A 144,162-nucleotide genomic window follows, 5' to 3' on the forward strand; every position below is an offset into this window, starting at 1 on the left:
ATCTCTGGCACCCACTCTGGACAATGACCTGTAGAGATATTTCTATCTCTAAGATCCTTTTCAATACTCAGTATTGGCTTCAGAGTTCAAGTCTTTCATTTCCTTGCCCATACTTATTTTGTATTTCATCGCATGCCACTTTCTTGCACTTGTCCTGTTAAAGAGCCCACCATGGCTAATTAATATTTAAAGGCTGGGATCATTTTGCAGGTTTTAGTTTAAGGGTAACCATAGCGCACACACACACACATTCATTATTAATAGCAGAGATGCACTGTAAGTTCTTGGGAATCTTCTTTCCTTTCAACGTTAGTTTCATAGGAGCGCCGCTATCACGAGAATTAGGCTCTGATATTGCCATGTGGCAGGTGGACTAATGCAATAACAAGGGATTCTGAATGATGTGACCTGTTTATGTGGCTGGATGTGACCATGCTAAAAAGGGAGATGAAACCAGAAAATGACCGGCCACGGAAAGTCCGGTTTCGGATCGCGTCGTCTCACAGTGGACGAGTTCTGAAGGAGGTGTATGAAGATGGGCAGCCATCTGGCTCTCTTGATTCTGAATGTGCCAGTATCTGTGGCATAGATGGACTAAGTGAGTCTGATGAACAGCAAAATGGCCACTTAGGATCAGAAAGTGATGAGCATGAGAACGACCAAGATAGCTTGCTGGTGTTAGCAAGAGCTGCCAGCGAGAAGGGTTTTGGTACAAGAAGAGTCAACATTTTAAGCAAAAATGGCACAGTCAGAGGCGTCAAATATAAAGTGAGTGCTGGCCAAGCTCTGTTTAACAATTTGACCAACGTATTACAGGTAAGTCACTGAGCTTTGCTCCTCTTGAACTATGCTCCTAACTCAGCATCTCAACACCTCTCTGTTCTCCAGTTTAAAGCAAGCCGCTCCTATTCATGACTCCTACATACTTCATGAGTCACTTTCCCATCTAAGATATTGTCTCAACAGCCATTGATTAAAAACAGGTCATTATGCTTAGCCAACTAGATTGGCTTCTCAAAGCCAAATTTCTAACATTTAAGGAATCTTTTCTTCCAGTGTGAAATTACTAACATAACATATCTATTTCTTAGCTAAGAAGAAAGACAGAATATAGGGTTCAAACCATCTGAGCCAAAATTAGACATTAATTTCTGGTTTATCATCCTTAAGACACCAGGTTAGTATTTATTGTTACTTGTATAGATATTTAAACCAGAAAAGATTGAGTGTTGCATTCTGTGGGGTTGGATTCCGTTAGAATGTTATGAAGATAAAAAAGGCTAACTTTGACTTTCTCCCACTCTTGAGGAGTTTGCAGATTTCATCTGAGGTATATTTTTCCATCAATTTGTCCTTAAGAACTCTTAGAGTGGCACATGAAAAAGTCACTCCTCTGTAAAAGTAAAGACTGAGACCCAGATTTTATAGTAAAACATTGCCCTTAAAATGTGATTGATTCTGCACAGTAATGGAGGAATATTTTATTCAGGTCCTGGGCCTTTGGCAATGATCTAATGTTAAGTGAAGTTTTTGAAATTGCCTGAAAGCATTGGTAAAATGACTTTCTGTTAAAAACAGGCATCATATTTCACGAATAGAATTCATAATCACTATCATTAAGGTAGCAAACCAATATTTTTCATTGTAATGCCATTTTATATTATTCTCAATATTTAAATAAAATGATATCTTGTGATGAATTATTCAATGCTTTGACATTACATAAAGCTGCGGGAGTGATAGGGAGAAAGGATTTTTAAAAAGGTACTTGACTATTTTTCATTTAAGGAAGTATTTGGAAAGATGACACCCTGAGGATTAAAAAAAAGCAATTAAAGGGTAAGAGCAGTTAAGATCAAAGGTTTGTTCTTTTTTATATATAAAACTTACTTGTGAAGGATTTCACAGGTTAGAAAGGGGATAGGGAACCAAAAATCAGAAACTGTTCACTATGTTTTGCTAGGTTGGAAACAATCTTGCACAGATTTCTAGAGATGTGACTATTAGGTTGAGATCATTTTAGTAGCCTCTGTGTTCCATCCAATGCAGAAATTATTGTTGCCCAGGTATAGACCAATACTCTATGACAATTAAGTTTTAAAATGATTACATTCATTGTGATTAATTTAGCTTGTTATGATTTGAATTGTTTTATGATTTGGAGAGTTATTTACAAAACTACTGTACTAATTTTAGTACTTTGATTTGGTTTCTTTGTTTAAATCTCCCAAAAGGCTATCATTTATGAGTAAATACGTGAAATCTTAAAAACCTACAAGAGAAAAACTTTTTCTCCCTGTGACTTTATCCTGATAGTGCTATAAATTTGCAAATAGGAAATAGAGGAAATTCCAAGTCAACATTATAGTACTAGATTAGGTTACAATATTTACTTGTATATTTTTTCTATGTATAATTCAATTGCCCCCTTTTCTGGAGAAAAAAAAATCCAGTAAAACTGTCATGTTTTAATAATGTGACCCCAATCCATTTACTCTTTGCTTTAAAAGGACAACAGTGGTTACTAACAGAAGCCCCTCAAAGTCTTTGATATTTAATCAGTTATTTTTCCAGCGGGCCCTTCTTTCTTTATAATGTGGGTCAAGTGATCAGCATATTGTAGGTATTCACAAATTTTGGCCATCATCATTAATTTAATCATCATCTTCGTGGAATGTTCTCTGATCTCTCCAGGACAAAACATAAGTTAAAGGAGCTTCTGCCTTGGATCAAGGCTGCCAGTCACACTATTTCAAGGATCTCTATTCGTGTCCTTGTCTATGTGAACAGCACCCCCTGGAGTTGTGCAATACAACCACACAGCAGTAGGTAGAGAGCTGACTTGGCTGCTTGCTGCTTGCTAAGGAATGAGTATGCCATAAGCGGTGATAAATGTCTTAGACATGTGTCTTAGGATGATGGAGTAGGTTCCCATAGGCACCCCACAAAGCAGTATCAGAGAAGCCCAAGTGTTAAGAGCAGAAGTTACAATTGAATGACTCGCATACACGGGTATGAGACCAGATATAACTCTCCTAGTTCTCATTTCCCATATCCCTTGGAAAGCAAGCAGCAAATGTAACTACCTATAACTGTAACAGCAATTTCTCTCAGGGAAGAAAAAGTGAGGTGTTGCATCTTGGATATTTGACTAAGGTTCCAATGCACAGGCAATCTCATTGCAGCAAGAAACTATGATTGAAGAAAGTCAGGTCTTTCTTTCTGTTTTAAGTTACAAAATCTTAAAGCATTCAACTTGAAATTTGAGAGGAAACAAAATATAAATACAATTTTTCAAAGACCCTGTAAAAAAATAGTTCCTCTCTATTGGTTCCCCATTTCGTTATTCCTGTCTCATAAAACATTGTCCTGCATCATGTAAAAATTTCAGCTGTACAGAGCATGCTTACGGGAATTATAATATTTGTTTAAAACATTTTTGCTTCTTAACAGCACTTATTTAGAAAGTTGTCTAAAAAGGGATATTAGAACAAATTTCCATTTCATTTGTTAGTTAACTTACCTGATAGAATTCTGGGTAATTGAGGGTGTGCACTATTAAACAAGGTTGTTAAGGATAGTGATGGTCCAGGAAGCAAAGAGAGAGAGGTGACCTGGATTCTCAGGGGAGCCTTGTAGACAGGTTTGCTGCTTCCTTGGTGAATCGCTGAAGGACCTCCAATTGGTTTAGATTATAGCTCCTCAGTTCCAGATGCTTGACTTTTTCAGTTCTCACAGAGATGACAAAAATGTCATGCTCAAGAGAAGCCAATTTAGAAATCTGAAAACCTAGAATCTAGTAATCACTTGGAGATATGCATTTATTAGAAGGTCTTTAGGTTGTTCTTGATACATTAAAATTTGAGAATAGTTGACCTAGAGTGTAAAAGGGAAATTTATCCGGTTTCCTAGAGTTAATAAACATATTCCTTAATGTTCTTATGTCTTCAATATTTAATGAGGAAAACGAAGAAGATACGTATTGATCTATGGTTTGTTAGATTGCCAGGAGAGTCTTTCCTGAGCCAAGGATAAATAAAGATATCCTGACAGACATGATATTCTAATATTTCCTGTTGGTATTCTGCTTTATCAATTAGTTGATTTAGGGACAGGCCCAGAAATATTACCAGTGCACTCGAATGTAAGTATAATGTTTTCATTGTTTTAAATAAATTCGTATGTAAGGATATTTCCATCTAGATAAATGATTTTGTTCTTCATTAATTGGCAATTTTAGAAAGAAATTGTTGTTTTTTTAGTTTTTAAAGCAGTCATTGTTACCTCATGTAAAACAAATTACAAAACCACTATTCAGCTCATAACTCTCATCACCCAGTTTTCATGATTGGATTTGAGATATAGCTACCTTGCTCTTAGCAATAGCATATTTCCTAAATTTCTTAGAGTGGATCAATGATGCAGATATTTAAGGTTATTTATTTCTTCTAACTTATTCTTGTAGAATTAAATTTCAGGCAGTAATTAAATTTCAAGCAGTACTCTTTTCTTCATCTCATCCTTAAACTTGTATACTTTGTTGTATATTCTGTTAGAATCTTCTATAATTTCCATAATTTTAATTTCCTTTTTTCTACAAATTTAAAATTATTGTATAGAGAAAAATATGTTCAAAGAAGGCAAGTAATTATATCACCTATAATTTGGTGACTCCTTTCTAAGAACTCAAATTTAAAAATATATTCTCTATCTATGTATGTACATGCTCATCTGTGGTTAGTATGCTTATGAGTATTCTAAGATTTCAAGACAAATAAAATAAAAGTACTATTGCATTTACAGAGTGATTTGCATTTTGCAAGAAGTTTTCACATACATTATTTTACTTCAGTGTACCCCAAATTTTGTGAAATAAGGAGAAAATTATTATAATGCCTGTTTTTAGATAACTGAGTGTCAGAGAAATTGAGCATCTGTCCCAAAGTGAGTACATAAGAACTCTGCCTTTCTCTATTTTAGCTCTGTTAGTTTTTAAAAGTATAATGCTTCATACAAAAACTCCCATCTTTACATTTTGAGGTTACAAATATGAAGATTTATAACACTAAATGTATCATGTTATAGTATAATCTGATCTTTTGAAAGTTCAACATTTGGTTAGCAGATTTTAAAATTCATTATTTATTGAAAATTCAGTCTTCGCCTAGGGAAGGTTTTGGGCAAATTTAAATAGCTTCTGTTCAATTTTAAATTGTGTTTTTAAAATTTATCAAAACATCATCTCTATAACATCATATGATTAAATTGTCATGAGATTGCAAGGGTTGCCAATGAAGAAAGGATGACTTGATTAACTCAAGGAAGACTGCTGCTCAGCATTGTTTACTAACTTTAGGATAAATAATATTAACAGAAGCTTCTGGCCATACTTATTATCTGTCTCTGGTCCACTGAATCTAGCTTTAGTGATAGAATAATATTCCAGTGAAAAGAAGGTGACACTCTTGATGGCTCCCTGGTCTCGGTGGTTTATTTGGACCATTCTGGAAAAGCAACAATAATAGTAAACATTGATTAAGTATATACTGAATATCAGGAACTGTTATGATTTATGTGCATTGGCATATTTACTTCTCACAGTAAGTATGAGTCAGTATCATTAATCAATGAATAATAATTAGAACTTCTTTTCTGTGTATAAAACATTAAGTTGTAGGTTTTAAACTCTCATTTATCCAGGGCAATTTTTATGTAATGTTCTATCAAAATAAGCCTCTACTAATGGAAATATTAATAAGCCTCTACTAATGGAAACAATTTTTAGCTATCAGAAAGTAGGCAAGAAGCTCTAGAATTTTTATACAAGTCCAAATGATACAAGAAACTACATTAAGAAATTAGGTGACTTGTCAGCCAAGAAGCAGGGGGTAAATAAAAGTGCCAAAAATGAATTGGTACTGCTGATATATACATATATAAAATTATAGTTTATTGGGGTGACAATTGTTAGCAAAGTTATGCAGATTTTGGGTATACAATTGTGCAATACATCATCCATATATCACATTGTGTATTCACCACCCAGAGTCAGCTCTGTTTCCGTCACCATATCTTTGACCCCCCATAGACACAGACAATAGTTTACTGATATATTTTTATGTACAATTAAAGAATTGCAAACTGATAGACCTTAAACTCCTGTTACCACCTTCCACATACCATCCCTTTGCTATTCTTGGTCACAGCATTTGACACTGATATTAATTATAACCTCAATAAATTATTTGCATTAATGAATTCAGTGAAATTCTCTTAGACAGTGGTTATTTTCCTCTTTTCCATTTCTTTTGGGTTTGGAGATTTCCTATACCAGGTAGGAATAGAGATTGCTTGGTGAAGCATTAGTTGCTTGCTCCATTCAATCCTTTCTGTCGTGGGTTATCTTCAATATTCTTTCAGTCATTCATTTAATAACCATTTGCTGCCTATCTATTATGGAACAGGCACTGTGATAGATAATTTGAGGAGTAAAACCCAATTCCTGCCTTCACGAAATATTCGGTAGTGAATTGTGAATGGCATGTAAAGCAATTCCTGGAAGAATTCAGATATAAAACTCGACTTTTGTTTCCCGCTACCACAGGATTCTCCCTGAGTTCTTGTTGGCCTAACAGCCTCTGCATTTTTCCAATGCTTATATTTTTCTCCTTTTTGTCTTTCTCTTATTAGACCATAATTTTATTGTATCCCTTTCTTCAGTTTCTCTTGCTTTCTTTCTAATTTACTTCTGTCTCCAGGCCCAGTAACTGAAGGGTAATCTGTATAATTAATGACTCATTTAGATCTCACAAGGCTCCAGATTTCAGTAATGGTGACCTTGATCGTGAGGTTTGACTTATCCAAATTCCATAAATCTTATTAAAGCTTTCTTTCTTTAGTTATGTGAATATATAGTTGGAAGATCACTCATTCTCCCCTATCCATTGGAACTCTTGTATTGTTATGACATTTTAATTTGTGGGAGCTTGGTTTTAACTGCTTGAAGCTTAATGCTATGAATCTAGCTGAATTCTGACTTTAGAACAACATGCTGAGCAAAACCAGATTCCACAAAATGACTTAGAACTGCTTAATGAACTCTTACTGGTAGCCCATTGTTACCACATAATTAGACAATTAGCTCCTGAGGTTTCCAAACTTTGTAAAAGCAATATAACTGCAGGACTAGACAAACATCCTTTGGGTGGCCTGGTCATGCTTACAGACTTTCTGATATTTTTTTCTGAAACACAGTATTTTAAATTTGGTATAAAAGCAATATAAATATTTAATAGTTTATAAATTGACACACTATATAAATATTTCAATCCCTCAACCATCATTGCCTGTAAGGAATTTTAACAATTATAAACAACATAAAATGTCAAACAAATGTTTGGCGAAGGGAATTTTATTTACGTATACAAATCTATTCAACTAAGATTTGTGGTCCCTTTCCCAATTTAATTTTTCTAATAATTCATTATCTCATCTAATTGCTGACAAATTATTTATGTCTTAGGAGGGAAGAAACAGATATACATTGTATTCATGTAACTCTCCCACACAGTTAGCAGAAAAAATTATGAGAATATTCCTTATTTTATTAATTCCTAAACAACAATATTAGGTCATGAAAGAATTCAGTTGCTTTTTTTTCTGGCTCTTTATGTAACTAGTGGTATGGAATGAAAGATCTCTGTTATATGAAAACTCTGAAAGCTTGACTAGTTTGCAAAGTAGAATAGTGAAAGTGGAGGTATTGATTTGCAAGAGATAGTTTTTGTTAAAACACAAGGCACTGGGGAATTCTGTTCTAACAGGTCAGTGGTAAGACAATAGGGAGAAAATCAGGGTACCAAATCCATGGAGTCTAAATGAAGGTCATTTTAGGAAGAGGAGAAGAATGGGATGAGCTGTGATTTCAGGGGAATTTGGTGGGTCTAGAGATTGGGGGCAGGGGCTTCATGGATTAGAGCAGGGTAGGCACAGAGAGGCTACAGCAACCCTGCTCACGAGTGCCCCGGAACCAGCCTCTGCTGTCGAGCAGCTATCCTTACCTGCACATTGCCTTTGGTGGACAGCCAGGTTCATGCCCTCCCATGGCTGTCTCATGCGCATCTTCCTTTGATAGCTACCAGCACATTCCTTGTGGAGCATCTGGCACAAGTCATGGCCCTTTTACATCCCAAGATTCTGCTGAACTTCTCCCAAACTGTCCCAAATAAACACTCTTTTTTTGAATGACACATGATTCATGATTTTTCTCCAGAAATGAAAAGCATGGCTTTTGGAATCCAGATAAATCATTCTGGTTATGTGAAAAATAAAGCTTGCGGCATCCATATTTAGGAAGGACTGAAAAATGAAAATCGCTCACTTAGTGTATTAATTTCCTATTGTTGAAACAAATTGACACAAATTTAGTGGCCTAAAACAAACCAAATTTATTATTTTACAGCCTTAGAAGGTAAAAGTCTAAAATTAAGGTTTCAACAGGGCTATGTACCTTCTGGAGGCTTTATGGGAGAATCCATTCCTTGCCTTTTCCAGCTTTTAGAGGATTCCCACATTCCTTGGCTTGTGGTCCTGTATCACTCTGACCTCTGCTTCCATTGTTATATCTCTTTTTCTAACTCTCCTGCCTCCTTCTTTCCCTTTTAAAGACCTTTGTGATTACATTGGGCTCACTGTATTCAGGATAATCTTTTTATCTCGAGATCCTTAATGATCTTGAGAGAGGGTATTATGCTAAGTGAAATAAGTCAGACAAAGACAAATACCTTATGATTTCACTTATATGTGGAATCTAAAAAAATAAATGAACAAGCAAAACAGAAACAAACTCATAGATAGAAAGAACATTTTGATGATTGCCAGATGGGAGGGGGGTTGAGGGATGGGTAAAAAAGGGGGAGGGATTCAGAAATACAAATTGGTAGTGACAAAATAATCATGGGGATGTAAACTACAGCATGGGAAATATATAGTCAGTAATGTAGTAATAACTATGTACAAGGTATGATTAAAAAACATGGTGAATGTTTAAATTAAAAACAAATTTATTACAGTAAAAGACACATTACCGTTAATCCCCCTGAAAATACTTCCCCTTGCTTCAAACACACTTATCGCATCGTTCTTGCCACTTTCTGAAGCAGTTCTGAAAGTCCTCTTTCATGAGTGTCTTTTGTTGCACTGTCATGGCTGCCTCGATGTCCTGAATCGATTCAAAACATTTACCTTTCATGGTCATTTTGACTTTGGGGAAGAGTGAGAAGTCGCACAGTGCCAGATTTGGTAAATGAGGTGGGTCAGGACGCACTAATGTTTTTATTTGACAGGAATTGCTGTACCAGAGGGATGTGTGACACCGAGTGTTGTCATGATGGAGGATGATTTACAGCGTATTGTATAATGCCTCTCAACCATAGATCACACAGACTGACTGCACCAAACAAGTTGAAACTTTTTGCACACTGTTACTAAGATTTGACACGCTGCTTCCTGTATGGAGATGCCTGCCTTTCCACTGGATGGCACTCAGCAGCAGCATTCACTGTAGTTTTTGATCATGCCTCATATGTTGTCAGATGGGTTCTAGATTTATCAGGGTGATCACTTTGTAAGTTATATAAGTGTTTAACCACTAAGTTGTACACCTGAAACTAATATAATATTGTATGTCAACTGTAATTGAAAAAATAAAAAATAAAACAGATCCTTTATGCAATCATGTCTACAAAGTCCTTTTTGCCACATAAGGTAGCATATTCACAGGTGTAGGGATTTGGACATGGCCATTTTTAGGCAGCCACTAGTCTGCCTACCACACCTGGAAGGTATGGTGAGCTTATTTTGTCTATGAGAAAACTAGGGCTTTGAGGTAAACAATTTATTCACCCCACTTTTTTCATTTCCCTGTAGTAGTATCACACATTGATACCTTTTGCCATGGCCAGCTGAAGATAGGGGTGCACTTCTGCAGCTCTTGATTTAGTCTTGGCCACATGACTTCCTTTGAACAAGGGGATGGCAATAGATGTGGCACATGCAGAGGTTTGAAATGTGCTCACATGGTAGTGTTGGCCTCTCGTACTCTTTCCATCACCAAGAGAAAGATGTGCTACAGAAGGCTGCCTAGTCCCAGAAGAGTGACAGAAACAAAGAACAGAACTGGACCCAACTGACAGTTCAAAGCCAAGCCCTGCAGAACTTAGCCTAGATCAGCTGATTGCCCGCTAACCCTCAGAGTCACGAGTAAGCAATAAATGCTAATGTTGTGTTCCACTCCATTTGGGGTGGTTTGTTAAGCTGCGGAAGGAAATTAATACAAGCTCACAGCTATTTATTACATTGCTTAAAGTCACATAATGGTAAGTGATATAACTACCAGATGTTTGACTCCAAAGCTTGGGTTCATAATTACTAAGTAACTAGTAGTGTTCAACTACTCATCAGCTGCCTGAGTTTTCTCTACAATGTCTCTCTGCCAAGGCCTTATCTAGCCTTTAATGGGGATTTCTAAGGACAAGAGATTCAGGGTCTTTGGCAGGACAAGGCTTCAAGTCTTCTCACCATCCTATGGATGTTGAACCTACCGAAGCTGATCTTACTAGCATAGAAGGAAGGCCATCTGTCACTGACATCTAAGAGTGTAGCTTAAGATTGAATTAAAATTTTTGGTGGCCACGTCACAGTATTGTGTTGTTGGCTTGATGACTCATTTAAACATCTTTTCTCAGTGAAAATTTTTATGTGTTTAAAAGTTTCAGTCTTAGAAAACATCTTTTATTTCACTTAATGTAATACTATTAGTTTCCTTTCTGCATTTTATATACAGAACTCTACATTCAATAAAATTTAATTTTATTGTGTTAATCCAGGCTATCAAAATAGTTAGGGATCCTGATTTTGTATCTAGCTGCATGTGAGTAACTCATTGAGTCAACGGAACACAGCTGTGATTATGGCAAATTGTTAGCATGCAATAATATCAAGTAAAATGAAATGAATTTAAAGGAAATTATACATTCCTAATGAAGAGTCAAATGTACTGGAAACCAGTAAAGTTAAAAGAGTGGTCTTATTCTAACACAGAAAGAGGAGAGAGCCAAATGATGTGATTGTGACACAGACTGTGTCAGCCTTCAAGGACTCCGTGGGTTTCCCCTTATTAGGTTAAGAATGATCCCAATTCACTACTTTTTATTTTAAATTTTAAAATAACTGTTATTTTTCCAATTACAGTTAACATGCAATATTATATTAGTTTCAGGTGTACAACATAGTGGTTAAACATTTATATAACTTACGAAGTGATCACCCCAATAAATCTAGTACCCATCTGACACCATACATAGTTACTACAGCATTCTTGACTGTATTCTCTATGCTGTAGTTTACATCCCATTCTATTTTGTAATTACCAATTTGTATTTCTTTTTTTAAATTGGGGAACTGGGGGATGGGAACAGCATTGGGGAATTGGGGGAAGGGGAATAGACAAGTTGCTGTCCTTTTGTTCTTCAGTCTAGTTGTGGAGGACGTTGCTTCACTGGCCCAAGTTGGCACCATCATTACGCTCTTCCTGGGAGAGGCAGATCAGTCGCCGGCTTCTGGATGGCTGCTCACGCTGGCTGCTGGCTACACACGATAGCCCATGGCAACTCACTGCAGTAGGGGCTGTAGCCTACACCATTGCAGGGGACTCACGGCAGCCCGGCTCCAGGTTGAGCTGTTTTTCAGCATCTTAGCTGTAAAGGGCAGTGTCACTGGATCCAAACTGGGGTCCTTTGGCGTCCCAAGGCAGCTCTTAACCAATGCGCCACTCATCTGGCCCCAATTTGCATTTCTTAATCCCTTCTCCTTTTTCATCCATTCCTTAAACTCCCTCTCATCTGGCAACCTTATGTGTTTGTTTCTGTTTTTCTTGTTTATTTATTTATTTAGATTCCACATATAAGTGAAAAATATATAGTATTTGTCTTTCTCTGACTTATTTCACTTAGCGTAATACTCTCTAGGTCCATCTTGTTGTTGTAGACAGCAAGATTTCATTCTTTCTACGGCTGAGTAATATTTCATTCTATATATATAAAACTTTACCCATTATTCTATTGATGCACACTTAGGTTACTTCCATTACCTGGCTATTGAAAATGATTCTGCAATGAACATATAGATGCATATTTTCTTTTTTTGAGTTAGTGTTTTGAGTTTCTTCGGATAAATACCCAGAAATGGAAATGCTGGGTACTTCTTTGTCTCGTTATAGCCTTTATTTTCAAGTTTATTTTGTCTGGTATAGGTATTTCTACCACAACTTTTTTTTTCTTTTTAATGAAATATCTTTTTACATGCCTTTACCTTCAGTCTATATGTGTCTTTTGATCTGAAGTTCTCTTGTAGGCTGCATATGTAAGGGTCTTGTTTTCTTATCTATTAAACCACCCTATATCTTTTGATTGAAGCATTTAATTCATTTACATTTGAAGTAATTGTTGACAGATATGTAGTTATTGCCATTTTATTATTCATATTTTTTATCTTCTTTTTTTTCTTCTTATAGAGGTCCCTTTAACATTTCCTGCAATACTGATTTGGTGGTGATGAACTCCTTTAGTTTTTTCTTGTATGGGAAGTTCTTTACCTGTCCTTTGATTCTAAATGAAAGCTTAGAATAATCTTAGTTGTATATCCTTGCTTTTCATTACTTTGAATATTTCATGCCAACACCTTCTGGCCTGCAAACTTTCTGTTGAGAAATCAGCAACAGTCTTATGAGAGTTCCCTGGTAGGTAACTAATCGCTCTTTTGTTGCTGCTTTGAAGATTCTTTCTTTGTCTTTAACTTTTGGCATTTTGATTATGATGTGTCTTGGTGTGGGCCTGTTTGGGTTGATCTTGTTTGGGACTCTCTGCACTTCCTGGGCTTGTATGTCTATTTCCTTCACTAGGTTAGGGAAGTTTTCTGTTATTGTTTCTTCAAATAGGTTTTCAATTCCTTGCTCTCTCTCTTCTCCTTCTGGTACTTCTGTGATGTGAATGAATGTTCACACACTTGATGTTGTCTCAGAGATACCTTAAACTATCCTTATTTTTTAAAATTCTTTTTTCTTTTTGCTATTTCGATTGGGTGTTTTCTGCTACCTTATCTTTCACATCACTGATTAGATCCTCTGCTTCATCTAATTATCATTGGTTCCCTCTAATGTATTATTAATTTCAACTGGTTCTTTTTTATGTTTTTTATCTCCATTTTTATGTTTCCTTTCTCTTTGTTGAAGTTCTTCCTGAAATCATTGAACATCCTTATAACTAGTATTTTGAACTCTCCATCTGCTAGATTGCTTGTCTCCATTTTGTTTAGTTCTTTTTCTGGAGCTTTTGTTCTGTTCTTTCATTTGGGATATGCTATTTTATTTTATTTTTTTATTTTATTTTATTTTTTGTCTCCTCATTTTGGCTGTCTCCTTGTGTTTGTTTTTATATATCATGTAGAGCTGCTATGTCCCCTGGTCTTAGTAGAGTGGCTTTATGGAGTAGGTGTCCTGTGGGCCTAAGTGGCGCAGTTTCCCTGGTCACCTTAGGTGGGTGCTTCATGTGTTGTCCCCTGTGTGTACCCTCCTGGTGTAGTTGAGCCTTGATTGCTGGTGGCATGTCAATGGGAGGGACTGACCCTCCAATAGATTGGTTGCAAGGACTGGTCATGACTACAACAGAGGAGCTGTTGGTCAGTGGCTCAACCTCCAGATCAAGATTCACTTTAGCAAGGCTCTGGTGTCTTCCCTGTTTGCCCTTTTGGCGTGTGATGTGTGGAGGTGGTTGGGTGGTACTCTGATGTGGTCTTAAGCAGGTCACCAGGTGAGTTGCTCCTGGGGTCTTTTGTAAGGGGCTCTTTTGCAGACCAAGTTCAGCTGCTGCCTGTTCCCTGCCTGAGGCCACTTGGTATGAGTTATACAGTGATCTGCAAATGATTGTCACTTGTGTTGGGCTTGGAGGTACTTGGAAGAGGGTAAGCTATGAACTGAGCCTGGCTTCTGCTAGTACTGGGCTTGGGGCTGCTCAGCCAGAGGTATGGGGATGCTGAGGCCAATGCTGCTTCTTTGGGGTTTGTGAACCTTTGATAGATTTTAGAAAAGTTCACAACATGAGCCAAGACATGCCATGTGTATAGAAAAGCTGCTGGAAAAGCTGCTGCAAGTTGCTTGGGTAGCCCTGCAAGTTGGGTGTGGTGGGATCTCAGGGAATCATGAGAGCAGGGCAAACAGTTTTAGCCAGGTTGATGGAGACTCAGATACGGTGCCTGCCTGGGTATGTACAGAAGGAGGACTCAACAAAGGAACAATGGCTCTGCCAGCACTTTTGTCTGGGGCAAAGCTGCCCCTGTAACCCTTGCCCTAAAGCCAGACATATCAGATCCTCCCCATTGTCCTTGGTGCCTTTTGAGCTGTTGCACCAGTGCTGGAACTCAGAGTGAATTAGTCCATCAGTTAACAAGTTCTTGCTCAGGCCTTTTAAAAGGAACACTTGGGACTCCAACCACCCTCCCTGGCTCACTCACCCATAATCTCTGCTGGTTTTCACAGCCAGAAGTTGTGGGGACTTCTTTTCCCTGCATTGGAACTGTGGACTGGAGAGCTGGGTGTGTGACAGGGACCCCTTGCTCCTCAGGGAGGACCTCCATAGTTGAGAGATCCCTCCTGATTTCTAACTGCCACATGCAGATGTGGGGCCAGCCCATCCAGTGTCTACCCCTGTCCACCACCAGTCTCGACATAGCTTCTTCTGCATATCCTTAGTTGTAGGACTTCTGTTCAGCTAGACTTCAGGTGATTCTCAATGATGGTTATTCTGTTGCTTAGTTGTAATTTTGATGTGGTTGTAGGATGAGGTAAGCACAGCATTTACCTACTCTGCCATCTTGACTGGAAACTATACATTATTCTTATTCTGCCAGAAATTTTTTCCAGGAAGGGCGTCATTTGTCCCCAAGGTCATATATCCCAATTCCTATAATGTGAGGGAAATTCCTATGATTTTTGGGAAGCAGATAGCTTGTAGGCATGGCAAAAACATTGTACGTTGATTCAAATGAATCAATACTCAGTATTGTTAGGCTTCTAGAGTCAGGAAATTTCATTCACAACTCAAAGGCAGGAGCAGGAGACTGATGGCTGAAGACTTGCCTCTCTGAGTGCCTGGTGCTTTTAACTGAAGGTCTAGTACATAGAGTTACATGGGGGTTTTATTGTTTGTTTTCTTTTTTTTTTTTGTAAAATAAAGTCTGAGGAAATCTATTACAAGGATAACACAAATAAACCAAACATCCTTTACTGAGGATACCACTTCTCTTTCTAACCACTCAGGAAACTAAATAATAGAACATTGGGACATAGCTTCATATATTCTCTTAATTAATCAGAGATGGAATTTCTCTTTTCATGTATATAGATATAATATATTTTTCTTCTTTAAGTCCAGTGTTTCTTGCCTTAGTTATTCAGTTACAAGTTGACTTTGTCTCAGGAGCAGTTTTTATATTTTTATGAAGGATTTCTGGAAATGAAACTTTTCTCCCAAAGAAGTGACTTGATGATAGGATCTTATGAGAAATGAGGTGAACCCAAAGCCTGTGTTGGAAATTAGGTAGCTGCCTACTCCACTTGCACAGAGTCCCTTCCTCTCTCCTTTCCTTCCTTCCTTCCTTCCTTCTGTTGAAGGTGTATTAAATATGAGGTACAACTGACCACCATGGGAAACATCATTTTAATTGGTTTTTCCATATCAGAATAAAAGTGACTCATGGCTTCTATATTTGTAAGGGTGGACAGGAAGTTCTCTATTAGTCACCATTTGTGTTCTTTCCTCATTCATTGTGGTCTGAAGGGTATACAGGCTTGCAAGGGACCAGGAAACCTAAGAATAGTTCTGGTTCATGGATCCTAGAGGATCCATCTTTATTGCTGCACCTTTTGCCCCACGATGCTCTATTGATGCTGTAGGCAGCCATGAAGCCCTTCACATAAGTCCTTCCCCAGGATGCCAACTTTTACTTCTTGCAACTCTTTGACTTACTCAACATCATCACCTTTATGTCCAGGTTATTGAAAACATAGCTCTATCAATTATTTCCAGGGTCAAGAGAAGACCTAAGTTTGTAGTAATCAAAGCCCCACTTTTCTTTGGGAGAGGAAGAAGAAACAAATACCATAATTCTCTCATAGTATCTTAAATGATATTTGTGCTCACTTTCTCCCCATTAACGGATAAAAGTACTATTCCCTGGAGGTAGATGGTCTGGTTTCAGATACAAAGTATGCCATTTTCTAGTTGGGTATTCTGCAAAAATATATTTAACTTTCTGTAAACCTCTGTTTCTTCATTGGTAGAGTAAGGATAATGATAATAACTATTTCTTATGAAATAAATGTACTGTTGTCTATAAAGCATTTTGCATAATGCCTGACACATTGTAAAGGTTCAACAAACACTGTTAATATTTTTATTATCCACCCCCAAACAAATTGTAAGTTAATTATTGCTAACAACTCTGCTAGGCAATGAGTGTGCAAAGGTGACTAAAACATGATTTCTGTCCTCAGAAACGAAATTCCTTCTTATGGAGGAAACAAGCTCATAGTTACTATAAAATATAAGTACTAAGGAGCTTACTGGGGAGAGAGGCAAGACATCTTATAGGGGTTCTGTTCCTCTTCATATAATATCTTTTAAAACCAGGGTTATGGGGAGAGACCTGGGCCACTCCTTAAAAGGCATCATGGGACTGTAAGCTTTATTGATGGAATTCACTTCCCTTTGGGAATACTCAGCTGCTGGTTTTAAATTTGGTTTAGCCCTGGCCACACAAACCTGTTTTTCCAAGCCTAATTCCAGTGTTAGAGATCCTGTCTTGACTCCTGTTCATACTGGAGCCTTTGTCTTGGATTCTCTAGTTTTACCCTCCTGTGGCTACTTGGCCACGTGCTTGTCAGCCTGGCTCTGCTGCACTTGGCTCCATACCTGTGAGCTCAGCCAGCCACCCACGTGCCTTGTGTCTGAGCATTCCTCTACAACACCTGTCATCCTGAAAGCCTGGCCTGCTCTTTCTGCATAGATATAGGCTCTATTTCTTCTTTAGCAATAGCCTAGATTGATTTGTAATGCCTTTCAACACTAATCCAGGTAATTATTTGTATCTATACATGATATGCTCTGCTATAAGTCTCAGAGTAGACTACTAGATATGGCTTAAAATACACAGACAGTTATTATATCATTTAAGAAGTTCAGAAAAGGCTGTTACTGAGGTTGTTTAGTGGCTTGCTAATGTGATAAACAAGCCAGTTCTGGTTGTTCTGCTTTATCATCCTTAGCTTGTTTGTGATATTCAGTTGTGGATTCAGGATGGCTGCCATAGCTTAAAGCCAGGCCAGAATCAAAAACAGAAAGGTATGGGTGGCAAAAGAGAACTTTCTTTGTAGTTGTGCCTCTTCTATCAGAAAGGAAAAAAAAAATGTGTGAAACTTCCCAGAAGTATTTTTGTATATTTCAACGGCCAGAATAGGGTCTAATGGCCATTCCTTGTTATAATAGGTGGCTGGGAATGAGAGTTTATGGTATTGCCTCTGTGGTCAAAGAGAGCACGGAGCATGGGTTTGGGAGCAGCTCTTTACAAGTAAGCAACAGTTCCTGCCACACCATTATCCAAGAAATTTGATAACCCTTAATTTTTATTTTATGCTGTTTAACTCATATTGGGTTATGCTATGTGAATTACAAAACCATTTTTATAGTGATTTTATTTCATAACCTGTGCTCATTTATTTTGCCTGTCCTTGTTTTGTTTTTTTTTTCTGTCTTTCCAGGTTTGTTTTTTTTCTTAATTTGTCTTCAGTAGTCATTCCTTTTGATTTCCAGCTGCTTTTTATATTTTCTCAGGCCTACGGCTTTTTGCCTGGTGAATTTAATTATTCTGACACTAGAACTTCAGAAACCTCAAGTGACATTAGGGATGTTAAACAATTTATTATTAACTAGCAGCAGTAGAAGTGTAAGTATATTAGTTTCTATGATATCTGTAGCAGGGTGCTAATCGTGTATTTTGAAAAAGGTGCATACCACATTTGACCTAAGCTGAGCAATCTAAAACAGAAAGCAACTCCCCACAAACTACATACCACTTTATTTTTCTCCCTCAAGCTTGCTTACATTAAATCAAGAATAAAATAAAATACAAAACACAGTGACTACAGAGTCACAGCAATCGTTCCCACAGCTCCCTCCTTCACCCCTTGCCTTGGAAGCCAACCACTCCAGGGAGGGAACTCATTTCACATTTGGAGAGAACAATGATAAGAAAGGCTCTCTGCATGCAGAGCAGAACAGACCCTCTCTCAATAAGCCTTTTAGCAATGCTGCTCCAGCGTTCCAATTCCGCTAGTCATTAACAAGCTTCTTTAAAAAAAATATTTGAAAGAATACAATTATTATTAGTAATAAAAGCAGCTGTTTATTGAATGCCTACATGGGACAAAAATTATTTATTTTAGGTGCCTTTCTTTCAATACTGTTACTTTACTCCTCACAGCAAATTTGCAAGATGAATATTAACTTGTTTTACATTATATGAGCTCACAATATCCTAATGTGATTTAAAGGACCATGTAAAAACATTTGTCCCCAAATATTTTGGCCTTCATTTTGATCTGCCACCTGAAATGTTTTCTATTATTTTTCCCACTCTCCTACTCAAGAGATCTCCTTTGTCTTAACCATCTTTTTTTTTTTTTAAGCTGAGCCATCCTGCCACCCGTTGGCAGCTCAGCAGCTGCTCAGCTTGGGCCAGGACTCGAACCGCTGTTGCTCAGAGCTCAAACTCTTGGGCGAGCTCCTAACCAACTGAGTCACTCGGCCGGCCCTCCGAGATCTCCTTTGTCTTAAGTGGAGTCTCCTAAAAACAGAACCTGAGATTGGAATTTTGTGTCAAGTGATTTACTAAGAGAACACTCTCAGAAAAAAAGGGGAGAAGGAAGCAGATTATGGCAGGGGAAGAAAGCTAAGCAAGGAGTGATCTTGGCTAGGGACTGGCTTCAGCCTGGACACTCACCATACAAATTGCACTGTGGATTTGGTCCCACTTTGCAGCAAGGAGCTGGCATTTTGTATGTTCCTTGGCTGTGTGTGTGTGTGTGTGTGTGTGTGTGTAGGCATCAACCATTCTGCTGAGACATGTATCCAGAGAAGGGGGAAGTGTGACCTTTTAGCAGCCAATATTTACAGTAGCAGGGGGGTGGGTCAACCAGCATCGTGAAGGAAGTCTGGGCGCATCCACTAGTCCTCCTCTTGCACTGTCAGAATTAGTTGCTTCTTCCATTAAGCTTATTCCATCTGCACATCGCCTTGCCACAGTTAGTGAGAGAATTCGTGGGATAAATTATACCCCCACACTATAGTTGGTCTTGAAATAATAATTGATGCTTATTTTCTCCCTCTTTTACTATCCATTTTAGATACTCCTCCTCTTGGCTAGCACGTCTGCTTATCTAGGTGACTTGTGTATGGTTGGCTGACTCACATTCTTAGTCCCTGTGGAATCTGGGACTCTGGTCACTGTGTCCTTGTTAGACAGTGGTTGCTGTTCGTGCCTATTTACATTTAAAACCAAGTGAGTACCAAGAGAGACACCTGAGGGCCAAACATATTTTTACCTGCCCCTAATGTGTAGCAGCAGTTCTACCTCCTTGAGACAATCAAAGTCAATTACACCTGCCAGTATAGTAACTCCTTTTTATGTCTTCTGGATTACTGTCATGAGGAGTGCAAGGTAACAAGATGTCAACTGTAGCTTTAAGTTTAGTGGGCCCCTTACTGTGTTGCTGGGTAGAAGTACTTCCTTTTGGGACCAAGGACTTAGACTAACAATGCCTAAAATTGCAGGGATGGAAAGCACAGTTCCTCAGATGGGTGATTGGGAATGATGGTGAATGGGATCATTCCCACATCTTTCCACTGGTTCTTGGGCCCATGAACTCTAGTATTGTCAATATGGCTCCAAATAGTGACCATTGGTTTAAGATACTGACTTTAAACTAATAGCCAGCAAAATCATTTTATTTGGGAACAACAAAGAATTGCAATTTGGAATATGTGGTCCAATGGCAAACCAGGTGTGAGTCCAGAGAACTAAGGAGAGAAATGTTCTTTTATAAGAGAAAGGGGGGCAGGGAGGTGGGGAGTTTAGAAAGGCTATTGTAAGCAAAGAGTCCATTGGAGGAAACTGGGAGGTCAAAGTGTTTTGACTTTTCATTGGCTGAGTTGTAACAGGCCTTCTTTGGCTGAGTGGTTGCCAGGGAGGAGAAGATACTATTTCTTCCTGCTAGACTAGTAAAATAAGAAAACACCTTCCTATTAGAGATGGAAAGTACATCTCTTCCTGTTTGGGCTAATTGACGATGAATGGTATGGCATGAGAGCTCCCACTCCAGGTCCTCACAAATCTAATTTAAATGAGCCTTCTGTTTATTAATCTTCACAAAGGAAGAAGTGGCATTCTGAAGAATGATGCCTCTTTCTAATAGAGTGTCATCTCCAAGCTGATGCATCAATTATGCCTTCAAGATGCTCCTCTAAAACTCTATCCGGCACAGGTTCTGGACAGTGTGGTACATGGTAGGTACTCTTTGTTCAGCTAGTTTACCTGAGCCCTCTGAACCTGCCTTGGCCTGATCTTGGATAAGCCACATTCACTTAATGATAAATTGCTGCTCGACCTACTTGACTTTATGACTTTGTAAATGTATACATTCATCAAGGAGTATACACCCAAAGTAGTTCTGATGACCTGCTTGAGTAAGTGCTCAGTTTCTGTCAAGGCCTAAACCATGCAAGAAGCTGGTTTTCAAATGTGGTATAGCTTCTCCTGTATATAACATGGTCTTGATCCAGAACCCTAAGGGTTGGTATTATTTCTTTCCTATTGAGGCTCACTAGAGATATGACAGTTCCCTTCTCCACCACAGGTAACTCGCTTGTAACACGGGATCTGCTTTGTTGTATGAAGCACACTTCAGGGCTGCTGGTACGTCAGACTTCAGTGGTTCCTAGGCCCTTCTTTTAGTGAGCCCTGCTCAAAACTAACAACCTTCTGTGCCATTTGGTAAAAGGATATGTGTCCTCTAAAAGCTGAAGAGGTCCGCCAAGCACTGTGCTTCTTTCGTATAGGAGGAATGTGAAAAATATAATAATTTGTTCTTTCCTTTTGATGGGAGGTTCCACCAGACTCCTAAATATTTTACCAGGAGCTATAATGTCTTGGATCTTTGTGGGGTTTATCTGTCTTACATCCAGATACTTAGTAGTTTTTGCTCATCAAGCCTTAACATGCGGTATTGATACTGGTGGACAGGTGTGAAGTTCTGTGTAAAGTCAGTAACTGAGTCCCCTTTCTCCCTCCAATCTCCTGGATGAAGTTGCTCTCATTCATCTGAAGGAGCAATTGGTAGTCACCACTCACAACAACCAAAGACAGTGTACCAGCCTGGTAAAGGAAGGGGGGGGGCAGGGACACACACCACAGCATCCACTAACCATAAAATGACATTACCTGGAGACAGGGGAGGAATGGCAGTGAGTGGGGAAGGGATCAAAATTCAGGATACTATTGTAGGATCTTTCATTGAAGCATTACATTGAAAAAGCAGTGAAAGGCAGTTCCATTTCGATAGAGAGAAATTAGAGAGAGAGCATCGGTTGCCAGGACTCTGACTAGCCAGGGACATTTCCTGTGGGAAGTAGCAGTGGTGTGGTGCAGAGAGGATTATTAAATTTCAGAAAATTTATAAGACAGTTTTAAAATCCTAAGCAGTTTGGAGTTGGCCATGGTGGGAGTATTCCCCCCATTTCTGCTGAACACAAAAATCAACAAAAAAATACTACAAATTGGTATTTGTGCTTTTTTCCTTCCCTTGAGAGTAGTTTACCAGCACATGACTGCTACGAAAAAGTTCCTGAAAAGAACATCGAACCAGGAAAAAGTGAAGACACCTTAATAATTTATCCTGGAGTCATAGCTAGCTTTTTCATATTGTCCTTTTCCTAAAAATGCAATCAGAATGTGCCACCTGGTTAGTCATTTTTTTTGAAGGGCATAATTGTTATTTTCTCATTAAAAAATTCATTTACTTTTGAGGTTTGGTTAGTAACTTTATGCTGCCACAGACATGAAGAAACTTCTTATTTCATTTTTCAGCCTCCAGGCTTGCCTTTGGCGATCCTTTCCTCCTGTAATTGAAAAAGCTAATGATATTACTCCCCTGCTAAAAACAAACCAATGGTTCTTGGTAGTGTTTACATATAAAATCAAACTTTTGGGCTGGCTGAGTGGCTCAGTTGGTTAAGAGCTTGCTCAAGAGTTTGAGCTCTGAGCAACAGCGGTTGGAGTCCAGCCCGAGCTGAGCAGCTGCTGAGCTGCCAACAGGTAGCAGGATGGCTCAGCTTAAAAAAAATAAAAAATAAAAATAAAATCAAACTTTTTTCAGTCTGGTGCATGAGCCAGAGTTCCTCTCAAAAGCAGAGTGTGAAAGAAGAATGTGGGTGTAGGTGTTTTATTCGAGACATAATCTCTGGGCAGGAGGAGAGATGGAAGAATGTGGAAGAGGGAAAGAGAGAAGGCTGGTACAAAGGTGCATTGATTACTGCCATGGGCAGCTGGGGCTCCTTCCATCCTGAATCCTGCTGGGGCCTTCTGATGAGTGCCTAGAATACCTTCCAGAATCCACACCACCCAGCAACAACAGGGAGAAACACTTATGGACTCTCTTCCCTTGGTGAGGGTTGTCCCAGGAGATCTGTAGCACCCACCCTCCCCATGCTTCGGAGCTACATATACCTAAGAGCTGAGTGAGCTGTCTTCTTCTAGTGCCCCACACCAAGATGCTGGAGAAAACCCAGGGCAGAGAGCAAAAGATAGCACAGACTCATGCTGAATTTCTATCACTGCAAAATAACTTGAGGCTCAGATGGAACTGTTTCTTGAAGCCACAGTTGTGAGGCATGACGAAAGAGGCAGCTAATCCATGTGGCATATAAAACTCTTCATGATTTTCCATTTTACTCTTCCTGTCTCATCCCTAGACGTGTTCTCCTGTCTTGCCTATACATACTGATACAGGTATCTTAAACCATACTTTGCCATTTTATATAACGGGAGTGATAAATAAATAATAATGAAGGTATGGCTTCTGTCCTCAAAAATTAGATGAGACAAACACATAACTTAATGAATAATGATAAAAGAGGGGGAAAACACACTGAGATATGAAATATTATAAGGTGAATAGGGAAACATAGCCAAAAATATATTTGCTCTGATATCAGAGGATTCTGAGATCTTCTGGGAATAGGACAAAGAGGTTTCCAGGCAGCAGATAAGATTTGAACGACGCAGTGTGTGTAGTGGTTTACAGCAGTGACCCTGGAGAAGAGTTCTTAGATTCAAATTCCTGGATCACATGTCACCCGTTAGCTGTGTAATCTTGCACAAATTTTACTTGCCTCATATATAAGTGGGACCTAATAATTATACTTAACTTATGTGTTTATTGTAAGGATTAAAATAATTAATACATTTATAGAGATTAGAACTATGCCTGGTGTATAGCAATTCTATTAAATATGATATACTTACCTTAAAAAATAGGGAGGCTAGCCTCTTAGCAGAGACATAGACATGTTTGGAAGCCAGTAAAGAGACTAGTTGACTTGTAGCAGAGAGTTTATGTGGGGAAAGCTGTTTTGGATTCTTAGTGAGGATCCTAAAAGTCAACGATAGCCAGTAATGACAGCAAACAAAGAAGATGATTGCATGTCTTGATTTCCCTTGGAAATCATGGTTTAATTATTGTCTTGGTATAATTATTAGGGTAACTTTTGCTTTCAAAAGTGTCTTTTTTGGATAAACAATACCTAAAAAAGTGATATTGAAACAAGGGCCATGGGGATTTGTGGGGATTATCTGGCATAGAGGTAAATAAGGTTCATTGGAGCAAAGCAGTTTATAGGTTGGTAGCAAACAATTGCCTCCTTATTTAAAATCATGTTTGTTTTCATGCAATCATAAAAGGTCAGTACTGAAAGGGATCTGGCAATAATCTCATAGAATTCATTCTTTGGTTTTTATACTGGCACATTGTGATTTGACATTTCCTCATCATAGATTCAGGTTGTACAGTTTTTTGGCTGGGGTAGTGTATAAGTGATGTGTCTTTCTGGGGTATCATATCTGAAGTCATATGATGTTCTTTTGCCCTCTATTAGTGAAATTAATTTTGATCACTTCATCATGGTGTTATCTCATTTCTCCACTCTATAGTCATCTTTCCCATAACAGTTAATAAATAATGTGTTGGGACATACTTTGAGGCAATGTGAATATCTTGTTACTCATCAAACTTCTAAACCCAAAATTAAGCACCCACTGATTTTTGCCCAAATCAATTTTTAGAGTTATGTCTGCAAAATGATGATTTTTTTTCTATGGTTATTGGTCAACATTTTTCTGTAAGGAAAGTTTTTTGTTTTTAGATTTATTTATCCAAGATCAGTATATAGACTCATGGATATATTCTTATTCACTGGATTCTAATCCATCACTGTCCTTATTTATTTTAATGCTCTAGATGTTCCAGTTTGGGCCAGTGGGAGCCCCTTAAAACTGTCTTTTTAACAAACCCACATCAATTTTTTGAGTACTTCCTTACTTTTTTGCACAAGGTGTCCCAGTCTCACCTTATACCTTTCCTACCCATACCAGGCAGGAATCAACCATTACTTCAAAGAGTCTGGGTACCTTTTGGTGCAGAATATCTGGGTGGAACAAAATCTGGGTGGAAGGTTTGCTTGTTGCTGCTACTCATCAAGTCAAGTAATGACTTGGCCCTTTCAGTTGACAAAGATACTGGTGATCTTGGAGGGAGTTCTATTGTAATTTGGCATTTATTTTTCTAGTTAATTTAAAGCTCATGCTATTCTATCCTGCCTAGGAATGCTGAAGACATGAGTCATGTGTGGTTTTAACTTTGTTCCTTGTTGATATTATTTTTTTGTGGGTAGGATGTGTGGAGTGATTCAGATTCAGGAAGCCACCATTTTCTGAGGGCTGATCTAGAACCTCAGAGCTGAGTGGTCTTTTGGTGTCTCCCTTATCAGGGCACTCTCAGTCTCCAGGGTAATTAGCATTTAAATGGAGATTTTCAATGAACTAATGTATGTGCTGCTGAAAACTTGGAAAATAGAAATTTATCTCCATCTCCCTACAATCTTTCACTTTAATAGTGTGTGGTTGCTTTAAGGTCAAAGAAGGCAACTTGAGAGGAAATAAAGTCAAGAATTATCTCCTTAAAATGAAAATGGATAGGAGGATGGCTTCTGTAATTTGCTTTTATACATTGCCTTTAGAGGCTGCTGCTTTTCCAATATATATATATATATATATATATATATATATATATATATATATATATATATATATCATATATATATGGATATATATATGGAGAGAGAGAGAGAGTCAAAAAATGTATTCACATTTTAAGAAAAGATAAAACAGTATTAAAATTGTGATACTCAATATATACTGATAACAAAAGATGACTACAAGTCACATTTGACTTCTGCAATTACAAGTGGTGCTCAAAGTAGTTACCATCAGCAGACTTTTAATACAGTTTTTTTTTCCTTTCTTAAAATGTGTATACATTATTTTGGCACCCTGTGTGTGTGTGTGTGTGTGTGTGTGTGTGTGTGTGTGTGTGTGTGTGTATGCCAAGAGTGCAATCCTTGGCATTCTGAAAGTCTAATCTAATTTTATTGCTGAAAGCAGAATTTATGGAGGAGAAAAAAAGCGTCCCATTTCCTCCAGTACTGATAGCACAAATGAAAGTTTAGCATTTATACTGATGAGATTGTGGCTTTCATTAATTTCGCACTCACAGCTGATGAATGAAAATTGTTTTTGCTGTGCTAGGCAGATGGCTCCCACAGAGTAATTAATCCCCAATGAAGGGTTGGAAGAACTGTCAATGAAAATGATGTACGTCTGCAGCTCAGCTGAGGCTCACCAGTGAGGGCTTTACTGGCAGCGACTCATGACTTTATGATTCCTCTCACTTACACAGGGAGAGTGACAAATGGAGCCACTGACACTCATTTTAATTAGTCTCTGAAACAGGTGGCCAGTCAGAGTAAGGAGCTACAGAGAGCCTCTTCAATACGAGCTTCTTAGGGTGAAGGTATTTCACTGGAAAAGAAGAAGCTGGCGTTGGCAGAAAGTCGACCTTGGTGCTTCCGGGTGGAACAGAGACAACTGGGATGATGAAGCACATGCCGTAGTCCTCTAATAGGGAAACAAGATAGAAATTAGACAGAGCTATAAGAAGAAAGGGAGTCCCTGAAATATTCACCTTAATATTTTTAGTTTTCAATATTATGAGATCTGATATAGAACCTACCCGGCGAGTATGCATTTTAAGATTCCAGCATAGCCAGCATTTACTGATATCTGAGTATAGAGTGACTAGAAATCGGTTTTATATGCACATAGTATTTCTCCAAAACCCGCCCGGTGAGTATGTCCCTGGCCACACCAGCTCCACCTTTGTGAAGGGGTAAGCCTAGGATCACAATCATGTCTATCTTGTGCAACTTTTCTAACAACATTTTATGTCTTTTCCTTGGCACACTAAGATTCCCAGAAAGAGTCAACCCCTGGTTGCTTCTCAGCATGTCGCCTCAGGACCAACTTGTCATTATCACCTGGGCATTTGTTAGAAACAGAATTTTGGTCCTCCCCAGACCTGCTGAATCAGAGTTGCATTTTAACAAGATGCCCAGGTGACTCCTTTGCAAATTAAAGTTTGAGAAGCACTGCTTGAGAGAACCAGAGCCCCCCGTTGACTTGACGGTAGCCTTCCGTTTTCTCCTCTGCAGGCTAGCTCCCCTTTCTGCCTCCTGCTGTTGCTGGTTTCAGGGATGGTCCCTTACGGTTTCAGGGTTTCACGGTTCCTACTAGATGGCAGGTTCTTCAAGAGCACGTTCTATTCGTTTAGGATCTGCCAGAGCACCATTATACTTGGCTTTCAGTAACTATTGGCTGTAGTTGGCTCGCTGATGGATTTGACTGATGAAAAAGCAAATATTGAAAACAAAACCAAAAACATGAACACCTTGCTTCTGCCCCTGTAGGTGCCCGTGCGGTCCATGCTCAAGCTCTCTGTGCTTTGTGTTGAGGGAAGGGATGACAACACAAAAGATGTTTGTTTTTGTCTCTGCTGCCTCCCATTAATTTTGTAACAAATTCTTGTACTTTGACCATCTCTCTTCTGACATATGAGTTTTTCCCCTAGAGGCACTTCAGTTTACTCACATGAATAAAGCACGAGGAGATTCCCTATCTTATATCTTTCATACATGCTAAACCCTAGAGTGAATTTATCTCAGGCTCAAGCTAGGAGCTCCACTAGCTGCCATTTTAATAATAACTATTATAATAATGTAATAATACTACAGGTTAAAAACCCCATATTAGTTACATATATTTAAAATCAGGAGATTTTACAGAAATCTAGATAGCAGTCTCTCTTGACAAAGCTGGACCTGCATTTCCTCAAGTGGTATCAGCTAGAGCTGTGTAGTGGCTGGCTTGCCCAACAGGGTCACACCGTCCAGCAGGCCATTGTCCCTACTCCTTTTATTATTTCCCTGTCCCCAAGTCCAAGCATCCTTGGTATTTATCTTCAAATGTACTCTGTTGCTTTTTTATACCTGGCGCGAGTCCCCCATGTTTATGTTGCTTGCTTTATCTCCTGTGGGCATTTGAATTTGAGGCCATGGCCAGTTTCTTAGTCTACCTTCTTGCACTTGATATTATAAAAGTGTGCCATTTGCTTTTGCTTTCCATTTTATAAACGTGCACTATAAAATATCATTCTTTTGGGGGCAAATCTGGGGTATTGTGATTCCAAACACAGAAAGATTCAGAACATTTACATCAGTGCCTTCATATTGGAAGCCTGACAGAGTGTGAAAGAAATACATTTGGGTAATACAGAGGCCCTCTTGGCCATGTTTTCTTGGTTGTTCTCATTGGACCCTTTAAAACACACTGAACCAGTGGTCACAAGGCCAGTTCCAAGAACATGTCAGGAACTGGGGGAAAACAATTCCCAGAACTTATCCCTTATTTTCTAAATGGAATTTCTAGAGATGTAAATTTCTATAAGAGCCATTCTCTGTTTATATTACTGGTTTGGAAATCTATCAGTTGACTTTTGCATCTCTCAGAGAGCCTGATGCATCCTGCTATGTGGTTTGCTTTGGAGATATGGAATGTGTGGAATGACCACGTATGTCTCCAGCATGCCTATGGAGTCTGCTCTGTGTGAAGCATGGCCGTTTTGGCACAAGGGAATGGATTCTAGACCTCAGAGAGGGAAGCAACTCATCTGGCCCATGTCTGAGGAGGAGGCACGGGGTTTGGCATTGCTGACCATCCATTAGTAGAGCTTCCCCACGGTGTACTTCTGCATCACTGGCAGAGAGTTTTTTTTACCACTGGCAGACAGCAGCACAATGGGCACCCTGACAGGCTGCCTTCCTTGGAGTCAGCCGCCAGAAAGGTGAAGGGAGAAGGTGGGGGTTGAGCACTGAGCACTGTGAGTATATTCCTTGGCAATTATCTCAACTACAGGGAACCTTTTAATATTTCTAATCATATGCTTGCTCATTCAGCCAAAAAGGCTTTTATTTCACAGCTTATGATTAATTAGTGTAGAACTACTTTGCATCCCCTGCCATCTTAAATTATGATATGTATGTTGGGACAAGGTGTCACGTAGAAATAGCAAATAGTAGTGCAATGTGTGGTAATCGTGCCTAGAGAAGCTGGAAGCTTAGAGAATTTGTCGACATGGTATGTGCAGAGCACATGTTAGAAGCATGCAGAGGTTCTGTTTCAGATCTCAGCTCTGAGCAGCTCAGGAGAATGAGTCCTTCTCTGTGTCAAACTGGATGACTCCTGTAGGGTCTAAGTTTCCCTCCCTCCCACTCTCCCCCTCTCTCTCCTTCTTCCCTGCCTTTCCCCCTTTGTCCTTCCCTCTGTCCCTTCCTCCCTTCCTTTTCTTCTTTTCCTTTTGTTATTTCTTGTAACATTTCTTAAATACGATATTTGGAAAATCAAATGTTTCATCCTTCTCTCATTTCTTACACTGAGCTGTTACACTAATCCTGATCAAATCCTTATTACAGCAACCTTAAGAGTTCTAATCTCTGCTTTTTCTGCTTCAATCTACTTTAGTAAGCAGAGGCCAATAAATGATTCCCAATAGCCTTCGCGATGGGGTTATCATTCAGGCCTACAATCACTTCCTTTAAAATCCCAGAAAGTAAATGCCAATGAGCTTCCTACACAGGAAAACTTATACCCACATCCCCACTTTTACCTATTTTTAGGCTTTTCTAAAGATCTTCCAAATTTGGGAATTCAGAACTTCACCACGCTTCTGGTTACTGAAGACCCACTCAATGAAGACTATGCTGGCGAACAAACAAGAGGGAATTTTCTACTTGGTATTCAAGGGTGGGGCATCTTGTACATAGGGGATACGGTCATTGCACACACATATACACACTCAGTCCGCCTCTATGTAGTTTATTAAATATTCTGAATCTAGTGAGATTCAAACAATAAATGGTTTTATTTTTTTCAAATCACTGTCTTTAAACATGTTTTATCTTTCTTAATTTCATCAATATCTCTGACAAATCCCATGATGATTCTAAATTTTTCTACTTCTACAACACTCGTTCTCTTATCCCATTCAAGGGGTATTCTTTCCTATTGCTGATTTGACTAAGGGCTGGAAAGACTTGGAGAGATGAGGGGGGGTCTGGTCTGCTCCTCGAATATACCATCTGCCTTCCTTTCCGCCACACCCCTTCCTTTCTTAGGTCCCCATGTCTGTGTTGCTGGAAGGAGAAAAGTGATTGAAAGTCGCAAGTGTTTCTCGTTTATCTTTCAGCTAACACTTATTGGCTGCCCAGATGCCTCTCTGTTGCCTGCCCCTAACATCTGTGGGGCCTGGTGCATGAGAACAAATGGGTGGTAGGCTCAGATACCCTATGTCTAAATATTAAGAAGTTATGTATCAAGCTAATAATGTGTTAAAGAAATATATTCCATACACTTGGTAGATATATATTCATAATGATCTTCAAGACCAGGTTGGAATTTAGAATTGTTGAACTCCTTGTAATTTTGTGTGTTCACATGGTGGCATGGGCTGTTTCTGCCCACCTCAGCATCCGTGGCCCAAGGCCTACCATTCTTATCTTTCTGGCCCTGGTCTGTTTCACACTGAGAGTGGCCTTATACACCTGTGTGTAACCACTTCAGCCAACATGTTCAAGCTCTGATTTACCTCCTGCCACCTGCTACAAACAGCCGCCCCTTGACCACTCATTGGGTGTAGGGGTTGTGCTCCTCAGGGGAATTAAATGAGGGAAGAAGTCTATCTAAGCTCTGAGAGCAGGCTTAAGACCATGTGGTGAGAGAATTCTGGAGTACTTAGAGCATGATCTAAGAAGATGGTGCATTTCAGATAGGCATGTGTCTTTGACCCTCACCTTGTAGGGCGGGGCATGGCTATAGGAGGGTAAAAAAGGGGTTCTCTAGAGAGCAGGCTAACAACGACCTACTCTAATGATCCTCTGCTTCCTTTTCTCTTCTGCTGATATAAAAGGGGTGGGGTGGGGTGAGTGGGTGGGTTGGAAGTGGGATGGGGAGGTGTTTGGGGCATAGCAGGGCTCATTTATTTGTTTCTTAATAAACCCATGAGGGACTGTTGGTCCTCAATTATTAGGTAATATGCTTTTGTGTTCTCTGCTTACAGTCTCAGTAGTCCATTCTAGGATGAATAAGAAAATCTCTTAATATCTTAACATGCATGTAGACAAAAACCATTCCCCTATTAGAGTAGGTAACTTTGCCAATTAAAAAGAAAAAGGACTATTTATCTAAATATTTACCTTGATCTTTGCTTTTTGTTTATAGAAATTTTCTTTTACTTCACAGTTATACAAATAACATAATTGTAATTTGGCTTAAAAATGTGTTCTGGGCATCATGCAAACTACCAATTTAATCATCTCTCTTACCCTCACCCCATGCTTTTTCGCCTCCATCTGTCACCAGGCTAGGCAATGCACATACACGTTATTCCCACAAACACTAATTCCTTAAAAATCTCCAAAGATGCTCCAACATTTTTTTTCTTCAGAGACATAAATAATAGATATTGCTCACTAACCAGACCTTTCATGGGCAATGCTGAAGGTGACACAGCTTATTATATAGTACCTTCACTTCATTCTCTCTCACTGAGGGGAACATTTCAGAACACGACTGAGTGAGCAGGAAGTTATTATGGGATAACCTTGAATTCACTCTATTCTATATTAAAAGGTAAATCACTTACAAACATCACTGCTATTATCAGTAATAAATTACCTGTCACAAATTGCACAACTGATTATGATACTAATGTTGACAAGCAATTCCCTAGATTATCTAAAGTAGAAAAAGCAATAGAGAGCAGGATGTTATAACACAGAGAGAGGATCTGATTCCTAAGAGGGGCTCTCATGTATGGAAGGCCCTAGATAAAAGGGCCATGTCCTATAATTCACTTTCAGATGTGACAAGCACTCATTAGTGACTGATGTGCTTTTAATAGTAATTGTACTTTAAAAAATACTTATGTAAAAGAAGGTAAAAATTGTATAGTAAATGTGTGTGTGTGTGTGTGTGTAATGTATCAGGAATAATGATTGATGGATTGATGATTTTACCTATATCATCACATTTAATCCTTAAGACAATTCTGTAGGAAAGATAAAGTTAATTCCATTTTTAGATAAGGAAACAGAGGCTCAGAAAACTTATATAATCTTCCCAAATTCATATATTTAAGAAGCAATGAACTGGTACAGTACAGTCACTATGGAAAACAGTATGGAGGTTCCTCAAGAAATTAAAAATAGAACTACTTTATGACTCAGCAATTCCTCTTCTGGGTATTTATCCAAGAGAAACAAAATCATTATCTCAAAAAGATATCTGAACTCCCTTGTTCATAGCAGCATTATTTGCAATAGCCAAGGTATGGAAACCACTGAAATGTCCATTGATAAATAAATGGATAAAGAAAATGTGGTTTATTATACAATGAAATGTTATTCAGCCTTAAAAAAAGAAGGAAAATCCTGTTATTTGTGACAACATGGGTGAACCTGAAAAGCATTATGCTATGTGAAATAAGCCAGAGAGAAAAAGACAAATACTGCATAGTATCTTAAAATAAATAAATAAATAAATAAATAAATAAATAAATAAATAAAGCAAACTCACAGAAATAGAGTGGAAAAGTGGTTGCCTGGGTCTGGGACAGGGGACATAGGGAGAGGTTGGTAAAAGGGTACAAACTTTCAGTTTTAAATAAATAAGATCAGAGGATCTAATGTATGATATAGTGATATAGTTGATAACACCGTATTGTATAATTAAAATTTGTTAATAGAGTAGAACTTAAATGTTCTCACAAAAAGAAAAAAAAAGGCAATATGTGAGGTGATGGGCTGTCTTAAACACCTCGAGGGGGGAAATCCTTTCAAACGAACACATATATCAAATCATCACATTGTACACTTACAATATCTTACAATTTTATTTGTCAATTATACCTTCGTACAGCTGGAAACAATAACAGCAACAACAAAAGAAGCAATGAAACTGAATTGCAATTCAGGACCTTCTGACTCCAAAACTAGTTTTTCTAACCAGTATTTATTTCCTTCTCTGCCTTTCTTCTTTACTTTTTTCCTTTACTTAACAGAAATATATGGAGTAACTGTTATGTGCCAGGCGTGTTTCTAGGTGCTGTGTATACAACAGGGACAATCCCAAATTCCTGCCTTGGAGCTTGCAATCTATTTGGAAAGGCAGATAATAAGCAAATATATAGCCAAGTAAATGTATAATGTACCTTCAGTTAGTGATAAATGCCATGAAGGAAATCTCCAAAAAAGACTGAGAGTGAAAGGTGGGGAAACAGGTCGGGGCAGGAGTAGGATTTCAGAATGGAAGTCAGAGAAGTCTAAAAATTGATGTGCTTCTCAAGCCATTGGCCACTTTACTGAAGTAATCTGTTCCACTGTGACCCTGTAAACAATATGCGTTTGTTAGCAGAAACCCTTAGTTGCTTTCTGCAATTTGTTTGTCATTCATGGTTTATGTAGCAGTGCATGTGTTTGTTTCAGCATTCCCCATGAAAGAGAAAAGTTTGTGAGATATTTCTATACTCAGATGTCTGAGTATACTTAGGAGTATACTTAAGTCTACTGAGTATACTTAAGTCTTTACATGGCAAGTAGGTATAGCTCCTGTGTTTAGGTTGGGTGCCCCTTCAATTAAGACGGATGTACATGTTTTGGAAGGAGAAAGAAAATTAGACGCAAGGGAGAGGGTCAGTGAGGAATTTGGAAGGGCATTTTAGTAAGGGTAACTTGGCTAATGAAAGCAGAATGTGCAAACTACAGATCTAAAAATGGAAGCCTCTAGTTTGTTTTACTGAAGCAATGTATAAGCCTTGGAATAATTCAATTCCAGAAGCAAATAAAAAGTAAGTCATTTTTTCACAGTGCATCAGCACCCTAATTAGAGGTTCATTTGAAGAATAAATCGCAGCAGACCAATTAACTGCATTTTTCTAATTTCAATTGCCTATTATTTCTTTCCAGCAATTTGATTATCATTGTAATTTATTTAAGCAGTTTCCTTAATAACCTCGGAATGACGTTTTCAGATATAATTGTCTTAAAAAATATGCTAACTCTGTGCATGTACAAACTTGAGTCTATTTCTTTTTTTACTGTTATAATTGAAATGGAATCATTTGAACTTCTGCCCTTCCATTCTCTTCGCAGGGGATTTAATGAGGTGGAGAGCAAAGGCAAGATGGAGAGCAAGTGCTTGATAGAGGGAAAAAGGGGAGCAGGAGGGGTTGGACTGAAAGATGGCTGATTCAATTAATCCCACCAACCATTTTTACCACCTCCAAAGATCAGCCCCTGAGGCTGAGTCGGATACTTTTGGAAATAAATGTGCAAGAACTTCAATATAGAACGTTTGAGTGGGAGAAGCGCAGATTACGCTGACTCTTTAATTATTCCATTAAATACTGCCATGGAATAAACTGCTTTGACTGCACATTTCAAATGTCCTTGAGAGAAAAGGTTTCTTTCAAATGGGTTCTAATCTTCTATCTCTGTCCACCGGAAGTTGCTCAGTTGATATTTATTTAGTTCTTCTAGCTGCCATGTTGCTGTTCGTGAACGAAGATGATTCAGCATGACAGTGCTCTATTCTAGGTTTTCATAAACTGAAAAAAAAAAAAGTATAATTAGTTCTGGTAGAGAGCTATACTTATTTAATGTTCTCTTCATTCTGAGTTTCTTTGAGCCCAACTCTGGGTGAATATGGGTAAAAATGCTCAAAGTGTCCGATAGGGACAGAAACTATTTTTTGATTTGTTTTATTCACTGCTGTATTACCAGATTACAGAACAGTGCCTGGCATATAGTGGATACACAATACATATTTTAAAAATAAATGGACAATTGAGGTGAAATCACCCAACTTATGCTTTTGAAACTCCTCATTCCCAGATTTTGCGATTCTGTTGTTTTTTTGGAAAGCAATCCACTGACTGAAATATAATATAGGTTTTTCTGTGAAACTATTGCTTCAGTGTATCATGCTCTGGAACTTTGGTATTCAAAACTGATGTTGCACATATTTCACATTGGGTTGTTTTATAAAATTGTAAGTAATTCATAATGCTTTGTTAATTGAAGATCTTTTTGACACTGCAACTTCTAGCTGATTATTCTCTAACTTGGGTTTATAGTTAAGCTTGTGGTTGAAGATTTTTCTTTCTAAGTTTGATTACATGACATTAATTAATTTTTAAAATATTTTTTACCTTGTCAATTACAGTTGACATGCAATATTATATTAGTTTAAGGTGTACAACACAGTGATTGGACATTTATGTAACTTACTAAGTGATCAACCCAATAAAACCAGTACCCATCTGACATCATACATAGTTATGATAATACTAATGACTGTATTCCCCATGCTATACTCTACATTCCCACAACTATTTTGTAACTACCAATTTGTACCTCTTAACCCCCTCCCTGCTTTACTCTTCCACCCAACTTCCCCCCGATTCCAGCAACCATAAAAATACTCTCTGTACCTATGAGCTTATTTCTGTTTTGTTTGTTCATTTATCCTGTTCTCTATATTTCACATTTAAGGAAAATCATATGGTATTTGTCTTTCTCTGTCTGATTTATTTTACTCGGCAAATACCGTCTAGGTACATCCATGTTGTTGCAGATGGCAAGATTTTACTGTATTTTATGGCATAGTAATATTCCATTGTATACATGTACCATCTCTTCTTCATGCATTCATCCATTGATGGCCATCCAGGCTGCCTCCACATCTTGGCTATTGTAAACGGTACTGTAATGAACATATGGATGCACATGGCCCTTCAAAGTAACATTTTGGGTTTCTTTGGATAAATACAGAAGTGGGATTACTGCATCCTTCTTTGTTCCTTGTTATAACTTTTGTTTTGAAGTCTATGTTGTATGGTATAAGTTTTTCTTTTTTTTCATTTCCATTTCCATAAAATATATTTTTCATCTCTTTACTTTCAGTCTGTGTGTATCTTTCAATCTGAAGTGAGTCTCTTGTAGGCAACACATATAAAGGTCCTTGTTTTCTTATCCATTCAGCCACCCAAGTCTTTTGATTGAAATATGGATTAAATATATTATATATTATTTATATTATATATATATATATATATATATATATATATATTATTGGGGAACAGTGTGTTTTTCCAGGGCCTATCAGCTCCAGTCAAGTAGTTGTTTCAATCTAGTTGTGGAGGGTGCATCTCAGTGGTCCATGTGGGGATCGAACCAGCAACCTTGGTTTTATGAGCACTGTGCTCTAGTCAACTGAGCTAACCAGCTACCCCTAATTCATTTATATTTAAAGTAATTGTTGATTGATATGTATTTATTGCCATTTTAGTATTTATATTTTTTATCTCTTCTTCTCCTTCTCCTTCTTCTTTTGGTGAGAATGCTTAAGATCTACTGTCCTAGCAAATTTCTAGTATACAATGCAGTATAGATAACTATAGTCACTATACTGTACATTATAGACTCAGAATTTATTCATCTTATAACTGAAAATTGTACTCTTTGACCAACATCCTCCAATTACCCCTGGCAACCACCATTCTATAATCTGTTTCTATGAATTTGATATTTTTAGATTCCACATATAGGTGATACCTTACAGTAGTTATCTTTCTCTAACTTATTTTACTTAGCATAACACTGCAGTTTCATACATTTTCACAAATGACAGGATTTCCTTCTTTTTATGTGGCTCATAATATTTCATTGTGTAAATATATACCACATTTCCTTTATCCATTTATCTGTCAAAGGACACTTAGATTGTTTCCATAACTTGTCTATTGTAAATAATGCTGCAATACACATGGGTGTGTATATATCTCATTGAGATAGTGGTTTCATTTCCTTTGGATAGATACCCAGAAATGGGATAGCTGCATTATATGGTAGCTTTATTTTAATTTCTTGAGGGACCTCCATATATTTTCCTTAATGACAGTACCTTTAGACATTCCCACAAACAGTGTACAAGCACATCCTTTTCTGCACATCCTTGCCAATATTTGTTATCACTTGTCTTTTTGATAATTGACATCCTAATAGAATTCACATATTTTATTGAGAATGCTAATCTCTCATAGAAAGGATTTTGAGGTTATTCACAAAGGAACAAATTTTTCTTTCTTTTTACCTAACAGGATGCTACACATTTTTCTAGTCACTTGTTCTATGATGTGATAGAGTTATTTTTTTTACTTGACTTGAATTTGTTTTGTACAAAATATTTTCACTTATCTGTTCTCTATGTTTTTATTATACCTGCTGTTTGAGGAAACTTACAAAAATAAGAGCTACATATATAACAGCTAGAACTAGTGATTTGTACAGATCCATGTATAAATAGGGACTGACATAAGAGCTGGTGATGAGCTTGGTGAAGACAAGACCCCGTCATCAATTAGCTCAGAGAAAGCTCATTCTCCGAGCTTTATTCTTTGGTTAATGGCACTTATCTTTGAGAAAGAATAAATTTAGTTAAGAATATTTCCTCCCCAGGATCTGAGTCTGGGATAGGGATTTTGGTTGGAGATTGCAGACTCCATAATCTTGGCTTCTGGTTGGAGGAAGAAAAGTTGTTAAAGAAGTTTTTTAAATAAGATTGAAATGCCTGAAAACATGACTGCTCAGGAATATGTCAAAGCAACAAGTATTTATTGTGCACCACATGTTAAAATTGCATTTGGTAGGTTACCAACAAATGAAAGACTTATTTTGACTTATTTTCTGCTTTCAAAGAATTATAGACTCTTAAAAAAATGACATACACATGCATTCAGAGATACACCCAAAAACAGCAAATTTAACATTTTCTCCATTGTGATGTGTTGAATTTTACTATTAAGGGATGATCAGGAAAAACAGCCAAATAAATTCTGAATGGTCCATGGAATACTGAGTGAAGTATTCACTGGACATCGTGCACTAAGTGGCAAAGTCAGCCTCATCTGCAGCATCAACTATAGGAAGAAAGAGAAGACAGAATTGATTAGGGCCAGGAGAGTTCAAGAGGGCTTTGTGCAAAAGTGTGATTTAAGCTAGGCTTTGAAAGATGAGTAGCATTTAGGAAGAAGGGAAGGAAGAAGCATTTCAGAGAGTCCAATAAGAAAGACGTCTTAAGCAAATCTCACAAATGAAACTAATCTTCAGATGAAGAGGGAGGAGCTTTGGAAGAGCAGCGGCTCATGGGAAAGGAGTCTGAGCTGTGGACTGCACGTGCAATGAAGGATAAATAGACTGTAGAGTAGAGGTGGGTGAATGCCAGACAGAAGCATGTGGCATGATTAAGAAAGGCATGTTAAGGTATTTAGATTAAAATTCTCCTCCCTGAAAGATCTGTAGGCACTGTATTATTTGGAAGTTGGTGTCCCTTCGCTGTTAATATGTGCTTTGTGAAAAACTGTACAATAGCATACAAAGTTTGTTTACACTAGGACTTCCCAATCTTTTATGCTAAAGTGTACTGTGGTTCTCCAAGAGGGGAATGCAATATTTTATTTAAAGAACTCCCATAATACTTTTTTTTCCCACTGTGACAAAATTTTTGGGATTTGTAGTCCTGGCTTATGTTAATTTTGATGAGGAGAGGAACAGGGTAAGAAGTTTTGTCATATTGTCATTTTACTTTTAAATATCATTTCAATAAAAGTTACAGTAGACCAGAATTTTCTGTTTTTTGAGACCATGTACCATGCTGAAAGTTGGTCTTTAATGAGAGAACAACATCCAATTCTCTAATTTTAATGAATAATTATCTGAGGTATAGCAAGCTATTAATATTTTATATTAATTTGTAAGTTTTTTATGACTAGTATTAGATTTTTTCATATTTATTAGCCTTTTCTTTTAAAAATTAAATGTTTTGTTTTAGAATGGCTTTTGATTCACAAAATTGTGAAGATAATATAGACACTTGCTATGTATCTTACACCTAATTTCTCCTATTATTAACATCTTAAAATTAGTATAATACATTTGTCACAATTAATGAACAAATATTGATACATTATTATTAATTAAGTCTATAGTTTATTCAGATTTCTCAGTGTTTGCCTAATGTCCTTTTTCTGTTCCAGAATCATATGCAAGTTAGCTCATTACATTTAGTTTCTCAGACTTCCCTTGGTTTTGATGACCTTGATAGTTTTGGGGAGTATTGCTCAGGTATTTTGAAGAATATGCCTCAACTGAGATTTGTTCAATACTTTTCTCATGATTAGCCTGGGATTATGTTACAGAGGTGAAGTACCATTTTCATGGCATCATATTCAGGGTATATACTACCAACCTGACTTACCACTATTGAAGCTTAACTGGACCACCTGGCTGAGACAATTCTTGTCAGGTTTCTCCACTGTACTGTTACTCTTTTCCTCCAATTTTCATACTGTACTCTTCGGAAAGTCACTACATGCAGCCCACACTTAAGAGTGGACAATTAGCCATGAGTACATTTCACAAGGGCTTCTCTTCCCCTCCTCCTGCCAGAGCCCGGGGGGATCTTTCATGGTTCTTCACTGTGAGAACCTGTTGGGATTCCTGGAAGTAAAGCTCATGAAAGTGTGGAAGCTTCCCTAAAACAGCAGCCCCTTTGGACTTCCACATTGTCATGCTAGTCCACACTCAGGCGTCAGCAGTTTATCAAAATTACCATTTAGGTGTTCAACCAGTTTATGGCTCCAGGTAAGCAGAACTCAGCTATGTCTCTCTGAATGCATCTGTCTCCCCAGGTTTCAGGATGGCAGTGTTGCCTGCAACCTGAGTTTTTTGACAGGCCCAAGAAAAGTCAGTGATTTTAGTTGTGTCCAGGTTTTCTTGTTAGGATGGAAGTGACAACTTCTAAGGTCTCTATATGTTGGAGCTGAAACCAGAAATCCCAACTACTATAATTTTAATGGTTATCTTATTTGGTATTTTGGATTAAAATAAAGTGTTAATTCCTATGATCAGATGCAACTCTGAAGAGCCCAGTAAATAGATCAAGGAACAGTACCCACTGGTTTCTAGAAATGTCTTCTGGTTTTATTATCCTGAATCTATGACTATATTAACTTTCAAATGACATTGATAAAATACATTTTCTTTAATTTTAAAAATTATCAACATTTTAGACAATTCACTTTTTATCAAAATTTATTCATATTCCTACTCTTTAACTTATAATGCCAATTAGTCCTTTAAGCACACAATGCTCTTTCAGTAATATAGAGACACCAAAAATAACTTTATTAGTTTAATGGAGTAGAACATTAAATAATGTTGGCACATAAATTATTTCCTAACTTTCAAATATTTTATCTTTCATTAAATCTCTTGATTAAGGTTTATAAATTGAATATTTGGTCAATTATGAAATTGATTAAGCCTGGTTTGCTCTATTGTGTGATGCTTTTATAATTCTTTTTATTCCTTATGAAAAAGCATACTGAGGAATTATAAAGGATACATACAGAGTTTAAAATTAATATATGTGATGTTAATGATCAAGCAGAGACCTGTGATTTCACATAGTGGCCTCTTATATGAAGCTCAATGAAATCTCCATCAATGTGTATGATTATCAAACAAATGAATGGTTCTTTACATCATGGTAAAAGTGATAGAGACCTTACTGAGAAACCATAAAACTATCACCAGGAAGATTTTATATATTTTTAAATTCTTCAGAAGAAGTCACTGAAAGAAATGGTAAATATATGGCCAAAATATTTAACCTGTTTTGTTAGACAGTATTTATTTGAGCTATGCATACAGAAATTTAAGTGGATTAGTGTGGACAAGATATTTAAACTCTCTGTGCCTCAATTTTCTCCTCTGGAAAAGGATTATAATAATATGCCTACTTCATTGAATAGTTATGAGGATTAAATGAGTTACTATAAGTAAAGTCTTTAGCTAAGAGCCTGGTATAGAATAAGCACCAGATAAATGCTAATGATTATTATTATCTTTGCTATAAGGTGTTTTCAATTACCATTACTGGCAGTCTTAGAATCATACATGGTTAAAGCTGGAAGATACTTGGAAAACTATCTAGTTCAGGGATTGTGTGTAGCCTGTGGGCTGAATTTGACCTCCAGAGGTTTGGTTAACACAGAGTTTTAAAATTGTTTTTAATTTGAATGCTTTTTGAGAGTGCATAAAAATCCAGTTCCTTTTAACCTCCACTCTTCCCTGTTGTTTTACATTGTCATTTTACTCCCCACATTTGCTTACCTGCTTAATTCCTACAAAACCTTTGAAGTTTTGGCCCTTGATCTAGTCCACTCTTCTCATTTAATAAAGAGGCAGATGAGTTCCAAAAGGATTATATAAAGGCACTCAAGTTGTGTCCAAATTATAAATAAGATCCTAGACGTCTGATTCCTAGGCCGATGTTATCCCCATTGCATCGCAGTGTCTGCTTTAGTTTGAATTGCTTGGATCAAGTCTGTCTTTAATGACAATAGACTGAAGGGACTAACATTGACCCATCATCTGATACTACATGTCAGCGGGGAGAGTGTGTAAACTCTTGAGGAGAAAATTATCCTCATTATTGAAAAGCAAAAGAAATCACAACAAACAGGCTTAAGGTATGTGACCATATCCCCTTCCCCTTTTTAAAACCGCATAGATGGGTCAAGTTAGGACACCACCAAGAGGATTTTCCCCCCTCATTAATTTGGTGTATCCCCAAATTAAAATAGCAACTTGAACACATCATTTCAAAACCTGCTCACTATGTTTTCATTTGACACCATGTTCTTGTGCTGTTTTTATAATACAGGGAATAAAGTTTTATATTATTTGTGCAGGACGAGAGCATCATCATAGGGAACTCTTCTGGTCATACATAGGCATGGTAACAATGAAATCATTTCTAGAAAATATGAGAGAAAGGAAAATGACAGCATTTATTTGGAATATACTACCTCTGGTAAACTGGATACAATGTGAAGCACATACAAGTAGAAAAAATGGTTAAGATGAGGTTTATGTAAAATGAAATGACTGTTTTAATGATGAATTGGATTTTTGTGTAAGATTTCACCCTATCTCCCATTACATTTCCTTCACAAAATCAAGAAAGGAAGTAAGACAGTGTAGATACCTGGATCTGATTCACTGTCAGCTCAGTGGGAAGTTTTAACTATAACTCTTCTTTTAGTAAGAATGAAAAAATGAGAAAAAGGTGACAGTTTCAGCCATTGACAGTCATAGTAAGAATTAGGCAAACTTCCTATAACATTGTTTGTTTATTCTCTATGGGGCACAAATAGAATACGCCGTTTAAAAATTCTGTCTTTTGGCAAACACATCGAGAGACTTCAGGTTTCAGTGATTTGCAGTCTGTGGTATGCACAAGAATTACCTGGGGTTTTTTATTGCAGTGGTGGAGCTACGTCACCAGGATCAATGGCGGGGTGGGGGGTCCAGAATCGGCCTCTCAGGACATTTGATGTAGGCGATTTATGGACCACACTTTGAGAAATGATGGCAATGCGCCTTGTCTCCTATACAAATTTTAGAAAATTTCTTATCTTCCTGTCCTCTCTCTCTCTCTCTGCCTCCCTCCTTGCCTCTCTCTTTTTTCCTCTCCCTCCCTCCCTGTGCTCAGCTTTATTTTAGGAATAGACAATAATAAAAAGATGAAAGACTTGAAGATCTGAACCTTACCTTCACAGCCTACTTGGAAGACACAATGCCATTGATAAATGGCATAAGAAAGCATAGACTAAAAGGTAAGGGGAAAATAGAAAGAAGCTTGAGAGCAAAAAGAAGCCATACATCCCCTGATGGAAGGACTGGGATGTGACGAGTTAGTGGAAAGCGTCACATTATTGGTTTGGGAAGTAGAGGTACTAGGGTTCAATTCTATTTTTCCCCATCATAGCTGTGTGATCTAGGGCAAGTTGTTTTATATCTCCGAATTGCAATGCATCATATATATCTATATCCATATCTATATATCTATAACTATAACTATATCTATATCTATATATCTGTCTATATCTGTCTATATTTATTTACATAAACTTATATTTTCATTTTTTACCAGTAAGTTACTGGGAGGAAGGTTTGAAGATTATTCTGACACTCATAGTGAAGAGAAAATTGAATTAGATTGGACAGGTGAGTTACAGTATAGTAATCTAGGAAAAAGGTGATGAGAGTTTAGTGTTGCAGTGGGGCAGTAAGAAAGAGCAATACAGATATAAGACAAATTTTATAATGACACCACTCCAATAGAAATTGATTTATGATTGGGTTTGATCAATAGAGAGGAATGGATGAGGTGTGACTCCAGTAGAAAATAGAACAAATCCAGAAAGGAAAATCAGAGAGAATATTAATTCGGGGAAAGTATGATTTTAGACTTACTGAGTTTGAATTCTGTGATAGCATTTTAAAAAAGAGATGCCTATTATCTTAGGTGAGAAGAAAGGAAAATAAATATTAACCTAGGAGCACAGAGCAGGAAGGTGATAGTTGAAAGCAATCAAATAGATTAGTCCTTCATGGGAGAGAATTTATAGAAAAGATATCAAAGATTCAAAGACTAAGCCTTGGGAAATACAATAATTAATAGCAGTTACTTATGCATGGTTTTAAAAGTATAGGCATGCCATCCATTCTCTTTCCTCCTCAGAAGAGCTAGGTGACATGGTGCAGGTAGGTTTTACCTGTTTTATGAATGTGTGAATCAATTTATTATAGGTCATTTTACTACAGAGTAACAGAGATGGGATTCAGAACACTCATACCTCCAAATCCAGAATTCTTAGTACTATGAAGTCAAGAGAAAGGGGATCAGCCAGACGTACCTGAAGTCTTCAGTGACTTATTTTATTCAAGCCTACATGATAAATAAGCACAGAAATGGGCTATGTCTCAAGCATGTGAAAACTGGTTAAAAGGCTGATTTTTCCCTAAAATGTTACTGCTGGAAAAGTTTTTATTTCTGAAAAGCAAAATGTAATCAATAAAGTTAATTGAATCTGCTGAAATCTGAGTATTATAAAAGCATCTTTGGTTGGTCACGACAGGGGCAAGACCAATTCAAAACAGAAATACAAAAAGGAGTTTATTTATTGACTCATGTAAATAAGCCATGATCATGGTAGGGATGGAGATGGAAATGAAAGTGAAAAAACTGTCAAGACCCTTTCTTTCATTTCTGCTTCTCTCCTCCTTTCCTCCTTCTACACCTTTTGGAGTGGTGGAAACACAATATCTGGCACCTTCTACACTTATATTCTCATAGTTTGGGAACCAGAGAGACAGATACTTTCTTTTTCCCAGGGCTAGCTGAAAATGTGACTGTGGCAGGCAGTTTAAAAGGTGATTATTTTCTAATAGATTTTATGTACCATTCAGGAGGTGCTACCAGGTAGACAGTGGACAATGATAAAGGTCAACAGGCTTTTTTCAGGCATGGCTAACATCTGCATAAGCATGTAACCACATCTTGAAGGAGGGTAATAGAGAATAATGATACTCTCCACTCATTTTGAGAGGTGACTAGCCAGTTTTAATCTCACCTCCCACTTCACAAATGCATTTTACAGTACCACTTTGTAGTCTTATTCTCCAGTGTTTGTAAAATCATTATTAACTAGAATAAAAGTACATTATTTCATATTAATTGCAAACAACACTTTTTCTTCTTCATGTGTTACTAAAAATGATAAAATGAGGACAAGTGAGAGTCCTTTAGGTTATTAGTTTGAATGCATAATATTGGCTGCTATATAACACTTGGCCTGCAAGCTTTTGGCCTGCCAAGTTGGATTCAATTTAAATCAGAGACAACCATTATAAAATTATTCTATCCAGAATTATATATACCTCTTGGAATCACCGAGCAATGGTAGCAAACTGCATTTCACCTTGGGTATTTTGTGAAGAGCAAATTAGTCTGCCAAAATTTTGTTAATGCAATAGAAAAAATATCAGCTATAATCTTTTCCTTAAGTGACAATCAGTTTGATGACACACTAGTGATGTTTTGTTGGTTTGCTTATTTTGAATTAAAAACATCACTTCTGCGCTTCTGGTCAAGATGGCAGAGTAGGAACTAAATGCTGTGCTAGCCTCCTCTCAGGACCACATCAAAATTGCAACTAAACTATGGAAAAACCATCATTGAAAACTGCCTAAAGTCTAGCTGAACTGAAGTCATAACTAAGGATTAAAAGAAGAAATCACATTGAGACTGATAGGATTGGTGGAGACACAAAATAGGCTGGTCCCATACCCATGTGTGGCAGTTAAAAATGGGAGGAGTATCTCAGCTGTGGAGGTCGCCCATGAGGATTGAGAGGTCTCAGGCCCATAGCAGGCTCCCCAGTCCAGGAGAGAAGATCCCATTAATTCTGGCTGTGAAAACCAGTGGAGATGGTGGATGAGTGAGACAGAGGGCTCTGGAGTCCTGGGCATTTCTCTTAAAGGGCCCAGAAATGGACTAACTCACTCTGAGCTCCAGTGCTGGGGCAACAGCTCAAAAGGCATCAAAGACATATGGGGAGAAACTGAATTGCCTGGCTTCAGGGTGAAGGCTGGAGGCGACAGCTTTCTCTCAGATAGAAGTGCTGGCAGAATCCATTGTTCCTCTGTTGATCCCACCCCACCCCCCAACCTCCCACTCCCCCACCCCCAGCCTGCACACCCAGGCTGACACCATATTTGAGTCCCCATCAACCTGGCTAACAGTGTTCAACCCACCTTGGTGATTGCTCGAGACCCTGCTCCTACCCAACTAGCAGGCCCACCTAGCCACTTCTAGTGGCTTTTCCACACAAATGGCCTGCTTTGGCTTATGCTGTGGACTTTCCTAAAATCTCACAAAGGTTCGCAAACCCCAATAAGCAGCAGCTCGCTTTGGCATACCCCATACCTCTGACTGAGTAGCACCAAGTCCAGCAGTAGCAGCAGCCAGCTTCAGTTGATAGATTAGCCTCTCCCAGGTACCATCAAGCCCAGCACAAGTGTCAACCATCTGCAGATCATTTTGTAGCTCATACTAAGTGGCTCTGGGCAAAGTACAGGCAGCACCTGAAGTTGGCCAGCAAAAGAATCCCCCGCAAGAGGCCCCAGAACCAACATACCTGGTGGACAGTTTCAGACCACACCAGTGCACCACCACCCACCTCCACAAAAGACATACCCACAGGGCACACTGAGCAGGCACCAGAGCCCCGTTAAAGCAGATCCTGCTCCATAGGGTCAGCCCCTGCTCAACAGCTCTCCACTGGTAGTCATGGCTGGTCCTCACAACCAATCAGCCTGAGGGTCAATCCCTTTAATGATGTGCAAATAACAACCAAGGCTCATCTATAACAGGAGGGCACACACAATCCATACAAGGGACACAGCTTGAGCGCCTGGCTCAGGTGACCAGGGAGACTGTACCACTGGGATCCACAGCACACCTACTACATAAGGACACCCTATTGTGACCTGGAGACATAGTAGCCCTACCTAATACATAAAAACAAACACAGGGAGGCAACCAAGATAGGGAGGCAAAGAAACATGTCCCAAATGAAAGAACAGAACAAAACTCTAGAAAAAGAACTAAACAAAATGAAGAAAAGTAATCTACCAGATGCAGAATTTAAAATACTGGTTATAAGGATGCTCAGTGATTTTAGGGAGAACTTCAACAAAGAGATAAGAAGCATTAAACTGGGGATAGAAAACATAAAAAAGAAACAGTCAGAAATGAAGAGTACAATAACTGAAATGAAGAAAGCCTACATTAGTGGGAATCAATAGTAGATTAGAGGAAGCAGAGGATCTGATCAGCAATTTGGAAAATAAGGTAGCAGAAAATATCCAATCAGAACAGCAAAAAGGACAAGAAAGCCAAAAAAGTGAGGAGAGTTCAAGGGACCTCTGGGACAACATCTAGTGTACCTACATTCACATCATAGGAGTGCTAGAAGGAGAAATGAGAGTGCAAGGAATTAAAAACCTGTCTGAAGAAATAATGACAAAAAACTTTCCTAACCTGGTGAAGGAAACAAACACACAAGCCCAGGAACTGCAGGGCCTCAAACAAGAGACATCATAATCAAAATGCCAAAGGTTAAAGACAAAGAGAAAATAAGTTAGTTACCTATGAGAGAGCTCCCATAAGATTGTCAGCTTATTTCTCAACAGAAGCTTTGCAGGCCAGAAGGGATTGGCATAAAATATTCAATGTGATGAAAAGCAAGGAATTACAACCAAGACTACTCTAAGGAGCAAAGCTATCATTTAGAATTAGAGGGCAGATAAAGAGCTTCCTAGACAAGAAAAAGCCGAAGGAGCTCATCACCACCAACTCAGTATTACAAGAAATGTCAGAGGGATTTCTTGAAGCAGAAGAAGGAAGAGGAGGAGGAGGGGGAGGAAGAGAAAAGATCTAAACATGTATAATAAAATGGCAAGGACTACGTATCTATCAACAATTAATTTAAATGTAAATGGGTTAAATGTTCTTATCAAAAGACAAGGTGATTGAAATGGGTAAGAAAGTAAGACCCTTACATATGCTGCCTAGAAGAGACTCACTTAGATTGAAAGACATACACAGATGGAAAGTAAAGGAATGGAAAAAGATATTTCATGAAAATGGAAATGAAAAAAAAAAGCTGGAGTAGCAATACTTATACCAGACAAAATGGACTTTAAAACAAAGACTAAAGCAAGAGACAAAGAAAGACCCAGTAATCCCACTTCAGAGTATTTATCTAAAGAAACCCAAAATGCTACATCGAAGGGACGTATGTGCATTCATATGTTCATTGCAACATCATTTATAATAGCTAAACTGTGGTGTCAACCTGGGTGTCCATCAATGGATGAATGAATAAAGAAGAGGTGGTACATGTAAACAATGGAATTCTACTCAGCCATAAAATAGAATGAAATCTTGCCATCTGCAACAACATGGGTGGACCTGGTGGGTATTTTGCCTAGTGAAGTGAGTGAAACAGATGATGACAAATGTCTATGATTTGACTTATATGTGAAATCTAGAGAATAAAATAAATGAACAAACAGAACAGAAAAGATTCATAGATACGGAGAACATTTTGATGGTTGCCAGATAGGAGGGGGGATGGAGGGATGGTTGAAAAAGGGGAAAGGATTAAGAAGAACAAATTATTAGTTACAAAGTAGTCATGGGGATATAAAATATAACATAAGGAATATACCATATTTTGCCTTGTATAATGTGCATTTTTTTGCCCAAATTTGTGAGGGATGCACATTATATATGGGTAGTACTAATTCCATATCTATATAAATGTTTTTAATTCTTTTATTTATGCTTATGAGTTGAAACTGTAACTCTAGAAATCAATAACATCATACGTATGTAAAATAGTACCCTGAAATACGATGATTGGTTTTGTTGAATTTACAATGAACTTGCAACAATAAAGAGTTCTTGGACTTCTATGATGTGAAAATACCATAAATTTGTTACTGGTACATAAAATTTCTTGTACCTTCTACCTGTTCTTGTGTTTTGTAATTATTTGTTACATAAAATTTGTTGTACCATAATATGTTAAAAAATAAATGCTAATATTTCTTTATAATACAAAACACAAGAACCTAAATGTAAACAAATAAAAATTTGAATTAATAAATTAAGATGAAAGATTTTTTTCCCTGAAAGTTCGGGCCAAAAATGTGGGTACACATTATACATGGCAAAATACGGTAATCAATAATATTGAAATAACTATGTATGGTGTCAAATAAGTATTAGATTTATTGGGGTGATCACTTGATAAGTTATATAAATGTTTAACCACTATCATGTATACCTGAAATTAATATGTTATAATATTGTATGTTAACAGTAATTGAAAAATTAAAAAAATATTTAATGAAAAGAGTAAGAAAGGGGGACTGCCATCTGAAATAGTGGCATCCAAAAGTTGTGTAGATGACCAACGAAAGGAGCATAATAAAAAAAAAATTAAATAAAAAAATTAAAAACATCACTTTTGAGATTTTTCTTTTATCTTGATTTCTGCCTAAATCATGCTATATTGTGTTCTTGTATTACTGTGGAATGTGCATAAACTTTAGGATTTTACAGCTTTAAGTTCAAATTTTGGTTTATTCTTAATATAACAAACATGTGCTTAGTGCCTCTGATCATGCAGTAGACATTCTATTCAGTGTAGAGGACACAAAATTAATAACAGAAACCCTTTGACCTCTGAAGTTCATAGTCTCGTGGTAGAGGAGGAGAGGGTGGTGCAGAGTGAGTGCTGGGGGTGCAGAAGATAGGCCCCACATATCCCATTAGAGAAGGAGGAGACTCCCTAGGAGATTAGCTTCAGGCTTTCTGAATCCAGGTGTAGAGAGCATATATGAGGTTGGACAATTAAGTTCGTGAACTTTCCACTGTGTCAGTGCATATATCCAAGTGGGGATGTTACATAGGTAGCTGGACATCCAATTTGGATTGTGAGGGTGGAGTCTGAGCTGAGGATATGCAGTTGGGAGTTCAATTAGCTATCAAAATTTTGGATAAGTTCATCCAGAGAGAAGGAGGTAGCCAATGGACCAAGCTGCGAGTCCATGGGAACCAGGGTGCTTTGAGGAAGAGAGACCCTACCTAAAAATGGAGAAGGAAAGCCAGACATGAAAGAGAAAATCTAGGAAAGGGGAATGTTATATACACTGATAAGAAAAGATTTTTTATGGTTTTATGACCTTGAGCAAGTTTGCAGTCTTCCTGTGACTTATTTACTTTGACAATGAGTGTGGAATAATAGTATCTATTGATTATATGTTGTGAGGGTTATAGTGACAATAAATACATTCGCCTGACATGATGCCTGTAACATAAAATTCATTAATGAATATTATTTCTGTTTCCAATGTTGATTGGGCTACTACTAATAAATTCCTTCACAATAAAAATCTTTCACTTAATGGGACTTATTATTTAGGTCAATAATTTAGTCAGATCTCCTTCCTAATGGCTGAATTTCCAAAATCTAATAATCAGCTCTAATAAGAAGCTCTGGTATCAAAGCAGGAAGTGTCTGATGAAGCACATTTCCAGAAATAATTTTATTTTCTCTCTTCTGTTAATACTGTGATCAATCTTGTCTTTTTTTAAAAAAACAATCTGCATTTATTTCTTATTTAAATATATAATCAATATCAAATGTTAAACATCCTTTACAAAATTACATTGGTCATCCCAGATAATATAGCATATACTTCAAAAAGATGGCTTTTAAGGTTTTGAGCATCGTTCTTCACATCTGCTCCTGGAGGCTTCCTGTGTCTCACGATTTAGTTGCTTTTATTAAAGCAACCTAATTTGAGGGCATTTCAGAGAAAATAGAAAGGCAACATTTTCTTGCTTTTGATATCTTGTGATTATTGTTTGTTCTCTTTGAAGCTGAACTGAAAAATTGCTAGATCCTTTGTGGGGCACACAGACAAATTCAACCTCTGGCTTTAGAAGTTTCAAACATTTTCATTTGTATTTTCCTTTTCATGTAACACAAAGTACCTCCCTCATTTAGTCATGCTTGGTATTGGTTTTCAGGGCAATTTCTAAGGCTTGTTTGACAATTGGAGGCAAAGCATATTACAAGATAAGATGCTCTTTTTTAAAAAAAAATATTAAATTTGTTGGGGTGACATTGGTTAGTAAAATTATATAGGTTTCAAGTGTACAATTCTATAATACATCATCTATATATTGAATTGTGGGTTTACCACCCAGAGTAAGTAGAAAAGAGAGATGGGACACATTGATTGATAAAAATCGGGTACATCTTTATTTAACAGAGTTGCTTTTTTTATATATCTTTTCAACTCTTCAGTAGCAACTTGGAGAAAAGTCCTACTCACAAGTAATTGTGTCAAAGGTCTTGGAAGAATAATGTGTTTCATGCCTCCCTGACTAGAATTACTCTCATTTTATGTTTATAAAGCAAGCTCATGAACACAGAGAAAAGAACTGGTCTGATAACCAGAGGTTTGAATGTGATCTTGACATTGCCATATTTTTGTTCAAATTGGGCTAGATGAGCTCTACATTTCCTTTCTGTTTGAAGATTGTGTGCCTTTTACTCCTATACCTATGATTCAGCATCTTAAAAATCTATCTATCATCTATAATCTATCTATCTATCTATCTATCTATCTATCTATCTATCTATCTATCTATCTATCATCTATCATCTTTCTATGGTTTGCTGAATAATGGAGTCCCCGCCCTGCCTTCTGACAAATGTGCCCACGTCCTGATTCCTGGAACCTTTGCTTATGTTACTTTACAGCAAAAGGGACTGTGAATATATCATTAGGTTAGGGATATTGAGATGGAAAAACTATCTTGGATTATTGAATAGGACCAATGTAATAATAAGGGTTCTAATAGGAAGGAGACAAGAAGGTCAGAGTCAGAGAGGAGATGTGACGATGGAAGCAGAGGTTGTTACAATATCTTTCAAAAGCAGAAGAACGGACCACCTGCTGAGGAATGTAGGAGACCTCTAGAAGCTGGGAAAAGAAAGGTAATGGATTCTCTCCTTGAGCCTGTGAAGAGAGCGTGGTCCTGCCAATGCCTTGATTCCTGCTCGGTGAAACCCATTCAGTACTTCTGACCTCCATAATTGCAAGATAATAAAATGTTTTAAGCCACTAAGTTTGTGGTAATTTGTTACAGCAGCCCCAGGAAACTAATACACTATTTATCTAAAATCCCTATATATTTATGAAGCTTGAAGATTTATAAATCCTGTATGTATCCCTCTAACTTCTCATTCTCTACCAAATGAGATGGGGTACAGATAGACTCAGAGTCAGTATGTGACCAACAGAGTGATATAAATAGTTGAATTCTATGACCTACTTGGATCAAATACTAGCTCTATCATTTGCTAGTCATCTGACTTCAGGCTTGTCCTATTCTCATCCTTTTCTGTGTCTTAATTTCCTCATCTGATAAAGTTAGAATAATGATAGTGCCCACTTTCTTTATAGAATTAAAAGACTCAGTGTTCATAAAATATATGTATTAGCTTCATGTGCCAACTTCCAGGCTCCCCTAAATATTCTCTAGCAGTTTCTTGCCCTGAATGTAGTGTTTGGAATCTGGGGAACAGCATATCTGGATGAGGTTGATACCGTGACAATCAGTATAATCAGAGGGACAGGAAAATTAAACCTGGAAGCCTGAAGAGGAGGCAGGAATGAGGGATTTGCCTGAGGCTAGGTCCAATTTTCACAACTTCTGAGTTTTCACTGGCTCTGTTGCTCTCAGTCCTCAGTCTATTCTGGGAATTCCACAGAGACTGAAATCACCTCTCTTCATCACACTGGCATGTATGAAAGCATCAAGCTGAGACAAGATACAGGTATTTCAGCCTCCAAAATGCATTGTTGTCACATCCAAACCCACTAAAAGGGATTGACAGCATTTAACTGACTATTAAGGCATTTTCTTTGATGTAGACAATCAAAGAAGATTTAAATCACACACACACACACATATATAATTTTAAAATATATTTTATATTTTAAAATATATTTATATATATTTATTATATATAATATTATGTATATAATATATGTTATATAATATATATATATATATATATATATATATATATGAAAAAGAACATCTTTCCCTTTAAGAAAGAGCACCATGGTTTTTGTAAAGGAAGAAGAAAAGTATGAAAATGTTCAAGGCAGGACTATCTAAGCACTTACTATTCTGATGCTATTGTTCAATGTTTTAGTCCCCTTTTCCTTCTGGTTTTGGAACTTGAATCTTTTATAGGATGAGAGGGAAAATACCTTTTTTCAATGTGACCATTTGCAGGATGTTCTTGATTGATTTGCTGCCTGGATTTTCATTGCTGTAAGCACATCCCTTTGGAATTGGATGCTCCTAAATATGGTGATTTGGGCATTCATTTCAGTATCACTTTTATCTGCAAGAGGAGCAGAATCTCAAATGCGAATAAATAATACCTGTGAAAATTATTTACAATTTCTGTAGAAACAAAAGTATTCATATTGGAAAAGAGATACTTTTGTTTGGTAGGAAAGTGGTTACTGTTAGATCTTAGTTCCTCTTCTCCCAGCTGTGTGACTTTGGGTGATGATGATAGCTGGTGTGTTTGTAAAGTTTTATAATTTACATTGTGTCTTCAGGTGCAGTTTACCTATGACCTTACCATTCCCTTAGGGGCTAGATTATAGCTCCGCCCATATGAGAGAAGAGGAGGCCCAGTCCCAGAAAAGCAAACTGATTTCCCCAAGTTCATGCAGCTAAGCTCCAGAGCAATGGTTCAAGATGGGCTCTCTTTCCACTGCAACATGTTGCTGCCAAAAAACCAATTTGACTCAAATTAATTAAACTGTGAGTCTCTTGTCATGTAACATGTGTGTACTGACACATTAGACTAGATGTGATGCCATAAACTCAGCTGTAAAAGAGCAATGCATGCAATGTTAATGGAAGAAATTGTCTAGATGTAGGGGAATGGTGTTAAATAATGGCATCAGGAGACATGGGCCACTAACTGGGCTAGTTGCTGCCAAGATCCACTTATTGTTTTCATGCAGGACTGCAACAATACTAGTGTTGTCAGATTTTCTGATTTTTCAAGAGAAGACAAAAATCTAGATTTTCAAGTGAAACCTCTCTGTGTTTGATTAATGCTAAATTGGCAGAACTACAACCCCTTTTCAAAGTCTCCATGGTAGGGGACAGAGTCACTTTCATTTTCATTAACTCTGATGTGCTGTAAAATCAGCATTATCTCAGCTTAGCTTTCTGAATTTTTTTTTTTTTTGGTATGGAGGATTCGTTAGGTTTATTGGCTTCTCAATTAACTTCTAGGCCAATTCAATAACTGATTTGGACAAACAGATAGTTGCAAAGGAAATAACTGAAATTCATTTATTTACATGACCTTGGAACATTAAGAAAACAGAAAACACTCTGCAGAAATCCTTGTGTGTATTTGCATGCATTGCTCATGCATTTCATGTCCCCAACGGGACAGCTGAACCTAGAAAAGGGGGGATTTTTATGACCTCTGCTATGTTTGCTCCACACTATTGCTTTTTTTGCTCCACTCTGTTTGCTCTACCCAGAATTGATGGCGCATCCGAACAAATGTAAATAGTGATTTAATTCATAAAGAGATATATTTTTTGATCACCGTGTAATTATGAGGTTATACTTTGCCATTTAAGCTTATGAGGTTGATGACGTATGTGAACTTGTTGGTGATGGTGCTGGTGCTGGTGTGCATCAGTAATATTTTATAATAATTACAATGATAGTAATAATAAAAAGATAACATTTACTGAGTGCTTATTATGCCAAGCGTTTTCCTATTCGTGAAACTATTTAATCCACACAAATCCCCATGGAGTAGGTATTGATGTCCCTATTTTACAGATAAGATTTCAGGAGATTAAGTAACTGGTCCAATATTATCCAGCTACTAAGAGGCAGAGTCAAACCAAGTTCTAATTATGTGTGGGAAAGAAGCCAGAAGAAATTTATTGGGCATGTACTGAGTACCAGGTCAGAGTCCAGGTTCTTAGTCCTAGTGAACAAAACTATGTTTTTGTTTCATGGGGTTATATTGTATTTGTGGGGATACATAGTAAACCAATAAACATACACAACATAATGTCCAGCAGTACTAGGTACTCTAAGGGACAGAATTGGGTCAGAGAATAGAGGGCCTACTACATAGCATGATGGTAAAGGTCTGTCTGAGGAGTGACAGCTAGGCAGAGACGTTAGAATGAAATGGAGAGATGGGCCATGGGAATTCCATGCATTGTCCTTGTGATGGTCCCTCTAGGGTACAACTCACCACTCAGTTCTAGAACAGCGTGGCCATTCGTTGGTTGTATTTCATAAGATTATGTAGTATCATCCTACAGCAAAAGCAAGGACTTCAGAGGCAGACCCAGGTCAAAATTCTGGCTCTGCTCCTTTTTCCTCCTAGGTGTTTGGGCACCTTAAACTTATTTCCAAGCTTCAGTTTTCTCTGCTGTAAAATTTGGGCAATAATCCTTATCTCTTATGGTAAATGAAAATTGCACCTGTAAAGTCCCTCTTGCCAGTCCCCAGAACTGCATATAAATATGCAGGAATCATGCCATAAATAACACTATAATTATTTTTATGATCTGTGCCTTACAGAGGGACATGGAGAAGTTCCCTGGGATTTTTGTGGTCACAGCGTAAGGAGGGGATACAGCATAGATCAATTACTCTTCACCTTGAGAGCTGACGAGGGAATATTGACAGAGTGGAAGCGATCCAGGAAAGGAGCTTAAGAGAGGAACCAGGTGTGGATAAAGTGGGCTTTCAAATCACATTAGTTCAGAGCAAAAATGAGAATTCAAGAGGTCATTGGAGAGCAAGGTGGGCAGGGGGTTATTTGTTTTTTAATTCAATATCAAGAAGTGTCCCATAATATACATATAACTGCATAATATACATATAACAATAGCATGGGGGGGGTAGGGAGAGGAGAGAGAGAGAGAGAGATTTATAAAATTCCCAGCCTTTTGCAGAGGCACTCAGCCCTGCTCCCACAGGCATGCGCTGCTATTTAAATGTCGGTTCCTGGAGCCAGGTTGGTCCATTCCCTGATAATCAAGAAATCTGGGTCCAGTCCCAGTTTGCCTTCTGACGTGCTGACTCTGAGGTAATCACCTCCCCTTTTTGCCTTCCCATAGAGGAGAAAAATGTCCACTACATTTTGCCCATCTCGAAGGAATCTGTTTAGACTGAAATAGAACAAAACAACACAAACAGAAACAAAAACCAAAGTTTAAAATGTCTCTCCTATGATATTATTTACTGTTAAATGTAGGAACATAATTTAGTAAAAAGGCGAACCTCTCTAAATCATAGGCCTTATGTCCCGGGCAATGAATTAGGTCTATCGCCCCCTGTGGTTTGGCCGCCACGTTACCCTAGGGAGGGGACAGCGCCACATCTGGTTCTGTGGGTCAGCCTGGTTCTGTGGAAAGCACACGGACTTTGGGAGGTTGTACATCTGGGTCCACTTCTCTAACTTTGAGGAATTTTAACTCTGTCACACGCCTCTCCACCCAGGTTTCTAGATCTATAAATAAAGACCGCAACACCACGTAAGTCATTGTGAGGGTTAAATGAATGTAAAGTTCTTAGCATTACGTCTGCCACTGACATTTACAAAGATTACTTTTTACTGTTTTCATTCTTGTTTACGACCTGAATTCTTCAAGTTGTCTGGAGGCCCCTACCTTCTTTATGATTTGGGGACATGCAGGGATAAGACTAGGAGGCCGATTTCAGGAGGTTTTTTCAAACCATTGCCAGGCTGGACTAGGCAAAGGGTCAAGTGGAAACAACCCACTGGACTTGCTCCAGCTGGAGAAACTGGGTCTGCTCCACGCTGATCCCCTGACAGGGAGAGGTGGGGGCTGATTCTTGGCCTGAATTCCAGTGGCAGTTCTGGTGGATGTGGTGGGGTCCAGAATTATCCCGAGATGAAGCTGGTAACTACAGTACTTACTGTTTCACAGTGGCCAATGCAAGACAAGGTGCAGACTGAGGACAGACATTGGTTATAATATTTAGTACCTTCTTAGTCTCATTCACAGCAATTTCCATCCCTTGCCATCACATCTACGTTTGCTGTGGGATGTTGTGAGGCTTCGGGGCAACCCTAAGATTCATCTTCGTAATCAATGGAAAGGAAGAAATGGGCTGCCTGTTTTATCACCTAGATCAGCTCTCTCAGAACAAACAGGTTGCGAATCCCAATGGCTTCTCAGTGCTGTCTCAGATGCTTCCTTCCTTCATTACGCTATCCCCATGGTAACCCTCAGCAAAGGAGAAGAGGGACAGCTAACCAGTGAGAGACTATTTTTAGATTTCTGGCCAGATGCTTTGACAAATCTGTTGAGGGAAAGAAAATGAAGCAAATGTAGAAGAAGAATTTTTTTTTCCAAAGACAATATCATGTAAAATTCATATTAGAAAACAGGAAAAGACCATGAAAAATCATTCAACCTGCCTCTATCTCTAGGAAGATCTACTTCCAAATTGCACCCCAAAAAATTATGCAATATCTTTTTTATAACATTTTACTTAATAGCTTATTCTAATACATACCCGTATTTCCTACCCCAGATTTACCCCGTATTCGGTCTCAGTTCCCACACCAAGGAAGTTACAAATGAGACTGAGTATGATTGCTCAAGTTGTGGACTACACAACCCTGAAGGCATCATTCATTTAGACTCTGCTGCTAATGACATTCCCTAGGTTTGTGCAGCGCACATCCTGTGCAACTATCTGCACTGGCCCTGCTTCACTTATCTTTTAAAAATGTAAATCTCTCCCATCCTCCTTAAAAATCTTCAGGAAGTTCTCATTGCTTTTAGGTTAAGGGCTCTAGATCTTTATGATGGCTCTAAAGTATGACAAGATATTAATTCTGCACACCTGTCCAGAATCATTTAGTACTATTATAATTCTCCCTGTTTGTGTTTCAACAAAAGACCTTCTTTCAGAGCCTCAAACATGCCATGTTCTTCCCATCCCAAGAAATTTGCACTTACCTATCCTACTTTCCCCCATGCTGTCTACTTAGTTAATTGCTCTGTTAATTCCTTATACTTCCAGCCAGAACTCAAATACCAGAAAATTCTTCCTCAACCTCTAAGACAAAAGAAGGCCCTCCTGCAATAGCCTCTTCTAACATCTTGTGCCTTTCCTTCACATCACTTAACAGTTTGTAATTCTATATTTATTTATGTAACTTTTGTTTTTTCTTTACTGTGCTCCATGTTGTTAGGGAACATACATATATATATATATATATATATATATATATATATATATATATATATTTTATTTATTTATTTATTTATTTTATTTTAAGATTTTTATTTGGGAATTGGGGGGATGGGAACAGCACTGGGGAATTGGGGGAAGGGGAACAGACAAGTTGCTGTTGTTTTGTTCTTCAGTCTAGTTGTGGAGGACGTTGCTTCACTGGCTCAAGTTGGCACCATCATTGCGCTCTTCCCGGGCGAGGCAGATCAGTCGCCGGCTTCTGGATGGCCACTCACGGCAGCTTGAGGGCCGTTCACATTGGCTGCTGGCTACATACGGTAGCCCATGGCAACCCACTGCCACAGGGGCTGCAGCCTACGCCATCGCCGGTGACTCATGGCAGCCTAGCTCCAGGTTGAGCTGTTGTTCAGCATCTTAGCTGTGGAGGGCAGCGTCACTGGCCCTCATATGTGGGATCCGAACCAGGGCCCTCTGGCATCCCAAGCCAGTTCTTAACCATCATGCCATTCGGCCGGCCCGGGAACATATTTTTTTGTCACCATTATGTATCTAGTGCCTAGCACCATATTTGGCAAATCAATGACCAACAGTTATTTTAAAGGGATCCAGGCTCTTTGTCAAGTCATCAACCTATGTGATTGCACTGGGGTTCCTTAAAATGTAATGTATACCCAGATCCCCTAGAAAACTTGTTAAAATGCAGATTCTGATTCAGTGGATCTGGAGTGAGTGAGTCCTATGATTCTGCATTTGCAACTAGCTGCTAACCAGCCCTAGAACCTGGTTGCCCATTAAAGTCACTGAAAGGGCTTCAAAAAATAGTCTCAATTCTGTGGTCTCACCCCTGGGGCTTCTGACTTAATTGGTAGGTGCTTGGCCTGGGCTTTGGGAGGTTTCTTAAAGCTCCCAGCTTATTCTAGTATCCATCACTCTTGGAGATCCACTGATTCCAGGCAAAGCTCATCCTCAACAGTAAATAAAGAGATACTTTTATTACTCTTTGCGTTAGACAGCATGTAATATGGCCATCTGATAGCAGTATATCTTATAACTGTTTTTTAAATGCACAAGTGTTAGAGTCCCACAGAAAAGTAGTACCCAGCGTTTGTGTGTGAGTACAGAGAAGTCTGTGTGAGTTGGTTGATGTGACAGCAGGAAGGTCCAATCTTAAACTTTTCCACTTCTACACATAGGGCAAATATATTTCTTGTCAAATATTTTAAAAGAAAGTGTAGCTATTGAAAAAAATGGAACATTTTGGCAGGACCAAATGCAGTGAGTCTTTGCAGCCAGAAGAACAATATTAATTAGTCAGATATCAGGAAAAAGGAACTTTGGTGCTCTCCCAAAAGCTGCCCATTTACAGCGAGTTCCCTGATGCCAGGCTTGGCCATGATCGTGAACGTGAAGAGGGGCTACGGGCTCTTGGGTATTTGGTTGTTCTCTTTGAATCAATGCTTCTGAATCTAAAGCATAGTAATCATCCCCTTTTCTTGTCATTAACTACCCTAATTTTTTCCACTGACTTATTTTTGTTGCGTTTTTAATCTTAAAAATTCCACAAATGTGGCCCATAATATTTTTGAACATTTAATTTAGCACAGTACTACATTTCAAGCCCCATATGAGTTGCTTTCATATTCTTGCTTTCTTTATCTTCTCAGCAAAACTGTTAGGTAGCTGTTTCTATTATCACATTTTATGGATGAGAAACTGAGGCTTAATGGTTCACCAGGTTCTAAAAGATACAATTATAGCCAGTGGCAGAGTCCAGGGTTATCTGATGCTGTTTCTAACCCAGGGTTAGTAAGTTAACAGCTTATAGGCTAAGTTCAGCTGTCAGGTATATGGGTCTGTGTGGTCTCAATACATTTTAATGAGGTGCCAAAATTTAGAAAGCAGAACATTTTCTGTAAAACTCCAGATTTTAAGCGTATATTTAAAATAATTATGTCTGACAACACTGGGTGACATGCTTGCAAGCCTAAAGCTTGCCTGAAACTGAGTAACATTTTCCCCTTTCATATAACACTCTCCCTGCCTCTCACTAATATCTCTCTTAGTCTTGACTTATCCCAGGATTTATGACCCCTCCTTGGACCCTCCAGGTCACTAGGTTTTCAACTTAGCCTCTAAACACTATTGAAGGAAGAAATGATTCTTAACATCGCTAATACATTTTATCACCAGAAAAAAAAAAGCCCTCTCTCTCGGTGAGGTAGCGAATATTACTTTACCATCTTCATGACTTTCAACCTTTTTAGGATTATCTCTACATAATCATCCAGCAGAATGATCTGATTTCTTTGAACACAAAGTGGTGGAGTTTAGTATCTTACCTTCGGACTCTAGTATTTAGCTGTGTGGAGCGGTTTCCAATCAAAGTGTTGACTTCACATGGGTTTACAAATTGTGTGGTTGTGCTGCAACAACTGTAGCCTCACGAAGACTCATGTACCCTTTGTCTCATGGTATAGCTGTGTTCTGTTCAGTCTCCTTCAGGCAAGATTGGTAAAGAGGAAGACGATCTTTCCTGATGATGTCAGGACCTACCTGTATGGTCCTTGCGGTGCTGGTCAGGGTTTCCCAATAATACAGTCACTGATTTTTTTGTTTGTTTGTTTGTTTTTTAGCTGAGCCATCCTGCCACCTGTTGGCAGCTCAGCTGCAGCTTAGCTCGGGCTGGGAATCGAACAGCTAGTTGCTCAGAGTTCGCACTCTTGAGTGAGTTCTTAACCAACCGAGCCACTCAGCCGGCCTCTAGCAGTCACTGATTTCTGATGTAGCAGGAAATGGAAATGAAAAGGTTCTCACATAGGGAGTCTTCATCTTGGTCTTGACAGTTTTTGCCTCTGTAGTTGTGTACCTATTTCTTTGTTTCCTTTTCAAGCCTGGCTTTCACCCACTGCCCAATTTGGTGTTGGTCTATGCACTCCCTCTGAGTCACCTAATCCTTAATTCCTCATGACAGAGCCTTCTCACGGCACACTGGAGCCTTGTTACTTAACAGAGCTCATGCACAGATGTGCTGCTTAAACCTCAGAACAATCCTATGATATAGTTCTTGTTATTCCCAGGAAACTGTGGCTCAAAAGACTATGGAATTTGGTAATTTGACAAGTAGAAGAATTTTCTCAGAGTTAAATGCTAATCTTAACTACTCTGTTACATATTTTACTTTGGATTTAACAGGCAGATATAGTAATTGAACAATGTCTACAAAACATGAGAAAAATAATTCAGCCTTCCTTATTTTACCATGTTGGCATGCCAAGTGAGACATCACCAATTTTAAGATATTCCATTATTTGATGTGCCACTGAGAACAGGAATACACTACTGTTAATTAAATTATGTCATTTAAATTATGTTGGTTGTTATCCCTATTCCAATTACAGATGTTGTAACTGAAAAAGTGATATCTGAGAACTGACAAATACAGAGCTCCTTCAACTTTTATTGCATGCCTTTAATGTATAAGACACTTGTGAAAACTTGTCAATTGTCTTAAAATAAGACATAAGAAAGTAAATGCAAACGTATTTACACTACAATATCTTCCCTTCAGCAACAATCAACCGAACTAGAATTTGACCGTGTGGTGATTTATACCACTTGTCTTCGCGTGGTCCGGACAACCTTTGAAAGATGTGAACTGGTTAGAAAGATCTTCCAAAATCATCGCGTGAAATTTGAAGAGAAAAACATAGCTCTGAACGGTGACTATGGAAAAGAGTTAGATGAACGGTGCCGACGAGTGTCTGAAGCTCCATCTCTCCCTGTCGTGTTCATCGACGGCCATTATCTTGGGGTAAGGAGAATCTTATTCTTATTGAACCCAACCTGTGTTGTTAGACATCTATAAGCCTATGACAAGGTCATTTGCAACATAACTACCAGGACACTTGCCAACCAAACCATAGGGATTGAAACTCTTATTTCTATCCCAAATCATGTGTTGCCACAGCATTCATCCCTGCAGAAGCATGGTAAGATAAAATCAGCATGAAAATAGCCTTTTTGAACAGGGTACATTTTTAAAAATGTTCAGTTGACTTGAGTTCTGCACTGTGAAACTTGACATGTGGGATAAAAATTAATTTTTTAGTACAGGCAAGAAAAATGAAATGTTTGTAAGATGCATGTTTGTGAATTCTCTTACACGCCATTATCCAACATTCAATTTCCTACCTCATGAGCCTCAGATGACAGTCCTGAAATGAAATCAGTAAGAAAAGGGGCCTGGAGCTGGAATTTTATCTGCTTGTTGTTTAAAACTATTCTTGATTTTGGTAATGCAGTCATTTAAGACACAAATTCAGGCTTACAGTAAGCAGAGAGAACTCCCAGAGCCGCAAGAAAACATGCCTGTTTCATTTCTCTTTGGATAATACCGTTAGTGTCATCACCCCCATTGATCTGTGAACAGCACGCTCAGTCGGTAAGAAGCCCAGGAGAGGCCTCTAGAGAGTGTACTTGGGGCAGCAAAAAGCCGAGAGGGTGGGACTGACCTTGCGATCACTTATCAGAGAACAAAGGACTGTCAAGCTGCAGATGGATACTTGGATCTAGGTTTTGTTTTGCATCTCATCTTAACCTTCAGGGAGGTTAGAACAAACCAGAGCAGGAAATACTCATGTTTTGTTATATACAGGGAACCTCATAATCTCTTAGCTTTCTCACAGAGAACCTGTGTTCTGGTATCCTGTCAGGAGCCATAGCTGTTAGAAGGCAGCCTGTCATCTTATGGAAAGATCAGTGCAGAGGAGTCATGATTCAATAGCGATGACATTATACAACCTTACTTTCTGACAGAGCTGGGCTGACTGCACCCTGAAGCACGGGAATTTTGATTTGAACTATTTATTGAGCCTCTTTTATTGTATTTCAACATGTACCCTTAGGTCCCAGAAACTATAACACTGGCAGTGATAATAATGATAAATAATAATGATAATACTACGAATAATATTGATAGTGTACTGTCTATACTGTGCTGTCAGCTTTACCTGTGTCATCTCCTCTAATCCTCAGGACAGCCTTAGGAATCGCCTCTCTGGCATGCTGGTTAAGAGGCAAGACAGCCTTGGAATCAGGCAGCCTTGTTTCAAATTCCTGCTCTGAAGCTTCCATACAATTCTTGGTGATTTATAAATCACTCTGTCCCTTGGTTTCCTTATTTTAAAAATGAGGATGATAATACAACTTTTCTCATAGGCTAACTGTGAAGATTTTATGATATATATGCTTAGTTCCTGTTCCTGGAAATAAGTTCTTTTTCAATAAATATTAACAATTATTATCCCTGTTTTGCAAAAGAGAACATGAATTCCTTTGCACCAAGGCACATAGCTGGTAAGTGGCAGAGCCAGACTCAATGTTAGGTCTGTCCAACTCCCCGAACCCTTGCTCTTTGGTACCTCACCTCAAGGAAAGGGATCTTTGGCAGTTTGTTTGCGGATACATTCTTAGCACCTCCATCAGGGACTTGGCACAAAGTGCTCAAAAACATGTTGAATGGATATATGAATGATGCTTTTCATCTTTTCATATTCTTTTCTTCTCTCCCTAAGGAAGCAGTCTGATAAACTGATCCGTACCAGGGAGAATATCATTGATACAGGTTGTGGACATTTACCTTTTAGCCCAGGAAAAATTGTTCTGGCAATGTAAGATATTTCTCATGGTGGAATTTAAATTTCTGTGAAACTGCACAATTAAACTCAGTGAGCAGCTGCCAGCTTACACAAGTACAAGATTGACTCCTCCTGTTATACTGCTCTTGACCATGCTTATCTTCTTCCTGCTTCTGAGACAACCTAGCAGGCTGGGGTGACTCTTCTGCCCTTTGTCGTTCAGACTGAAGAGAGCACATTTCTTTCTTAATTGCTTTTGCTCTATGATCACTTTATTTTCACACACAGTAGCCTAGAGGAGGAAGGCTCACACAGGCGCTACCTTGTTGCTTCTAAAATGTGCAGCTAACACTCCAAACTTGGAGAGAGGCCAGAGACAGATTTTTTTGCTCTTTTTTTCCTGAGCATTAATTCTACATCTCTAATTCAAAATAGAGGTAAACACTCCAGAATAACTTACATAACACATTTCTTTCCTGATACAATAGTCTCTTCCTTTAAATTCCAGTGCACAGTTCTAAATGGAAGACATTGCTGGAACTGTAGCCTTTTTTTGCTGCAGTATTCGTGCATCTGAAATGGAAGGACGCCCTCTGCTGGGTTTGGGCACACAGAGAAATAATTTTTAGGGAGAAAAAGAAGTTGATGTTGGTAATTTCCTTGTATCTATGATATTTTAAACAGTTCCATGAAACAATTTGACTTAGTTTAAATTCAGATGAGTGAGAAAAATCAAGATGTATACATCATCTGCATAATATGCCTTTCTTTAAGGAAAGAGAGAGAGAGAGAGAGAGAGAGAGAGAGAGAGAGAGAGAGAGAGAGAGAGAGAGAGTGACAGAGAGGGCCAGAGAATGAGTTAGACAGAAACAGAAACAGGCATATGGGGCAGACTGCAGGAGACAATGAAATGGGATGTGGAGGCATGAGAACATTTTGCAGCTCCCTTATTTTACTGCCATCATTGCCACTCACCCCAGGGTGGATGGTGCCAAAAAGGAATGCAGTTATCTTCACTGAAGGGAAGATAACAGAGTTCAATGGGCCAGAACAGAAAGATGGACAAGGATACTGAGCTCTTTTTTCCTGAGGACTCTCTTCCTCAGCCAAACTAAAAACTAAAGATGAAAGCAATACAACAGGCAAGGAAGAAATTACTTTAGAAAACAAATTTACGCTGCCCTGGGATGCTGTCTTCCTGGGGGGTGAGGAGCCATCTCAGCTTGGAACTTACTTAGGGCAGTTGTCCTATTGTTTTGGCATCAGAAAAATCTTTACACAAAAAGATTGTGTTTAATAGTTCAGAAAATCTTTACACAAAAAGATTGTGTTTAATAGTTTAGACATAAGTTATCTTAAAAATTTCAGAAAAAATAGGTTAGAAATAATGTTTTGATTCTGGATCAACCATAAAACTCTACAGTGGAAATCCACAAAACCCACACTAGAAATGAACTATAAAACACACAGAATTAACCTAAGTGGGGACTCTGGTCATCAAAAGAAGAATAGAAGGGCTGTTGGTTTAGGTAGCTCTCTTAAATTAGCTGATATTGAGGTTGATTAGCTTGATAATTCTGTATCTATTTAAAGTACTGTTTTATTCAATTTAACAATTAAGGAAATATTATTAAGCATAGCTAGTTTACAGAATAGAAATACAGACTCTAAGCATGTTACCAGGCACCATTTGCAAACCTCTGCAAAAATGGATTACCAAGGAAGCCTGCCACAATCAGGAAGGGTCAGCTCTAGAAACCTGATGTTTTTGCCATGGTCCACACCAGCAAAATGGATAATTTTTTCTCTGTCCTTCTTTCTACATAAATCTATTCCTGAGTAAATTCTCAAGAAATGTCTCTGAAGTTATTAAAGTCACACATGAAAACTGTGAGGGAAAATAGGATATGTACTTTTTTGTTCTCTAAGCTCTATAGTACAGAAAGACATTCTAGGAGATTGAAATGGTTACTGAATGAGCCTAACCACAGTATCTTCCAGATACTCTGTTTTTATTTATTTTGTTTTGTTTTATTCTGCTTTGTTGAAGTATAATTTACATGCAATAAACTATACCCATTTAAAGTACGCGATTTGATGGATGTTGACAGATGTGTACACCCATGAATCTACCAAAACATTCAAGATCTAGAACATTTCCATAACTCCCCCAAATATTCCTCATGCCATTTGGCAGTCAATCCGTTTCTCCAACCCCTGTTCCCTGGTAACCATTGATCTTTCTGTCAATACAGTTTTCAGTTCTTCTAATGTCTCTGTCTGGTTTTGGTATCTGGGTAATGATGAGCTAGCTCATCAAGTGAATTTGGAAGTACCCTACCTCTGCAATTTTAATTTCTGGTGCTCTTTATGCCTTAGTGCAGATTCTTATGTTCATTTAACATCATTTTGCTTTCATCTGAAGTACTTCTTATACACTACTATTATACTGTGGGTCTGCTGAAGAGTAATTCTTTCAGCTTTTTTACGTCTGAAAAATTTTTATGTCACCTTTGTTTCTAAAGATATTTTTGCTGGGTATGGAATTCTAGGTTGAATTTTTTTTTTCTTTCAGTACTTTAGAGAAGTTGCTCTCCCACTTCTCACTTGTATTACAACTGATGAAAAAAATCTGCTGTCATCCTTATCTTTGTTCCTGTGTATGCAGTGTGGCTTTCTTTCCTCTAGCTGCTTTTAAGATTTTTCTTCATTACTAAATTTGAGAAACTTGACTATGATATCTCTTGGTGTAGTTTTCCTTATGTTTCTTTTGCTGAAGAAACATTGAGTTGCTTGGATCTGTAGGTCTACAGTTGTGTTTTGTTTTATATCAAATTTGGAAATTTTCCAGCCATTAATTTTTCGAATATCACTTATTATTTCCCTTTATTTCTATTCTTTTTCAGAGGCTCAGGTTACATACATATTAGGCTGCCTGTAGTTGTTCCATATTTCACTTCATTTTGTTTTGGGTAGTCTCTATTGCTATGTCTGTAGGTCTCTGATTTTTGTGTGTGTGTATATCTAAACTTTATTAATTCCATTAAGTATATTTTTTTATCTCAGACATTATAATTTTACCTTTATACATTCAATTTTAAAAATATATCTTCCATGTCTCTACTTAACATGTTCAATATTTCTTCTGGCTTTTTGAGCTTATGAGATATAGGTATAATGACTATTTTAGTCCCCTTGTCTGACAACTCTAATATCTGCATCTGTTCTGGGTTGGTTTTAATTGATTGGTTTTTCTACTCATTGTAAGTTAGATATTTTACCTACCTGATTTGATTGGATTTCACATATTGTGAATTTTACTTTTGTGGCAAAAAAAATATTCCTTGTTGGGAAGTTTTTGTATTACTATAAACATCCTTGAGACTTTTGCTGAGATGCAGTTAAGGTACTTGAAAGCAGGTTGATTTTTTTTTTTTTAAGATTTTGTAGGCAGGGCAGCCAGTGCAGTGTTTATTCCAAAGCTAATAATTCCCCACCATGGAGGCATGCTCTTGTGAGACCTTTACTCAGTTAATGATGAATTATAAGGTTTTCCAGTCTGGCTGGTGGGAATAAGCACTCTTCATGGCCCTGCCCCCAGAAAGTCTCTTAATTTTTTCAGGTGGTTTTGTTGCTGGCCTTTAGTAGTTTCCTCAAATGCATGAATGATCGCTAGTTTGCTGAACACCCAAGCTAGGCCTTCTGCACATTTCTAGAGTTCTCAGTGAAGCTCTCCATTCTCTAGTACCCTGTCCTGTAAACTCCAGCTTCTTAGTTTCCTAGGCTCTCGGGTGTATTTCCTCAACTCAGGGAGTCCATGAGGCTCTGCTTGGCTTTCCTCGTACTGTACACTACTTGGTAAAGCTGTCACTGTAGTAAGCTTGGGAAACCATAGATCTTACCTCATTTATTTTCTGCCACTCAGAGATCATATTTCATTGTTGCCTAACGTCAAACACCATGAAGATGATTCACTTAAAATCATTATTACTTATTCAAATGAATCATCAGTTTGGTCCACTTTCATGAACTATAACAAAGTAAACTGAACTAAGGGAAATTTTCAGGCTGGATGTCTATGGCAGTTATGAATTACATTCTTTTCGGAAAAACAATGATTCCTTTCTATAAAAAAATTCCTAAACAAACAAAAAACCTTACAAATTAGGAGTTTTGTTATTTTTTTCTCACATAAAAAATGTACGGGAAGATGTTCCTGGGAGGGTATAAGGTTCCATGAAGCTGTCACACAGGAAAACGTTATATTTTATAGTTTTGCCATTCTTAGCACTTGTCTTCTGTCTTTAAGGTCTTCTAATGGTTTGTGATAGTTGCTGAAACTCTTGACGTCATGCCTGCATTCTAGCCAGGTATGGAATGAAAAAGAAAAGAAAGAAGAGAAATACATCCTAGACAAAGGAGCTCCCTTTCAAAGAGTTTTTTTTGGTAAATTCCATCCAACTTCCACGTGTATTTTATTGTTCACTTTTAGTTGCAATATAGGTTGGGAGTTGTGGTCTTCCAGAGGGACATATTGATATGCTGGGAGAAAAAATCAGTTTTTGTTTTTCTTTGGTTTTTTTTTTGGAAGAAAAGATAGATTATAGATATTAGGTAGGTAATCAGTCTTGATATTTTAGCACTTAACTATGGAAACAGTGAATTTAGATATTTATCTTCTCTTTGCTTTTCTTTAGAAGTCATCTTCATCCCTTTTTGGCCATTTCCTTGATCATTTACAATTTCATCAGAGGTCTGGATGGGAGGAGAATCCCTCGAACATTCAAATCTACCCCTATTGTTTTGCATCTTATTTGTAGTAGACACAAGAAGTATTTAATCTTAAATCCTCCTTGTTCAAAGTCATGAAGTATTTGTTCCTGGCCTGTTCATTTCACTTCAGAAAGTGCAGGGGTAGAGAAGTTTGAAATTTGAAACTTGAGTCAGGCACTTAGAATTTAAATTAAGCAATACTTTCTTGTATGACTGTTGTTTTGTTTTGTTTTGTTCTTTTTTCCTAAATAACTGAGGAGAGTTTTTAACAGCAACAACAATGACAATGATAATAAAAGCTAATTTGAATACTAAGCTTTTTAATGCATTGCCTTTTACATTTTAAAATAATTATTTGAATAGTACTATTATCATTTCTTCCACTACAAATTTTATACCTAAAGAAAAGTAAGGCTTAGCCAAGTTAAGAAACTATTTAAATATCTTCAGATCACAAGTGGCGTAGCCAGGATTCAAGTTTAGGTGTGTCTGACTCTAGAGCTTGAACTCTTTAAAATCAAGGCCACACTGTTCCTTAACCCTAGTTCTCCAGTGGCTTTCAATTCCACTCTTTAGCAGCATGTTCACATCCTGAATTACTTCATCACTTGAAACCACTCCACATTTAAGATCTTGAACTTAGAAATGTCTTGTTCGGGCCACAATTTTCTGTCCTTTAGGCTCTTTCCTTTGTCTCTCTATTTAATTTTCTCTGTCATCATTGGTATTGTTTATCCTGTCCCCCTTTCCATTTCTCTCAGCTTATAGTCACAATTTTGGTTTCACTTGTTTCCCCACCTTTCTGTATTTAAGAATATAATAATATCTAATCTGTTATCATTTGCTAGACAAGCTCTCTTAACTTTCCAAGGTTGTTAGTTCCCAGTCCTATGTAACCCCCTCCATCTGTTTTTTCCTCTCTTATTCCTCAAGGCCATTATTGGAGGAAATAAAAAAATCATGGTAAAGATGTCTACAACAAAGTTGTAATATCAAGGTCCACTGTCTAATATTCCCATTAATATCTTGTTGGTTTTCTACTGTGAACCACTTAGCCAATGCTCTTAATATTTTCTGATTTCCCCAAATAGAAGTCCTATGCCATCTCCTGCTTCTTCTTTTCCCATCCATATTATCTTTCTCTTTTTTCAGTCTTCAAATCTATTTACAGCTCCTATCTTATAGGGTGTTTTACATTTTTTGAAGATATTTTACCATTAAGAAATACCATAGAATGATTCCTCCTTATTAGTTTCTTATTCCAATTCTCTGGTTTTGATTTAGGGCCTCCCAATTCTCCTAGTAACTCAGACTTAAAATCTCAGTTTTCTTTGACTCCATTTCTTTCTTCCTCATATGTAGTCACTTGCCAAGATTTACATTGTATCCTATGGGATCTCACATTTTGTGAGCTTCTCCCAGAAAGTAGAAGTAGCAAAGCAAAGTGGAAACAGACATTTGGATGAAGAGTAAGGTCTTTGTCTTACTGGTATGGATGTTGGACAAGTTATTTAATCTCTCCAAGATGAACATAATAAAATACCTATGACTAGGTATTTTTGAAATTAAATGAGATCAAGCATAAAAACTCACAGTGCCTGGAAGATGGTACACACTAAGTAATGCTTTGCTCATATTATTAAGGCAAGAGTTTTGGAGAAAGCTTACACTTAGGGTCTATAAGTGGAAAGAGATGGAGAGAAAAAGAATTAGGATAGTGCTGGATCAATAAGTCATGAGAGGGGAAAGGTGTAGAGTATTATTCTGAATCTACACTCAGACCTTAATGACCAAGTGGTCTAAATAAACTATGAAGCAGGATGCTGCATGGTATCTGAGCTTCTGGATAGCTGTAGTGTTCTTATGAAGCAGTTATCAAGATCGAATACCATTCAGTTTCACGTGAACTGACATGAGGGATATTAGAGATGTGCCATCTCCATTCATGGTACTTTCCATTAACATTAAATGTAATTATTTAAATAGTGTTATATTTGTTTATTTTAATACCAGGTAAGTTATTAATATTTTAATTAATAGTGCTATTTTAAACATATTAAAGTTTATAACATAAGAGATTTGAAAATTATGATATATTTATTTTCCCTTAAACACAACAGAAGATTTATGTATAAGAAACTCTATACCTTGATCATATTTTTTCTTACGGTATGAAACTTTAATTTCGCTCTGTTTTAAATAGTAAATTCACTTTTACCTTTCTTCAACTCTGAGAGCATTTTATTATGCCAGTAGATGATATCTGATTTACTATTTATTACTAGAAAAAATGCTAATAAATTTAACAGGTGTGCCCAAGTAAGAGGGAGAAGGGTGAAGGAGTTAATTGCTTACATTCTTCTGTTAGGACTTCCCCTCACTCATAACCTCTTAGATCAAGACCAACTTGGCAGACTGGTGGGACAACTGTTACGATGAGGTGGCAGAAGACTTATTTTATTAGGTTTTGTAAGACAAATGTAGATAGATGTATATAGAAGTTTCACACAGAGGCATAAAATATTGTGTTTGGAAGGAACCTTAGGTATCATCTTGTCTAATGTTCCGCTCTGTGCAGGAATCCTTTCCATCACATCTCTTAGCAAAGATGAGCAAGCTTTGAACACACCTAGTGACAGCAACCTCATTTCTGTTCAAGCTAACCTATTTTATTGTTGTACCCCTTCAAATATTAGAGAGCTCATTCTCATATTGAGAACAAACCTGTCTCTTTCTTCACCCATTAGTCTTAGTACTTCTACCTATCACAGCACAAATTAAAACTATTTTTCCTCATCCCCTTAACTAAAATTTCACATACAAAAATGATGGCAAGACATGGTTTCCTTAACTTTTACTCTTACTTCATAGTTTTCTGAACTTCCAAATCCTAATTATTCTCTTTGGACATATTCTAGTTTTTAAGTACAGCACCCAAAACTAGAGACAAACTTCTAGATGACTATCTCCCTAAATAGGATCTCTAAGCCTCTAATAATGGAGCCTACATTTATTTTAAACATCCATACCCTACAATTGATCATATTGAGTCTGAAGCTGCTTAAAACACTCGTGTAACTTTCATACAAACCATTTCCCCAAATAAACTCCTCATACCCTTGGTTTTAAGATCCATTTTTCTAGTCCCAAGATCTCTTTTCTATGGATGTGTGGTGACTAGGCAATAATTAAGACCACAGGGAAATAATTTGTGTATGTGTGTATATGTGTGTGTAAAACACAGCCCATGATTTTTGATGACTGACATGCTCTTTCTGCAAACAGTTTGATCTGGTGTGAGTATCATTCTTTAAATTAGAAAAAAAATAATTCATCAAATGTCTCAAATAACCATCATCAAAGTTCAGGCTCTATGATGAAAGTAGCTGTAACAGTTAGCTTTTGCTGTATAACAAACTACCCCAAAACTTATTTGCTTATAGCGATTATTTTGTAGATGACAATGTTGGCTGGGTTTGGCTGCTCTTTGTGGTCTGCAGGTGGCCTGGCTAGAGCTGGGTGGTCTAGGATGGCCTGAGTTACATATTTGGAAATTGCCTCCTCAGATTTCTTCCACAGGGCTTCTCTAGCAGATTAAATAGTGTCAAAGGAGTTCCCAGCAATGGAAGAGGGCAAGCTCCGGTGCTCAAGCACATTTTAAGCCTCTGCTTGAGTCACATTTGTTTTTGTCCCACTGATGAGAGCACGTCACATGGTCAGGTCCAGATTCAAGATGGAGAGAACAGACTCCAGCTCTTGATGGTAGGACAACCAGCGTCATGTTGTAGGGAGTGTCAACACAATGAGGCATGAACAACTTGGGAGCAATTAGCACAGCAGTCTCCCGAAGTGCAGCACTTTGACGTCTTCTAATCCTGGCTTTTTGCCTGAGATCAGTGTGCTCATTGACATTTTCATGTTGGAGGATGGTGTACTTTTACTAACCCAGTTAATTATGCTTTGCCATTCCATGTGCCCATGAAATTTGTTTGTGGGACAGCTTGACATTCAAAGCACAGCTGTGTGGAACTAAATCAAAGGACCAAATCAGCCTCAAATTTCCAGTCATACCCCATCGTCTCATTCCTTTAGTAATACTGTAGTATCCCCGGGAGCATCTTGTAATATCCATGGTCCAGTGACTAAATCTTTGCCTTCAGCTTTGCAGATTTGTTTGGCTGTCACCTTATTCTCACAGAAGAAATGCAGCAGCACTGTGAATATAGTTCCTTCATCTCATATTTTGGGTGCTGCAGTTAATTCAATGACATGAAAAGTCATTAGTAGTTAGTACCTTGAAGCTTGTTTATGTACAATTCAACTTTCACTACAAAACGTTAAGAGCCCATTAAAGAGAGAGAACTTTTGAGGCATGCAGACATTAAGTATTTCTAAATTATAGGCCCAAGGAACAACTTCACCCATATGGACTTTCCTTATTAATATATTAATATATTAATATATATACTGGCTTTATCATTTCCCAAATGTAAATGTTTTCCCATCTGCCCAAGACTTCTCCACTTTCAGTTTTGCCTGGTGTAATTCTCTGTATGGCAGGATAGTTGTAAAGTGTCTGGTATGTCCATTGTTTAATGATTTGTGTAATATGTCAAAATCTGAGCCCTAAACTTGGTGCTTTGGACCTGGGCACTATGAAGCATAAATCAGTTGTGTCTATTTGTGACTTGGCCACAAGTTAAAAGAGGCATGGAACATGCCACTAATAAAGGGCTCCAGGAGCCATTTTTCCTATATCTCAATTTAGATGTAAATTGCTAACTGTTCTGAACCTAATTGAAAAGAAAATGTATTTGTGCATAATCAGTGTTTTCTTATTAAGATTTAAAGATGTAATGTAAGCATTTAAGATCTTTTTTCAACCCTAGAAAATGCATAAAAGTAAATTGATTAACCATTCTATGAATAGGTGAAAATTAATAGAAATTGTGATAAGCATCCTTTCTAATAGAACTTAATATCAGTATCTCAGTAAAGAAAAGCTTTGGTTGATAATGAACTCTGTTTTTGTTCTTATGAGCATAGACATTTAGTATCCTTTCAACCACCAGAGGGCTCTCACAATATAAGAAAACATATTAAAATATAGGAGAATAAATGAAAATAGAAGAAATCATTTGTGATATACCTTTGTTTAGAGCACAATTAAAGGTAAATGTCTTAAATGTATGCATTTCAAACAAAGTTTTCAATCCAGATTTCCTTTTAAGAAAAAGAAAGGAGAAACAGTTTTAAATTGACTATTCAAAAACAAAACAAATTTAATAAGTATTTTGCTATTTGGAGGCCTAATCCTGATCAAACATTTATACCATTCATTTATATTTTGACTGGAGAAAACAAAAAGTGCGTGTATTTTCTGAGAGTTTCTGGCCCTTAGGACCTATTTTTCTATAAACATCTATTTTGTTACCATATTATATATGATTACAACTGAGCTAACATCTCACAGGGGATTCAACAAAGTAAATAGCTCCTGAGCCAAGTGGCAGGCTTCCTTCTACCGAGGAAGGGTTATGATACATTGCTTTGTGGTTTGGTTTGGGTTTTAATCACTCCTTGGATTCCCAATTTGGTTGAACTCAGCCCAAGACAGCCTCTCTCTCCAAAAACAAAAATTAAGGTAAAGACCTTACCATATGTTTGGTCCTGATGGTGTTTATTCTCTGGATTTGATTCAAATAATGAATAAAATAAAACAAACCACCTGTGTAGCATCGAGCCCTGAGATGCTGATGTGCTGACGTCAGCAGGGCTTATCCTGGGAGTCCCCTTTGGGTGTATCCTAGATCAGCTTTGTAAGAAATCAACAAGATTCAGTTCCCAGGGCCAGTGCTCATCCTTTTGTGTGAACTTCAGCACCTCTCTGACTTATGTGGCCCACCTGAGGGACTGAGGAGGCTGAATCAGAATTCGTGGTTTTCAAATTGTTCCCTCTGGCACCTAGAGGTTCCTCTGACCTTTCCTTAGGGAGTACCTGATAGGTAGTGTGAGTGGGAGGAATTTCAATCTCTTCTCTGAATGCCAAACTACACCCTCCGATCCACATGCTTTGTTGTATGTCACATATGGTTTCCCTTGAAAGATTTGAAATAAACCCAACAGTTCATTTGCAAGCCTTGGAAAAACACAGAAACAAACATTTAAATTCTTTTCAACAATTTTATATTATTTGAATTTCTCTGGCACTTGGCCCATATTGCTAAAATATAAAGTGGCAGTGGTGATCTACAATCAAATGGGACAGGTTTGGATGTGTCTCTTTGCACAGCCTTCAGGCTATTGTGAAAGTAGTCACCCTGAAAAGCCCAGAAGGAACAAGGGGAATAGTCTGAGTAAACACTGAGCACCCTCTGTATACAAAGCACCATGCAATGTTCTAGGGATTCAAAGGTTTTAAATATACAGTCCCTGCCATCTAGGCTCAAAATTTAAGAGGTGTGTAGGGTGAGGATATGGGGGTAAGGATGGACTTATACTATATCTCTCTAGGCTAGTTGTGCTATGTGTTGTTAATGGCAAAACAAAGCTTATTTAGGAGGAGGAGGAGAGAGACATATTTCAATCAGGGCGATGACGGAAGGTTCCAAGAAGGAGGTAGCATTTGAGCTGTGATTTGTGAAATACGTAAGATTTAAATAAGAAGTGGAGGGAATGTGCTTTTAATTTCATGTCACATTTGTTCCTGTCGACGGAAAACGGCTTCTTGGGAAAACGGCTTCTTGATCACAGGAAAGAATTCGAGGACACACTGAATAAGCCAGGCAACTGGTGGATTTATTAAAGAAGCACAGTACACTCTAAAGCAAGTAGAAGCGGGCAGGCCCAGAGAAGAACAGCTGCCCCGAAGAACAATGAGACTTGGGGATTTATTCCATTAAAAATGAAGGCATGAAATATTCAAGATTTAGGGGTGGCGTTATAGGCATTCCTAAGTGGGTCCTCGCTGACCACTCTGTTCTGTTGGCTGGAGGGATTTTCGTCCATCTTTGGCTTGGTCAGAACTGTGGCTACAACACAAGGGGTGGAGATTTTTCCTACCTGCAATGCTAATAATATTATAATCCATTATAATAAAGTTCACCCTGAGGTGCAAGATGGCATCCTGGATCTGCTCTTGGCCACCGAAATCTAGTTCTGGCCAGTCTGGTAGCTGTACTTTTTCTTAAGAATGGCCTCATCTCCTCCATTGTCTCCGCTTACCTCTTCCATCCCTTCCTCCCCTCTTTTCTTCCTGCAGCCCTATTCTTTCTGCCTGTGGCAACATTCTTAACATAAGAGATTTCTAGAGAGAAGTCTAGTGCTATGCCAATTAAACATCTTTGATTCTTTCTGGGCCGGCCGAGTGGCTCAGTTGGTTAAGAGCTCGCTCAAGAGTTTGAGCTCTGAGCAACAGCGGTTCGAGTCCAGCCCGAGCTGAGCAGCCGCTGAGCTGCCAACAGGTAGCAGGATGGCTCAGCTAAAAAAAAAAACAAAAAAAAATCTTTGATTCTTTCTAATGAGGTGTGATTCAGCTCAGTTGGAAAGACCTAGGTTGATGAAAGCAGGGCTAAAAAAATCTAGGAATCATTGAGATTTTCTGAAGGACTAACAGGTCAACTTAGATCTCTATAAATGTTAGTACCTAAGGAAAAGTTATCAGCCTTTTCTGACATATGTGTACAGCTTAACTCCATGCTGATTGTATCCAGCATCCTTGCTATCGCCCTTTCATTTGTCAGATCAGAAGCCTCAACGGCATTAGCATCCACTGAGGGTTCTTCTTGTTCTTCTCATTGTGGTCTTCAGGTGTCACACATTTTTTGGAGTATGCTGTGCTCTGGAGGTTGAAATGACTTGAGCCTGAGTTTCAGTCTTTTGTTTTTCCCTTGAGAGAGTCAGGAGAGTTGAAATGCATAGTAAAGGACATGAGGAGGTGGTTCGAAGGACCTGGATGTTGGAAAGCACCATTTTGGCTGTGGAAGTGCTTGCTGAGGATCCTGACTCCACTCTACCTGCTGTGTTTTGTCCCTGGGGTAAAAAGGACAAAAATCTACATTTTCAGATTTTTATGTCAAAATGAGAAATAAATCAAATCCATTTTGTCGCTGACTGAGAGCACTGGTGCAGAATAATACCAAATCTTGGTTATTTCTCAGTCAGCGGGTACAATAAAAATAATATGATTTTTCCTGAAGACACCAAGTCCAGTGTACTCTTCCACTTTGGTAGTGCAGAACGCAGGTTAAAGGGAGATTACTCACAATCAATATTCTTTCAAGGTCACATTTTTCCTAAGTTCAAAATAATATATTTTAAAATGTATCAATTCATAGTATAACAAATTATTAGAAAATTTCGATTGAAGATATAATTGATTATGTATACAGAGGGTGTCAAAAAATGTGTACACATTTTAAGAAATGAAAAAACTATTAAAATTGTAATACTAAATATATACCGATAACAAAAGATAAATACAAGTCATGTTTGACTTCTGCAAGTACAAGAGGTGCTCAAAGTGGTTACCATCAGTGTCCAGACACTGCTGATTATGGCGAACTACTGCTTGAGCAACGTTGACCAAAGTGTCCACTTGTATTACATTTTTTTGGTACCCCTGGTGTGTGTGTGTGTGTGTGTGTGTGTGTGTGTGTGTGTTTGTTTATGTTTGTGTGTGTATATAATAGAAAAAGATTTGGTATATTTTCCTGAATGTCTCCTTATCATTGGCTAGTTTAATGTTTTTGAAATGACCAATAAATGGATTAATAAATGAATGAGAACCTATTAGGTATGGTGCCAGGCTTTTTGGGAGGATTTAGTAGCAATATAAGCTATAGGTTTGAATGCCAGAAACTTGAAGTAAGGCTGAAAAGACAAGAGTATATGTGGAGTATTGTGTGCCTTATAGTTTGTTTTTCAGATTATAAGTGCTATAGGACATCAGAGGAGCAAAAGAGCAATGAAAACAACAGCAACAACAAAACAAAGGTCAATGAAAAATGGAGTCATCCTCAAAGGCTTCTTGAGCTCATGGAATTTCATTCTTTCATAATGCATCACTCCATACATCAAACATAACTTTCTGACTGAGTGACCTTGAGCCCATTAATTAAGCACTTTGCTTGAGTTTTCACATCTATAAAAGACGAACAATCATATCAGCTTCATAGGATTTTTTAAAGGTATTATTTTGAGCAGTAGAAACACAAAAATAATAACATCACAATTCTGCCTACAAGGAACTCACAGTCATTGTGAAGGTAGACACGGTAACATGTCTCACAGTGTGCAGGTAAAATGAGTATGTGCTATGGTCAGTATATTACGACATCTAGAGGACTCTGCCTGAGATACTCAGAAGATCTCACTGAGGGTGAAATGCCTAGGTGCGTGTTGCAAGATCACTTGAAGTTCACAAAGTGGGCCAAGGCAGTAGCAGGGACAAAAAACAAACCAATAAACAAACAAACAAAAAAAACCCCAAAACACTAAGCAATAGAATGTGCAAACTCACCAAGATAACAGTTACAGCGGTTCTCAACCTGTGGGTCGCAACCCCTTTGGGAGTCAAACAACCCTTTCACAGGGGTCGCCTAAGACCATCGGAAAACAAAAAGATATTTACATTGTGATTCATAACAGTAGCAAAATTACAGTTATAGAGTAGCAACGAAAATAATTTTATGGTCGGGGGTCACCACACATGAACTGTATTAAGGGGTCGTGGCATTAGGAAGGTTGAGAACCGCTGGTTTAGTATGACTAGAGTATCAAATGTGTTTCAATTATCAAATTCTTTGTAACAAATCACCCGAAAACTTAGTGAGTTAAAACAACAATTTATTATTTTTCACAATTTCATGGGTTGATTGCACTCAGTTTGGGGAGTTTTCTGTTGCATGTGGCATCTGCTGGGTCCACTTAGAAGTTCTACTATGTCATTTCCCACGTTTCCTATTGATCAAGGCAATCGGAAGGCCAAATTCAAGGTGAGGGCATAGACCCCACCTCTTGATGGGTGAGGTGACATATGTTTACAGGGAGGGAAGGAAGTCATGGTGGCCATTACTGGATATTATCTATCAAAGTGTATATAGGGAGCTGTGGGAAATGAGATTACAGAGGTTTCTGGAGCCAGTTAATGAAACAATTCATAAGACTGTGCTCTATTATATGGAGCTGGCTGGTTTTGCTTGTGGGGCCAGGTTGAAAGGATTTCGGTGTCTCCATAATGATAAAATCTTTTTTTTAATGGTTTTATAAAATTTTCTGATGTGTAATACATTGTTTTTTTTCATCTTTTCCCTGCCGTTCAGAGTTTAGGCTCACTGTTAAGGAAAATACTTCAATAAACATCTTTGTGATTGTAATTTTTATTTTGTTAGACTATCTTTTTAGAAAAGTTTCCAAAACGGAGATAATTGAGTCCAAGGGCACAAACATTTTACTCTAATTCAGATTTGGAACAAAGAGCATGAACATTTTAGTGTAATCAGGACTTGAATTATTGCTAGTCTGTGCTCACCCACTTGAGTATCTAGTTAACTTGGATTCTAAATTTACAACTTTATATGGCTTATAACAATGCAAGTGTCTCGATATTATTTCCATGAATTTACTTTTATCCCTGTGCTGTTAAGCTCACATGAGCTACCTCTATTTCATCTTGTAATATGTTAGATGTAGAATGTTATTGCCATTTACTATAAATCCATTATATCAAGTCATATCAGGATTCAGTCGTATATAGAAAGGTCACTACCATATTTATATTTCATTTTGAAGATATAATTCGCCTTCCTTTCTCATCTTCTCATTCTTTCTAGAACAATAAGTAAGCCTTTCCTCTTGTCTCTTAAGAGTTCCACATGTACCTATATCTCTTAGAGTATTATCTTCTATCTGCAAGTACTTATCAATTTATTTTTCCTCCTAAGTATAGTTTCTTTCCTAAAAGAAATGCCTGTGCCAGGCTATCTTTTTATATTTATGGTCTAAATGTTTTCAAGATGATATTTATTTATATTTATTTAAATATATTTTATTTTTTATTTTTATTTTTATTTTACTTTTATTTAATAATCAGAGAAAATATTGCTTGAAAAACTTCACTGTCCTGAAATTAAGTTTAGTATATTACTAATTCTAAGGTATTTCTGCCTTTTAATTAATCAATTTCTGTTTCAATCTTTATTATTTTTTTCTTTTTGCTTCAATAGGATGATTTTGATGTTCATTGAACGATTTCTTGAATTACTGGTGCTTTCATTTTTATTCTTTCTTAAAGAATAAACAACCATGGATATGAATTTTCCTCATAAAACTATTTTTATTATATGTATAAGTTTGATTTGTAACATTTAAATTTTTATTATAGTTAAAATAGTTGGTAATTTCAACGTTTTTTTCTCTTTAACCTAGTTGTTCTTTAGAGAATTTATTCACTTCCAATAATTTTTTTTTTTTTGGTTTTTACATTAAAGTATCAATTTCTAATTTTATTTCATTGTGGTCAGATGATATGACCTATGACATGCTTAGTATTTGGAATTTATTGTTGTTTTTCTTTGTAGTCTAATACATAATACATTTTTATAAGATTTTTATGAATCTTTGGGAAAATTAAGTAATCTCTATTTTTACATATACAAATGTGTATATATGTATAAATAAATACCCCACAGTGTTTAAATTATATTATATCATTCAAATACTCTGATTCATCTTTTCATCAAATATTTATGGTGAGCTATTATATTTTAGTTTTTGTCAATTTGACTTCATATATTTAAATACTTAGGGATATATTGTACTTATTGCTTTTCTAATAATCATCTTTGATAAATTACTGCTTTTTGGCTTGAATTTTCCTTGTCTTATATTACTACACACACACCCCACTCCACATCTCCTGTGTTTCATTTATGTATTTAGTTTAGTTTGCCTATAGTTCCTTGCTTAGTAATTTGGATTTATGTTTCACCCCTTTGGAGACATTATTGTCCTTACTGAGAATATATGCTCTTACAGAAAGGCCTCCTGGCGACCACTCACCTCTGAATGAGCAGGTGTTGGTAATGTGTTTGAAAGTACTTCCCACATTTTTCTCAGGCATGTGACTCCTTATATGGTAAAGTTTATGGAACATTCAGTCCTGTCTGCTCTTCCTTTTGCAACGTATCATTTAAGCACCCAACATGTGGATGTTACCATGTTCTAGTTTTTATCTCTAGATCAAATTTCCCCCAACTCTTACATTACTTTTTCTTTTCAAGGGAAATTTGATATTGGAGGATAGAAGAGATAGACACATGGGCTTATGTCACCATCTTACTCAGAAAACCATATTGCTGTTTCTTAAGAAAATTCTAGACTACAACCATAGGCATGGTATTAAAAGGAAACTGACCAAATGCCCTTCTTCAGAGAGCTAAATAATTTAATATGATTGATAATTAATATTACAAAAAAAGTACTGTCAGTCAAGCCTGGAATAATCATTTTGTTAGGATGTCAATTTCTTTGCACACCAAAAATCACTCTTAAAAATAGAATACAGATGAATAACTTAATGTGATTTTGTGCTTTGTATATTATAGCATACGACGTAGTATGCTACCTAATATTTTTTTCTATCTTTGAAGATTGCCAACAGTTTATTATTCAGATACATAATTTTCATTCTTTTCCCTTGTCACAATTTTCCTGCTTCGAACTCCAATATTGGTGTGGAAAAGAGTTGAAAATCACATTTGTTTACATTACATTTAATACATTCATAGTGGATCACGCTATTGCCTCAGTAACCTCAAAACCCTTGTTTTTGTTTTCATATTGGAACTCAGAAGCCCATAATGTTTAGTAGCTTAATTCAGGCAAATAACATGCTGAGAAAATGATTTCACATTTTTCATAACTGTCAGCACATTCAGAATGTTAAAGTGAAATGATTGTGGGTAAAGTTCACATGTTTCAGTATAATTACTGAAATATAAAATATATTTAAAATTAGAATCTTAAAACTGATTTAAAACATTTTTATAAAGATGTTAAAATTTTTTTTTTGGTTTATCTATATTTAAATGTCTTTACATTTCTTTATTACATTCCCAATTTGGGGAGAAAAATAATAAAAATGTAGTTTTTCTTAAAAGCTCTTTTTCCCCCCATCTTTCCCCATTTTAGCAAACATCACACATCCTACACTTCATTTCATCTTTGAAAATGGCAAATGCTGTTTTAATCAATAGTGGGATTTCCTTCTTCTCTCCCTCCTGCCTTCCCTCCCTGCTTCCCTCCTTTTCTTCCTTTCTTCCTTCCAACTAAAGTGTGCTTTATCTTTCATAGGCAAAACATATGGGAAGATAAAGGAACAGCTAAAAATATGCTTCTGACCAGATTGGAGCAATTCACTTCAGTAACATGTCAGAAACACTCCCTGTATCTTGTTATCTGTCTCCTTCTTGCTTTTCCTGGACTCTGGGTTATTAATTCCTTGATGCATCTCTGCTTGAGCTGAAAAAAGCCTATCGTATCAACTTCTGAACCATGAGCTCTAGTTTTCAATTACTTACTTTCAATTAAGAAACATCATTAAGTTCCAAGTAGGTATCAGCAGTTGTGCTGGGTGCTGTGCATGTTCTGAAGAGTGGAACAGACATACTATCTCTTCTCTATATCTTTCACAAATAATCAAGTATGGAAGAAAATCAACCAGAGCTCTGTGAGCATAAGTCTTTATTTAACAATGCTGCCATGAGTAGCCTTGGAAGGAGTTTCTTATTTGCGAAAGGACAATGAAATGTTTTATAAGGTTGCAGCAAGAGTCGGTCAGTGGGAGTTCATGAGGTCTAAGGAATAATTGGCCAAAGATGGTTCTTGAACAGGCAGTATTATTCTTATAGATTAGCAAACAACTGTTGATGAATTTGGATTGGATCAAGAAGGATGGAGAGAACTAGCTAAGGGCTGAAGTCATGCACAAGAGAGGGGAGAATCAGCCTCAGCAGACAAGGACAAAGGGCTGCCCAAATTAAAAAAATCCTTAGTCCTTCAGTGTCTCTTACACAAGATAACATGAATAGTTTGTAAACAGGAGGGAATGAAGAGACAGATTTCTATTAACTTGACTACAGAGTACTAGATAATTCTATGATTATTGAAATTCATATGTGGATTGGATGAAAATTGCCAACATGAATGACCACATGCAAGGACCATATACACTCCTTGCTCTGCTACAGCCCCGATTGTAGTGGGGACAAGATGTGATACAAGTTATATATCTCATTGAGTGTGTGCTGCTATTTAACTTATTCCACCAATTTTTTGAGTGCTTCCTTTGTACTAAGTCTTTTTCTCATTAATCTAGTAGAAGAAACAAACTTTAGCAATCACCTTAATGAGCATATAATTGCAAAGTGATAGATGTTCTGAAGGAAAGGAATAGGGTCTTTGAGGATACCCCATAAGGTAGCTTTGCCCAAACTAGGGGGCTAGGGACGACTTTCCTGAGGAAGTGAGAGGAGATAACTATGTAGGTAAATAGAAGTTGGGGAGAAAGAGCTGATTAGATTTGAGTTTTGAAAAGTTAATTGTTAGTTTACCCTCCTTACATGTTATGCTGAAATAATTTGCAACCTATTGTCTATTCTGTAACTTTTTTTTTATTGGAAAGATAAAGGATTTTTTAAATGTTAAAAATACATAATACACAGAAAAATGTAAGAGCAACTATCTGCATGATACATTTGTCCAAACTCATAGAAGGTACAACACTACAAGTGAAATTTCATGTAAACTATGGATTTTGGGTTATAGTGATGTGTCAGAATACATTCAATAATTGTAACAAACACTATCACTCTGGTGGGATGTTGATAATGAAGGAGGCTATACATGTGTACAAATAAGGGTATATGAGAAATCCCTGTGCTTTCTTCTCACTTTTTCTGTGAACCTAAAACTGCTCTAAAAAAGAAGTCTTTAATAAAATATATATATATATATATATATATGTATATATATATATATGTATATAATATTACTGCCTTACTACAATCATGTTGATTTTTCCATTAGCTTTCACACACACACACAGAGGGTATCAAAAATGTATACATACTTTAAGAAGGAAAAAAACTATTAAAATTGTAATACTCAATATATACTGACAACAAAACAAGTCAAACAGTTAGTCACGTTTGACTTCTGCAATTACAAGAGGTGCTCAAAGTGGTTACCATCAGCATAATTTTATTACAGTTTTTTCCTTTCTTAAAATGTGTATACATGTGTGTGTGTGTGTGTGTGTGTGTGTGTGTGTGTGTGTGTGTACAATAAATGGACTATTTTTACTCTGCTTGTTAAGCCTAATATTTTATCAAAGCTTAAAAAAATGTTTTTCATATAATTATAATTAAACTAGAAAATAATTTTATTATATACCATCATGGTGACACATATGGATTGTTAAAACATTTTCCTCTTGTTGGAAATTAACGTTTCTAGTTTTGGGGTTTGCTTTATAGATAATATTGGATGGAGATTTTTTTGTTCCTATTGAATTATATTTTAGGATAAAATCCCAGAGATGGAAGTATTGAGCTATAGTTGTAATTTAGCAATATATAGTAAAAATTTTTAGTTTTTATGCTTTGGATACTTTACAGTGTGCTTTTTATTATTAATAGTTTTAAAAATATTTATTTATACATGCATTTTGTTTGCATGCGTATAAATGATCCACTAAAAATCTTTCTGGTGACAGTCTTTTGTTGTTGTTTGGAGGGAATGAAGTAGCATATGCATTATTTTTCTCATTCTTTTTGAGTTTGCTGGAAATAGATATTTGTACAATAGCGTACCAACCACCAGGAGTCACTAGTTTACCACATCCTCACTGTAGGATCTCACACCTACAATCCTATGCACACAGCTGAATTGGGTGGCCTGGAGGAAAGCCACATATGTTGCAAATGTTACTAAAATGCCAACACATCTGCTGCCTTGAAAAGAACGTAAAGTATATGTATGCCACACTTTAGGTCAATACAATAAATTGGTAAATTAGGGAATGGCATTTTAAATTTTTAATGGTTCTTCTCTTCCAAGGTGATGTGCAGCATAAATAGTTTTATCTCTGAAGAATTAGAGGTTCGACTCAGCCAGCTCAGGACAGATCTCATGGAATTGAGGGCTTAGGAGTTTTTAAAAGCAAAACTATGGTATACTTGCTCAGGACTGATGTCAGGAAAAAACAGGCTTTCGCTATTGCTTTTTAGTTTTACTGGAGCACACCTCAATAAACATCCTGAAGCTTTCAGATTTTTTTATTATGATACTTTGTCATAGACAGCATTTAATCAATAAAGAGTAGGTATTATTTTTTTCAGACTATCGTTTCTCTAGAAATCTGCTTAAAATTTTATATATTTTTTCAAGTATGTTTTTCAAGATGAAATTTAGGGTAGAAATGATATCATTAGAATTAAATTATTATGGAAGTGAAGTGAAAATTTAATTTGATTTATAAACCCTGCTTTATATGCAATGTCACAGAAACTGATCTCTAACATAAATAGAGTTATAGTCATCTGTCCTTGTGACTTGTGGTTTGCTCTGCTGTGGCTAGTACTGTCTGATTAAAAATACACATTATGGCAGGGCAGAAATAGCTTTGGTTACAAAATGACAGGGAACAAAGCAAAGACATAAATTTACTATAGCCAGTGCTTTTTTATGACCCTAATAAGTCATCTTTAACTTTTACCTACAGTTACTTGGAGAATAAATCATCTTAGTTTTTCCAAGTTGTGCTTTTTTGATATGTGAGCCCTTTGGTTTGCACAATGAAGAAATGTTGGCAAATAATCTATATATTTGGAATATGTATTTTATAATTCTAATAAAATAACAGATTTGCCTGTGACCAATTTTTATGTTTGCTTGAAAAGTTGTCAAGGATTCATTTTCTTGTGAATTTATACAGCAAAACCAAAACTCCTACAAGTTTAGATTTATTTTGGAGAGCTGTCATCCTTAATTACAGTGTTTAAAGATGTTTTGTAATGTACCCTCAAAATTGCAATTATAAAAGAGGAAAAAATAACATACTGACTGTATAAAAATATAAACTCTAGTAAACACTATACATTTTATAAGTTAATATTTTATATTAAAAAACATATCAACAAAATATTAATATCTTATAATATGCATGTATTTTCCACTCTATAGTTCTTTCCTCACAGTGGGATGGTCACCTTTGGTTACAATCCCTTGGCCACCAAGTACTCTGGATTCTACTTCCTGAATATTATTTACCTCTATTCCTGCTCCTTAATTCCCATTACATTAGTTCAACCTCTTATCATGTTTCGTCTATAGCCACTTTGACACTTTGTTGAGCGGTTGAATGACATACACACTTTTCTGTATATCATTTATGAATGTTTTAAATAATATATATATATACATATATATGTATATTTTATATTAATAGTAGACTATAATCCATAGGAATGGTACATTTAAGGTACATGATGTCTTAAAATTGATCACCGAAAGTTGAAATTTGGATTACCTATGTGCTATTGTCTCTCTTTTTTTTTTTCCATCTGTGAGAAACTTTAAACATATGTTGGTTATTATTTTTACACTGTTTTTAATTGAAATATTGCTATATAGCATTGTGATTGTATAAATTTAAAGTGTACAACATGTCTTGATACATTCATGGTGAAGTTTCTTACCGATCACAGAATAGTTGGCAAATTGCAGTTTTTATGAGCAGAAACACTGTATGTCTATCTACATAGGCAGTGTCCTAGCTACCGTTCAAGCTCCAGCTAAAATCTATGGCTGATGAGAGTCATGAAAATGTATTGAAAATGTCTTTCATTGTCTGTATTTTCAGATACTTTGACATCTGGGACCTTGCTGACACTGGGGAGATATTCTCTCCCAAGATTACCTAATTTCTAGAGATGACATGCCCTAAAGGGTGCCTTTGATATGCAAATCAGCCGATCTAGAGCCCATATCCTCAACCATCTTCTCTACCAAAGTCAGGGCCACTGTCCACCTGGACACTAGAGTCAGTATCTATACCTAAAGCCCACTGAAATTATTCAAACTAGCCAATCACAAGCCTACTAAGGCCACCTTTCCTTGTCCTTCCTGTGGAAACCACAATAAAAGCTCTTGCCTATGTTCCCTCCCCCCACTCCTGCCTCCTGACCCAACTGATACTCTCTGTTTGGCCCCTGCATGGCCTGGCATGCCCGCTTTTCTTGAGAACTCAGTACAGCAGCTATCTTTTCCATGGTATCATCTCCTGATCTGTTGGCCTCATCATGTCTGAATAATAATAAATCCTACATTTTAAAATAGGAGAGAATGTGATACTTTTTATAAAGGGTACATTTATTGAGTAGTTTGTGACAGGCATAGTGGTACATGCTTTACAGACAGAATCTCCCTACATCCTCCCAGCTTTATGAGGTAGATGCCTTTACCCTATCATTTTACAAATAAAAGGACTGAAGCTGAGGCGTTAAGAAACCTACCCAAAGTTCCACAGCCAGGAAGGGCTGGAAGAAAGTCTAGAACAGGTCTTTTTGAAAGTAGAATCTGTACTTGCAGCCATCAAGCTCAAATATACTTTCTATCACTTGGCTGCATTCTGTCTAAAAAATTTGAATTAGCAGATTCATCCCCTGCATTTCCATTTATATTTTTCCTCAATTAGCTGATTCTTTTCTTTTCTTAATATAGAAATAAACTTGAAAGGAATATATGGAAACGTCTACCCCACAGAGAGTTCCATATTTTTATTTATCCAATCAATATGGCCCATATGCAATTAAGTTACAGCACAAAGTACTTCAACATAGCTAAAAAAAATGGAAAATACAGAAATCACAATTTGTGAAGAAAATATCACAAAACTACTGGTTAATGATAAATTGCAAAAATGTAAATGAGTGATCAAAAAGTCATCAAAGTGGACAGGTTTTATAAGGAAAAAAAGTCTGTTCATGGCCTTTCTAAAACAAACACAGAAAAAAAAAACAATAACAACAAAGAAAATACAGCAGGATTTACATTTGGGCAGGCATGCTTGAATTTCATATTTTTAGCATTTCCCTACAGGGAACCATCTCTCATAAACATTTTATGTATACCCTGACTTCTCCATAAGGCAGAGAGCCTTGTTTCAAGGAATAATCACCTCTGAAAATAAAAATTTAAACAGAAGCAATGTTCACCTTTCTGATCATTCTCCTCGACTGTAGTCAGTAGTTTTTTTTCTTTTCAAAACAACTTTATTGAAATATAATTAACATACCATAAAATTTACCCTTTTAAAGTGTACAATTCAGGGTTTTTAGTATAGTCAGAGTCTTGCAAACATCACTACTATCTAATTTTAGAACATTTCCATCACCCGAAAAAGCAATCCCTTACCCATTAGCCATCATTCCCCATTGCACCATCCCTTCAGCCCCTAATAACCACTAGTCTGCTTTTTGTCTCTATGGATTTGATTTTTCTGGATATTCATATAAATAGAATTATACAATATATGGGTTTTTTATGTCTGGCTTCTTTCACTTAGCCTAATGTTTTCAAGATTCATCCATCCTGTAGCATGTATCAGCACCTTTTTAATAACTAATTTTGTGTTTTCTTTTAAGATTTTTATTAAATAATATAGCTAGCATACAACATTATATCAGTTTCAGGTGTACACCATAGTTGTTTAACATTTATATACCTAAAGAAGTGATCACCATAAGTCCAGCAACCATCTGACACCATACTATGCTGTCACAATATTAACATGGGTTCAATTTTGTATGTTACAGATGAATTTTGAGAACTGACTTAAAAAGATGATTAGCAAATTAGTAGATTTGACTTTTCTGGCAGTGAAATACAACTTGTGTTCTTAACTTGATATCTGGTACCTATGTTAAATACTGCTGGGCTACCTAAAAGTATTTTAAAGTCAACAGACAATTTAGGAACAAATAGCTTAACAGAAGCACAACCTAGATGACATCTGGGACCCCTAACCACTTAGGATATTGGCAACACAAAACTGCATTTTCGGTGCATGTTCAAAATTCTCACCAAGATTTTTATGAAGTCTTGAGGGTGAAGGGGGGATGAGGGTTGAGAGGCTTGCATTTTTATGATTGCTTTTGCCTCTGGTGTTTTTCTTCTTTGTGCACTTTCTCTCCTGTACCTCTCATAGTCGGCCATGGTGTGAAATTCAGACCTTTCTTGTTTTCTCTGAACATTATACCAGCAAAGCATGTGGTAGCAGAATTTACTAAAGATTTAGAGGGGAAAGTTAGAGGAGGGATTTGCTTTGCACTAAACAAGCTTGCTTTGGCGGAGACAATTTCTAACTAAGCATGAGTTTATTCAAAGTCCTTTGGCTGCATGGCCCCTTCAGGTTCTTCACCACATAGATTTAGATTGCCCTAGTTTATCACTGCATAACCCATCCCTCTCTCTCCACCCCACCCCCAGGTCTCTTCTACCCTCTCCTCTTCCGTTGAAAGTGAAAACCAAAAATCTTTGTCTCCTGCAGAGCAGTGAGGTTATTCTTTGCTACCTGTAGGCTCCTACTCCTCTCCCATCCTCAGGCCCACTTTTCCCCTCCAGATGCCCCCGAATTGGGGCATGTCCCCCAATCAGCTTTCTCCTCTAGAAACCTTGCTTGGGCAATTATTAGGACTTTTAAAAAACTCATATAAAGTTCATCAAACTCTGAATTAAGAAAACAGCTTTAATTCACTGAGAGCTTCCTAGAAGTGGACAAACTATGCAACCAACCCAAAGCATGTAGTTGGCTCAATAATTTGTCAGCATTTGTAAGTGGACAACAAGCCCACTAAATTCCTGAGATGGCTTGGTATTATAAGGTTGCTGGGGTTTAGTTTCTATTTAATGTACCTTTTGTGACCTGCTGTGATATAGGAGCCCACACTGTTTGTGTTATTACCAAAACATGTGGGAAGGAGGTAGCAAGGACTATATTATGAAGTCATAATTTTTTCAGCCATATGTTAGGGACAATATGTATAGGCATAGACATTCCCCTCCTTCAATTCAACTCTTAACCCTTTCTTAGAGATTATTGGATGCCTTTGTACTACAGTCAAACTTTCCTTCTTAAGTCACCATAACTATGTTTTCAATGAGTTTCTACTTTGTTTTTGCTTGTCCTAAATACAGCTGTCTTACTATTTCTTTAGTTTTTGAATTCACCTTGAGCTGGGGCTAAGATCAGTGGAGGATAGCTTGGCGTGGGGCTTGACACTCAACTTTACAAAGGGCCAAGCTTACTCTCTTGATTGAATTTTTGACTCTTGGAAAGTATCCATTTAAAAACACTGAATTCAGGAATCAGTGGCCGTTATTTGTTTTATTTGTTTTGTACCGTGAGGAAAAGCATTTGGATTAATGTGGAGTTTCTCTGGAGGAAAATCTGTTTATATGTACTCTTCAAAATTTAAGTCCTCAGTAGTGTATGTACCTCACTGAAGCTTCTGAATGATTTACTTATAATTGGGCATCTGTGTGCTAGCCTTCTTCTATTTTAGTTGATTTGTCCCCAAATGGTGGGCTAAATGAACCACTGAAATACTTTTTCCTGCTTCCTATCTTCTTTTGTCCTGCTTAAAAATCCCAGGGTCAAAGAGCTGATAGTTTATTTTGATTTCATAGAAAAAGGAGGTGCTGATCAGGGTTTAGTTTGGGAGGTGTTTTCTTTGCATCTTTAACTAAAGAATATGCCCACATGTTGTGGTAGCCTTTGAGAGACTGGTTGAATGCATTTTATTACCTGTAACACATTCTTTAGCTTTAACTCTGTGCTTCCATTTTTGTATACTAATGTGTATTTATTAAGTTGAACCATAACAATTTGCTGATGTTTGAATATTTTTGGCAATGATGGCCATGTTGTATTGTTAAACCTTATGTTTAAGAACAAAGAGCAACAGCCGGCCTAGTGGCTCAGTTGGTTAAGAGCTCACTCAAGAGTTTGAGCTCTGAGCAACAAGCGGTTCGATTCCCAGCCTGAACTGAGCAGCTGCTGAGCTGCCAACAGGTGGCAGGATGACTCAGCTTAAAAAAAAAAAAAAAAAAAAAAAGAACAAAGAGCCACACAGGAAGGCAGGAAGGGACCTGTGACTAGATTGCAAACTATACACATCAGGGAGCCAGGCCACAGAATTCCACCTTGCTGTACTGACTTATCCTAATGCTAATTCCTAAGGTGGGCAGTATACTTGGGGAGTGAGATGCCAGACATGGGTGAAAGGCATGGAGACCAAGCTTCCTGCTTTCTTCTGTTCCTTCGTTCTGAATCTTGAGGATTCTTGTCCATTAGGAAGGCCAAAACTTTGGAAAGAAGCTCACAGTGTGGTCTTGCATTCAGGAACTGTTGGGCTGTCGGAAAAGTCATGACGCATTTTTGCAATGAAAAACATAGAAAAAATACGTCATGACTTTTCCAACAACCCAATATCTATGGAAAACTAATGAGAATCCAGTCCCATGCTAAGTAACAGTTATATACAGTGTTGTATTAAATAGCTGTTGTCTCTGTTCTCATGGAGCTTACATTCTACTAATGGGGATGAGCAGGTAAATAAATATGTACTAAATTACAGATTGAAGTCAATGGAATTGTAATAGATAAGCATGATATCGGGGGTGGGAGGGCAGTAGATGGAGGAGGGGGGTTGTTTCTGTGCGAAGGGTGAAAAGGATAACTTGCATTGTTCTGTACACCTGAAACTAACAATAAAAAAAATTTTTTTAAATAAATTACAGATTGAAAACTGTTACAAAGTTAACAGGGCCTGAGATTGAGACTAATTAGGCAAAGAGGTTAATTAATTGGGGTGATAGGAGAAGATCTGTTTATAAGAATCTGATACTTGAAGCTCAGGCTTGAAACATTACAATGAGGCCAACCACAAAGTGATCCTGCGAATTGGGCATTCTGATTGTAGAGATTCTTGTACACTCAAGCATGTCCTGACTCTCTAAGGCAAGAAAGAGCTGGCATATTCTAGGAGCTAAAGGGAAATGGAAAGAAAGCCCATGGGGAAGTTCATGAACTTGAGACAGAGGTGAGGCTGGAGGTAGTGTAGAGAGTTAAGCAGGGCCATGCTGCACAGAAACATGTAGATCATGGTAAGAGGTCTGGCTTATGATATAAATGGAAGGCAAAGGTGTTCAGTGTTTTAAATTAGGGAAAGGTCAAGTGAAGTGACCATTTTGACTTTATAGATCATTCTGGTCTCTGCATAGAACATAGATTGGTAGCAAGCAAGAATAAAACCAGGGAAATGATGGACCCTTGGAATAGCATGTTAGCAGTAGAGGTGATGAAAAATTGATGGATTCAAAATAAACACTGCAGGTGAATCAACAGTACTTATTGATGGATTGGATGTGGGATGATGAAAAGTGAGGAGTCAAGTTCAACTGCTAGGATGTTGATTAAAGTAACTGGCTATTTGGTGGTATCATTAATAATTTAGAAACTAAGGTCTTTGGCTTTAAGAACTTGGGTAGTTTCCATATGAGGGTTTATGCTTTGGGTCTTAGAGGCTGCCTTATTTACACATTTTAATGAAATTCTTTGGCCTTTATCCTCATACCTCATAATATATTAATGGCTTAGTTTTATATTTTCATATATATTTTTTTCCATTTTGTTTTATTTTTAAAATGTTTCTAGGGCTCTCTTTATCTTAATTTTCTTAGTCTGCTGTGGCTTTGGTTATATTATTTTATTTCCTAGTATATTTTTCCTAGTTTTTATTTGTTTAGTTTTATCTTGTTTTCATTGATTAAAATAAACTTTTTACTTTTGGAATCTACTTTTTTATTTTACCTTTTACTGCTTCTAGTATGCTTTCATTTCTTTTAGTTTATTTCATTCTTTCAGTATTTAGTATGTTATCACTTATCGATGGCTGTGCTTTGCCTCATTAAATGGTTGGTATGATAAATGGTCATTTAATGGATAGCTTTCATATTAGCTCATCCTCTAAAGAAGGGGACTATATATTTACTCTCTGGATGCCTGAAACAGACCTGCCTATGTTCTTTAACAAACGTCCTATATTTCTATCATTTGCCTCTTTGCTTCACAGGAAGGAAAATAGGAGACATGCAGGTCAGAAATTCACAGCAGAAGTTGGCCTCCACTGATGGCATAAATGAAATGCTGAAATAGTCTATGAGGTATAAGAAATGACAAGTTCTAAAATCTGTGTTACTTATCATCTACCATTACTAAACATTAGACAAAATTTGTAATATATTGCTATCATGTGTTTGGGAATATAATAATAAAAGAAATAGTAGTAATATTTATTAAGCACTTACTATGTTCTATATTAAACTGTGGCTTAATGCGTGTATCATACTGTCTTCTCAGACTCTCTCTTAGAGGTTTATGTTATTTCTTTCTATCTATCTATCTACCTATCTATCTACCTATCTATCTATGTATTTATGTATTTATAAATGGAAAAATTAAAGTTCAATAAAGAAAAGCATAGACTTTGGAGCCAGGTAGATCTAGATGTGAATCTTGACCCTGCCAAATGTTACCTGTGTGATGCTCTTGAACAAGTACTCTTATAACACTTGTACTTTTATAATCTCTTTAAGTCTCAGTTTCCCTATTTTTAAATCTGTTGGTTTTAAAAGACAGCATGAAGATTAAATGAAGGATGCATGTAGAGCACATGGTTAATGGTAGGTGCTCAGTAAACTCCTTAGTGAAGAGGCTTCTCCTTTCTGTCTGATACTGTCTCATTGCTCCAAACCCCTCCTCTCACACCCTGTAAGAACTGTCACCCTCTTTACATCAGAAAGTGTACAACATTCCATTTTCAACTAGAACTTGTATATTTATTCTTTCCCCTCTTCCAGAATTATCCCCTAATATTATATAAGCTTGCATCTGAAACTTACCTGTTGATTACTCTAACATACGTTTCTCTAATAATAAAAAGTGTGTATATATAATTTAAAAAAAAAAAGGACAGTCCTTCTGGCATTGTGCTATCCACTGAATCAGCCAATGTCCTTAGGAGATGAATCATGGAAGCCTTGTAACTTTGAGCAAATCCCAAGCTGCATTCTTTGGAGGACCCAGAGGCCAGGACAGAGGGAGATGACACAGGAGTGCCAGGTTTTGATCTCATTCCATTCTTAGAGACCTGAGTTTATTCATCCTCCCTGAACTTGCCTACCCAATTAATTCCTTAATTTGCTTCTCCAAACAGGAGATAGTCTGACAGGGAGAGACCCCGGAGTAATAGAGAAAAGGAATCTTAAAATTTCTACAAGAAATCTCTCTGGACAAGGTTATTATTGTCTCCTGTTTTACTTCTTTTCCTGAATCTTGTAGCTAAGAAAAAAATATCTTGAATTTTGGGCAATACTCAAGAGTTCATTCTCCACCTCTCTAATGTCATCCTTATCCCATCTCTATTTCTCTATCTCTATCTATATCTCTGTATAAATGTATTATCTATCTATCTATCTATCTATCTATCTATCCATCTATCTATCTATTTATCTATCTATCTACCTAGCTATCTGTCATCTATCTCTGTATCTATCTATCATCTATATAAATCATAGGTTACTGGTTCAAGAAGGTAGGTATTTGTCTCAGATAAGCCTGAGTTGGTGGTGGTAGAGGGGTATATATAGATCTCTCTGCTCCATGAGTGATTCTTCTATCTCTTGCACCACCGTCAGGGTGAGTCCTTACCTCATAGTTAAAAATGGCTCAACACCACCATATTTTTTCTAGCTTGTTAAAAGGCAAAAAGAGTAAGTATAGGACAATCATCTTGTTTTTAAGAGTATGACCTGGAAACTGTATGCATCACTTCTGCTCCCATCTCACTGGCAAGGACTTAGTCACAGGGCTATATCTGACCACGCAGGAGGTTGGGAAGAACGGTCTTTCACTATATGCTATACCCAAGTAAGTTTCAGAGGATTTTGTAACTAAAAAGAAGAATGAAGAGTTGATAGCGACAGTAGGGCAGAGGTAGTTAGGATTCTTTCCACACTATAAATAGGATAGTCCCAATAAGAGAAGGTCACTACAGTTGATTTTTAAAAAGTAAACAGTTGACAATGAGTCTTTCCAAAAGCATCTTTGGAATTAGGCTCAATGGAAGGTCCATTACTTCTACAAGTCTGCTGAAAATAACAAGAATAAACAAATATTATTCTTGTTTTAAGGCTCTATGAGTGCCTGGCACTACGCTAAACACATATATGCATTATCTCATTTATTTCTTACAACTCTACATGCTAGAGATATTCTTTCTCTACACTTTATAGCTGAGAAAACAAGTTTTGTGGGGTTAAATAACTTGCTCAAACTCATACACTAAATAAGTAGCAGAGACAGGATTTAATGCATGGCTGAGCCCACAATTTTAACCCCAATGCTACAACCTTCCCAACATATTTTGTTAGTTGCATGATTCACTTTCCTTCACCTTAGGAAGAAGGTGAAGGAATCTACAGGAAGATTCTCATCCTCATTCTCTTGTTCTGAAGACACATAATAAATGGGGGATCAACCCCAATAGAATGAAAGAAATCATCTGATTCAATGCTGGCTGTGCTTATTACTTTCTGTTTTCCCTTATAGATTGCTCTCCCCCTCCTCTGACCTGCTCTGTGACTCTGGGGGACAAATTTCAGGACTGCATCACACAGATATCTTTGCCCTCAGATTTCTAGTTCTTTCCCCATGACTTCAGTCAGAGGGAGGCTAGAGCGGGAAACCTGGGTAAGGCAGCCCAGAGAGGTTGAGGTATTTATTTTCTCTGCCGCCATAAGGCTGAGGTGTGTTTTTGGCAGTCCCTGAGTTCCTCTCAGCCCTATCCTCACGGCTATATTGTTTGTTAAGTTCTGTGGTAACAATGCCTTCCCCATGAACTGAGACCTAGGGGTAGTAGCAGCTTCCTGTTGCCAGCCCCTTGGGTGCATCACCAAGCCTGCTGGTTTAGTTAATATTGTCCACACTTCTGTAGATGGGCCTTTCATCAGGTCCACCTAATAAATAATAGTAAACAAATAATAATGAATGCCATACTACTAATAAATGTCATCTGTTCCCTTCTGCGATCCTGTAAGATGCATTGGGTTATTCTTATTAGTTAAAACAAACAAACAAACAACAAAAAGAAAACCACTGTTAGACAACTCATGACTCTTTAGCTTTGTAGTACCTTATATAAATAGGATGTCTGCTTCATTTCATGATCATGGACTTCAGTACATTGCAGAGAAATCTTTCCAGGTGGAAACTGGGGGGTAGGGAGGGGGAGGCATCTTAACACTTTTGGTAATTTTACTAAGATAGTAATATGAAAGATAAAGTAATTTTTATTGCCTGTATAAGCTGCAGTGATGAATCCTTAGTAACCTATCCATGTCTAAACATCGTTGGATCCCATCTGGGATTAAGGCCCATTCAAGTTGGAGCTTCGTCCTAGTAATGAAATTTTAATTGACATTTTGATCAACTAATTATATTTCTCAAGTACTCTCACCATTTGATTCTCAAATATTTGAAACTCAAATATTTTTCCTGCTGAGTGATTTCATATCCATATTATCCCAGAAAAACACTCAACTCAATTTTCTTCAGCAATATTGGTCACTGACTATCCTCAGTTTTTCCGTCTTCAGAGGGTCCTCGCTGAAAACTAGTGAAGTCTCCCATGATAAAGATTACTTTAGCCATTCTACAACATAGCTGAGAAGCTTTATGGTCTGGAAAATCCTCAAATTTTATACCAACTTTTTACATTTAATAAGTCACAAAATTGAGTCTTTTTCCCAGTATTTTGCATGAGGCCCCCCTTTTTTATATATTCTTTTTCACTTATGGTGATATCATCCAAGAATAATGTAAGACTTTTGTAGACCTCCATTTATCTTTATTAACTATAGAGAGAAAATGTTTGTGGACCAATGCTCAACATTGGTTCTGCTATAAATGCTGTCAGGGAGTATAATAATAATAATAATAATAATACGAGTATTATTTATTGAATTCCTATTGTGTGTCGTGCAGTGTTCTAGACTCATATATCATTTTGTGTCACCTTTATAACACTATAAATATTATTATACCCAATTTATAATGAGGAAGCTGAGCTTTAAAGAATTTATGTTACTTGTCCAAATTAAATTAATTTGTAAATGGAGGCATTAGAATTTAATCTAGAGTCTAATTCACAAAGCCTTTGCTGGGCTTCACCACTGCATTCTAGAAGTTTATGCAAAGTGAATTTTATGACACAGTACACAGCAACCTTAAATCTATTAAACAAAACCGTCTTCTGGTTTCTAGCTCAACCCCCAATATTATGTCTTTCTTCAACCTGGAGACTTGATATCACTTTTATATAATTTGATGTTAATTTTAAAGAAACAAGAGAGATGGCCTTCTGCAATAGAGAAGAGAATAATACATCCCCATGATCACCTGTTTTGATGATATGGCTTTTTTTATTTCATTATAAAAAAAAAAAAGTCAAGGTTGGCCTCCATAGGAGATTGTTCTTTACAGCTACCCTGAAAAAGTAGCTCAGCATTAATTGTACACAACTAAAATCACTTTCTTTGATAGGCATTTTCTAAGAGCCAAAGGCCTGTAACTGCAAAATACAAGGCACGTAGTTTAGTTAACTTTGCCCTTAATTCTTTCTGCCAGGGATACAAGAAAACTATGCTCTTTAGAATGAGATTGTCCATGGAGCCTTCACTGTGTTTTTTCATACACAGGTGGGATGTTGCTACTCCTGCTTTGATCATTTTCCAGGCCTCAGTGTTTGGCGGAGAACTTCAGGACCTCCACAGAGTGCGTTCATGTCCTGGAGAAGACCCAGAACTGATTGCTGAAGTAAATTTTGACTTTGTCAGCAGGACTCAGGTGGCTGGTCTCCAGGGTGGATGTAACCTCCCATTCTGGCGGGCATGGCAGCCACTGCAACAAACGTTTATTGAGCACATTCTTTGGCAGGCATCATGCTAGGTGCTGGTTGAGCTCCTTGAACGCCAACCCTGCCATCTGCTCTCCTGATTACACAGCAGAAGGCTTCTGTAGCAGCAAACACTGGGCAGCCCTAGCCTCCTGGTCTGCAGCAGAAAGAACAACCTCCAGGGGTTAGCTCTTTACTTCCCATCAAGTGTCCAAGTGAGAGAAGTGATGGCTATGGGAGATCATTTACACAGTGTTCATCCCTTTCACTTCTCTAAGTACCTGGCATTCTATCAAATCATCAGCTTGGTCCTTTGCAGGCTTATCTCCACCAAAGTACATTTGATTCATGCCCTTGCTTGTTTTTCCTTTTAAAATCAGCAGTCATTATAAGAAACAAGCCATTTGTAATTTCATGCTGTGTTTACTACAAAAAGGCTGCAGGTATAAATGCAGCAAATACTTACTGAGTATCCATGGTGCACCACACAGAGTGCTGGGTCCTTGAACTTGTAGCCTCTGTAATCACCACTGGGTTTGCTGTGCAGTGGGGCAAAATGTGGCCTGAGAGTGCTAGGGGGGAATGATGGATTTTTGTCTGGGAAAATCAAAGAAGCTTCATTGAGAAGGTAACATTTCAGTTGGGTTTGGAAGCATGTCTCAGAGGTTTCTAGGAGAGGATGGTGGGGAAGATAGAAGAAACTCTGAGCCAAGGATGGAGCATGTGTACAGGCATATATATATCTCATGAAAGGATCAGGAGAAGGGGAGAAATTCAGGGTATCAGGATCATGTGGTATTAAAGGACAAAGCTGGAAAGGTTGAGGCAGTCAGGTAGTGAAGGCCTTTGTAGATCATGCTCAGGATTGTGGGTTTCATCCCAGTCACTGGAAGATGTTCCAGAGAGAAATAAACAATAGAAAGGCCAGTTCGGTGAGAGGGGAAAGGAGCCTTGTTTAAGCCAGCAGGGGGGATGAAAACTTGTGCTGTTTGATTCAAGAGGCAGTTCTGTGATGGCATTTATCTAGAGACTATATTTTTATGGTTAATTAATTAAAAAGCTAGAACATTATTTATTATATCTGCCAGTTCATCTAAAGTCTCACATAAAGCATTGGGTTGCATTGCACTATGCTAAGAAAAACTTTGTTTCAATTGAGGAGCTGGCTCACAATTAAATTTAAGGCTCAGTCATAGCCATCATTTTGAGGTTTATTTAGGACATTTACTATGTCCTGAATTCCTATTCAAATTTTATTTTATCATAATATGGATCTTTTATTGCAAGCTGCTTTCTTAGTAAGATAAAGTGGTGTATGAATAAATACAAGTAAAATAAAATAAAATAATATATAAATATAATATGTGTATGCACAGTTAAATTTTGTGTCTGTTTTTGGTTAGTGAGAACATTTTTCTAGTTCTTCTAGACCTCTCCGAAATGTCAGGTCAATAGTTTTCAAGCACTACTCCATGTTCAAACCAGAGTCTGGATATCAACATGGAAATATATCAGCATGGAAATAGCTAAAATCTGTGTGTGATTTAAAAAAATTTTTGAGAAAAAAAATTTAAATGTTTGTATTTATTTATTTTAAAATTTTTTTTTTTATAATGGTGTTTGGAAACTCTTGACCTAGTAACTCTTCCCAGATACCTAGAAGAGGGTGCTAAATATAAGCTGGTTTATACCAATCTATTATTGTTTTCAGCTTATTTTTAAAATAGATTGCTTAAAATGTGGCCTGGTATCTGATAGGTTGGCCGGTAAAGGAATGCTGATAGGTGGATCGGTAAAGAAAGTTTAAGAAAGTCTATTTTATTAAGAGAAAGTCTATCGGGCTGAGCGAAGATGGCTACAGCCCTGGTTGCATGTCTGAAGGAGACTTGCAGCCCCAAGGGAGAGGTGAGGAGGGTTATATAGGGGCGGTGCTGACAGAGTAGCATTGTTTGAACAAAAAATGCTGACTGCCTGTAAGCCAGTAGCTGTTTTGTGGCGTTTTCTGTTATCACAAGTTTGGCTCTGTCTGCAGGTGCAGGCCAACAGACATTTTGTTTTCTTGCAAACATGGCTCTGTCTGTGAGTCAAGGTCTCTGAGACCTAACATTAAGTCAATGTCTCTAACATTAAGAGACCTAACAGTATCTTACCTATGATTTCTTTAGGGCACCGATCCAAAATACTATGCAGAATATGATAGGAAGTTTCATTTTCTTATTTTGAATGAAAGAAAAGTGACCACAAAGGGTCATGTGCATATAATGTTTGGTAACCTTAGTGCCCTCATTAATTCCTTCCCTCATTCTATCCATGTGCTCAGTTAATGATTATTCTTCCTAAAGATTATTTAATCATTACTTAATGGAGACAGCTTTCCCTGCACGTCATGATTAGGTTAAATTGGTTAAATTCACCTTATTATAAGCTTTCGTAACATTTTGTACCAATGTTTCTTTTGTAATTATAAGTTTACATTTATTTATGTGATCTTTTGTTTATCATCTGTTTTCTCCAAAAGATTCCCTCAGAAACAGGGAGAAATTATTTTTTCTTCTTCTTATTGTTATATTTCTCACACTTAGCACAGTGCCTAACCCATAATGGGGGCTGAAAAGAGTGCTGACCGTGGAAATGAATGAATAGACACAAGCATGAAAGCATGAATGTATGTGGTGGCATGCTTTGCACCTGCACGGATCAGAAGTGGTGGGCAAGTGTTCTGGAGTCCTACTCAGCATGGGGCTAATTTCTTTTCTCACTTTTTTCTTGTTCTTGGAAGGGATGAATCTCTTCTTTGGTGACCCACATATGAGAAAAGATTATGTAGACTCTCTTATCTTTGTCTGAGATGCTTGTTACATGTAAAGTGGCTGTTCACATGTCACAGCCCACTGCTCAGAATTTTAAGGTGGGAAGTATTGACTGAGAGGAGAGCTAATTTCATGTATGGAAGGGTAATGAAATAGATCCTTTCCTGGCATATGCAGCATATTAGAAATAGCTGAATAAGGCATGATGCTGAGATTAAAAAAAAAAAGAACTGGGATGCTTTATAGCTTCTCTGGCACATCTATTCTTTTTGAAGTTATTGTGATGAAAGCTTTCATTCATCTGAGCTTCTTGGGCACCTACTCAACCACACACTGCCATGTTCCCCAGAGTGAGCATTACCTGTATCATTTTTTCATGGATACAATTATGTTATATAAGAAAGCAGGCAGTGTGCATGACACAATGGAAAGAGTATAGGTTTTGGAGTCAGTGCAACCTTAGTTCTAGATCTGGCGGCTTTATATTGGTTAACTGAAAGGTTCTGGGCATGTTCCTTATTCTCGTTAAGCTTTAGTTTCTTCATTTAAAAAATTTTGATAATAATGCTTACTTTGTACTAATTATTAAAAGAGCCAATGTCTGTAAAACACTTAACACATCACTATCATCGTTATTTTCAGGATTGCATTAATATTTTAGAAAAAAATGATTATGAATCAATTGAAAAATATGCTAGAATTTTTTCGTAGGTATCCTGGAAACCTTGGTAAGCTATTTAATTGAATGTATTTCATTGAATTACATTTAAAAAGTAACAAAGTCATATCTGACATTCTTAGCTAAATACCATCCAGGAAAACATTATTTCCTAATAATATCGGTACTTAAGGAAATACACTGTCCTTTGTGGACCCAAGGGTTCCTTTAAAGGCTAGGTAATAATTGAAATGCAATGGAGAACTGTAGAAAATGAGACCTTTGGAATATGTGAATGCAGTGCAGAGCAGGGCAGATTGAGAGCTGCCCTGATAAATGTCCCAAGCCTCAGGATGAGAGGAATCTACTTTTTCCCAGAAACTTGCCAACTAGGATGAGACCTCCATCCTGTTGCTGCAGGTCAGGAGCAGAGAGGGTGCCCTCTGATTTCTCTGTCCTACACATAGCATCTCACACTTAGGTTTGTCAAGAACATGGTCAAGTGAAGCACAGGGAAGTGGAAACACATGGGGAATTGCAGGGGTGGGTTGACTACAATTTCTGCTCTGTATGTGACACAGGGGTCAGAGGAGTCCTCCCAAGGAAAGGACCTGCAGGCTGGCCAGGTGGAGTTGTGGGTGGAGGCCACATTGCGTAGCAGCATTAGAGAGAGGGACCCTGGACAGTAGCCCCCAGGTCTCTGTTTTCCCACCTTAAGCACTTGGTACACCACCTGGGCACTAGACATCCAGGTGTCTTGAAGAGCAGTGACTATTATGACTTTAGGTATGTTGCTGGAGTGGGCAAAGCCTGCATGTCTCCTGAAACATGGAATCTACTTCCACAGTGGTGATGGTGCTGGAATTATTTGACTGAGGCACAGTAAATTTCATGCGTTTAAGGATAATGAGATAGTCATTTGCTGACCTTTGCATTGTATTCCAAACAAGTGACTAAAGCGCACTGACTGCTAAGATAAGAGCTGAGAAGCAGAGGTGTGGTAGCTTCTCTGGTGCATTCATTCTGTTTGGAGTCTTTGCAGTGCATTTCCTTTCACTGAAGAAAAATGACTCTTATATTCTCCTTACTGCTTGAGTTCATGGACCAAATTCCCCAGAGGCTTTTCCCGTTAAAAGAAATAGAATGTAGCAAAAGTAAAATATTTCCAGATATTACTACGTTTTAGACTTTAATGTTTTACTTTAATGTTTTATTTTGTTGCTTTTGTTACCTTTGTTCTCACTTTAGGTGTTTCACGTTTGTATTCCTGGCAAAAGTACCCACAAATAAAAGAATATAACCTGCCTCATGGAGCTATATATATTCTCTATAGCCCTGCGTATTCATTCCTAGTGCTTTTTAATATATCAAGTTGACGTTTCTGATGGTGATTAAAATGACATGAATTATATAAGATAAACTGAAGTAAAATGAAACCCAGAGAACTAAAGGCTCCTATACATCACGACAGTAATTGGCTGCCTTATTTTAGAAATCACCCAATCGTCAAGGTCCAGACCAAATGCCACCAACCTCAGAAATGCTTCTCTTTCCTCAGCAAGCAGATCACCCCACCCCCACGCATTGGGATTTCCTAGCTCGCCCTTTTTCTGCATCAATCCTTTGGCACTTATTTTCCATTCTTCACTGTGGGCTCCTTTGTTTTGTGTTTACATAAAAGTATATTATAACCTCCTTAAGAACTGGGACCTTTTCATTTTTTAAGCGAGTCTTTGTGTTTTCCATCCTGCCCGGCACAAACAGAAATCCAAAAAGTATTTTTTGTGTGATGCTATTACTCCCTGGCTTGTTGATTAATCAATAGTGGATTCAACATTTTGTGCTGGGGATCTGATGTGAACAAGGCAGATGTGGCCTCTGCTTTTGATTAGAAATAATTACCCCATGTTTTCCTTCTTCCCCCTTCTAAGACTATATGTTGGGAAGTAGAGTGGGAGAATGTGAGAAGAGGCTGGAAAGGGAAGGAAAATGTGGTAGTTATTATAGAAGAAGCTTACGTTTGTTGGAAAGTCCATACATTGCCCCCATTCTCGTTTTCACGCTCAAGTTTTAGAAGTTACAAACATTGGTTCTGGAGTAAGTCCCCTGCCTGTGTTCAAATTTTCACTCTGCTTCCTTTCTTGGTGACCTTGAAATTATATAATCTCACTGAGGCTCCATTTCTGCAATTAACAGAGCCTACCACATCAAATTAAGTGATGTTGGGTTCCTAGCTCACAGTGCATGATTAATTAGTATTGGTGGTTATTAATTTTATTATCAGTAGTAGCTGCTGTTAGCTTTACATGCATGACTATGGAAAGCCATGTCCAGGCTGCTAGAGATAGAGCAGAGACAGCCCAGCCTGGGAATTTGGTCAAAGGCTTCCTTTCCAGATGGTAGAGCTGGCTTCAGGCTCCCCGAACAACTCTGGAGGGTGTGCTGGAACCTGTCATATCTGGACTTAACCTGACAGTTGTGCGTTTTCATGCTGGAGGTCCTTCTCTTGCCCACACTAAGCCTTACTGTCATGTTTCCCCGAGAATAAGACAGGGTCTTATATTAATTTCTACTCCAACTTCTACATTTATTCATTTATTCATGTACAAAAATCAACAGTTATTCAAACAGTCATGTCTGGCTGACAGTCTTAACTAGGGCTTATGTTTGAGGTAGGGCTTATATTACGAGCATCCTGAAAAACCATGCTGGGGCTTATTTTCCAGTTAAGTCTTATTTTCAGGGTAGATGGGGGAATATGTTAAAGGTGGGACGAGAATTTCTTCTCTTCTTTGGCCTTCTTGTTGTAAGGTTACTTAGATTTGAAGAGAAGAATCGTGTTGTTTTTTTTGGGTTAAATTTTCCTGGCTAGAACTTGATTTTCTTCGATACTAACAAAATGGATTTTCTCCCCCCCCCCCCTCTTAATAGGGTGCTGAGAAAATTTTGTCGATGAATGAATCAGGAGAACTGCAAGACCTCTTAACCAAAATTGAGGTAATTGTGCTTTTAGCTACTTATTTTTAGTAATCAAAATGTTAACCACATTCTGATTGTAATTGAGTTTTCCTAATTGCATTTTTCCCATGTTCCTACAAATATGTAACAGGATACATGTGGCAGTTTTAATTTGATGTCACCTGCCATTAAGTTTGCTCTAACAAGGGTGGCTTCGGTGCTAGCTTCAACAGCTTCATACTATTAGGTGAAAATTCCAGTTAGCTTTATTGGAGCCTAATTCTTTGTAATAGAGATGATGTTGATGTGTTTCAAGTCAGTTGTCTTGAAACACATTTAAATTTTCTTATTTAAATTATTCTGTTTTCTCATGGATCAGCTCATCATTTCTAAAGATCTCAGAAAAAGTTATGTGTCTAAAAATGCACATTTAAATTGTGTGCCTATACTAATTAGTACCACATCAGAGAAATACTTATTCAACTGTGCAATGTACATAATCAATACGCAACCTGAAAGCCTTTAATACCTCTCTGTTGAATTATTTTGTCAGCCTATTTCTCTCTCTGTATGTAGGAAGATCATATATTTTATCATCCAAACTGGGACACTTTGAGAGGGAAAGGGGTGCATTTATAATTATTCTGGGGCAGCCAACATGAGTCAGGACTTTCCCAGGTGCACTAGGCAATCTGGTTACCTGGTATCTATGTGCCCCTACCAGCTCCTCATGATCTAGCCTCCTTTGATGACTTTGTTTCCGATTCTCTGCCATTCCTGTGCAAGCTGTTCTGCCTACCTAGAGTGCTATTGTTCCAGTTCTTCATTTCCCGCCACCATCTTTGAGGCCCGTATGCGGTATCAGTTCCCCAAATCATTTCTGATCTCTCCCAGCTTTGAATTCAGGTTAGCTTTCATTTTGTTGGGTGCTTATCAAAGTGTTTTGATTTTTGTATTACTTTTCTTTGGGTATTTGATTCATGGCCCAAATGAACTATATGCTCCTTGGCTTTAGGCATCATGTTTTATTCAATTTTGACCTTGCCCAAAAGGACAAACACAATGTGGGTGTATATCTGATATTCTAAAATTCCTCTCAGCTCAAAAATCTGTATGGATGGAGTCAGTTCTTTCCTTATGTACCTACACTCTACTCCAATCCCATTCATTTGGGTTAATGTGCATCTTTTATTTAAGTCATTTAACTTGGTTAATGTGTAGTATTATTTTCTGTGCATATTTTTAATTTATGTAAATGATGCTATAGAATATATTTAATTTTGTTTCAAATTATTTTCTCTAGGCATTATGTGTTTAGGTACCATTTATATTGCTGTGAGAACATTTACTCTATTTCTTAGAACTGCTGCATAGTTCATCATGACAGCACTGTTCAATAGAATGTTCTTTGATGATGAAACTATGTTCTATCTGTACTATCCAAAATAGTAGCCACTGATTGCATGTGGTTATTGAACATTTAAAGTGTGGTTGGTGTGACTGAGGACCTAAGTTTTAAATTTTATTTAATTTTTCTTGACTTAAATTTAAATTCAAGTAGCCACACGTGGCTAGTGGCTCCTGTTTTAGACAGTGCAACTCCATGAAGCCCACCCACTATTTTTTATCTACCCACTTTTCCACTGATGGATAGACACTCAGATGTCCCCCAACTCCTTCCATCAAACAAACAGTGCTGCAAGGAATAACCTTGAACATGGTCCCTGTGGATTTCACTGGGAGTAGAAATTGCTGGATCAGAGCTTCTGCATATTCTAGGTTTTCTAGGTGTGCCAGATGGCTCTCTGGAATGGTTGCGCTATTCAACACTCCACCCTATAGAGAAAAAGGTTTTGTATGTTCCCACATCCCTGACAATTATCTTACATTGTTCTCTAATTTACAATTGTCTAATTTTTTTTTTTTGCCAGGGTAGTAGGTGTACAGGTATATTGCTTTATTGTTTTAATTTACATTTTCCTGATTGTCACTGAGTTTGGATATTTCATTGTGTGCTTGTTAGATTTTTACCAATTTTTCTGTACATTGTGTATTTTTTTACCTTGCTCATTATATGTCTTGGAATTGCCTTTTTTTTTTTTTGGTTGATTTTTAGAAGGCCCTTCTATATTCTAGATATAAATTTTCTGTTGGTTTTAGTCATTACAATGTTTCCTTCCCTTTTTTCACCTTTTTTCATGGTATCATTCATCCAACAAAAATCCTTTAATATAATCAAAGCCATCATTTTTTCTCATGTTTTGTGCTTTTGAACTTTTATTTATGGAATGCTCTTCCATCTTAAGGTCAGAAAGATATTGTCCTGTGATTTCTTTTATTAACTATACTTTTTTACATCTAGATCATATAAAATCCAATTCTATTTTCTTTCACATGGTGGGCTAATTTCCCAACATGGTCTACTATACTAAATAATCTATTATTTCTTTATCGCTTTGTTGTGCCAATTTTATATTATAGTAAACCCCTATATATATTTGGGTCTTTGTCTAAGCTCTCTAGTAAGTTTCACTGATCTATTTGTTTTTTATTGTACTAATATCATACTGTATTTATTTCTGTGGTTTGATAACAACTTTTAGATTCTTATAGGGTGAATCTCCCTCATTAATCTTTTTAAAAATAGATGATTGACTTAGCTATTCATAGGCTTTTATTCCTTTGAGTCTGTAATTTTTATATCTGCAACATGATTAACACCACCATGCTATATTAATATAACCTTTCTCTGTCAGCTTAAAGAATTTTGGAAACAAGATTTTGTTCTCTCATTAAGTCTGTCTCCAGTCTACCGATGACATAAATAAGGCACAGATATTTAAGACTATGCTTAATGTTGAAAAGAATGGCATGGTGCTGGCTTCTAATGCTATCGGAGTTGTTAAGTATTAAACTCTGTTGGGTGCTTTACCCATATAACAAAATTGTTGGAGAATTTGAAGCCATCCAAGAAAGCCATGAACTCTGCCTGTGAAGAGAGCTGGGGTTTAGGGCAAACTAACACAAGTAAAGAAACTGGCCCTGGGGACTCAGTTGGAAGAGCCAAGCAAAGTAGATAAGGGATGCAAGATTCAGATCCATTCCATTTTTCTGGTTGGGTGTTGGCAATGGAGCAGGAATTAAATATTCATGAGGTAGAAAACATTGGCGTCCTTACTATGTAGCAAGTAATATTTGTGGTATTTAATGTAATAAGTCATTGAAAGCTCACAACAGCCCTGCAAGGTGGGTTCTGTTATTGTCCCCATTTTACAGACAAGGGGATGGAGGCACAGAGGATTAAATCATTTGTTCAAGACCTTATATGTTCAATTCATGATTCCAATAAGCCTGACTCCCAAGCCCATGATCATAGCCATATGCTGCCATCACTCTTGAATTAAGTGTCATGTAGGTATCTGGGAAATTTGACCATATGTGGCAGGACCCCAAGGCCCAGGTAAGAAGTTTACTGGGAGATAGGCAGAGTATTAGATCCAGGGTATAGACTGGGTTTTAATACTGGGCTCTGATATTAGTGGAGCATCATGGAAGATGGGCAAATTGGTGATAAGTTAAGAGAGAAACCAGACAGATCCTACCAAATTCCAATTTGCTGTTACTTGGGTGCTTTATAGAAGGCTACTGCCTTGCTCCTCATAATTCAGGCCCAAGTTTTCAGCAGTTTTCTCAGGTGATAGTGAGGAAAAAGGCTAGCCATTGCAGTTGGGCCATCAGAAATGCTGTCAGCAAATAATTTCAAGTTTTCTGATCCATGAATCTTGGCACACATCCTGCCCAAGTGAAAACTGCTCTGGGAGGCTGAATGGGTCTGATTCATTGGTGAAGATTGTCAGTGGCCTCAAAGATGAGGAACTGGCCAAAGGCAGCAGAAGCAAGTGAAATATAGCTATAACTGGTATGAGACTTGGGTCCAATAAGGCTAGCTGCACCAGGAGGGGCTCTGCTCCTGAGACGGTTTGCAGGGGATCCTCCCAATAAGATATGAGCCCCATGTGGACGCAGATTCTTACCTATTTTGTCCTCTCCTTTACCTCTAGTGCCTAGAACATGGATTGGCAAATAATGGGCACTAAATAAATATTTTTGAGTTGAATCTTTTTTCATCCAAGATTTTTTTTAGAACAGACAAAGCAGTTAATTGATGAAAAAGAGGAGAAAAATCATTATTTTATGTAGTGACTGCTTGGGTGAAAATGATGAATAAAAACATCATTTTTGGCAAAATTTATTTATTTTTATACTTATATATTTATTTATATTAATAAACAGGCTAGAGAGCAGAAGCAAAGAGGTGAGTAAGGATTCCCCACATGCAATAACCAAGTCAGATGGCTGATCTTACTGGTGTTCACACAGAGAAAGGCCAGGATTCGTTAGCAAACACCTTGTTATGGCAGATATGGGATTAAAGTTCTCAGATGGTAGAGAAGCTCTCAGTAAGCTTTTGCCTTGCTATTTTTTTTTTAAAGATATGAGCAAACATTTTGTTGTCATTTCTAGTGAGATTGCCAACATAGGATTCATTTTTTGCAATTTTTTTCTTGGAAAGCATTATTTTTCCTTCAGGGCTGGTGACTCTTACTTATTGTTCATGAGGAACAGAGGTAAGATGCCCAGCTACATACTGAGGATGCTGAAAATGGCACAGACTTTCTGTACAAGGCTTTGGAGCTGTCAAAGCCTGTCCTGACCCTCCTGGGAGAAGCACCCATTAGGTTCAAGAACCAGGCTCATACATTCAGGCTTATATATTTAGTATCATACTCGTAAACTACAAATTTCTTTTGTGTCTGCATTTTGTTCATTGGCTTCTTTGCCAACCCTGTAAATTGAGTATGCTAGAAATTAATTATCAAGTAAGATTCTGTTTATTGACAGCTTGATCAGACAGAGAGTTTTTTTATTAGGCTCCTAAAAGCATTTGCTGAGCTAAAATTTTGAATATAGTTTAAAATGATATATGAGGTGTGATCAAATAATATGGCGAATATTTAAATTTTAAAAATGTATTACAGTAAATATAAATTAATTGCCATTAATCCCCGTCAGAGTACTCTTCTTGCTTTGAACACACTTATCCCATCATTCTTGCCAGTTTCTGAAGCAGTTCTGGAAGTCCTCTTTTGGGAGTATCTTTGGTTGTATTGTCATGGGTGCCTAGATACCCTGAATCATTTTGACTTTGGGGAAGAGCCAGAAGTCGCACGGTGCCAGATCCGGTGAATAAGGTGGATGAGGACACACTGTAATGTTTTTATTTGACAGAAATAGCTGTATACCAGAAGCAATGTGTGACACAGAGTGTTGTCATGGTAGAGGATGATTTATAGCACACTTTAACACACCTCTCAATTGTAGCTCACACCCAACTGACCGCACCCAAGTTGAAACTTGTCACACACTGTTACTAAGGTTCAATGTGCCTCTTCCCATGTTGAAGATCCCTGCCTTTCCGTTGGATGGCACTCGGCAGCAGCATTCACCATATCTTTTCATTACAACGGAAAGGCTTTGTGTCACACATTGCTTCTAGTATGACAATTTCTGTCAAATAAAAACACTATGGTGTGTCCTCATCCACCTGATTCACTGGATTTGGCACCATGCAACTTCTGGCTCTTTCCCCAAAGTCAAAATGACCATGAAAGGTAAATGTTTTGAATTGATTTCAGGACATTGAGGCAGCCATGACACTTTAGTTCAACTAAAGACACTCATGAAAGACGACTTCCAGAAGAAATGCTTCAGAAAGTGGCAAGAATGATAGGATAAGTGTGTTTGAAGCAATGGGGTGTATTTTGAGGGGGATTAATGGTAATGTGTCTTTTACTGTAATAATTTGTTTAATTTAAATATTCACCGAATTGTTTGATCACACCTCATACATAGACAAAGTTGAATCATCCAGGATGATTATATGGTTTGTGCACTCTTTGACAATTTGTTACATGGATTAAGTCTGCTTCGTATACAATCTGAATGATTAGGTTTATGGTCACAGAGACTCAGATAAGTTGCTTCCTCTGTGGTAGAATACTTAAGAGACTTTCAAGCTCTTTTGGAATAGAATTCGATAATCTGAGGTGAAAAATAAGAAGTGCATTCATTTCCTGATCTTGAAGAAGACACTGAAGGCTCTTGATCTTAGCATCCTATTTCTATATGAGATAACTAAAAGAAAGCTTTTTATATTCCTGAAATTTGAGGTTTTGCTACAAAAGAATGAATTTGACCATCATTTATGAACTTTACCCTTTTATCCTTTGTCCCTTGAACCTTTGTTAGACATTTGGGAGTTCCTGTGTACTTCAACTCACATGACTACAGGATGGAGTGGGCCTACTCAGTGATCTAAGGGTGGGGTTAAGAGCTACCATTAAGAGAAAGGGGAAGTATCTGGTTCACTGCCCCACTGTCATAGCCTCAATGTCTTGCACAGTACTTTGTATGCTATTCTCAATCAAATCTGCATGGTTTCTCACTTTGCTGGACACCAGGACGCCAGCTACCATAGATTCCATAGTTGATTGAAGGTCAAAGTTCTGCAGTTGACCTTTTCAATGAAAGTGGAAGTCTGTTTAGTTGCTAATAATAATGACTATTGTTAATTTGTTACTCCTCCTTCCTCCAAGCTGGAACATTGTCTAAGTTTGGGGGCATTCCTTTGTTTATTTTCCATTTTGCCCTAAGGCAAACTACCTATGAAGGTAGTTTGAGGATGCAGGAGCATTGAATATAAGACAACTCTTTTTCTTTATAAGGAATTCTTTAAGCTGGTACCAGAGTTCCAATGAAACAAAAGTGCTCTTTGAAGAAGATGGCTAGGAATGACTGCAATGTTTATTTTTATTAGAAGAACAAATGGAGTAGATTGTACTGGCTGATGTACTGGGAATGGGATTCCTGGAGGCTAATGGAGCACTGCTGGAGCTTTAGTGGGTGGTCTCAAGGCCCACTCCTACCCCACCCCCACTCCTGCTTTAGTCATAGCATTTACCCCTGAACTGGTTTACGTTTGGGAATCCTATGTAATATTTTTTTGAGGAAAAAAAAATGGCTGTAAATAAAGGTTGAAACTACTGTTAAAGAGAAAAGACCATGAATTTTGCTCTTGAAGAGAGTTCTCCAATTTCCAGTTTTCTAATACTCATGTGACTTGAGCATTTTTTTACTCATTAAAAGGCTTTGTTTACTCATTTGTAAAATGAGGTAGTCTCTATTACATCAGGTTGGTGTGAGAACTGGGTATAGACTCTACAGCCTATGTAAGCCATCCTTTTCATTTTCCAAATTTATGCCTGACACAACTCATTTTTCTTGAGAATGGAAGTGGCGTCATAATCTTTTCAACACTGTGCTCTAAGACATCAGAATTCACATATGATTTGAAACACATTTACTCTCCCTTTTTCACAGTGGCAAGACCTTAAATCAGAAGACTAAGTATAGAAGAGATATTTAAATAAAATGACTATAAGAATGATAAAAAATGGTTGTGTCATGTGACCACAAGCAATTACGCTTGAGGTAGCAGTTGATAAAAATCCCTTCAAGTAAGGATTTATTAACGAAATAATAGCTAACAATGACTAACCTTATTGAGTGGCTACTATGTGCCAGGCAATATTCTATTCACTTTACATGAATTAACTCATTGAATCCTGTCAACAACATTTTGAGTGAAAAACAGATCTCATAATAGCATTGCATGGATTCTGACAACATTATTTTAGGATGGTCTTGGTCCATTTGTGATTCCCTTCAAAAATGACAATTTAGCTTTTTGTAGTTATACATTAGTTTTCTTTTAAGAAATGTATTTGTTCTGACTTGTGGATAAACTATTAAGCAACAGCAGGCTAAAGTGATACTAATGAACTTAACGTTTCCTATTTTGGCCCTTTGAAAGTCATCTTTGTCTGTCCTATTGCAGGCCAATGATGTAAAATAACTTTTAACTTTGGTGAGTTACCAGTTTGAGATCTGTGTGTTGTGAAGCTGGTTTTTGGAGTGAGTGATGTAGCTAGTGAATGAGCCTGGGGATGGCCTAACACTCACTATTCATTCCATTTCCTTGTTTGTCGTCACAAACATATTTTCTGGGAAACCATATGCTATTCAAGAATTTGGTTGTTCACAGATGTCTTGTGTTATTCCAGGAGTTAATATTCGGCCAGTGGACACTAGTGTAGCTATACTAGTTATTGAGAGTATTAAAAGATAGATGTTTGTACTGGTTGTTAAGGTAATTTATGCTGGCTGGTAAACAGTTACTATTGCAAGACACCCAAACATCTCTCCTCTTCCCTGTGAGCAACTCCCCCCCTATAAGGGTTGCAGGTAAAATATAGGATGCCAACTTGCATTTAAACCTCAGATAAATTATGAATATTTTTTTTAGTTTAAGTATGTCCCATGAAATATTTGGCACATACTTACACAAAATGTTGTTTGTGACCTATCTGAAATTCAAATACAACTGGGCATCCCATATTTTTATTTGCAACATTTGACAACCCTGTTTCACGTGGAACCTAGACCTATTCACAATCCTGCACTAATGGATGACGCCCTGGACTCTGTGGTCCTGCAAATCCTTTCTCCAGGACCTAGGCCAGCCCAGCATCTGTTTTGACCAGTTGGTGTTCTTGCTATACAAGTCATTCAATATTTTTAATATAACTTTCTGGCATAGCTCTAATAAATGTCAAGGGTCTATCTACTTCATCATATTCTTTCTAAAATTTGATGAGAATACCATTTCTTACTAATTTCCTTATATTCTCTTTCAAACTACACTCTTTTTCTATCGCTGGGTTTATTTTTACTCAAAGTTCTTTTTTCCTAAAGACATTTCAATATTATCCAAAATTATAAGTCCAATATTACCATTTTTCTGTCAATTCTTGCACAAAGAAATGATAAAAACCCATCTATGAAATAATTGAATTGCTATACACACACAAACTTTTTGGAAGAGATTTGAGGCTCTGCCAACTTGATCAAGTTCCTTGTTTGCGTCATTCACAAACAAAAAAAAATGAATTGACAGGCATTACTTTCTTTCTTTTTTTTAATGTGAACCAAAGAAGAAAAAAATGCACAATTTTTAAAAATTAGAATTTATTGTGGTGGCAATGGTTAACAAAACTACATAGGTTTAAAGTGTACAATTCTACAATACATCATCTATATATTGCATTATGTGTTCACCACCCAGAATCAGTTCTCCTTCCATCACTATATACTTAACCCTTTTACCCTCTTTTACCACTTCCCTCTCCCCTTACCCTCTGGTAACCACCATTACTTCCTGTCAAAGTAATTCTGTGCCACTAAAAGTGATATATTACATGGATTTTGCCATCTCCGTATAATAGCTCTGTCAAACTCTAATTACAAGTGAATCTTGCTATCTACAGAAAATGCATATCTGAAAAATAGTCTGGGAATATATAAAATTTAAGGCAATCATGTCCTTAATGTTTGTTTCCCAAAGTACAGCCCACAAAGTAGTAATTATGATAGAATTATAGAATTGTGGTTATTTCCTGGGGAAAGGGTTTATTGTTGTATGTGCAGGGGAAATGGTGGGTTAAACCAGTTAATCCGGTTCCTTTTCAGTGGGAATTTTTGGAGACTTAGTCTGTGTAATTGTGAACCTCCAGAGAAAAGCTCTATGTAGGTGTCAGTATGTGAAGTATGTTTGTCTGAGTGTGTTTATGTATGGATGCACATTTCCCAGCCTTATTTTAGCCATTATTCTTGTTACAAAGCCACGCTTTCAAAAAGCAAATTTCTATTTTGCAAGTCAGGAGTTTGGTATTCACTCACTTTTCTTTTTGTATTCATTTTCTAATGGCCCCTAATCTCCCCCAGCTGACCACTAGTGGGCTCCAGCAAAGGTTATGTTCTCAAAAAAGCAAATAGAAATGTATATGGATATTATCCTCAAAATATTATCCTCCACACACTGCCTCATTATTTTCATTCTACTATTAGGATGCTTTATCTTTACCTGACGTAGAAAGGGTGATAGCTACTGTGTGAAGTTTTATGGACTTAGGTAAATGTCTTAAGGTTTTAGTGCTTGTTTCTTTAAATATAAAATGAGGAAAAAGTTGCTTGACTTATCTTCTTTACAAAAGAGGTCTGTGTGTGTGAAGGATAGGGTGAATTTGAAAGTGCTTTTTAGAAAAGCAAAGCACTATTAAAATTTGCAACATAATGATGGATCTCCAGTTGATGGTGGCTTCTTCACATTTCAGCCTCTAGTTTTCTGATTTTCCAGCACTAGTAGTGAGTCTATTCTATAAGCAAAGACATATAACTATTAAAAGGTACTACAGAGAAAGTTACAATATTTTCCTTTAAAGCAAATCACCATCTCCTGAATTGTTTGGTTTGAAAAATGTGTTTTCACATGATGGATTTCTTGAAGCGTGTGCCCTTTAACATAAAATGCACCAGGCTTTACACACTAAACTCAGGCTATTGATGGCCACTTATGAGGCAATGAAAGGAACTTCAGCTAGCTTTTCCTGAGTCTAACATATGCAGAGAGTGCCAAAACAATGTATATGCATTTTAAGAAAGAAAAACTGTATTAAAATTGTAATACTCAATATATACTGATAACAAAAGATGAATACAAGTCATGTTTGACTTCTGCAATTACTAGAGGTGCTCAAAATGGTTACCATCAGCATCCAGATACTTCTGATTACCGCCAACTACTGCTTGAACAACGCTGAGCAAAGTGTCCACTTGTATACATTTTTTTGGCACCCCAGTATTAATGATAGGTGATTCCAGTCGATAGCTATATTATGCCAATATTATTTTAATGATTATCTACAGTGCAGAAAGACAGGACGGTTGACTGAGTTGTTCATGCTAGCACATTTTCTTTTCTCTCTTGTCCCCCTGCCACCATATACAGAGAGTGCAGCATCCACACGAGTGTCCCTCCTGTGGAGGCTTTGGCTTTCTTCCGTGCTCCGTGTGCCATGGGAGCAAGATGTCAGTGTTTCGAAACTGCTTTACAGACTCTTTCAAAGCCCTGAAGTGTACAGCTTGCAACGAGAATGGTCTTCAGCGCTGTAAGAGCTGTGTTGGTTAGGGGGCGCTTCCACCCAGGGAAAGCCTCATTTTATTAACTGGAGGCAATAATTTGGTTTATACTTTTCTAAAAAATTGTCATGTTTGTGGATTAATCAATAAACTTTGTTTATTATAATTGTCTTTGTTTTGATTTTTTTGCCCTGGCCATTTCATTGATTTATTAAATAAAAATGTTTAGTTAACAACTACTATGTGCCAAGCCCTGTTGTAGACCTTGGTTTCTAATTGAAATTACTCAGTATCATTCCAGGATATCCAAAGTCTGACTCCTTAAATGTGTTTGATTTTAAAGAAAAGACAAAATATATTTAGTGGTGCCTCCAGCAATGTCACCCTATTGTCTCGATAAGTTAATTAAACTCTCTAGATATATAAGCACATTTCTATGTGTGTCTCAGTTGCATGGAAGAAGAGAGCTCTGGATAGTGGGAAAAAAATATGATCATATTCTTAGACAGTAGAGTGTTTTTAAGCTGTAAAATAGTCTTGGAGCTGATAATGTTAATGATAATTAATGTTATCAGATGAATTTCTTGGTGATAATACAAAAGCTGTCAGAAGACTTATCTGGATTTATTTATTTATTTATTTTAAAGTATCTGCTTTGTGCTATTGTCCCAGAAAGCCCTCAAAAAGGCCACTATTGTTGTTCCCTTGAGAGGGACATAGAGAACTACACAGTTTGAACATATAGTAGTCAATGATAGCAAAGTGGACAAAAATAAATTTTGTTATAATTATTGGCTGATGCCTATCTGTACACATGTCTGTACGCTGATGAATTCCTTTACCAGTGAATTTAAATTGCCTTCACAACATTTGTGATAAGCACATAAACATATTTTACATCTTGGTTTTATGTAAAGCTATAAATATTTACCGGATACTTTCTTATCAGGTAGGCACAGTGTAAGTTATAATTTCTGCTTTCATGGCACTTATCCTCTAAGAAGGAATTAGGTATTAAACAAATAACTATAAGCAGAATGAGTCTTTAAACACTGAATGGTGCAGTGTGTTATGGGAACGCATAGCAGGAGGACAATCTAAATGAGTTAGGAAATGGTAAGAAAAGGCTTTGTGGAGCAACTGATTTTTAAAATGAGACATGGGTGCCGGCTGAGTGACGCATTGGTTAGGAATTGGCTTGGGACGCCACCTCTGAGCAGCAGGGCCTCTGTTTGGATCCCACATGAGGGCCAGTGACGCTGCGCCCTCTACAGCTAAGATGGTGAACAACAGCTCTACCTGGAGCTGGGCTGCTGTGAGTTGCCGGCGACGGTATAAGCTGCAGTGAAGCTGCAGTGGGCTACCATAAGCTACCGTGAGTGGCCGGCAGCCAGCATGAGCTGCTGTGAGCCACCATGAGTAGCCGTCCAGTGGCTGGCGAGTGACTGCCTCATCCAGGAAGAGCGCAATGATAATACCAACATGGGCCAGTGAAGCGATGTCCTCCACAACTAGACTGAAGAACAAAAGGACAGCAACTTGGCTGTTCCCCTCCCCCAATTCCCCAATAAAATCTTTAAAAAAATAAAAATAAAACAATAAAAAAATAAATAAAATAAAATGAGATATGAAGGGTAACTGGAAACCAGTTAGTCAAAAAGCAAGAGGGATAGTGCTTCGGGTAAAGGAATAGCATATGTGGAGACACTGAAGTCAGAAAAGTTGTAAAATTAAGGAACCGTAAGAAATCCAATGTGAGGAGTTATCATCTGGTAATAGTGAAACAGTTTATAGTAGACTAAGCCTACTGCTAATCACACATTTATCTTGACCAAAATGGTGAAAAAGAAACAACTGTTCAATGCATTGGAACTCAACTAAAAAATAGAAAGGAACAGGAACAGATTCAATTACTAGATGAAAGGAAACAAAATGAACTCCACCTTTATCTTGCTTATGATTTGAGGGCATTTCCTAGTCGCACTGAGTATAGCTCATAAAGAAAGTACAAACTTACTGGTTTGAAAACATAAACGCTGGAATTGGGGGCTGCAGTGTGCCTGGAATTGAATGGAAAATTCTAAGAAAGAAGAGGACCAAGGAGAGGGGAGTCTTCATATCTTCTCATTAATTCCACTCAAACCCTTGGCTGATTCCTAACCTACATAAGCAGAGTAACAACCTGGGACCAATTCCAATGTGCAGGGGTTTTCTCTCCAACACCAAACAATTCTCCAACACCAGCTGGGTATCTTATAATTCAACTGATAGTTTCTAATGAAGGTAAACATACACTAATGGTGTGCTCAACAATTTTACTCCTAGTTATTTACTCAAGAGAAATAAAAACATATTTCCACATTATAGAAGGGCTTCATGGAAGCTATATTCTTAATAGCCAAAAAGCAAACAGATCTCAAATGCCCACTGACAGGAGACTCAATAATATAAATTGTGGTATATTAATGCAGGAGCACACAACCTAGGAATAAAAAGGAAAAAGCTATTGATTCTAACAATAACATTTTGTGAACAAACTAAGCCGGACACAAAGGCTATGTACTATATGATTTCATTTATATGAAGCTATAGAGTAGACCAAAATGAATCTATCGAAAAGTTGCCTCACAGCGGGGAGGGGCCAGGAGGAGGAAATTAAATATGAGGAGAACTAAGACAGTGATCCAAGTTACAGCTAGTTGGGGGAAGATTTCCCCTCTGTCAAGAAAGGGGGGAAGAGTTACGTGCATCAGGGAAGAGTTTCTCATCACAGTTCCAACATGATTCTGAGATTCTATTAGTTAGTAGGGTCTATCCAGAAATTTCCTGATTACTCAGGCTCTGGCTGTGTCTCTGCAAATCCAGCCATAGTACCAGGGTCCTTGTCTGGGGTAGAATTTCGATGGAGAATTAGGACAGTACAAGGGATTCTAATTTTCGTACCCTATCTTGGACTATGGGTTCAGAGGATAAAAGCTCTCTGACTTACAATTGTGTTCACTAGGAATTTGATTTTGTTTCTATCCTGTATTCTTCTTTTTTAAATGCATTGGCATGGAATTAAAGTGTTATGTTTTCTATTGGTTATTTGTGAGTCTCTAAAGAAGAACTTTGTGGAAGTAAAAGGAAATTAAAAAACAACAACAAAGCTCAGATATATTTTAGAATTGTAGAACTTAATGAGAGTAATAGGCCCAGAAAATAAGCTTATAATAGGCTTAAGCATAAATTTATGTTAACTTTCTGAGACAACTTGGTTTAGACACTGTTTCAGTTTTATAATATGTAAGTGGGAGAAATTTATACCTGCTATATATTTATCCTACACTGTAGTTGTGTGGGATTAATGAGAATCTATAGGAAAGTACTTTAAAAACACAAATATACAGAGGCATAGAATAATTTCACGATTACTAGAAAATTATGTATCAGCAATATATCTTTTTACTGACCACATAAGGAAATGAACTAACATTTATTGGACTCCTTTTATATGCTTGATTTTTTAGAAAGTGTCTCATTTATTCTTTGCAATACTGTGAAGAAACTGTGATGCAGGATGTTAATAAATTTCCCTCAAGTGTTGAAATTTATGTTAGTGTGTTGTATCTATCTTACTGGTCCATGTGAGCAGCCTTTATTTCTGGTATGAAGTAGAAAATCAGTCAAGCACACAACAAACCTGCTCAGAGATAAACACCTACACAAGCCATCGAGTTGGAATGGAAAACGAGGCTTTTCCTGTGCTCCTGTGTTCTTACAGCTTCAGACATTCCTCTCTGCAACTCTTCATTTATTTCAAAAGCCAGGCAATGTTGATTGCTGGCAAAGAATATATAGCAATGTAACCAGGGCTAGGGTTGGTCCATGAATAAATTTCTAAAACAAAGATTAAAGGGGGGTGGGGATATTAAAAAATGACATGTAATAAATATAAATGCATATTTATTTTAATCTTGTCATCTCAGGGTCTTTTTAAACAGATAAATTACTACTACATGGATTAGAGTTTTGTCTGGTCTTTCATGTATGAATCTCACACCTCGTAAAGAAGCCAGTCTGGGATTTTTTGAAGTAGAGTGAAAATTTAAAGACTCTTTTGGCAAGCAATCTGACTGTCATATCCTTTTTAATTCGGGGGGTTATTTCTCCTGATCTTTTGTAGTTTCCTCGCCCACAATAACTTGCCAGTAATTTTTCTTTCTTAGTCCTTAATTTTAGGAAGTTATTTCTAAGGCATTCAATTTAGTTTTCATGGAATAAATATCTTCCTCTTTGCACTCATATTTTATTAGTCTATGTAATATTTAGTTATAACAAATTATTTCACTTAATTAAAATTAATATGTTATTTGGTTATACAATTATACATATATTAATGACTCTAAACACAATTGTTAAGATAACAGATTTAGGAAGAAAAAAAACTGACTCTTGGGAGATATATACTTGTCGGCTGGCAACAGAAGTGTGCAGGCAGATAAGAGTGTTTCTCCTGGTTGCAAGCATTCAGCAGGCTGAAGGCATCTGAAGGAATATACGAGTATTACAGAGGGAGGGAATGGGGAGTGTCGGCCAACCCTGAAACTAAGCAGAAGTTGGCAAAGAGCTTTAGCTAACTGATGTGACCATATCGGTAACCAGGGGCATTGTTGATAACATGCTCAAGGTTATTCATCATCACCTTCCTCCCTGCCCTTCAGGTTTATCGGCACCTGGTATTACTCAGCTACCAGCACCAGCATTTCTAAGGCAGGCTCTGTTTGCCCTATGGTGCTTGACTGAAGACTTAACTCTCTTTGGGAGATATGTTGCTCTCTGTAAAGGTGAGATGCTTCCACGCCTGCTTCACTTAGAAAGAGACAGTCTCGTTCTGTGCCTGGCTTGTTTCATTTAGCATGATGTCCCTTCCATGATCTCACTTATACGTGGAATCTAAAAATTTGAGCACAGAGGCAGAGAGGAGAACAGTGGTTACCAGAGGCGGGGAGATGCAGAAAACAGGAAGATGTTAGTCAAAGGATACAAAGTTGCAGTCATGTAGGATAAATTAAGGTTTAGAGATCAAACGTACAGCTTGATGACCATAGTTAATAATAACACGGTATTGAACACCGGAAATTTGCTTAGAGACTAGATTTCAGATATTCTCACCGCATACACACAAAAAGGTAACTATGTGAGGAGATGATATGTTAATTAGCTTGACTGTAGTAATCATTTCACTATGTATATGTATACAAAATCATGTTGTATACCTTAAATCTATACAATTTACATTAAAAATAAACTCAAATTCAAAAGAAGAAAGAGACAGTCTCATTGAGCCTGCTGCTGCAGCTGACTTTTACTTTCCTGGAGGCCATTCCAGTGGATTCCTATCGAGCCCCATGCTCTTTTAGAGAGCTACTGGCCTCTTTGGAAATTCTCTGATGACAGAAAAGTGTTTTTCAACTATGGAGAAGTACTCGTGCCTCAAGCAATTCCTCTAGGAAAAGAAAGTGCACCCAATCTGATGAAAGTTTTTGTTCTGGCTCTATTCTGAGCTTTTTGAATTCTTTTATTATACTTTGCACAGAACACACTGGAAAACTCAAAATGCATGATTTGGTGACAAAGTGACTTTGAATAGTAATATAGCTTTTATAGAAGAATATAAGATATCCTAAAAGCACTGCTTTATGTAGCTAACTTTTTTCTCCCTGCCACCTTGTCTGAGGAATATCAATAAAAATGTTATCTGAGTACCCAAAAATGGAGGTACACAGGTCAATTAGAAAGCAAAGTGTTTGCATAGTTTGGAAAATGGTGTTAGGTGTAGTGCTTATATATTACAATAAAGGGAAAATGTTAAGACTGGTAGAAAATAGTGACCTTTTAACTGTTTTTTTAATAAACTGCTTGTTGCTTTTGTCTATATTTTGTGTACTGTTTTGCGTTTGACAGATGAATACATTGTGAAGCCTGAAAAACCTGTGGAAGGAGCGCTGTTATAAAACCTGAGATGCTGTTTTCTGGAAGACCATATGCCAATATTGCTCTGAAGTTTACATATTTGACCTTTAGAGGTCTGCTCTGAGTGGTTTCCTGTCTGCTGTTGATTTTACCTGGAGACAAAATTGTCAATATACTTTCTGTCACATTTCTGTTTTCTGGCTAGGAAATACTATAGCATGCTTTATTCTTAAGAAAGTAAAATGTATCTGTTTTTCAGGAATTTTTTCCCTAAGGTAAATGTGTCTGCACTTTTGGTTTTGTGTTTTTTTTTCAGTAGTTGCTATGACTCCTCTGCTGCTATAAGTATGTGAACAGCTACCAGTAGCTGTGTTCTCTCTTCCTAAAATGTTCTCTTCCCATTTTCTTCTCCTTTCATATTTGCAGAAATAGGATTGGGGAAGACTTTTTAGCTTATTTATGAAGTAGAACCCCTTCAGTCTCTGAATAAAATATTTAAGTTTGTTAGCAATGTTATTGGGATAAGTAATTGTAGAAAACTCCCTGAGTTTCTGGAATCAAGAATAACCACGTGACAGTGAAGAAATGTACCAGGCCTTGTGAGAAATACAAAGATGCATATAAAGTGACTTTGTCCCTACCATGAGTGGGGAGATAAGACATATTCTAGATAAATAGAACACAAACTCCATCATGCAGATTATTGGAAATCAGATGTCTGGTAAACATAAGATGCTCAAAAGAGCAGAATATATGAACATGGGAGGCTCCTGGGGAGACCTAGCTTGAAGCAGTGCCTATGAAAATCGTTATTATTTTTATAGTAAAAAAACATGGGTGGGAAGTCAAGGCCCAGCGATAGAATCAGGCAGGTGGAAAGCAAAGTGCTTAGCACAGTGTCTGAAAGATGGCAAGCATGCATTACACGTCCCAAATGATCCCAAAGATGATGGTGACAGGCTGTGTGTTACTGCGGTTTGGAGCCCCGGCTGTGGATTCTGACTGGTTTTGAATCCTGGTTCTGCTGTTTACCCCTGTGTGACTTTAGGTAAGTTTCTTACATTTTCTGTGCCTCGATTTTATTATTTGTAAAATGGGAACAATACTAACACCTAACTTGGAGTGTTGTTGGGAGGATTAAATTAATACACATAAAGTATTTATTTCAGTACCTGCCACATAGGATTAGAGAGAGTTAGGGAAAAGATTGTGAAAAGCTTTGAAAGCACAGGACTTTTATATTCATCCTGTAAGCTGTGAATGCCTTTTCAGTCAAGTTTTTATTCCACAAAACATTGTTTTGGAAAAAGAAAATAAATTATATATTAAAATAAGTGAGGAGGTTGGCAAATAATAAGGTAAGAATTTAGGGTACAGTGTATGCTCTTAACCAGTGATAGTGTATGGTGCTTTTTTTGTTTTTTTTTTTGCATGATCAGAATATATGAATCTGGGAACTAAGATGTAGAAGTAAGAATGAATCCTCTAAATATTGCTTATATTTTGACTAAAATATTTTTGTTTCCTTTCTATCCCCATGACATTGGGTTATTGACACCTTAGTATTCTACAGGTGGAGTGCTTCCATCAGGATCCAAAACAATGGTCTGTTGAACTGAAAGTTAAGACTTCTATAGGCCATTTTTAGCATCTGATGACACAAGACCCACAGGAAAAAGGTTACTGTTTGGCTGACTGATCCTATTTATCAGTGGACAATAGTATTGCTGCTACACAATGTGTGCAGGAAGGAGGATAGTGATAATAATTCTTTGGAAGACCCACTACCAAGTGTGTGCAAAGTATAAGAGGAATCTTTTAACCACCCAAATTATGCTCATGGAATCACTCGACATAAGCAAGAGGCTGGATCAAGTGGTAAACTTCTAAGCCTCAGAAAGCCCTTTGCTAAATTCCATGTTCTTTTTGCTTTATAACAGAAGAGATGAAATCCTTGCCAATAATGTTTGGTATATATTACCTCTCTCAAAACAATATAAATATTTTATAGACTTGTACACAGCTACAAACAACATGAATTAAAATGTACATATACAGAAGTGGTGATTTACTCCTAAATTTACTTCATGGTTTGCAAAAATTATTACTTCTCTAAGTAGAGGTAAGACAATCACAATTCATATTATAAATGAAAGTTTTTATTACTCAGAATTTATTTAGACATTACTTAGAATTTCCCCCATATTGGCATCAGTCTACATCTAATTTTTTTTTGTTCCTCAGAGAGAATTCTTCTTCTTGTTGGCCAACTCATCCCTGATGTCTTGTTTCGAAAAATACAATGTGAATTCTAAATGTCACAGAGATGCTAAATGGGGACAAATGGATGAAACTCATTTGCATGCTCACCTTGGAAGATTACTGAAATAGATGAGGACAGAATTAGAGACTTTTAGACTACAAAACAAAAGAAACAAACTATTTCCAAAACTTTTGCATATATGTTTCAAGTAGTACCAGAGGTGTACTTGTGACCAATGTATTTTGCAGTTTCTAATGCTCTGTTACTGTCTTCATACTAAAGCACAATCACCAATATCCCAGCTCCTCCATTTTTTTCTCCAGGTGCTGGGAAAGTTCAACATTGCTCATTAGAGTCTTACTTTCTAGCATACTCAAAATCAGCATGCCATCAACATATAACGAATGTAAAGTTAAATCATAGAATATCTGATTTATTGTTGGAATTTGTTGTTGAATAAATGTGCTAATATTTTTCTTACTGTTTCAAAGTACACTTTGTTGCTTGTCTTATACTAATAATCACTTAATATGAAATCCAGGGATATGCTATGAAAGATATTCATCATTATTCAAATAAAATGGACAAGTCTTAAAAATGAACTGGAATGTCATTATGTTGTGCAATTTCTAATCTATCAATACCTGTGTTTATTGAAGAAAAGTGATGTAACATTTAGGTATTAATTGGTAGATTGTAATAGTGTTGATGTTTCATTTGACAACTTTAAAAGAGGTTTTAAATTGAATTATTTAGGGATTTTTATGGGCTAAAATAATGATCCAATCAACAAATATGAACAAAAATTTATGGCATATGTAAATATGATTCCCCGTGTATAATTTTCCTGACTGCATTTGTACAATATTGTTCCAAATAATTCTACTAATTCTTCCTTGCATAGGAAGTCAACACAAAGGCTACAAGTATTTGTAGATCTTTTTCTTTCTTTCTTTCTTTCTTTCTTTCTTTCTTTCTTTCTTTCTTTCTTTCTTTCTTTCTTTCTTTCTTTCTTTCTTTCTTGTAGGTGGCAATATAGATTATGAGCTTAAACATAGAATGGAAGCTTTGACATTCTGAGATCTGAACAAAACTCACATGATTAGATGATTTGACAAGGGAATTGATGGTAAGTTTTTAGTAAAATGCCTTCTTTTGGGGTCTAATGTATATATAGGCTTTTGTAACCCTGCAAAAACTTCACTTCAAAATGTTTTTTTTCTCTTACCTTTTTCCTTGATTCAAACTGGCCTTGTTAGTCTAATAGCACCATGACTCACTCGCTTCTTTCCTTATCCTTCCACCCTTGCATGCGCTGCACAACCACTCCCTTAATTAAGCCCTTAGGACATCAGATATTGGTCAGCATCAAACAGTCTTAGGAACAAAGCCTCAGATGTGTTGATCACAGAGTTTCAGTCATCTAAAGATAACATCATGACCTCAGTTGTGTTTCAGCTCCAGACCTGTGAAGGTGGGAAGACCCTCCTTGGAGACCAGACAGAATGACACCATGACTGACCTCAGGACTTGATGCGATGATCAAATGCATCCTATCCTATCCCCGACCCATCAGTAGAGCCCACGATCCCAACTCCCTTAGCTGCCATGACTAATGATCTTTCCCCTATGTAACCTATCCCCTACAGGCCACTGGAGAGCCAGGTCTTTGGGTGCTAGCTCATCTCTGTCTCTGGGCTTGGCATCATTTCCTTAAGTCTTTGCTTTGCTGCAAACACATTCCTATCGCATTTGGCTTTGATACATGCAGGCAAAAAAGCCCCTTTTATTTCTGTTACACTTTCTTTTGAAATTCTTCTTACCCCTTATGTTTAGAGCTTGTACACAGCTTGAGAGGGATGATACTCTACCTCTGCTCTTAAGGACTCTCAGTTTTAGTTAACTTTTCTGAGCAGATGACAGCCTCTTGCCATCACCCTCTATTGCTCTTTTTCCCCTTTTTCTTCTCCTATGAAGATTCATTTAACACATGGAAGAGAAACCTTTTATTTTCTTTCATGCTTTCTTCTTCCTCAAACTGTTGCCTTAAGAAGAGACAAATGATGAACTAGAAGAGTGTTGGCTAAAAATGTGCTGCTTGATGATATTTAGAAAATATACTAAACACTTCTCTAGTTATTTTGAAAAATAAAGTCTCTAAAAAGGCACTATCTAGATTTTTGATAAGAGATCATGCCTTAGAATTTGTGGTATAATATCTGATTAAGTTAAAGGAAAAAAAATATCGATCAAAAATCAAAATGGTTCATAGCTTCTTTTTTTTCAAAATAGTGAACAGTGAAGTTAAGCAACACATTGAAAATTAAATGTACTTGAAATAAAATGGTCAGTTTTGTTTTTCAGTCTGAACAGACATTTTTCAAACTCTTGCCAACCCAGCAGATATCTAAGCAAAATGTAGTGACATTATTTTCATGGTCTGAAAGGGTAGTGGATGCTGGTGAAATATGTGTTACTGCTTTTCACTGCTTGGCATACCACATCCTGGAAGTCTGTTTTGTTTTAATGTAGACAATTCTCCATAATAATGAAAACAAGTTAAGGAAATTACTGCCATTTGAAAAACAAATTTTCACTTGAAACTACAGAAGGGCTGTAACAACATAACACAACCAACTGCTGGGTGTCAAATTCTGCTGAAAGACTTTCACAGAGAAAGACTTTGATAATTATGATCCTCACCAACATCTTCCAATTAACTATAAACTTTATCTCATCACTTTCATAAATCGTAGCCAAGAGAATAATAAACTATCAGTAGACATGTTTATTTTAATGTGAGAAATTCATGGTAGAATCCAGTGCCTTTGGTTTCAAAGTGAAAAAGAGGGTTTCCACAGCTGGTTTTCAAAGACATGCAAATTAAAAGTTGGATGGACCACTGAAATGTGAATGAAAGACTTATTGGCTTTGGCCTGCTCATTTGAAGCCTTTTCCTAGCTTTGCATTCCTTTTCCAAAACCATTCATCTCCTATTGAATTTCCTGCAAATATACAGACACTTTTGCCCCATTGCACATCCCACCTAATGCTTTATTCATTTTATTTGATTTATTTATACTGTGTCTATTTCTCCCAGTTCTCTGATGTAAACTTAATACAAATTCAATATTCAAAGCAAATCTAGCAGCCAAAACTAGTTTTAATGAAAGCAAATACTTACTAGGAAAGTATGAAAAGATGAGTCATGTGTTATATGCTAAGGATCTTAACAATAGGAGGCAATGAGTGTTTCAAAGATAAAGATATTTTTTGCCTTTGAAAACTTTTAGAGGGCACAGTTGAGTTGGCAGTCACATCCAAAGCGGTATATATGAAAAGCAGAGGTTTTGAAGGCAGCTGTTTGATGATGATGGGATTGTCAATCTTTATGACTAATTTAATAATCATTGCCAAGTCTTATTCCCACAGGTCTCTGAATATTTTAAGGGGGAAGTGATATATAAAAACATAATGATGTTATATCTTTCTAAAGAGAAATGCAAACAATATTTTGCAGAACCTGAGTCTGTAAACTTTTGAAAAGTTTGGTCACCCTGGGTGAAAGGGATCATACTCCAGATCATAGAAGCAGATGTATTATTTAAGGTGAAAATGATGCAGCTGAGTGCCTTGAATTTGATTTTAGAGTGACTAAGAGCATAGTCTCTGGAAGACTATATATTTTATAGCATATGAAAAGCAGTTAAAGCTGATAGCAGGTTTCAATAATCATTATATCAAACATGGTTAGTCAAGAACATAGAAGCCACTCATGTATTCTCTGTATAAAAGATTTAATAAATAGATTAAAGAGGTACACAGTTGTTGGAAGAGCTAAGGCCAAGGAAGCTGACACTGAAGATCCCTGCCTGAAACATCAGATAGATGGTTCTTAAGGGTGAGACTCAAGAAATCAATAGCTTATTTAGTTTATAGCTTGATTCACCTCACAGTTTGCTATGCAGCTGTTTTCTCTTTGTTTCACTCCCTCACTGCCTATTTAATTGTTCTGCTTTTCCAAGGCCACATGCATACCTCATTAATCTAGCTAATCAGCAGAACACTAACTTGCCAGAAACGGAGTCAGCCATCAGCCATCCAGACACCGGCAACCAGGTTGCAATTCTGGACTATGATTTTCTGTCAGATGACATATGAATCACCCATGAGACCAGGTTTGAAACAACCATCAGAGAACAAATCGGCCCCCAGGAGATGTTCTCCCAGATGAGTCACATGATTAACTCTTCCTCTCCTTTGTTCTGCTTCTCCTTGTGTATCTATAAAACCTGACCGGTCTAGGAACGGGAGGTGGGGGAGGGATGGCCTTTGGACAGGAGTACACCATCTTCCCAGGTTGTTGGCAGTTGGAATAAACCTGCTTTTCTTTCTCTCAATTTTTGACTTTTTCAAGCAGCAGGCAGCTGGATCTTAGCACAGTAACAGTTCTCAAGTCCTTACTTGGAAGCTGCTGCAATTCTTAAGCATCTCCAGGGAGCTCCCATCAACATGATCAGTCTTCCGTGGTGAAGCCTAACTCCCAAGGAAGACTTTGGGTCTCATGTTTGTCCACACATCTGACTGCAGCTTCCTCTAGAAAATATTGGATCCTTACAAATCTCACACAAATACCTCTCATTGGTGAGCTCTAACCCAGAAACATACAAAGAAGAGGACTGCAGGAAATTGAATGTAGTCCTTACCTGTAAGCCTGGATTAGACCTCAGAAGTGGGTAGCAGTCATGGTAAGTTGAGGGTGAACTCTCCAGCCCAGTTTTTTGAGGGCAACTTCAGGAAGTCCAGGAAATTGTGTTTCAGATAGAAAAACCTGAAAAATACTGGCAAAGCAGACACTGGAGGGAGAAAATTAAATAATTTATAGAGTATCTTATACTTCTGTACACAAAATATAGAATTCTGGAAGTCTAACTTCTACATGTTTAGTAAATTACTTTAAGAATGCCAATTATTGAAGGACATAGCCCAAAATGACAATTTGCTTTAGCTATAGCTTTCTGGTTTAGCTACAGCTTTCTGTGGTGGGCATATATTGACTATCTGCCTACCTCATGAACCAATAAATTCTCCTTTGCAATGGAAAGTTATGATAACCCTAGTCCCCAAAGCCACATAATGAAATCCTTGTTCACAGTTGACTTGGCCATGGGAAGGCAATAGGTTTAAGTGAAGCTGGTAAGATTCTCCCTCCAGGGAATTGTAGGTGAGTCTGGGCTTCTTTTGAGCATGACAGATCTAACCTTGGGAGCTGGGTTAGTCACGTTCTGTCCTCGTGAACCAGGAAACCAGTCTATGAGAGAGGAAAATAAAGAGCAAGTCCCGAGAGAAGCAAGCTGAGGGGTTTAGTGAGAGCTCTCCAACTTTCCAATTCCTTCTCGCAGTCTCATTTGGAGTCCTGGAATTGTGACCCTTGGATTCTGTGAAATATCCCTGTGTCCGTATAGTCAATCTTATATCTTGAGCCTGTCTCAGCTATATTTTACTTTTTCCTTAAAATATTTTGACTTGAATTCTGTTACTTGCAGCCATAAACCACTAACAAAAGATGTTTATTACATTTAAAATACTATTCAACTCAGAGAATATCTCAATTTAAGAAAATAGCTAATGAAAAAAAAATGCCATTATTACTTATTCCCTTTCTGATTCATTTAGTCACTTCCATGGTCTTATTTTTCCTACTGTTCTGTGATTTTTGAACTTTTAACTGACCTCTCTCCACCTCTCTCCACCTCTCTGACTGGTAAGAAGATGAGAAGAGAAAATATGAAACTGAAATCAGGTGCTTTTAGACTGTTAAAAGTGGCAATAAATGAGAGATACTTAAATTTAGTGACAAAAATGAGGTTCTAGTAAGGCTTCAGGGCAGTCTGTTCCTAAGCCTATGGGTCAAATAAAGCACAGTATTATTTCTTAACAATATAATCAAAGCTATAGTACAGAGAATGCACTGGATTCCACATCAAAAGACAGATTGCCAACTTCTCTTCAATAAAGTAATTGGCCACACTGATAGGTATATTACTGCTAATATAAAATAGTGTAATAGGTTACAGGAAACGTGAACTAGCAATGGCAGGTTTAGAAGTGAGTTAAAAATTTGGCACGGGAACATGTATTGCAATTGACTTTTTTATAAAGTAAGAGAGAGATAGAGAAGGGACGAGAAAGGAGCAATTTCTTGTTGGCACAAAGGTTTACTGAAATAAATAAGAAATGTATATTATTGCCAAGATCTACTTCATCATTTTCATAAGAAAAAAACAATTACGATTACTTCATGTATTATTTCTAATCATTGCTTTTGTTTTATTGCATTAAAGCTAATTTTATTCACTTAGGCCAAGGCACAAATTGAGACCACAAAAGCGTTCAACAGGAAACATTTATGCCCTAAATAATTCAGGCAGCAGGAGAATTTAGATAACTTAGTTCTCTTTAAATAATTTAGGGGTGGCACTTAAAATCACTGAATAACCCACCCACAAATTGAGGAGTCAAATTATGGTACAAAATTTTAGATATTTAAATCTTAGTCTTTCTTTTTTTTTATTCCAGCATAAGGAATCTAAAAAGAATTGTTTTAAAAGGAATGGGTTATGAGTATAAATATCAGCTCTTAGCAGCTCAACAGGAGTCCTCTGAATGAGTGCTCTACAAGGAGCTAAAAGATTACCGTCTAATGTGAGGCCCAGCGAGCATAAGTCTTGTTATGCTTTTCCTGCAAGACTTACTTCACATAAATCATTTTCCCTTTTCTGAAACCATATATTTCTTTTGTAAAAAAGAACCACTCTCCTTTTGATTGTTTGGTATATTGTTCATGAAAGACATTACATCCTCATGACTTATTTGTTTCATACCTGGAAATTTGGACCACCTTTATATTCCCCTTCACCTTCCCCACCCTACTTTTTAATTTTTCAATTACAGTTGACATTCAATATTATTCAATATTAATTTCACGTGTACAGCATAGTGGTTAGACATTTATGTAATTTTAGAAGTGACCCCCCCTGACTAGTCTAGTACCTACTTGGTACTATACATAGTTATTACCATATCATATTCTCTATGCTTTACTATACATCCCCATGACTATTTTGTAACTACCAATTTGTACTTTTTAATCCCTACCTTTTTCACCCTGCCCCCCATTCCCTCCCCTCTATCACCCTAACAAATCTAGTACTCATCTGACACCATACATAGTTATTACAATATTATTCACTATATTCCTTTTGCTTTACCCTATATCCCCATGACTACTGTGTAACAGCAAATTTGTACTTCTTAATCTTATCCCCTTTATTCACCCACACCCCCAATCCTGCTCCCATCTGACAACCTTCAAAATATTTTCTGTATCTATGAGTTTGCTTCTGTTTTGTTGTTAATTATGTACTTTAGATTCCACATATCAGTGAAATCACATTGCACTTGTCTTTCGCTGTCTGACATACTCCAGTCAGCACAAAGCCCTTCATGTTCGTCTATGCCGCTGCTAATGGCGAGAACCCATTCTCTTCCATGGCCAAGCAATATTCTATTGTATATACACACCGTCTCTTTATCCATTCATCCACTGACAGACACCCAGCCTGCCTCCACATCCTGGCCATTGTAAATAATGCTGCAATGAACATATGGATGCACATGTCCCCTCGAAGTAGCATTTTCGGTTTCTTTAGATAAACACCCAGAAGTGGGATTACTGGGTCGTTCATTGACTCTTCCTATAGCTTTTGTTTTAAAGTCTATGTTGTGTGGTATAAGTATTGCTACCCCAGCTTTTTTTTTTCATTTTCATGAAATACCTTTTTCTGTCCCTTTACTTTCTGTCTATGTGTGTCTTTCAATCTGAAGTGAGTCTCTTGTAGGCAGCATATGCAAGGGCTTTGTTTTCTTATCCATTCATCCACCTTATGTCTTTTTTTTTGGAGGTTAAACTTGAGAAATAAATTATTTTTATAAATTTTTATTTTTTTTATTAGTTTCAGGTGTACAAAACAATGTAATAGTTAGATGTCTATACCCCTCACAAAGGCGTATAAACTACTACCCCTCTGACATTGTATATAGTTGTTAGAATCCCACTGACTCTATTCCTTATGCTGTACTCCACACCCTGTGACTGTATTATTAAAATTATAGTTGACATTCATTATTATTCAGCTTCAGTTGTACAATGCACCCTATGTCTTTTGATTGGAGCATTTAATCTATTTACATTGAAGGTAATTGTTGACAGATATGTAGCTATTGTCATTTTATTATTCATAATTTTGATTTTTTTTTCTGTCTTAAAGAAGTCCCTCTAACATTCCTTGTAATAGTGGTTTGGTGGTGATGAACTCCTTTAGCTTTTTCTTGTCTGGGAAGCTCTTTATCTGTCCTTCGATTTTAAATTGTAGCTCCACAAAAAGCCAGGACACCTGAGGCCTGCTGCCACCTGCTGGCTCTCTTAAGGTTCAGCCACTGATAATACCTGGTTCGTTAAGCGCATTGGATGAGGCAGGGTCTCAGGGAGTCCTAGAGTGGGAACAGCTGTGGTTACCAGGTTAATGTAAATTCTGGTTTGGTGCCAGTGCTGAGCCTGGAACAACTCAGCAAAAGTCTCAGAGCACACCGAGGCCAGTCACCACCTGCGTGGGCCTGCTGGACTCTGATAGTTTTCCAAGCTAGAGTGCAATGCAGGTAGGGCTAGATGCTAGGTGGTGGGGGAATTGGGTGGACCGGGGTCCTAGTAATCAGCAGGGTTGAACAGTGGAGCTCACCAGGCCAATCAGATTCAGATTTGGCTGGAGGGGGCGGGCTCAACACAGGAAAGATAGCACATGCCTGCCAGCTACTTGAAAGGTGGACCCCTCACCGGGAAAATGCTGACTCTCTTCTAGTCCTCCCCTTGAAGCCACACACCTCAGTCTGCCCCTCATATGTCTCCGAGGCCGCCTGGGTCACCATCCCTCCGCCGGAGCCCAAGGTGAGTGCCTGCGAATGAGTGCCTCAGTGCGAGGGTCATTTAAAAGGACATCTGGTCTTCCTTCCCACCCGAACGTTTGGACTCCCTGCTGTTTTTTATAGCCAGATGTTGTGGGGGCTCGTCTTCTCAGCACCAGTACTCGGGCTGTGGAGCCTGGTGTGGGGGCCTGGGGTCCCTTTCTCCTCTGGGGGGAACCAAGGCCGCTGAGATACCCCTCCCGATTCTCAACCACCACAGGCAGGTGTGGGGCCTGTTCTGTGTCTCCACCCCTTCTACCAGCCTTGATGTTGCTTCTTCTTTATATTTTTAGTTATTGGACTTATGTTTGGCTAGACTTCAGATGGTTCTCCAGGTTGACTGTTCTATAATTTAGTTGTAGTTTTTATGTGGTCACGGAAGGACACAGGCACAGTGTGTATCTTCTCCACCATCTTTGATTGCACATTCTTCTTTCTGATACAAGGTTTTCCAGGCTCATTTCTTATTTTCTCTGTCCCAGATTTAAAATTAACCATTTCACCAAGGAGCCCTAGTGCCTTTTAGGGAGAAGATGTATTTAGAATCCATGATATGGACACTCGGTGTGTTTATTGCTTTTGGGATGTCACTACTCCAGACCTTCTCAGTAGGCAGAGTTAGGAGATATATGTAAACTGTAACATTCAACTGTAAATGTAAATATATATATATATATATATATATATATATATATATATATCTCCCCATGAGTTCATATTGATACTTTCAATTCCAGTTCAGCAATAAGTATTCATTCTAACTTTCTCTCTTCCTATATTTGTAACTCTCTTCCCTGGAGAAACATATATTATATTACTTAGTGAGTTTATTCTCCCAGTATATTTCCAGTCTTCCATTGCCACAGTTACCACCCCATTAGTTCTTATGTCCTTACCCTGTTTAGGCTCTGTTAATAACCTACTAACGAGCAGACACACTTTTCAGACACAGCGCTGGCTCCACCATCTTATGCCAATTGGCTGCCACTGTCCTCAGTCCCTTACTGACCCTTACCTTACTTGCCCTCTCCTGGCTAAATTATTAGGGGAGAAAGAAAGGAAAGAAATAGTGCAAAGAGGCAGCAGTTATATATAAAGAGTTTATAATCTCAAAAAAGATTTTTAAAAAGTTATTGACTCAAATCACTGCTTCAGGGTAACTAGCCAGATAGAAAAAATGAACAATGGCACTTTTTCATTTTTATGTAAGGAGCATGTTGATTAATATATTGTCCACTTGTAACAACGTGTATTGTGCTTAGAACTATAGAGTAATAGGTTTAGAATTAAAGAGGAATTGGAATTTAGCATCCAAACAAGTCATCTTAGAGCTAAGATGGGGTGACAGAGATGGAATCAGAATGCTTGAGATTAGTGAACAAAACCAAAAGAAAAAAAGTTTCATATTTTTTATTTTTCCCTAAAATTTATATTTAGTTTTTCATTAGTAATAAAGACCTTTCAGAATGGTTTATTATTTCAGTTGTATAGGCAAAAACAACAATAACCACCTTTTTTGGGGGGTGCCTACTATGTGGCATATACTGTATTAGAAGCTATCCATAGATTTTTTTTCATTGACCATTTGGATTTAATGGTTTGTATATTATAAGGAAACTGGACTGCAGAGAGGTTAATTCGCTTACCCAGAGTAATACCTTTGGTAGTGGTAGAATTAGGATTTAAATATAGATGTGTATGATTCTAAATCTCTTCTGCTCTGTTGGAGAAACTTTTTATATTTTGGGCAGAGGTCCAGTCACTAGTTAGTAGTAATGAAATTAGCTTAATAAAAACAGTGATTTCTTTGTTCATATCCTTGAAAAGTCCTGGGCTGAGTCTGGTTTCAGCTGTAGGTTGATTAAGCCACACCGTCTAACTAAGGCCTTGTCCCATGTTATTTTTTTTGTGATTCTCAGGTCAGCAATGCTCCCTTCTATGTGTTGTCCTCATGCTCCTTCTCCATGTGGGGCAAGTTGGTTAGGAAGTTACTGTGTACATTCAACCAGGTTTAAAGTCAGGGGATAGAGATGGAGTCTTTTCCCTCAGGGTCCATAGCAAAAGCTTCATTGTGTTTCACTGTCTCTGAGTATGCCATGTGTCCATTTCTCAACCAAATACTGTAGCTAATTAAAGCCATCTGTTAAAGCCAGGTCTCCCAAATTCTGTAGTATGTTGTTAAAGTAGGTGTACATTAGCTTTCCATAGGAAATTGGTAGTACTGTTTTTATAAAAAAAAACCTGAAAGAATGTTATGTGACAAAGCAACAGATATTTACTGCATCTCATCATAAAGAGTTATTATCAAGTACAGCTTCTAATTCTATTATAGTTAACAGCCATCTACACTGCCCCAAAGAGCCAAAATGCCTCACACAGCACTGTCTTGAAGGTGCCTATGGCTTTATGGTTACATCATGGTAAAAAACATGGGTGTCCTAGGTTTTGAAAAGGGGCAAGTGCATTTGGCTATACTTTCACCAGCATCTCTAAAGACTGCACCTCTGTCAATGTCTGAACTGCAGGTTTTAGTCATTTCCCCTCCTGATCTTTCTTCATTGTCACAATTCACCTTTAGCTCACTTCTTCCCTTCGGTACCTGCCTTCATGTAATTCCTGATTCTTACCACCTTTCTAATCTTTCCTCTCTGGAGTAGAGAATGCAATTTCAAAAGTGAACAAAAATCAAGTCCTAAATTTCTCGTTTTCTTTCAATAGATCCATTAAGAAGGACAAGTTCATACATTAAACTTCATACTTCACATTTCTTCTCTTTTGGAACTTTTCGTAGGTACAATGCTTACTATCCAGAAATAATCAGATGTTATTTGTCTTCTCATTAAGTGAAAAATTGATACATTTTCCAGAAGCAGTTTTTGTTCTGTGAACTCTTGAACAGTTCTCAAGTTGGGCGATTTTGTCCTAATCAAAAGTACAAAAGATAGAAAATGTTTAAGTGTAAAAATGTTTGAAATGCCATAATTAGCATCCAAGGAAAGAATTAGATCAAGAATAAATTTAAAAAGACGAAATGTAATTATTTGTTAATTTACTTAATGCCAGATGTTGGGACCAGTGCCTTTGGTGTATTGCTATTGATTCAATAACTTCTTAGCTCAGTGTAATTCAATCTTAGCACATCTATCTTTCAGTTAAAACATTTTTTTTCTTAACTGGCTATATCTGTAACGGTTAATATTTGACTGTACAGATGAAACAGACATGGGCTAATTTTTAGATCTCAGAAGTGTAGTGGATCTTTGAGGAATGAGAAGTCACCCATGGGTCTTCCTTGCTCACCTGATCACCACAGTGTGGGCTATCAGAATCTTAGCCCAGTTTTATTTTACCTGTTTTGAACATGCACGCTAATAGTCTAGGAGTTCATGACCACCTACTTGTGAGCACTGTTTTGTCAGACTAACAGTAGATCAATAAGTTACTTTAACTGAAGAAGAATACATAACTACACATTTATGCTATTTACTTGATTTTCTCAGAACTTATACCACCATCTTAGAGCATTAGGAGAAACTATAATGTCTACAATATCCATTAGCACTTGACTCAGAATTTGTTTGAATTTAATGTACCCAGAGTGAATCCTTCAACTTACCAATAATAATAATAATAATAATAATAATAATATACCATGACAATTAAGGATTCACAATCTTGTATTCTGCTAGTTAGTTAAAAATAATAGAAATCTTCTTTAAGGGGGTAATTGCTTAAGGCTCACATTTTAAAATGGATGCCACATGGTAACTAAAAGGGATAAGGGTATGATAATCTAAATAAATAACCTAAAGAGTTCTTTGGAGACAGTGTTGAAAATGCAGTGTATGTTTTCCTCATAGGGCCTGCTAGCTGGGGCTAAACTATGCCTGCCATTTCTCATGCTGAAATGCAGTCATGCAGAGGCTCTTTTCAGACACAAATAAGCAAGCAAACAAGAGAAAACAAACTTTATGCAGCCTTCAAAGTCAGTAAATATCATAAGCTATAAGCAGCAACAGTTCTTTCAAATTATGACCATGTTAGTATTTAAATGGAATTTGTGTTTAGTCATGATATAAAAAACCTTTAAAATCCCTTAAGAAGGCATTGATAGTAATTATTGAGAAGAAATCCTTCATGACATGCGCACTACACAAAGATACCCTTTGTGTAGTCATTAGCTGCACTGTATTTGAAGAGCAGCTGGCGTCACCTGTGACTACAGATCCAAGAGCCGAATCTCTAGGTGTCTGTCTACACCCTACAGCATAGGTTGAATTATGAATAAACTGGGCCATATATTGGCACTGGATGATACCTTGCTTAAGAGAGCAGCAGCATGCTGGTTTAGTTTGTCTCCTCATCACTGTGTAACATATTGCTTGGAACATAGAATGTGCTTAACAAATGTTTGCTGAGGGGCATCAGTAATCACCTCATATCAAAGTTCTTACTGTGCTGCACTATGAGGGCTTGTTTACGTGTTTTGCTGGCTGCAATTTATTTTGTTTATTTTATTTCTATTTAAAAATTATTATTCAATTACAGTTGACATGCAATATTACATTAGTTTAAGGTATGCAGTGTAATTGTTAGACATTTAAATATTTTACGAAGTGATCCCTCCAATAAATCTAGTACCCATCTGACACCATACATATTGGATTGTTGGAAAAGTCATGACGCATTTTTGCAATGAAAAAACGTAAAAAAAATACGTCATGTCTTTTCCGACAACCCAATAGTTATTACAATATTATTGACTATATTCTCTATGCTGTGACTATTTTATAACTATCAATTTGTAGTTCTTAATCCCTTCACCTTTTTCACCCAGCTCCCCCAACCTCCTTCCCATCTGGCAACTATCAATTTTTCTCTGTATCTATGAGTTTCTGTTTTGTTTGTTCGTTTATTTTGTTTTTTTAGATACTACATATAAGTGAACGCATATGGTGCTTGTCTTTCTCTATTTGCCTTTTTTTTACTTAGCATAATACCCTGTAGGTCCATCCATGTTTTTGCAAATGGTAACATTTCATTCTTTTTTATAGCAGAGTAATATTCCGTGGCTTGTTTACTTTTAGTTATTTATTCGATTATTTAGCTCATTGAGAGAAGGTCCCTGTCTTTTCAAAACTGAATCCCCAAAGTTAAGCATCAGGCTTGGTGTCTATTATGAGTCCAGTAATATTTCTTCCACAAACAAATAAAAGTTGAATTAATTATGATGCTCTTGAAAAGCACTAGATGAGAAATGCCCAAATATGAAAGATGAAGTTGTTGAAACCAGAAGTCTATGAGGGGTTTCCCCAAATACAGAAAATAAATCATAGGAGACTATAATTTAGGTATGTGTTTGGCTTTCTATTAGAGTGGCTATGACCGCATCCATAGGTGTGTTATACTTGTTCCTGTAAAATCAGAAATGCTTAATCCTTCACCATTAACTATTGCTGAACAATAAATCACTCACTTCCACTGATTGCACCAGAATATTTTCTACTTGGAGTGTACACAAACCAAGCCCCCCAGCCCCCATAATATCTGCCAACAAAATAAGGAAGGCTTGAAAGAGATTTCAGTACCAAGATAATTTGTCTTACTATTTATATCCTTATTGTTTTTCCTTGCTTGATCTAACTGTCCTCTTGAGATTTTGGTTGTTTCTTGTCACAACAAATCTCTCTACCCTGTAAAATATCCTTCCTGGGATATTGTTTCCTGGGTGTGAATAAACAGTCACAGCTTATAATCCTTCATGTATAAAAGGTCTACTTAGGTTTTTGACAGTGTGGAGCTGAGGCTGCACAAGCAGTTTTGCTTGTTAGTATATTGGTCCTTATCTGAAACTACTAACATTTTCCAGCTCTCTGAAGATTCCCAATATCTCAAAGGTAAAATTATAATGTCCCATGACCTGTGATGGTGACACTCACGACACAGAGGTGAGAGAGGGCAGGGTTTAACTTATATATCATGTACTGTGATATTTTTCCATGTACAGGATTATATGTAGGTAAACACAAGAGACAATAGAAATAAAAGGATTTGAAATTTATAAAACACTTTTCAATACATTGTATAATGGTTGGGAAATACAATTCCAAGTTTTCTTAAGTAAATGCTCTAACAAAAAAGAAGAGGGGAATCTTTTCCCTTATTTTCAATAGAGAGAATTTTTAAGGTTGATTTGTCCTTATCATAGCATTTACCACTTTCTATTTTGTATTATTCTCATTTTTAACATATCTGTGATCGCAGGTACTGCCAGGGCCCCTTCCAGAGCCCCTTGGCCCAATTCTGGTCTCCGCTCCAGGTTGTTAAACTGTGAGCACCTCTGACTCTTGGTCTGAGGGCTTTTTGTTTAGCTGTCCAAGTGCTTTGGGCTCAAAAGGAAAGTGAGCTGCGTGCTTGAGAATTAACGCCCCCAGAGCAGCCTACTAGCAATTATGGACAGGAAGTTGAGGAATGGATACTCTGGTTTCTCTGCCCCTTTGTAGGGATAACTGAAGTCCTTGTCTTTCTGACTGCTAGTGGAGTAAAGCTTTATTGCCCATAGGTAACTGACTCAATCATGCACATGTCCAGCTCCTTTACTTCCCTGTTTTGCTCCTCATGCCCAGTGAGTGTTTCCTGGGATTGCCTTCTAAATAAACTACTTATGTTTGAATCCTTGCCTCAGGGCATGCTTCTCAGGGAACCCATAGACCAAGGTGTATGCAGTGAAGTGAAAGCAGAGGTTTTGGCTGCTCTGTCCATCTGATATTTAGTGAGGCCGAATGACTTTCTGAGTTTGCATAGCAATACGTCTTGCTATTAATACAGAATGGTGCGTAATATTAGACTTGTTCCCAAGAGTCATCAAGACACGCTGTGAAGAATTAGGTACCACACTCAAACGATAACAGTTATGTATTGAATATCTATATTCAATATAGGTATTGAATTGCTAGATTCTGAGGCGGCTATTTTAGAATGTACATTTTATTTTACCCTCCCCTACTCCATATTCCACTTCTTCGGCCAGACTCAGACTTGTTTTTGGTGTCAGCAGAAATTCCATGCCCTCCCTAAACCCCTCTTGACCCCACAAGCCTGAGTTAGGTGTTGTAGTGGATTGTAGATGACCACAAAATGTTTGACACTGCTCCCTTTCAAGATATGTTCTAGGCATTTAACATATGCACCTCATTCAGGCCCACATTGACCAAAGGCTTAGGTTTTAGGAGACGCAGTGTCCACGTCTTGTGGTTTGAAACACCCTCTCTTAAAGTCCTGAAGCTCAATGTAGCAGTTGTATTACAGTTACCACATCATGAAGAAGCCCAAGCTAGCAACGTGGAGAAGGACATAGACACAGACAGACAGACAGACAGGCAGGCAGGCAGATAGACAGACAGACAGACAGTGTTCCAGCCCTCAGCAATTCTCATAATTCTAGCTGAGGCCCCAGGCATTATGGAGTAGGGTTGAGCCATTCTCTCTGTGCTTTACTCAAATTACTGACCCACAGAATAATGAGATACAAAAATTACATATTGTTTTAGTCACTATGTTTTGTGATAATTTGTAACATAGCAATAGATGTCTGATCTAAGTACTTCTCTTATATGCTTTCATAGCACTCTCTCCTTACCCTGCTGTAATCCTTGTAGCAGTATCTCACAATTGTTTCTTATTGTATGTTTCTCCCATGGACTTGCAAATAAATACCTTAAGAGCAGAGGTGGTATCTGGTTCACCGTCATTTAACACATTTCCTGGCATAGAGCTGGTGATCCATAAATATTTGAATAAATTTAATTTTATTTATTGATACAGAATCATGGGAAATAAAAAGTTTTTAGATTATTGCATTATTAATAATAATCTTTTTGATATATTTTTCTCATCAAATATCTATGGTACATACAATATATTCCAGACATCATGATGAGTGTTGGGAACACAGCAAGAAACAAGGAAATGGCTCTTGCCTTTTATAATCATAAGTAGACTTTATGATTTCATAAGGGAGACAAATGAAAATCTGTAAAACTAATGATATAATTATAAACTATAGAAATGTATGGCTATATCAGATAATTTACTAGTGAGGGGTGAAATAACTTGAGAGGTTTCGTAGGCTTGCCTGAGGAAGTGACTTGAAGAATAAGCAGAAACTTGGCAGATAAAGAATTGGGGGGTGTGTGGCCTGGGGTAGAGTGAGAATTCTAGGGAGAGGGAGCAGTTTAAGGGAAGTCTTTGAAGTTGCAAAAGTCTCTGTGCTTTTAAGAAACTGGAAGAAGGCCAGTGGAGCTAGATCTTAGTTTCCTTTCTCAACATTCTAGAACGCCTTATTTTATTGCTTTAGCAAAAGGTTTTCCCTGTACCATCCTGTTGGTTTTTTTTTTTTTAATCAGAGATCTCTTATTCACCTTGAGGAGTCAAAGATTTTTAAAAATTAAAATCTTAATAAAATAAAGCTAGTTCTAGCTGACTCACTTAGAGGTAATTTTTCAAAAGTTCTTAACTTTAAATATTCTTTTGTCAGCTTTACTTTAATTTCAGGGTTTTCAGAAAAAGAATAATTATATGCTGATTCTGATCTCAAAATGTCACTGAGAATAATTAACCAGAAAAGAAAGGGGTATTGAATTTAAATATTTTGTATCAGAATAAAATGAGAAAAAAAGGGTGTTATTTTAGATTTTGAGCATTATCTATGAATGCCTCTGTTCATATTATTTAATGTTTCTAAATATTTAAATAAAAGTCTAAGGAGATTCAGGTTTTAATAGCTATATATGCAATAAAATTCATTGTAATTTTATTGATGTGGTGTATTATTGAAATATTTATTAATTAACAATGTACACCTTTACAAAACAATAAGCATGGCATAAGTTTAAATGTTACTCATAAATAAAAAGGATGAGCTTAAATTTTCCTTGATTTTGATTTGTAATTTCTTGCTCACATTTTGATAAGTTAAATTAAATAATACATATTATGAAATACTTAGAAGAGTACTGAACACATGGTCACATTACTATTTTATTGTTGCTGCTTTGCCACAAATATTCCCTGTGTTTCTCTCCAAATATTTTATACCTACTCACCTTCAACAATCTTAAAAGCCTCTGATATGCAAATAACAAGTTTTGTTTACTATCAATCATAAACTAGGACTGATATAAAATACTGTGCCCCTAACGTCTCTCTCAGCAAGCAGAGCTCAGCATCAACTATGACAAAACATAAATCACTGAACCCTTATTTCTAAGTATTTCAATTCCCCAATACTCCAGATATGTCTTTCTTTTCCTTGCTATTATTTCTAAAAATCAGCCCATCTTATTATCATGAACACTTTAGTAATGGAAATATAAACAGGCAATTTACCAACTCTGTAGCAAAAGGCGCCCCTCACCTCCACATGTGTAGACATAAGTGCATTTTCCCTTCTTTACTGCAGTCTGGGTTCTCGGTGCCCACGATGGCTAGGATGCCTGCACTGGGCATGGGTAGAGGGGTGGGAGATGTACATTTAATATAACTGAGCTACTTCAGTTCAAATTTCAAAGTTATCATCTTGTAGAGGCCATGGTTGAACCCACAACCCAGGAAGATCATTAGTGACCTTATTGTAGAAAAAGCAGATTCAAAAAAGTGTTACTGATAGATACCAGAAAATAAAGTAACAATTTGGTCTGATTCCTTCACTGGGGGTGGGTAAAGCATTAGGGGTTGTACATGTAATATAATAATGCTTAAGAGGTAGTGTTGGGCCCGCCGAGTGGTTCAGCTGGTTAAGAGCTGCTTGGGAGCACCAGCTCTGAGCAGCAGGGCTGTGGTTCGGATCCCATATTGAGTGTCAGCGACGCTCGCCCTCTATAGCTAAGATGATGAACAACAGCTTGACCTGGAGCTGGGCTGCTGTGATGGCATAAGCTGCAGCAGGGCTGCGTGGGCTGCTGTGAGCTACGTGAGTGGCTGGTAGCCAGCGTGAGTGGCCGGCAGCTGGTGTGAGCTGCTCAGAGCTGCTGTGAGCGGCCGACCAATGACCGGTGACCGATTGCCTCACAATGATAATACCAACATTGGCCAGTGAAGCAACTCCTCCACAACTGGACTGAAGAACAAAACAGCAATTTGTCTACCTGTCTGTTCCCCTTCCCTAATTACCCAATAAAATCTTAAAAAAAAAAAAAGAAAGAGGTAGTGTTTGCAGGGAAGTCACTGCTATATATTAACAATAACGTCATAGAGAAAAGAGCTAGAGCCAGGTTAGAACCTTTGCTCATAAATTATCATGCAATAGTACATCTTTTGGTTTTTTTTTTAATTAGATCACTTTTGGGCCTTCCTTTGTCTTTTGCTGGGGCAGAGGATGGGCAGGAAATCCAATCTAATCAGCATTGCAGAATTCACAGGGCTGGTGTCCAGGTCCTAAGAACACCTCTTTGTTAACTGTTATCAGCCACACAAATCACTGCTGAGACAGACATTCAGCAATTCCACCGGTTCTGCTGCTTCTACATCATAGCTAAAACATGGGATAGTCTTTGTTGAGGCTGGGCACCTCCAGGCTAAAACCCTTCAATACACTATATCGCAATTCCTTTCTACGATCTGGCGCCCTCTTGCGGTCTGGTGCCCTCTGAGGTCGGGCGTCCTCCTGAAGTATTGTCTGAAGTAGGGCACAGGTCTTCGCTGCTAATGAAACCAAGAGGCATTTGTCTTCCATCCTGGTCTTCAGAAAGTTCTTTTTCAGTCTGGGAAAAATCTTCCTCTCTTCATGTGTTCCTCAGTTGGACTTCTTTAAGGCCACATGTATTCTCTCTGCGAGAGATTATCTCAATTTTCTTCAGGATCTGGTTTTGATAAACAACTGCTAGGAAGGAAGATGTCTTTCAGGTAACTTTTCAGTGTTGCTACAGATTTTCCATTAAGCAAAGATGTATTGAGCAAGCTATTACAGCTTAAAGGAAGAGATAGCAGAATGTATAAGAACAAACAAACACTTCAAAATTCTATCTTGAAACATGGAAACAAATGAGCAGCACTCAAGTGAATGCTTTTATGGTTGCTTTGATCATATTTAATAATAGAAGGGAAATTAAAATGCATAAGGAATTAAAATAGTTATGATGTATTTCACACACACACACACATACACACACATACACACATACACACACACATATTTTAAAGGCCTCTGACTGAGTTTTTGAAGTGGAATTTTTTGAGGACAAATTTTAACTGGAGCTCCCACCACCTGAAAAATGGACTTAAGATCCCCCAGGACAGTGACCTCAACTATTTCTGAGATCCCCAAAGAAGTACATCATGTATGCTCAGAAAGTACTGAGCATAAGTGCTTCAGACATCTTTCCCCCTCCTATTTTGACTCAGCTGGCCAAAGTCCACTTGAAGTTGCCTGAAAGAGCCTTACTGATGCCAGGTGGACTTGCCAGAGCCCAAATGAAGACAGTTCTCTTTCAGATTCCCAGCGTTATACCAGAGCAACATTCCTTGTGCCTAGAGACTTACAAAGCCTTTCGTAAGGCAGTTATTTCAGCTTCTGTCTCCTGACTCTTCTCTTTTACAAATTACTAACGTTTTACTGCCGTCTCCACCTCTTTCACCTACTTTCACAAGAATGCACAGTAATTTAAGCCAGTGCCTTACAGGTCTCAATTCATATATAACTAAAACCCCACCCTCCATTTCAATGCCTCTACTGAAACCCTACAGGCATACCTTGGAGATATTGTGTGTTCGGATCAAGACCACTGAAATAGAGCAAGTATGGCAATAAAGTGAGCGGTAATTTTTCTGCTGGTGGAGTGTCTTGACTTCAATTTCTAAAAAACACACCTGTAAGGCACAATAAAGTGAAGTGTAACAAAACAATGCATGCCTGTAATAGTGATACACAGAATAACGGTCCTCAAAGATGACTATGTCCTAATCCCTAAAGCCTGTAAATAAATTAATTGCCTTATATGACAAATGAGAATTTAAGTTGTTGATCAGCTGACCTTAAAACAGAGATGTTATTCTGGATTATCATCTGGGCCCAATATTGGGCCCAATGAGGATCCTTAGAATTGCAAGAAGGATATAGAAGAAGCAGGTGAGAGGGAGATGTGACTGCAGAAGAATGGTC

General features: G+C 37.4%; 1 protein-coding gene across 1 annotated transcript; it reads left to right on the forward strand.

Moving 5' to 3' along the window:
- The first annotated feature begins 414 nt into the window (after positions 1 to 414).
- GRXCR1 (glutaredoxin and cysteine rich domain containing 1) lies at positions 415 to 114,932 on the forward strand. The gene is made up of 4 exons (XM_019630052.1): positions 415 to 816; positions 61,325 to 61,567; positions 103,643 to 103,708; positions 114,636 to 114,932. The coding sequence occupies exons 1-4, from the start codon at positions 415 to 417 to the stop codon at positions 114,813 to 114,815; spliced, it is 891 nt and encodes a 296-aa protein (XP_019485597.1). The 3' UTR covers positions 114,816 to 114,932.
- Positions 114,933 to 144,162: the final 29,230 nt, after the last annotated feature.

The sequence above is a fragment of the Hipposideros armiger genome, unplaced genomic scaffold (genome assembly GCF_001890085.2).
Source record: "Hipposideros armiger isolate ML-2016 unplaced genomic scaffold, ASM189008v1 scaffold_887, whole genome shotgun sequence".
NCBI lineage: Eukaryota > Metazoa > Chordata > Mammalia > Chiroptera > Hipposideridae > Hipposideros > Hipposideros armiger.

Excerpts from the sequence above, each read along its gene's own strand:
- GRXCR1 (XM_019630052.1), top strand. The coding sequence starts at position 415 with ATGTGGCTGGATGTGACCATGCTAAAAAGGGAGATGAAACCAGAAAAT. Across the intron at positions 61,568-103,642 it reads TCGACGGCCATTATCTTGGG|GGTGCTGAGAAAATTTTGTC; the intron begins GTAAGGAGAATC and ends CCCTCTTAATAG. Across the intron at positions 103,709-114,635 it reads ACCTCTTAACCAAAATTGAG|AGAGTGCAGCATCCACACGA; the intron begins GTAATTGTGCTT and ends CACCATATACAG.